This window comes from Anomaloglossus baeobatrachus, chromosome 5 (genome assembly GCF_048569485.1).
Source record: "Anomaloglossus baeobatrachus isolate aAnoBae1 chromosome 5, aAnoBae1.hap1, whole genome shotgun sequence".
NCBI classification, from domain to species: domain Eukaryota; kingdom Metazoa; phylum Chordata; class Amphibia; order Anura; family Aromobatidae; genus Anomaloglossus; species Anomaloglossus baeobatrachus.
The window spans coordinates 526,223,616-526,347,308 of record NC_134357.1 but is presented as its reverse complement, the minus strand read 5'-3'; the positions used below and the strand labels follow the sequence as shown (position 1 = coordinate 526,347,308).

Below are 123,693 nucleotides of genomic sequence, written 5' to 3'. Positions count from 1 at the left end.
TAGCTCTTATTCAGATTTCAGTGTTCAGACAAAAAGTACAGTGGGTCTTGTTCAGACCAGACAAATGTACATAGGTTTCCATAATCTACACCTCCATTGATGGCCGAACTAGGTCTTTAATTTAGTCCTGGCATTTGAAAGCACACAGGCCTATGCAACCCCCATACACTCACTTCCCCAGATGTAGGGTCTCTGTTACAAATATTATATTACCCTGCCTGACATTGGAGAAAATCAAGATTTGCTGCAAAAACAATAGTATCAAAAATGCTGCCACATTATGACCAAATAATACGGTAACCATAACATGGTAGCTGTCAGTCATTTACTAGTGTTCTCATGAAAAACAAGCTTCTCCCAGGCATCTCCTCATGTTAATGACCTCCTCCCAGGTGTATCCTCATTATAATGACCATTCTCCCAGGCGCATCCTCATCATAATGACCCTTCTTCCACGTGTCTCCTCATAAGGGTACGGTTCCACGTGCGTTTTGCACAGACAAGTGCAACCCGATAAAACATTGGATTACACTCGCACCAGTGCATTAAACTATGGGGCAGTGTCCATCTGCGATTGATTTCTCATGCCATAGCAGCTTGAGAAATGAATCGCAGCATGCTGCGTTTGGCAGCGAGTCTCGGCTCACGCAACCCCATACAAGTCTATGGGAGCGTGTGAAACATCGCACTGCATTCACATGTCATTCGACTGCAGTGCAATGTACTCAGAGACAGGCCGGGGAGGAGATGGGGAGAAAGTGCTCCTTCTTCTCTGCAGCTGTGATGCGATCGCAAGATATGATGCTCACATCAGATGGTCCTTAGCATATTGCTTCCGATGTTCTCGCATCGGAAGCTGTGCGCAAGTGGAGCCGTACCCCAATAATGACCCTTCTCCCACCCGCCAACTCATGATAACGACCCTTCTCCAAGGCTCCTCCTCATAATTATAACCCTTCTCACAGATACCTCCTTACGATAATGACGCTTCTCCCAGTCGCCTTCTCATAATAACAATAACAATTAGCTGCACCACAACCAATGTGGTGTACTTAATTATATGTACCAAATGTCCAACTGGGGGTCTGTATGTAGGGGAGACAGGACAACAGCTCAGGACAAGGATGAATTCTCACCGCCACACAATTAGAGAAAAAAGGATGGATCTACCTGTGGCCAAACATTTTTGTAACCCAGACCACAGCATCATGGACATGAAATTGCTGGTATTGAAAGGAAACTTCAAGTCCCAGAGAGACAGGAGACTATGGGAGTACAAACTTATGATGACCTTTGACACATTCAGAGAAGGAATGAATGTGTCTCATGGATTCATGTCTTTTTACATCAGTTAAAACATCAGTTAAAAGATGTGCTCCTCTGACCATCCGAGCATGTCACAGCCCTGGACCAGACCCTTATCAAAGGACAATAAAACTTTCACACTGAACTGCAGCAGTATTTATGGCTAGAACAGCTTGTCCCCCTGCCATAGAGATAGTTCTGTTTCATATAACTTGTTCTTTTTTTTTTTTTTTTTTTTTTTTTTTTTTTACTGCACTATTCTAAGTCCTGTTGTGTATAAATATGTGACTCTTCAGATTTTGTGTTATACCATGCCTGATGAAGAGACCTGAGTAGTCTCGAAAGCTTGCAATTATTACCATCTTTTCAGTTAGCCATTAAAAGGTATCAACCACTGAGGACTCTCTGTTCTTTTAAACAATTTTTTTATCTCTACTGGCTAACACGGTACAAAGATATATTTTACTTGTATCATAATAACAATCTCTCTCTCAGGCACCTTCCCTTGATAATGACCCTTCTTCAAGGCTCCTCCTCATGATAACGATCTTTCTCCTTTATGCCTCATGATTACAACCCTTCCCCTACGCAACTCATAATGACCCTTCTCCCAGGCAGTTCTTCATAATAAACACTTCTCCCAGGCACCTAATCATAATGCCCTTTCCCCCAGATGCCTCCTAATGATAACGAGAATAGATAAAGCCGGTCCTTTGAGCGCTAATAATAGATCTATTATCTCAAGTTTTCTTTGTGAATAATTATGCTTTATTCGTGACAATTAGATTAAAATAAAGCTCGTTATCACTACGCGTTTCAGCAAGATATACTTGCCATCCTCTGTCCCACGGGTGCTTCTCATATGCGCTATCATTTTTTTCAGTCCTAATGATAACGAACCTTCTCCAAGGTGCCTACTCTTCATAGTGACCCACTTCCCAAGCGCCTCCTCATGATAACAATCATTCTCCAAGGCTCATCCTCATAATAATGACCCTTCTCCCAGTCACCACCTCATACTAAAGAATCTTCACTTAGGCGCCTACTCATAACGACACTTCTTCTGGATGCCTCATGATAATGACCCTTCTCACAGGCATCTCCTCATGAAAACGACCCTCTTCCAAGGTGCCTCCTCATAATAAAAACCCTTCTTCTGGATGCCTCATGAAAACGACCCTCTTCCAAGGTGCCTCCTCATAATAAAAACCCTTCTTCTGGATGCCTCATGAAAACGATCCTTTTCCAAGGTGCCTCCTCATAATAAAGACCCCTCTCCCAGATGCCTCCTTATGATGCAATCCTTCACTGAAGTCTCTTGGCTAATGTAGGCGGTGCAATGTTGTGATGTCATTGCACCGCTTGACATCTCCTACGTAGAACTGACTTCATGAAAGTCGCAGGCCATAAGCAGTTTGTAAGTAACAGAGTAGAGAGCGATGGCTCCCTGGTCCTCTATAATTTTTACGTGAAGGCTTCCTGAGGATGTATTGACAGTGTAGTGGGCCGATGCCAAACTAGATCATGTAGCATTTGCCAGAATTTTCAGATAGCCATTCCGACCTTCCTCCATTTATCAATGAACATAAATCTTACAGCAGTCGTTTCTTCCTTTCTTATACCATTTTTCTGCATTTCTTTGCACATAGTAGCACACGCCACTACACGCTTCACTTGATCCATTAAGCATTGTGACCCTCTGATTCAGGAGAGTCTGCTGCAAAACGACCCCTCATCAAGACCGGAGAGGGAATAACCTGTCCTGATGAATGACCCTCAATGTCTCAAAAAACGTCCCAATAAATCTCTACCACAGAAAAGGCGCCATCTGTCCCTAAACCCAGAGTGACCTCCCCTGTATACATGAGCACATCCCGCTGTATAGTACTGTACATATACACATGGCAGAGCTGGGGGAGGGGACACTATCTCCGGGAATGGAGGGGTTACTGCGCCCAGTAATGGGGAATCTCCACATTTTTTTTTTTTAAAAACCATTTCAGGTTTAAGTTGACGGTCCACCATCATCCGATTCACCCATAAAGGGAGACAAGAGACGGACACCACTTAAATCATCATGCAGGTTTTGAAGGATGTTTAATAAGAATCAGAAGTAACAAAAAATAATCCAGACAATTATTACCTCATAATTATCTGTTGCCACTTTCGGAGTTTCCACACTCCCTCCGCATCCAGCCCGCCTCTCACATCACATTTATAATAAAAGTACAGTTTGTCCAGAACCATACTTACACATTCATCTACATCAAAGCTTTCCTTCTTGTACACATACAAATTTCTACAATTCCATAACACTTCCTTCACACACGCAAGAAACAACCACAACACCCTGTCTTTCTCACGCCCTAAATTGCATAGCCCAAACATCACAATGCCATAACTCAGCTTCTGTACCCCGGTCACCTCACCACATAAACCACTCAGCTTGTCCCAGACGTCCCTAGCATATCTACACGACCACAGCACATGATGGACCACCTCATTACTTCCACACCGCTCTCTTGGACACCGTTCAGATACAGCCAAACCTTTCCTCTTTTGCACACTCTTAACAGGCAGAACCCCATGCAATGACATCCACACCAGATCTTTCTGCTTATTAGACATATCACACCGATCAAGCTTCCTCCATACCTCCTCAGCCTCCGCAGACCTGAGGCCATTGATATTACACAACATGTCATCCACACACATCCTCTTCACCACAGCCTTGTTCCGTAAGAAACTCACCATTTGCAGTTTTTCCAATCGGTATTTTTTTATAAAACATTCCATACGCAAATCCCACTGGGGACATAAAAAAGCAATAGGCTTAGCATTATCAGGCGGCAGCCATTTCAGCCGATACACCATGGTACCTGAGAGATATCTGGCCATACAAGCCGCTTTTGTGTGCTTTGAAAGCAGCTCAACAAAAAAACAGATGCAATTAACGCCAATAAAGGATTCCAGATTGGGGAAACCAGCACCACCATTTCTCCTGCTTTTAGGCAGTATTTCCCTTTTGGCCTTTTCTATAGCGCTGCCCCAGAAAAAAATGAATAAAAGCCTATTGATCTTTTTTAACATCTCCACAGAAGGGGGGAAAACCAATGCCAAATAAATCAGCATGGGTAGGATAACACTTTTAATTATCAAAATTTTCCCAGCAAAAGAAAGCTCCCGCCACCGCCACATGTCCAACTTCCTCGCAATCTTCCCTCCTAACTCCTTCCAGCTTTCTTCACCTCTCAGGTCCTCGTTCAGACACACACCCAGCACTCTGATCCCACCACTCACCACTTCCATGTCCGCATCCCTCAATACAGTATTGCTGAAAAACACTTTCACCTTACTTTTCCCCCAATTGATTCTGAATGCCAAGGCAATACAAAATAGGTTGACTAACAGCTTCACTCACTCTCAGACTCACACAGCACACATATAGTTAGGTCCAGAAATATTTGGACAGTGACACAAGTTTTGTTATTTTAGCTGTTTACAAAAACATGTTCAGAAATACAATTATATATATAATATGGGCTGAAAGTGCACACTCCAAGCTGCAATATGAGAGTTTTCACATCCAAATCGGAGAAAGGGTTTAGGAATCATAGCTCTGTAATGCATAGCCTCCTCTTTTTCAAGGGACCAAAGGTAATTGGACAAGGGACTCTAAGGGCTGCAATTAACTCTGAAGGTGTCTCCCTCATTAACCTGTAATCACTGAAGTAGTTAAAAGGTCTGGGGTTGATTACAGGTGTGTGGTTTTGCATTTGGAAGCTGTTGCTGTGACCAGACAACATGCGGTCTAAGGAGCTCTCAATTGAGGTGAAGCAGAACATCCTGAGGCTGAAAAAAAAAGAAAAAATCCATCAGAGAGATAGCAGACATGCTTGGAGTAGCAAAATCAACAGTCGGGTACATTCTGAGAAAAAAAAGGAATTGACTGGTGAGCTTGGGAACTCAAAAAGGCCTGGGCGTCCACGGATGACAACAGTGGTGGATGATCGCCGCATACTTTCTTTGGTGAAGAAGAACCCGTTCACAACATCAACTGAAGTCCAGAACACTCTCAGTGAAGTAGGTGTATCTGTCTCTAAGTCAACTGTAAAGAGAAGACTCCATGAAAGTAAATACAAAGGGTTCACATCTAGATGCAAACCAGTCATCAATTCTAAAAATAGACAGGCCAGAGTTAAATTTGCTGAAAAACACCTCATGAAGCCAGCTCAGTTCTGGAAAAGTATTCTATGGACAGATGAGACCAAGATCAACCTGTACCAGAATGATGGGAAGAAAAAAGTTTGGAGAAGAAAGGGAACGGCACATGATCCAAGGCACACCACATCCTCTGTAAAACATGGTGGAGGCAACGTGATGGCATGGGCATGCATGGCTTTCAATGGCACTGGGTCACTTGTCTGCTGTTATGTCATCAATAAACACAAGAGTAGCCGGATGAATTCTGAAGTGTACCGGAATATACTTTCAGCCCAGATTCAGCCAAATGCCGCAAAGTTGATCGGACGGCGCTTCATAGTACAGATGGACAATGACCCCAAGCATACCACCAAAGCTACCCAGGAGTTCATGAGTGCAAAAAAGTGGAACATTCTGCAATGGCCAAGTCAATCACCAGATCTTAACCCAATTGAGCATGCATTTCACTTGCTCAAATCCAGACTTAAGACAGAAAGACCCACAAACAAGCAAGACCTGAAGGCTGCGGCTGTAAAGGCCTGGCAAAGCATTAAGAAGGAGGAAACCCAGCGTTTGGTGATGTCCATGGGTTCCAGACTTAAGGCAGTGATTGCCTCCAAAGGATTCGCAACAAAATATTGAAAATAAAAATATTTTGTTTGGGTTTGGTTTATTTGTCCAATTACTTTTGACCTCCTAAAATGTGGAGTGTTTGTAAAGAAATGTGTACAATTCCTACAATTTCTATCAGATATTTTTGTTCAAACCTTCAAATTAAACGTTACAATCTGCACTTGAATTCTGTTGTAGAGGTTTCATTTCAAATCCAATGTGGTGGCATGCAGAGCCCAACTCGCGAAAATTGTGTCACTGTCCAAATATTTCTGGACCTAACTGTACATCATCCATATAGCCCACCACCTTAATCGTGTTACCACCGCTGCCAGGGACCAATAGACCCTTAAAGACTTTATCCCTCCTAATTAGCTGAAGCAGAGGGTCCATCACACAAAAATAATATGGGCGACAGAGGACAGCCTTGTCTCACCCCAGACAAAATTTCAAAGGATGCAGTCAGGACCCCGTTCACTTGGACCCTGCTCCTAGTACCCCCATACATCCCCATAATCAGTCTTACTAACCTCTCAGGAAACCCCATCCGCTCCAACACACTAAATAAAAAGAAATGTGCCACACGGTCAAAGGCTTTCTCGAAGTCCAGCGCACACACAATCACACTCTTCCTCCGGCTCCCACAATCTTCAATCATATCCCGCACCAGGCAAACATTCTCATGCAGTTTATGTTTAGGCACCGCGCACACTTGCTCCTCCTCAATCACAGTATCGATCACTCCTCTCATACGTCCGGCTAAGATCTTAGCAAATATTTTATAATCTGCATTAAGCAACGTAATCGGTCTCCAATTAGATAACCTCTTTCTCTCACCTTTCTTAAATAACAACACAACCAACCCTTCTTTCATGCTTTCAGGCATACTGACACCAGAGAACAATGCACGCACAACTTCTAGGAGATCTTGGGAGATTATGCTCCAGTAACTTCCATAGAAATCACAAGGTATCCCATCAGGCCCCGGGGCTTTGTTTTTTTGGTGATTTACATACTGCCTCATACAACTCCTGCTCTGATAAATCACATAACAACCCTTCATGCGCACTCTCGGCCACAACATTTGTAATCACATGTAGAAACTCCTCATCATTCTCCAAGTCACACACCTTCCTACCATACAACTCTCCATAAAACCTCCCCACTTCCTCCAGCACACCTTCACCGCGCACCTCATTCCCCTCCTCGGTAATCAGCACATTCATTTCCCTTTTGCCACCACACATTTTCCTGAAGAAGAACCGCGTGCACTTCTCATCCTGCTCCCGAACCCTCACTCTGGACCTGAACATGATTTCTCTCCCACGCTCTCGCATCCAGTCATCCACTTCTCTCTTCATCCTCGCCAATTCCTCCTTGACATCCACTCCCATAGACTTACAACTATGCAAAAAGGAAAGTCTCCTGTTCACACGCGCATACAACACCCGCTTCTTTTTAGCTGTGCTGTACCCAAGCCTCCTAAAGAAAAGCCTCACCTTTCCCTTAACCCACACCCACCACAGCACAATATTAGTAAACCTTTGTTTCATTCTCACCCAAGACGCATATTTCAAGCGGAAAGCTCTGTTCACACTCACATCTCCCAACGCACTCACGTTCATCCGCCATCTACCTCTACCATACACAAAACCCTGCACCTCAAACACCCCACACAGACATTCATGATCCGAAAACCAGACTTTTTCCTGAACATAGGAGACACATTGAATTGAAGATGAAGAAAAAAAATAGTCCAACCTCGAGTTTGCCAGTCCATCATCCGCATGGTAAGTAAACGGGGCTGGCTTTACTGACACTGCGTCCTGTAGGGAAAAATAGCCAACAATCCTATTCCAAAGATGGCCAGTACCATCCACCCTGGACTCCCATGTTCCTACTCAGGCTTCTTTGGAAAGAATGCAATTAAGATCACCCACAATAATCAAAGGTAATTTACCAGGAAGAAAAAATTTCAGTTGTTCAAAAAGTGCCAAACGTTGATTCTGGACAGCATTCGCATAAATGCAAAATAACCGGAACTCCCATCCCATATAGGACAGAATCAGACACATACATCTACCCTCTTGTATAATCGTCTTCTGCTTTACATAAATGTCCTTATTTTGTATAAGAATACCAATCCCATCATTTCTATTGGTGCTGGAAAAAGACCACACTGCTTCACCATGGCTCCATTCGGTCTTTTTCGGAAATCTGGACAAACCACATTCCTGTACGCATATTACATCGCTGCCTTTAGAGGCCAGATAGTCTAGCACCGCAGCCCGCCTAGTGGCAGAAGCAAACACACGCACATTTTGAGAGGTGATTTTAAGTTGTAAGACCATGGCAGAAAGCTATTGAGACAGATGAGATTTTAGAAGATCATTCCTCAGGTTTCTGGAGGGAACTGCAGCAGATCCACCAACTCAGCCACAGCCTCCTCGCCCAGGTACACCTCACTTAGAGATACAGGTAGAGGGTCGTAAGCCCCAGCAGGGGGCGACTCACTCTCAAAATCCGATACTAAGGCGTCAAAACGATTAGATGTTGTGAGAGGATCATGCAGAGGTTTCTTCAACCTTTTTAACCCTTTAGAGCCCTTTTGCCTAGCTGCAAGCACCTTAGTGAAAATAGCAACACTCTCAGGCTTAGGCATCCTGCTCTCCGCTCTTTCCTCAGGAGATAAAGTCCACTGGATATCAAGAGAACTGCATGAGAACACTGCCCCTGGGCTCTCCACCCCTCCAGGAAAATCACCCAGACAATGCCCCTCCAGACATAGAGGGGAGTTCCACTACTGGGGGCTCCACTGGTGGAGGATCTGCAGCCACAGCAACCAGCTCCTGAGCCACAGGGTCCTCCACCACCACAGAAGTATTGCTGTCCTCCACCACAGACAGGGTAGGTTCCACCACTTCCATCTCAGACACCACAGGAACAGGGTCTGCAGGCATAGTAGCACTAGGACGCTCACTTGGTTGGGCTTGCACAGGTCTCCTCTTATGTGCCACGCGCCTCTCACCACCAAAGCTCCCAAACATCGGCCCGCTGACATTAGGGCAGGCCCTACAGGTATGGTCACTTGCACCACACAAATCACAGTTGGGTGGAAAAGGACACGTGGATGCCTCATGCCCAGGGTTCTTACAATTCCTACAGGAAATGCCCACACCACAGTCCTCAGAAATGTGACCATAGCGAAAGCACCTCCTGCAGAAGGAGGGCTGGCCAGGGTAATGCAGGAATCCTCTATTACCTCCAATGGAGAAGTTAGCAGGTGGGTGCATGATCCCACCAATACCCTCTGGGTCGGCTTTAAACCGAACCCAGAACTTAACATTCCCATTAAAAATGGCAAAAATGTTTTTCTGAGGTATTCCACCCCTCACTGAGGTACAATAGCGGTACAAAAAGGCCCTGATGATAGGAATCTCCACAAAGGGATTGTACATATGGACTGTGAGAGGTTTCTCTACATTGGAGAACAGCGGCTTCGGTAAGAGGAATTGCATGTACTCGTGGTCACGTTTCCCCTTCAAAAATTCATAGAAATTGACCGCATCCTCCTCTTGGTAAAAAGAGATGTCAAAATTACCGGCTCTATTGAACTCCTGAATGCAAAAAATCTTGTCCAATGTGAAACCGGCCAATTCCATGACCACATTACGCACCACATACTCCAACCCGATCTGCACCCTGCGGCCCTCAATCACCTCCAAACGGACCGTGTTCTTTATAGCCGCCATGATTAAATGCCCAAGGCACAAGGTCTCCGCTCCACTCCGGAGTCTGCAGAGACACGCACCTCCGGCCCAGACTGAGGCAGAACCTCAGCCTGAGCCAAAGGCCGAGAATTCCCCCTGCCCCAGTAATGGGGAATCTCCACATACCTCCTCCTGCAGAGCCGCACACTAGATATATGGCTGCTCTGTGCTTACAGGACCTGTGATGATGTCACATGGAGGGGAGGAGTCAGGTGGTCACATGATCAGCTCCTCAGTGTATGCAGGACGATGCCTGTATGACATGTATGGAGATGCGTGTATGACATGTATGGAGATGCGTGTATGACATGTATGGAGATGCGTGTATGACATGTATGGAGATGCATGTATGACATGTATGGAGATGCGTGTATGACATGTATGGAGATGCATGTATGACATGTATGGAGATGCGTGTATGACATGTATGGAGATGCGTGTATGACATGTATGGAGATACGTGTATGACATGTATGGAGATGCGTGTATGACATGTATGGAGATGCGTGTATGACATGTATGGAGATGCGTGTATGACATGTATGGAGATGCGTGTATGACATGTATGGAGATGCGTGTATGACATGTATGGAGATACGTGTATGACATGTATGGAGATGCGTGTGTACGATGCATTTGGAGCGGAGACATGTGTCTGTATGACGTGTACAGAGCAGAGCCGTGTGTGTACGTGTACATAGCGAAGCCATGTTTGTACGATGTGTATGGAGCAGAGCCATGTACATGTACGGAGCTGAGCAAAGCATGTACGATGTGTATAGAGCAAAGCTATATGCGTGCAGAGCAGAGCCATTTGTGCACAATGTGTATGGAGTGAAAGCATGTGTTTATGATGTGTACAAAGCAGAGCCGTGTGTGTACGACTTGTGCAGAGCTGAGCCGTGTGTGTACGACTTGTGCAGAGCCGAGCCGTATGTGTACAACTTGTGCAGAGCCGAGCCGTGTGTGTACGACTTGTGCAGGGCTGAGCCGTGTGTGTACGACTTGTGCAGAGCTGAGCCGTGTGTGTACGACTTGTGCAGAGCTGAGCCGTGTGTGTACGACTTGTGCAGAGCTGAGCTGTGTGTACGACTTGTGCACAGCTGAGCCGTGTGTGTACAACTTGTGCACAGCTGAGCCGTGTGTGTACGACTTGTGCACAGCTGAACCGTGTGTACGACTTGTGCACAGCTGAACCGTGTGTACGACTTGTGCACAGCTGAGCCGTGTGTGTACGACTTGTGCACAGCTGAGCCGTGTGTGTACGACTTGTGCACAGCTGAGCCGTGTGTGTACGACTTGTGCACAGCTGAACCATGTGTACGACTTGTGCACAGCTGAGCCGTGTGTGTACGACTTGTGCACAGCTGAGCCGTGCGTGTACGACTTGTGCACAGCTGAGCCGTGCGTGTACGACTTGTGCACAGCTGAGCCGTGCGTGTACGACTTGTGCACAGCTGAGCCGTGCGTGTACGACTTGTGCACAGCTGAGCCATGCGTGTACGACTTGTGCATAGCTGAGCCGTGCGTGTACGACTTGTGCACAGCTGAGCCGTGTGTGTGTACGATTTGTGCACAGCTGAGCCGTGTGTGTGTACGACTTGTGCACAGCTGAGCCGTGCGTGTACGACTTGTGCACAGCTGAGCCGTGCGTGTACGACTTGTGCACAGCTGAGCCGTGCGTGTACGACTTGTGCACAGCTGAGCCGTGCGTGTACGACTTGTGCACAGCTGAGCCGTGCGTGTACGACTTGTGCACAGCTGAGCCATGCGTGTATGACTTGTGCACAGCTGAGCCGTGCGTGTACGACTTGTGCATAGCTGAGCCGTGTGTGTGTACGACTTGTGCACAGCTGAGCCGTGTGTGTGTACGACTTGTGCACAGCTGAGCCGTGTGTGTGTACGACTTGTGCACAGCTGAGCCGTGTGTGTGTACGACTTCTGCATAGCTGAGCCGTGCGTGTACGACTTGTGCACAGCTGAGCCATGCGTGTACGACTTGTGCATAGCTGAGCCGTGTGTGTGTACGACTTGTGCACAGCTGAGGCGTGTGTGTGTACGACTTGTGCACAGCTGAGCCGTGTGTGTGTACGACTTCTGCATAGCTGAGCCATGCGTGTACGACTTGTGCACAGCTGAGCCGTGCGTGTACGACTTGTGCATAGCTGAGCCGTGTGTGTGTACGACTTGTGCACAGCTGAGCCGTGTGTGTGTACGACTTGTGCACAGCTGAGCCGTGTGTGTGTACGACTTGTGCACAGCTGAGCCGTGTGTGTGTACGACTTCTGCATAGCTGAGCCGTGCGTGTACGACTTGTGCACAGCTGAGCCATGCGTGTACGACTTGTGCACAGCTGAGCCGTGCGTGTACGACTTGTGCATAGCTGAGCCGTGTGTGTGTACGACTTGTGCACAGCTGAGCCGTGTGTGTGTACGACTTGTGCACAGCTGAGCCGTGTGTGTGTACGACTTGTGCACAGCTGAGCCGTGTGTGTGTACGACTTCTGCATAGCTGAGCCGTGCGTGTACGACTTGTGCACAGCTGAGCCATGCGTGTACGACTTGTGCACAGCTGAGCCGTGCGTGTACGACTTGTGCATAGCTGAGCCGTGTGTGTGTGCGACTTGTGCACAGCTGAGCCGTGTGTGTGTACGACTTGTGCACAGCTGAGCCGTGTGTGTGTACGACTTGTGCACAGCTGAGCCGTGTGTGTGTACGACTTCTGCATAGCTGAGCCGTGTGTGTACGACTTGTGCAGAGCTGAGCCGTGTGTGTGTACGACATGTTTGAGTGGAGTTGTATGTGTACAATGTGAGCAGAGCCGTGTGTGTTGCAGAGAATTGGCGCAGCTCACAATAAGTATTGAAGATGGGAGTGGGAGGTTCAGATTATAGACGTAGACAGTTTTTGGTCATTAGAACCGAGGGCATGGGTAGGGTGATAGAGATAAGGGAGGAGATGTAGGGCGGTGCAGATCTGTGGAGAGATTTGCGGGTGAGTGATAAATTTATATTGGACTCCCTAGCGGACTGGCAACCACTGCAATGACTGGCACAAGGTGGAGGCATCGGTGAAGCGGATGGAGAGAAAAATTATCCTGGCTGCTCCATTCAGGATGGATTAGAGAGGGGAGAGTTTAGTAAGAGGGAGACCAATTAGTAGAGAGTTGCAATAGTCCAGACACGAATGAATAAGGGCAACAGTAAAGCCTGCTTTACACGGTACGACCGATAGTGCGATTTCACAATCGATCGTACCCGCCCCCATCCTTTTAGCGTCACGGGCAAATCGCTGCCTGTGTCGCACAAATTCAGTAACCCCCGTCACACGTACTTACCTCTCGTGCGATCTCGCTGTGGGCGGCAAACGTCCACTTCCTGGAGTGGGAGGGACGTTCGGCGTCACAGCGACGTCACACGGCCGCCGGCCAATAGAAGCGGAGGGGCGGAGATGAGCAGGATGTAAACATCCCGCCCACCTCCTTCCTTCCACATAGAGCCGGCGGCGGCCGCGGGAGGCAGGTGAGCTGCTCATCGTTCCCGTGGTGTCACACGGAGCGGCGTGTGCTACCACGGAAACGATGGTCAACTAAAATAAACGATATTATGGAACCTAGCGAGCAGTACCCGACTCACGATTTGTGAGCGATACTGCGTCGCTAGGAGGTGTCACACAGGCCGGCATCGCCAGCGATGCCGGATGTGCGTCACAAAAACCGTGACCCCGACGATCTATCGCACGATAGATTGTCTGGTGTAAAGCAGCCTTAAGAGTTTTTGCTCATTATGGCATGCATATTCATGTATGCAGCCTGAGCCAACCGGAAGTAGCTGCAGAGATGAGACACAACGGCCGGATGCTGTGGAGCTGAAGACTTTAGCCATGGACAGCAGGAACGGGACAGGTGAGTATACGTCCATATACAATCACGGATTGCACATGGACAAGCCAAGTGTGCCGTGAATCACGGCACACAGAGAACCCTATACGTTTTTTGAAACAGGCCTTAGATAGACGGAGGACATGATGTTGGAGACAGCTGACGGACAATGACTTGTATTTTATAGTAATACAGGGGTGATGTCAGGAGACGGTGTGTAAAATTGGGTGTTAGCATGTAGACGGTACTGAAAACCGAATCTACTGATGGTTTGTCCAATAGGGGCAGTGTATAAAGAAAAAAGAAGGGGGGGCCTAGGACTGAACCCTGAGGAACCTCAACAGTACGGGGAAAAGGAGAGGAAGAGGTGATGGTAAAAGAAGTAGTCAGAGGGGTAGGAGGAAAACCAAGAGAAAACATTGTCCATGAGCCCAATAGAGCAAAGCATAGAGAGGAGCAGCTTGTGATCTACAGTATCAAATGCAGCAGAAAGATCCAGGAGAAATAGTGACCGTTACATTTTACTGTTAGTAGGTCATTAGAGATTTTAGTAAGAGCAGTTTTAGTAGTGTGAGAAGCGAAAACCAGGGTGTAAGGCTATGTTCACACAGGGCTTTTTTGGTAAGTTTTTTCCCTGACCAAAACCTGATCCCGTGGCAGGAAATCTATGAGTCATCTGTGGTTTTAATGCGTTTTTTAATGGCGTTTTTGGTGCATTTTTTCCTACAAAATGAATTGTATTAATCGAAAAATGCTGCAAAGAATTGACATGCTCATTCTTTGAAATCTACAGCAAAAACGCAGGTATTTCACAAAACAGTCAGGAAAAAAATCTGCAGGTGTGTATGAGAGTTCAGAAATCTCATAGACTTTACTGGGACTGTAAAAAACAGCTTTTTATTAGCATGGATTTGCATAAAACCAAGGCAAATCTGCAGCTAAAAAAATGCAGCAAAAACGCACCAACAAGCCCTGTGTGAACATACCCTAAAGGGTCAAGAAGAGAATTATCTGAGACACAGCGGATTAGAGAGGATTGAACCAAGGGTTCCAGGAGTTTAGAGATAAAGGGGAGATTAGAGACAGGTCTGTAGTTAGTAGCACAGTTTTGATCAACAGATGTTTTTTTAGTAATGGATGTATGCTGATATGTTTTAAGATAGAAAGAAAGACACCCGGTGAGAGAGAGGTTAAATATTTTAGTTATGTGAGAGGTGACAGCTGGGGAAAGCAACTGCAAGATGTGAGGGAATAGGGTGAGAAGATGTAAGGAGCCTGATAACTTCTTCTGTGACCGGTTCGAAAATAGAAAATGAGCTAGATAAAGTACAGGAGGGAAGAGAATGCATGGCATTAGAAGACTAGGAGAAAATATCTCTTGAGCAGGATTGGAGCATCTATTTCTTGCTAGGAACCCAACATCCCTCCTCAGGACCACAAGTCATTTCCCAGTCCAGTGTATCAATAGCACATGTAGCTTCTGGCTATGAGCAAGGGTGCACTGGTAGGTTTCCAAACCGTAGCAGTAATCAAATGAAACCAGGCACTCCAGTGGTGAGGAAACCAAGAAGTATTTAATGATTAATTACATCCAGTTAGTGAAAATGTTTCAGTCTGCCTCACGGTCAATGACCTTCTTCAGTTCACTGGTAAATATACATAAGAAATAAAAATAACAAAAGAATTACAATAGTGTATAGTCATAACAAACACAGAAAAATGTTGTCGTGCGGCCACTCAGTAAAAGGGGGATATTTACAGGGGGATTGAAAGTTTGTGACGCCACCCACGGTGTGTGGTAATGTAGGAGACCACCGCTGCTGTTGGGGGAGCCCGGTGGCGATGGTGTAGCAGCAGGATGTTTAACCCCTCTGTGGGTAGGGGGTTTGTGTCCCAGGGCCCGTTGGGTGGTGGTGTTTGGGGTGCCGTTGGGTGGAGGAAAAGGGGCTTTTCAGCATACTCAGTCCAGGAATAATGACACCGACAGCTTGTAAACCAGAATTCTGAGCACCACTGCAGCCTGGAGGGAGCACGCTGGGATCCGTGTCCTTGGTGTTGCTGTTAGCCTGTGGCCTCAAGCTTGAAACTTTTTGGGTCCCGCTCACCCATATGGCTAACGGAGTGAGCTTGCTCTCAGGGTTCACGCGTAGGATTTCTTTGGACTGTATTTGGGAAAGTCCTATCCCATCGGTGCGCTAGTACCCCGATTTTGGAGCGGGTTGGGGATGAATCTTGAAGTCTTCACCCCCGTTGGCTAAATTACCGGGACGCGTGAAACTACTTCCCAGCCTAGGGTCCACGTACCCCGGTGCACCCTGGTCCCTGCCCGGTGATGGCACAAGGCTGCCAGCTGCCCGTGCCCTTTGATGTGATCCCCTGCGACCGGGCTTCCAGCTCCTACCAGGCCCAGACCAACGTCTGCCACCTAGTAAACTCCAGGAGCCCTGCTCCGGACCAGTGACCTCTCTCCCAGAGTCACTTTCCACCTCCTACTCCTTTCACCACTGTTTCACTCTGCTGTCACTTTCTCACTTCTCCCTACCAACCCCCCATGTCGGTGGTTCTATTCCCTTCAGGCCCCCAATGGTGTGTCTGGTGGGTTTGGTGCAAAGTGTTCCTAGGATTTTGACTGGCTAAGCTGTTAGCAACACCAAAGGACCAGGATCCGTAACTAAGGAGGAGTGGATACTGTGCAGAAGGGCAGAAGGGCAGATTGCACAATACCCTGTGACGACCTGATAGGCCACGGTGTCACATTCCAGGGAGTCACATTCCCCCTTGGTTAAACGTAGCTCGTCCCCGAGCTACAGGACACCAGAGGTTTATTTTTGTTTTTAACTGTAAGGGAAAAATGAACATTTTGCATTTTTATTAACGGGTTCCATCCCTCACAGGGGAGGCACTTTCACTTAAACGTTACTAAAATTATTAAGAGTTCGTCACCCAACCGTGAGACGCTACCGGTTTCTATGGTAACGGAGGCTCAACCTACTCCGTTGCAGCCCCTTCCTGCGACAGTCCAGTCCCAATGTCCCGGATCCCAACAACCCACCACCCAAACAACCTGTTCCCCCTGGAAACCTATGGTGGGTCCTTGACTGGGTTAAGGTCCCGGGTGTTGTCTTTTAGACGACTCTGGTTGGCACAGGAGGTGCAACTATTATACAAAACACAAGTTCGTGTTGGTCACGCCAGTCCTGTGACCGTGGTCCATATTTACTTATGTATACAAACTTAAACGAAGTCCATGTACCGGTTGTACACTTTTCAACAATTTACTTGCAAATCTGGTAACTTTCACTCTTTTCATTAAAACTGGTTGATTAGGCACTTATTTACTAACATTTTCTATATGGAAAATAACAAACTATGAAAAGTAACAAACGAAAGCACCGATACCTAACAATTCTATGGCATCGCAACTACTGGTACTGTAACATTTTTCATTCAGCTCCGCTCACTGGGAGGCAGGTAATCAACAGCGGCGGCTGGTACTACTCACTCATCGACTATAGCGAGCCGCTTCACATCTAAGGCGTATCAGCTCCATTCACCCCAATGCTTGGTGTAGCTGACCACTTCCCCAGCCTCCAGGTTACGACCTGGGTGGCCACTGGGGAGATGTTGCTCGACATCTCGGCGCGTGACAAACACTTCCTCGGAAAGATCCGCTTCCCATAGAAAACCCCATCCCTTCTCGGGGTTAAACTGCCTGACATTCCCTATGTGCTGCGGCCCACGGACACGGAAGGTGGCCTTCCTTAGGTACTCTTTTTTTTCTCTAGTCCCTTCCACGACAGCATAGGAGGTTGTCTCTCCACGCCCTAATTGGGACAGGAAGCACAAAAGAGGTTAAAAGGACCCTCCCACCTCCCATAGCCAGTGTCTTTCCTGTCCCCATGGGGCATGGAGAGGTTTTATTTTTTCTCCTATGCTGTGGTGGCCAGCGAACTACAGTATATGTATTTTTGTTTTTCCCTACCTTAGCCGGGCAGTATCGGTCGGGCCTTCGCCGCTCCTCCCCTACTGTTCCCTCACGCTGTGTGGGACCGCTGCTCCAGCCTTCCGGAGCTCCTCTGGGGTGATGCAGGCTGTGTAGCTCCCCGGCCGGCGTCCTCCCTGAGCCGCCGGCCGCTTCCTGCATGCACGCTGCTGGGCGACCCGGAAGTGCTGCGGCAGGCGGGACTTCCGGTCTCGCGACCTTCCGGTTTGGGCACTTCCGGTCGCGGAGGCAGTGTGGAGGACACGCCGACGCTACCATGGCCTGTCAGGGACCTATGCGGGAGGCGGGGAACATTCCCTGTCACTGGGGGGGGGCAGGCCCTTCTGCATAAAGGCTGCCCTGAAGACTTCAGACTCATGGTAAGAATTTCTACTGTGCTCCCTGATATGTCTTCCCCTGCATCTGCATCTGCAGAGCCCAGTGTTCCCCCGGCCACAGTAAGTACGGAGGGGGGTGGTCCCTCATGAATGGTCTCAGGCTGATGTTTATGGCTTCTTCTGGTCTGTGTTTTCCAGGAGGACAAGGCCACTAAGAAATCTGACAAATGTGACAAGTCAGAGAGGTTTGAGAAGTCTGATAAGCCTGATAAGCCTGACCGCTATGAACGGACTGAAAAGATTAAAAAGTGTCCAGTCTGTGTAAAAAAGCTCCCTGCAGTCTGGGATAAGAAGCTTTGCCAACAGTGTACGGACCAGATTATTAGGGCTGAACAATCGTCCCTGGTAGACGAGCTACGGTCCATGATGAAGCAGGAGATTCAGGCCTCACTATCCTCCCTCCCTGCTCCTGGCCCTTCTCCTCCAAAGAAAAGGAAACTCCAGTCAGCCCTGTCTGATCATGAGGATGCTGATTCCACCTCGGAGGGTCCCGACGAAGGTTCTTCCTCCGGGAGGTCTGACCAGTCCTTCCTTTTTCCCTCAGAAGATTTGGGGGATCTTATTGGGGCGGTTAGGAGCACTATGGGGTTAGAGGAGGTGCAGGTTCTTCCCTCGGTCCAGGATGAAATGTTTGCTGGCCTGAAAACTGTCAAACAATTAAGGTTTCCGGTTCATGCCAATATTCTGGATATTGTCTCTCAGGAATGGGAATTTCCTGAGAAGCGTTTCCGGGGTGACCCCAGGCGCCGATTTCCTCTGGAGACTTCTGGGTTGCATTGGGAGGTCCCCAAAGTGGATGTACAGGTGGCCAGGGTAGCTAAACAAACGGCGCTCCCCTTTGAAGATACTTCCCAGCTTAGAGATCAGATGGATAGGAAGGTCGAGGGCCTCATGAAGAGATCCTAGGAGGCATCGTCTTCTACCATTCAGGCCAACATTGCCTCCACTTGTGTCTCCCGGTCCTTACTTAGGTGGCTAGACCAGTTGGAGGCTCATATTTCCCAGGGTACCCCTCGGGATTAGTTGCTGGAATCCCTTCCCTTACTTAGGAAGGCTACCAGTTTTTTGGCGGATACCTCGGTGGAATCAGTCCGCCTGGCTGCCAGGACCTCGGTCTTATCTAACTCTGCCAGACGTGCCCTCTGGCTTAAGGCCTGGAGTGGAGACTCCACCTCCAAAATGAGACTTTGCTCCCTTCCGTTTAAAGGGGATTTGGTGTTTGGGCCTGCCCTGGATGATATTCTGGACAAGGCTAATGATCGTAAGGCCTTACCAGATCCTAGACCCCCAGGAAGCGGTCCTTTCGTCCCTCGATGCCTCAGGCCTCCCAGCCCAAAGGGAAAGGGAAGTCGAGCCGGTGGAGCTATCCTAAGGGTAGAGGGAGAAACATCCTCATCCCTCCCCATCAACAACGTCCTCAGCAGGACAAACCGTGACTCGGCTCGAGTGGGGGGACGACTCTCGGCGTTTCTTCCCCAGTGGAGGTCCATCACCTGCTGCCAATGGGTCCTGAAGATCGTCTCAGAGGGTCTCTTAATAGAATTCATCTCCCCCCCTCTTCCGGGCCTCCGAGTCACGGCTCTGGCGTCGCAGGGTTCCCAGGCCCTACTGTATGCGAAGATTCAGGAGCTAATGTACTCGGGGGTCATTGCCCCAGTCCCGAGTCAGGAAGGAGGGATAGGCCACTACTCCCGTCTCTTCCTTGTCAAAAAGCCGCCTGGCGACGTCCGGATTATCATCAATCTAAGGCGTCTCAACCGGCAGGTCAGATACCGGCGTTTCAAGATGGAGTCTGTGAAATCGGCTATCCCACTGATAGGTCTGCACCACCAGATGGCCTCAATAGACCTGAAGGACGCCTACTTCCATGTGCCCATCCATCCGTGTCACAAACAATACCTCAAGTTTGCGGTTCTACAGGGGGAGGAAGTGCTTCATTTCCAATTCAATGTACTTCCTTTCGGGATCTCCTCGGCTCCAAGGATCTTTTCAAAGATCATGGCAGAGGTGGTCGCCTTCATACGATTGCAGGGTATCTGTCTGGTTCCATATTTGGATGACTTTCTTCTCGTGGCTCCCTCCGCTCAGACCCTCCGGAGCCATGTGGAGAAGTCTTTAGGCATTCTTCGTTCCTTGGGATGGATCCCCAATCTCAAGAAATCACAGTTGCACCCCTCCTCCACTCTGCAGTTTCTCGGAGTGCTGCTGGACTCCGACAGACAGGCATCCTTTCTCCCGGGGAGCCCAAGGTTGGCCCTGCTAGCCAAAATCTCAAAGCTTCGCCGTCAGGCTCGCCCGACCATTCGAGCGGCTATGTCGGCTCTAGGTTCTATGACGTCCTGCATTCCCTCAGTCAGGTGGGCTCAGGCCCACTCTCGGTGTCTACAGGATCATATCCTGGCGCATTGGGACAGACTCCCGTCCTCCCTGAACAGACGGTTTCGCCTCTCGGGGACCGTCTCCTCATCCCTTCTCTGGTGGCTGAGTCCCAGCAACCTGAAGGTGGGGGTTGCCTGGACTCAGACGCCCCTGGTTACATTAACAACTGATGCCAGCCTGCGGGGATGGGGTGCTATGGTGGCAAACTCCCCATTTCAGGGGGTCTGGAGTCCTTATGTCAGCTCCCAATCCTCCAACTACCGGGAGCTCAGGGCAGTCAGGGAAGCCCTCCTTGCGGCTCAGGATCTCGTCCGGGACACTCACGTCCTGGTCTACTCAGACAATGTCACCACAGTGGCACATCTCCGCCATCAGGGCAGCACACGATTGGGCGCCCTGAAGTCTGTGTCCTCCCGGATCTTCCACTGGGCAGAACGGTCCCTGCTATCCCTTTCTGCAGTCCATCTAAAGGGTTCCCTAAACCTTCAGGCAGATTTCCTGAGTCGTCGGGATGTTCACCCAGGGGAATGGAGTCTGGATCAAGCGGTGTTCTGCTCTCTGGTGGCAAGGTGGGGTACTCCAGAGGTGGACCTCTTTGCTTCGGCAGGAAATCGCAAGGTCGCAACATTTTTCTCCCTGAACCCTTGGGACAATGCGTTGGGGGTGGACGCCTTCTGCCACGATTGGTCCTTTTGCCTCGCCTACGCCTTCCCCCCAATTCCTCTTCTCGCACGAACCCTGAGGAAGATCAGAGACGACGGAGCCGCAACTATCCTGGTAGCTCCTCTGTGGCCTCGGTGGAGTTGGTACAGCCTGATCCTGACTCTCTGGATCGACGGACCGGTCCTCCTGGGTTCAGAACCCAGTTTACTGTCTCAGGGTCCGATTTTCCATCCGGACCCCCAGAAACTCAAATTGGCTGCCTGGCTTCTGAGGCCCAGGCACTGAAGGCCCAGGGACTTTCTGACAAGGTCGTTGCTACTCTACAGAAGAACCGTAAACCGGTGACTAATAGTATTTACAATAAAATCTGGATGAGATTTTCCTCCTGGTGTGGTTCTCGGCCTCCTGACCCGCTCCGGCCTAACGTTGCGCAGATTCTAGACTTCCCCCAGAGTGGATTGGACCTAGGCCTTCGGCCCAGCACCCTGAAAGTACAGATCTCGGCACTCAGTGCAGTCTTTGACACGGCTCTGGCAGATCATCGCTGGATCTGCCGTTTCTTTGTGTCCGCTAGTAGGCTCTGTCCGCGACAAAGGGTCTTGACACCTTGCTGGGATCTCAATGTGGTCCTTACCGGACTATCTCAGTCGCCCTTTGAGCCGCTGTCCTCCTGTAACATCCGTTCTCTTTCTCACAAGACTGCCTTTCTCGTGGCTATTACGTCTGCTCGTAGAGTCGGGGAACTTCAAGCATTGTCTATTCGGGAGCCTTACCTGACTGTCAGAGATGACAGCATTGTCTTTCAGCTGGACCCTTCCTTCCTTCCCAAAGTGGTTTCGGATTTTCACCGTTCTCAGTCCATCGTCCTGCCTTCCTTCTGTCAGCATCCTAGGACTCCGGGGGAGGAAGTGTTCCATTCTTTGGACGTTCGTCGGACAGTGTTGCACTACCTGGATGTTACTGCACCTTGGCGTCTTGATCATAACCTGTTTATCTAGCCCTTTGGTCGAAATAAGGGCAGGAAGGTGGCTAAGAGTACCGTCGCCAACTGGATTGTGCGGGCCATTAGAGACGCCTACCTCGCTCAGCATCTGTCTCCGCCTACCGGATTTACGGCGCACTCCACCAGGGCTACCTCTGTCTCCTGGGCTGAACGGGCAGGGGCTTCTCCTGAGCAGATCTGCAAGGCGGCTACGTGGTCTTCCCTCCATACTTTCACGAAGCATTATCGTTTGGATCTGGATTCCAACAGGGATTTGGCATTTGGCAGGAAGGTCCTGCAGGCTGTGGTCCCCCCCTAGGTATCAATTCGTTGGTATTCCTCCTATGCTGTCGTGGAAGGGACTAGAGAAATAAGAATTATTCTTACCGTTAATTCGGTTTCTAGGACCTTCCACGACAGCACGTAATTCCCTCCCTTATCCTCGATATTCCTGGATGTGTTTGTACTTCTCATATGCTATGGGTTCTTGACACTGGCTATGGGAGGTGGGAGGGTCCTTTTAACCTCTCTTGTGCTTCCTGTCCCAATTAGGGCGTGGAGAGACAACCTCCTATGCTGTCGTGGAAGGTCCTAGAAACCGAATTAACGGTAAGAATAATTCTTATTTTTTCCAGGTTCGGGAAAGCTTCTCCTGTTGTTGTCGCTCTTGCGTGGTCATTACTGGCGTCATCTGTCGCTGGTGTGGTGGTCGTTCCCAGTAGGGGGCATCAGCATCCGGCCACAGCTCCTTATCTGGCTCTGGCTTTACTTGGACTCTGGCGGCCCCAACAGCTGTCGGGATGCCGCGCGGTAGCGGGACAAGTTGAAATCTTGGTTCCGCTCCCGCAGGTGTAAACTGACGAACCGACTGCTCCGCAGCCGGAGTTGCAGGGTCCGGGTACTCCGCCTCTGAGGACAGGCCCGGTGATGCGGCCGGGTCTGGTCTGGCCAGTGTCTGGATGACCGCTGTCGTGACTGGAATGAGGGTTGTGGTCTGGATCTCTGCAGTTGGAGCTTCCTGTAGATACACTGAAGGTTCCGCTGCCGGGATTGGTGTGGGCAGCTCGGCGTCCGCCGCCGACGGGGTAGTTGATGGTGGAGCGCTCACCGGGACGGTTCGGATCCCTCAGCCGCTGTGGCCGGATTTGGGCAATCAGTAGGATGGTAACCGCTTACCCTCTCTTCACGTGGGATTTCAATCTCACGGGCTCGCACCGCCACCGCCAGGCTCCTCATCTCTTCCCTCCAATGATTCAAAATGAACAGGAACTGCGTCTGCATTCTTCTGCACAGCTGCTCCGTTTCCTCCTCTATCCATGTCGCGGTCCCAGGGACAGCACGTTCTGGGGACCAGTCTCACTCCACCATCTTGCCAATGCGTCTTCCAGGAACTTTGTCGCACAGTCCTGGCATCCCTGCTCCACTTCCACTAGTAACACATTCTGGCCCGCCCCCTCGGTCTTTTCGCAGCACTCTCTCGCTGACCGTGGCCCTCTGGTAACTTCCGGTTCCAGCCTCAGAAGAAAGACGAAGGGCGGGGCTTAGGCTTTGTGCGCTTTTCCGATTAAGACAGCTTTTTGGCGTGAAAATATGGCGGACATTGGCAGAATTGGCGGGAAAAGGACTTTGGACCTGCAGTCTTTGGCTTTCAAGGCGCACGTCACAAAGGTAAGTGGGTCCTGCTCGTATCCTGTTCGTGACGCCAGAAAATCTGAGGTGTGCCGCCCCCGTGCTGCTCAGATCCGGATCCACGGTGGCTCGAGGGGTCTCCGGACCCGGGGGTCGCACGGCCACTCAGTAAAAGGGTGATATTTACAGGGGGATTGAAAGTTCGTGACGCCACCCATGGTGTGTGGTAATGTAGGAGACCTCCGCTGCTGTTGGGGGAGCCCGGTGGCGATGGTGTAGCAGCAGGATGTTTGACCCCTCCGTGGGTAGGGGGTTTGTGCCCCGGGGTCCGTTGGGTGGTGGCGTTTGGGGTGCCGTTGGGTGGAGGAAAAGGGGCTTTTCAGCGTACTCACTCAGTCCAGGAATAATGACACCGACAGCTTGTAAACCAGAATTCTGAGCACCAGCGACCGGGGTTCCAGCTCCTACCAGGCCCAGACAAACGTCTGCCACCTAGTAAACTCCAGGAGCCCTACTCTGGACCAGTGACCTCTCTCTCCCAGAGAGTCACTTTCCACCTCCTACTTCTTTCACTCCTGTTTCACTCTTCTGTCACTTTCTCACTTCTCCCTACCAACCCCCCATGTGGGTGGCCCTATTCCCTTCAGGCCCCCCAATGGTGTGTCTGGTGGGTTCGGTGCAAAGTGTTCCTAGGATTTTGACTGGCTAAGCTGTTAGCAACACCAAAGGACCAGGATCCGTAACCAAGGAGGAGTGGATACTGTGCAGAAGGCCAGATTTCACAATACCCTGTGACGACCTGATAGGCCAGGGCGTCACACATCCTTCGCAATTCATCACTAGTACAAGTCGATGAGAAAAAAAACAGATCCAGCGGCATCAGTTGTCGGATCCGTTTTTTTCAACATTCAACGGATTGTGACTGAAGGCAAAAAACTGATGTGTGAAAAGGGCCTTAAAGGTAGATATTTAAAAAAGGCATCATAGGAATCGGTCCACCCTCTTGTTTGCCACAGGGATTAAATACTTATTTCTCTCTGCAAAATGCATATAAAATTTATATAATTTATACAATGTGATTTTCTGGAATTTATTTTGGATGTTCTATCTCTAAATGTTAAAATTAACCTACCCTTAAATTATAGACTGTTCATGTCTTTGTCAGTGGGCAAACTTACAAAATCAGCAAGGGATCAAATAATTATTTTCTTAACTGTTCTATTATGTCATATGATGGGAAAAAAATAAAAATCAGGGACTGTGGTCACAGTATTAAAAAAAAACCATGATTAGGCAAACCCAATAATCACAACCTGTAAGAAATAAAGCTGTTAGGTTATGTCCATCTGAAAAAGTGCCACACAAGCACCTGTGATGGGGTTATTCACGCTGCTTGCTTCTCAGTTGCATTAAGGGTGGCATGGGTGGCCCTTTGAATAACATGTCCAAGCTGCTTTATTAAAACTCCATAATGCATGCCACCAATACAGAAAATAAATGGCCCTTCATTGCAGTAAAAAGAGAATACATATTCCAAACAGTGTCACTTCAGTCACGGTCGAGTACACAAGTCCAGGAAAGGAGACTTGTCACAGGAGGCCTTCTTACCTCCACACACTGAACATGTGCCAAACAACCAGTCTCGATCTTTTCCAAACATTTTTTATTGATTTTCCAAATTTTATAAAAACCATAACAAAATTAGTATGATTAAAGGGAAGGACAATCAATTGACAGAGTATGGTATAGAAGAAGAAAGAAAAAAAAAGGGGTACAACCCCCTCTTGCTAGTCCAGATTATTCTTCCATAAAAAATGACATATAATGAAACCGAACTAGAAAGTCAAAATAAACCACATGTAATATAGTACCTTAAACCCCTGTGTCATTCTCTAGTAGTTCCAAAATCAATGATGTGTCTTCAGTCTCCATCTTAACACATAAAACACACTTATGAGTGGAGGTTTGTGGATAGCCAGACGTGCTCATTAGGGATGATCGAATACCAGAATATTCACCTTCGCGAATATCCGATGAATAGGTCGCCGTTATGCGAATATTCCATGCGCAATGTAAGTATGGGAAGCCTGAATAGTTGTTATTCGGGTGTTATTCGGGTTTCCCATAGACTTACATTGCGCATCGAATATTTGCGAATAGTCGAATCGTGGCGACCTATTCGGCAAATATTCGCGAAGCCGAATATTTGTGTTATTCGATCATCCCTAGAGCTCATCTCTCCAGCTTTATGTAAAACCGGGCTCTGGTATGCCAAGCCTACATCACTTCTGTGATATATACCAGCCACCATGTTACACATCCTGCAAAGTAAATATAGTACATAACAACGTCAAACCGACTGTGCACATGTTCCATCTTATATCACTTCTTTTTACAGATTCAAGGTAACAAAACCCTGAAGCAGTAAATGATGTGCTATGCTCATTCTTTGATTCACTTCCTCTCATTATTCACTTTTACATATATCAAAGTATATTCTCTGCACCACTTCAACAAATTGTGCTTACATGGTACAACCCTCCACATGGTTGAAAAGCTGCAATCAATTCCAAAAAGTCTAAGGCAACAAAGAATCCTCCTTCATGGGAAAACTTTTTTTGAACAGAGTGTACATATTAAAGAATTAAAAAAAAATTGTTTTGTTTGAAAAAGGCCCTGACTGGCCTAAACCTAACAATTAAAAAGGATACATTATGTACAATAAAACTTTTCTGTAAAGGAGGATTCTTTGGTACCTTGGTTTTTTGGAATTCATGCTCTAGACACTCTTCACAGTATAGAATAAAATACATCAGCGGCTTCCATTTTCCTGAAACGACTTTGCCTGGAGAGACTAGGCAGGAGCGTCAACATTTACAGTGGGTACAGAAAGTATTAAGACCCCTTTAAATTTTTCACTCTTTGTTTCATTGCAGACATTTGGTAAATTCATAAAAGTTAATTTTTTTTCTCATTAAAGTACACTTTGCATCCCATCTTGACAGAAAAAAAAGATTTCCCAAGAAAAGAAAAACAGTATCATCCAGCTCGTCGACAGCGGTCTTTTGGCCAAGAAAATTGCCAAACTGCATCATCTGAGTGCCTCAGTTGGAAGAATATGCACTTAAGTCCATCCATCCATCATCCAAAACCAAGAGTTGGACAACCAGGCAACAGCAAGTCGGCTCATCACAAAGTCTATCAGTTTTGTCAGACAAACACAGCAGTGGATCAGACTGGATGGCTGGTTCAGGCTTGTGAAGACTGGATGACAGATATGGCAGGTGTAGGAGGTACAGCAGGCACATCGGGCACAGAAGGTAAAACAGGTACAACAGGTATGGCAGTTAGAGCAGGCACATATAGCAGGTGCGGATGGTACAGACAGGTACTGAGGGGTATGGCAGGTAATAGAACAGAGGTTCGGGTTAGCAAACACAGGTAAAGGACTGTGGTTACAGGGAATGGGACCTGACAAGTAATAGCGCATCTCTAGCAATAGACAATGTTGCTCAGGCACCTCCCATAGGGTGAGGATGCTTTATGTACCTAGTGCCTCTCAGCCAGAGTCTAAAAGGCATTTCAAGGTTAGGGCACGCTGCCCTTTAAGAGCAGGTAGGCACGCGCTCCCTGTAGACCTGCGAAGCTTAAACAGGCCCCGGAAGCAGTCAGAGAGGATGGAAGCTGAGGCCTCCACTGAGCAGCTGGGAGGGTGAGTGCATCGGCGTCCCTGCCTTGGGAGCTAGCAAGATAGTGTGGGGATACCGGCGACGGCTTAACAGTATTCCCCTTTACACCCACTCTTTTCCACACCCGAAAGGAATCTCTTCAGGAGGAGAGGGGTAATAACATTCACATTAGGCTCCCATGAGCCCTTTTTAGGACCAAAACCCTTCCAATCTATCAGAAAGAGAGTTTTACCTTTCACCTTTTTCATCAGCAGGATGGGGTTTTTTTACCTCAAAAGATGTCTTCTGATCTGACTGGTTAAGGCAACCAGGAACCTTAAAGTAGCAGCTCTGGAAAACAGACTTGAGAAAAGACACGTAGAAAGAATGCGCGCGCAACCTAAGTGCACTCCTGGGAGACCTGTGCGGGGTGCACAGGCTCTGTGAGCAGGCAGGGTGGATGGAAGCAGATGCTACAGCTGAGCAGTCGGGGGAGTGAGTGCGTTGGCATCCCTGCAGGGAGGAGCAAGCAGGAGAGTGTGGGGACGCTGGAGAAGGCGTTACATAATCTCGTTAGTACCAGATACTCCTGGGATGAGCCAGTTACGTATATTGCTATATGAAACTTTTTTCGAACATGCAAAAACTGTAGTGATGAGAAAGATTAATGAATAGTAAAAACCATGAACACGTGTAATTTAGTTAATCAAATATGCCTTATGAAAAGGTACCTTAACAAAACATTAAAAGGGAAACTGTCGTTTTTCAATATTAAACTGCCCCCATTGTCTTGTTAGTAACGCAGTTTGCATCACTAACATGGTTTTGTCAAACAAAAATTCCCTGTATTTATATTAAAGTAACAGTGTATATGATCAGGTGAATGCTTTAAAGACCTTTAGTTTCAGTAACAAAGGTGGCACTTGTCTTCAGTTCAGTCACTGTCAGTAAGGCACCATCTTCAAATTATGCACACCCCCTGTATTATGGTTGATTGCCGTGACTGACCTGACGTCACGGCAATCTCCTATTACAACCCGAGCTTGTACAGTTCCCCTCAACTACCCAGGCATGTGCTCTTCGTCTGTCTTTCTTTCTTCTCTTGGCAGCAGCAGAGTGGCGAAAGCACAAAGACGCGCTTTACGTGCGCGCACCCAAGGAGACATGATAAAGCCCGAAGCATGCGCACTGAAGCTGGGTGTATGTTCCTAGATTAATTTCATATGTGCACATTCCCTGGGTTTTATCACGTCACCTTGGGAGCGTGCACGGTAAGCTAACAAGACATTGAAAGCGGTTTATTATTGAAAAAAGACGTGACAGGTACCATTTAAGTTTTGCCAGTCTTGCTTAGACTGGGATTTATAGTGTAATGCTTCCTTTACCATTTCTATACAATATGCTGACCAACTTTCCCTCAATTCCATAGATCCTAACATAGATTCTAACATAACATCTTAACATTGAAAGAAGAAATAAAGGCCAAATACAAGGATATACCTTTTAAAAGCATATGATTTTTAATGATTGGCTCCAAGTTTTAAAGGGATTGTCAAATATCTATCACCTGATTTGACATTGACCTAGGGCAGACACGAGTTTACATAATCAGGGCAGTGGCTGATGCAACTCTCCGATGCCTAGCTGGTTTCATCTATTTAATAAGACGCACTAGTAATTTTTTTACTACAATCTGAACATGAAAATGTTTTTCCTGTGTTAGCTTTTTGATGACCAATAAGAGATGAATTTAGGACAACATACTTTCCTCATGCAGAACATGAAAATGGCTTTTTTTCTGGGTGATGTCTCTGATGTTTAACCAAAGCTGATTACTGGTTAAAACAATTTTAAATATACATTTTTAAGAATTCTTTGATGTCTAACAAAGTGTGATATCTGGTAAAAAAAAATTGCTACATAGTGAACAAGAATAGCGTTTCTCTCATGTGCGAGTACTCGGATGTGCAGTACATTCTGATGTCTGGTTAGACCATTTTCCATATTCTGAAAAGAAAATTACTTCTAACTTGTGTGAATTCTCTAATGTGAAATAAGACATGATTTCATATTAAGACATTTCCCACAATCTGAACATGAAAACAGCTTCTACCCTGTGTGAATTCTCTGATGTCTAACAATTTGTGCTTTAAATGTAAAACATTTGCCACATTCTGAACATGAAAATGGCTTCTCTCCTGTGTGAATTCTCTGATGTGCACCTAGACTTAATTTTGTTTTAAAACATTTCCCACATTCTGAACATGAAAATGGCTTCTCCCCTGTATGAATTCTCTGATGTTTAATAAGATATGCTTTCTCTATAAAACATTTCCCACATTCTGAACATGAAAATGGCATCTCCCCTGTGTGAATTCTCTGATGTGCAACTAGACTTGATTTCACTTTAAAACATTTCCCACATTCTGTACATGAAAATGGTTTTTCACCTGTGTGAATTCTCATATGTTTAACAAGATGTGATTTCTCTATAAAACATTTCCCGCATTCTGAACATGAAAATGGCTTCTCTCCTGTGTGCGTTTTATGATGTTTAGCAAGATGTGATCTGTGAGAAAAATATTTTCCACATTCTGAGCATAAAAACGGCTTCTCCCCTGTATGAATTCTCTGATGTGCAACAAGATATGATTGCCTTAAAAAATATTTCCCACATTCTGAACATGAAAATGTTTTCTTCATTGAGTGAAGTCTCTCATGTGTTTCAAGACTGTATTTCCTTGTAAAACATTTCCCACATTCTGAACAAGAAAATGGCGTCTTAGTTGAGTGAGTTCTCTGATGTGCATCACGATCAGATTTCCTTGTAAAACATTTCCCACATTCTGCACATGAAAATGGCTTTTTCATTGAGTGAATTCCCTCATGTGTTTCAAGACTATATTTCCTTGTAAAACATTTCCCACATTCTGAACATGAAAATGGCTTCTGCCCTGTGTGACTTCTCTGATGTGAAACAAGATTTGATTTCTCTATAAAATATTTCCCACATTCTAAACATGAAAATGGCTTTTCCCCTACATGAATTTTTCTATGTTTAAATAATGCTGAATTAGAGCTAAAGCATTTCCCACAATCTGAACATGAAAATGGTTTCTTCAATGAATGAGTTCTCTGATGTATATTAAGAGTGGATTTCCTTGTAAAACCCTTGCCACATTCTGAACAGAAAAAATGTTTCTCTGTTGTTTGAGCTTTTAGATGTTCAACATCCCTTTTGTTATTTCTATTTTGCATAACTATTTGCGAAACATTAGTAGGGAGGACTTCTTGTAAATGATCTGATGATGAACTTTTGCTGTTCAAGGTTGGAAGTGTATCAGTTATAATGGCAAGTTCTTCAAAGGTATCTGGTGTGATACCGTGATCCCCTGCTTTAAAATCTGAAGATATCGGATGTCCCTCTGAGTTCCTGGTACAGTCATCTGCCAAGAATGAAACTAATTTTATTTTCAATAACTTTCACTTGAAATATGACAATTATGTTATACATCTTATAATATTTTCATACAAGTTGTGGTCAAACTAAATGGTCAAATAAGACAGTGATTAGGTCACAAAGTTGTGCTCTTTCAATTTTTCACGTCTTCATTTCTTGTTACTAATGTTTTTTATAGTGACATTTTCAGTTTTTGGGGTTTTTTGCCAGACATTAATGTGGACTTTTTGGCTCTGTTTTATGATAGTAAATGCCATTACCTGGCTCTGACCCAGATTGTTAGCTGACCTTAGTTCTGAATTCTCTCCTCTCTCTCTATATATATATATATATACACTAACTTCTCTTTTGCCTGTATTTCTGGAACATCAACTTTTTTTTATATTGACCTTGGCTTGTTCCTGACCTCCTTCCGCTGGCTTAGATGTCCAAATGCCTGACTTCTGTATATTACCCACATCCATCTTTAAAGGGAACCTGTCACCAGTTTTTCGGCCTATAATCTGCGGCCTCCACCACTGGGCACTTATATACAGCATTCTAACATGCTGTCTATAAGAGCCCAGGCTGCTGTGTAAAACATAAAAAAACACTTTATAATACTCACCTAGAAGGTCGCTCCGGTGCACAACAGTCAGATGGTGGCGCCGTTCTCCGGGACCGGCGCCTCCGCTTTCGGCCATCATGGTCTTCCTGCTTCTGAAGCCTGTGTGCATGAGGCCTTCTACGTCATACAAACAGGCCAGTATTGAGGTCCTGCGCAGAGGCACTTTGATCTGCCCTGAGCAAGGCAGATCAAAGTATTGTAGTGCGCCTGTGCGGGATCGGCGAGTGTGTATGACGTAGGATGTGTCATGCACACAAGCTTCAGAAGGAGGACGAAGATAGCTGAAAGCGGAGGCGCCGGCACCGGACAGCGGAGGCGCCCATATGGCCCAACGCCACCGTAGCGCGACTGTTAGGTGAGTATTATAAAGTGTTTATGTTCTACATAGCGGCCTGGGCTCTTATACACAACATGTTAGAATGCTGTATATAAGAGCCCAGTGGTGGTGGCCGCAGCTTATAGGCCGAAAAACTGGTGACAGGTTCCCTTTAATCATATCTTGTTCATCAGTAGTAAATGACTTTCTTGTTACAACTCTCCTAAATAGAGGAACAACGGTCAATTTACATTGATCCTAAGCTTACTAGGATGTCAATATTATCTTGATTAACAGTATAAGGACTCATGTGCACATTTGTTTTACCTAAATCCATGCAGTTTCTGAAAGATTAGTCTGGCGACAAGCCAAGAAGGTTGTACACTTCGAAGGGGTGGTGGCGGAAATCCCATTATGGGGGAATAGCCACTTCCATACTCTGAGAGATCACCCTTCGGCGCAATTCTGGGCCACTCACAGCGTCAATGCATTAGGTGATCTTTTTGTCCTGGGAACCACAACCTTCAAGTCCTTTACACAAGTCCAGATTGAATGTAATGATCCAAGATCACATTTTTTTTTAGATACCTGCAGATTCGCACAGCGATTCAATCCTACATACAGAAAATTGGAGTGAGGAGATTGATATCATCACTTCCTATGATAGGTATTCTAAAATCACAAGGACCTCAAGGCCTCATCTCAGCTATATATACTTACCTGTTGTCGGTGGGGGTGAAGTCGGACCCCTTGCCAGCCCAGGATAGATGGAAATCTCTACTTCCCTCTCTACAGGGAGAGGAATGGGAAGAGATATTGGAATCTCCGACTGCGGTATCCCCTTCGGTTAATAATAAGTTGATTCAATGTTACATTGTCCACCAGGCATACCTTACTCCAACTCGATTATTTAGTATGGGCCGTTCTCGTACATCGGAGTGCCCGAGGTGTCATCTCTCAGGGGCAAATTTCATACATATGATTTGGAGCTGTCCCAATATATCTTCATACTGGCGGGGAGTGACAGCTCTGCTGACATCGATTGTGTCAATTCCTGTTTTGTGTGACGCTTTGATATGCCTGTTTGGGGTGGTGGAGGAAGAGTCCTGGGATCATTACATGACAATATTCCTCAGAGAGGCATTGTTTATGTCTAGGAAATTAATAGCTCTGAAGTGGATGGGAGATTCGAATCCAACTGTGAGGTCCTGGGCTTAAAAAAAAAATTTGTCTCTCTCCATTACATCAAGCTAAAGGGTGCTTTACACGCTGCGACATCGCTAGCGATAGCTAGCGATGTCGTGCGTGATAGCACCCGCCCCCGTCGTTCGTGCGACATTTGGTGATCGCTGCCGTAGCGAACATTATCGCTACGGCAGCGTCACACGCACATACCTTTTCAGCGAGGTCGCTGTGACCGCCGAACAATCCCTCCTTCAAGGGGGAGGTGTGTTCGGCGTCATAGCGACATCACTGCGGCGTCACTAAGCGGTCGCCCAATAGCAGAGGAGGGGCAGAGATGAGCGGGCGGAATATCCCGCCCACCTCCTTCCTTCCTCATTGCCAGTGGACTCAGGTAAGGAGATGTTCGTCATTCCGGCGGTGTCACACATAGCGATGTGTGGTGCCGCAGGAACGACGAACAACCAGCGACATGCTCCACCAACGATATTTGGAAAAGGAGCGGCGTGTCAACGATCAACGATTTTTGCGATCGTTGATCGTCGCTCCTTGGTGTCACACGCTGCGATGTCGCTAACGGCGCCGGATGTGCGTCACTAACGATGTGACCCCGACGATATTTCGTTAGCGATGTCGTATCATGTAAAGCACCCTTAAGGCATCTTCTCATCCAGTTATTATCAATAATCATCAGGAATTTGATATTCAACAGGTTATTGATTCTAGGAAAGTAATAGTTTCTCTACATGATTAGTTCAATAGAAAGGTTGTTGACCAGAATAAAGATCATGGGTTCTGTGACTCTTGATCTCTTAAGGAAGAAGCTTCATTCTATTGTCTGAAACATGGTTTAAATGGCCTTGGTCCACAGGAAGGTTTACGGAAATCCAATGTTTTTTGGGGAGTTTGGTAATTACTAATATCAATTTTGAAACGATCTTTGATGGTACTATTAAAGCAAAGAAAAAATTGTCAAGTCATGAAATAGTACAGATAAGTATAGGCCGTGTGTATTTAGTCCTGTCCATTACCTGGTGATGTGAGGAGCTGGGGAATCTCCATCATGACGTCCTTGTACACATCTTTGTGTCCTTCTAAATACTCCCACTCCTCCAAGGAGAAATAGATAGTGACATCCTGACACCTTATAGGAACCTGACACATACAATGATACCGTCATCCCCCGATCCCTTCATAGTGTTACTGTATAATGTCCCAGCATTCCCAGCAGTGTCACCTCTCCAGTCATCAGCTCAATCATCTTGTAGGTGAGTTCTAGAATCTTCTGGTCATTGATGTCCTCATGTATCAGGGTGTGAGGTGGAGGTCCGGTGATTGGGTTCAGAGGTCTTCTCCATCCCTCAGACACAGGGCCCTGACAGCGCTTACTAGAGGTCTTCTTCACCACTGTGTAATCCTGGTTATGGAGAGACACATTAACAATTTCACTACAGACATTTCCAGAGTCCTCACCTCTCCAGTTCTGTCCATCTGTTATTCCCATAGATAAGAATGATGTAATGTGACGTCATCAGAATCTCTCACCTCTCCAGTAAGCTGGAAGAGGATCTCTATGGTGAGGTGTAACATCCTCTCCGCCATCTTGTCCCTGTCCCGATCCATCCTTGATGGATCAATCAGGAATATTCTCTTATATAGAAGATCTCCACTGAGAGGATCCGATATTGTAGGGACCTGAATGGGGAGAAAATGACGATGTAACATCATAAAGATCCCATGTAATAATACAATTACTGGAAATAAGGGAACAAATGAAGACATATAATGTGCAGATGTATACTCTATTCTCGCACTGGGACTGTAGAGGCCACTAATTGGCTGTAGCGAGTCTGTGTTCATCCAGGCAAAACAGAAATACAGATACTAAAAGGAGACTCAGGAAGACATGGAATGGGAGCAGTGGAAGTTGTTAATTTGAGTTTCACTTATTTTATTATTTTACAGCCTTCTGAGAATTTTTTCTTCATATCCACTAATAAATAAACATATATTTTTCTCCACACACAGTAACCAGCAGTCACTTTCACAGTTAGAAGCTTCCATAAAACTCATTCATGACTCCATCGCCTACACTAAATTTGGCATCACGGATATTGCAGTCACCAGGTTCACAAATCACTACTACGTTAGGAGGGCCATATTAACATTTCATACTACATTTGTACCTATATACAGTATTTGCCCATAGTTGTACATAGATTACATTACCACAATCCGGTAAGAGACGAGAAGGAACTGACCGCACACCAACCGCTGTGTAGGAATTCTCATTTAATCATCAGTGCAGGTAAAAGTCTGGACGCAGCCGGTGAGCAGGCTCCTACAAGAGGACGACGGCCGTTTCGCCTATCAATTAGGCTTCCACGGGTGGTGGACCCGTGGAAGCCTAATTGATAGGCGAAACGGCCATCGTCCTCTTGTAGGAGCCTGCTCACCGGCTGCGTCCAGACTTTTACCTGCACTGATGATTAAATGAGAATTCCTACACAGCGGTTGGTGTGCGGTCAGTTCCTTCTCGTCTCTTACCATATGGACCTTCTCCTGTGACGAGCACCCCCGCTTTGGATTCTATCACTGCTTAACCTCCCTCTGGAATACATGCGGCACCGCAGGTAACACATGCGCTGAACATTGGTGCAGGACCGCCCTCACTCTTGACATTACCACAATCCACCTCCATGAATCTCCCCTGTGATGGGATCCATTCCTGTAGTCTGAGACATTTTTCAGTCCACAATGCTGCAAACTGCTGTTACTTCAGCCTCTATGGCAATTACTGGTAAAGACGTCTCCATACAAAGTGTTTTTACCTTTCTTTTTTCATTTTACTCTTGGCATAACATTTCTTTCTGACATTTTTCATTTCATCTTCACTATTGGAAGAAATTACAAAGCAAAACATGCCACAATTTTCTGAAAGCCTGAGGAGTCCCATACACATCAGACTAATGTAGGCCAAATTGACCCATAGACAAGTTCGGTCGACAATTTAATGGGTATGGTGGCGCTAGCCAAGTGATGTTTAGTGGAAATGTTGACATACATACTGATTTCGGACTACCGATTATATTTTTCTCCTAGAGATAAGCCGCCAGCCTGCATATGAGCCAGCAACTTTCTATTATGCGCACAATATTGCGCATGTCTAGAAGTAAAATAAAATAAGATCTAACTCAATACAACTTCACCTGACCCTCCCGGTTCTTGTACAGACTAGAGTTCCAGCTGTGCAGTCCCTAAAGGCCCCTGTGCAGACTGAAACAACCGTAACCGGGGGTAAGATGACTGCTCTGGTCTTACTTCCTAATCAGCTATCAAGTGTATCACGTACCTCCTAAAGAATCCGGGGGAAGGAGCAGTGTAAAAAATAAGTTAAACCAAAAAGGTTCCAATTTTTCACAGAATTGGCTGAAAGGCTGTAATTCAAATCAGGGTCCATATGACTAACGGCAAAGAAGAGCCAGGTGAAGCATTAAATCGTTACACCCACCAAGTGATAGTGCAGGCTAAATTACAGCATGGGAAACACCTGCTGGCGGATAAGTAGTGAACACAAACAAAAGATAATCAGAACCTGTCCAGACTATGGCTCAGTGGAGAGGGAAACAGATCACAATCCCAAGGCATACTTTCTTACAGACAACAAAGGGATGCTCAGCTAAACATCTGCTCCTGTGTATAATGCATCGTGGGGTCAATGGGAGGTTATCATGACGTTCTCTTGTGCTGCGTCATTGCACCCTTCAAATGCCGTAGGGAATGACAGCGATATTCAACAGGATAACAGCCATGGGCTGTTATCTGGTTCATTTTTGTATTGCATTTGAAATTATTAATTTAATGGTTCAATATGATTCTTCCACTTTAATATTCTGAGTTTTGGCTGTGAATCAGTTCTTAAGAAGATAAATAACAGGCTGTAACTGAGCACATTTCTACATGGTTACTTTAGGACATGTACACTACTATTGGTACTAGAAAGATCGTGTCTGCCTAGAGACATCAGAGGGCTAGGACAGGGATATAAAGCTATTAAAAAGAGTCCAAATGAAATTGCATGATAAAAAGATAAGTCTTGTGAATCTGAGCTCCCATCCCCAATGGAGGCCAAGTACAATACAAGTTTACTATCTGGTTAGATGTTAATAATATCTTTAATTATAGAGTACATATTTTGCCATCTTCTATGTTTTTATATTCTATTCTATGTGTTTATTCTTAATTTAGTAAACTATATGATTATTATATAGCCATTGTGCTTGAATCCATTTATCTTGCAACTATTAATCCATTATATAACCTATATTATACAGTGGTTTTATTACACATGTAAAGCAACCTTATTACCTTAGGGAAACCTCTTCATAATGTTTCCCATCCCTATTGTAAAAATCTAGACAGGTGTTTTTTCGGGGGGTGGAGTCTCACATGTAAAGGGGGTCTGTGATGGAGGAAAAATAAGAAAGACTGATTGGGTGGCCAGAAGTAGCAGTGGTGTATACAGTGTATCCACCCATATCCTGTCCACCGCCATTAACTTGAGAACGGCGGCTATAGGCATAGAAGTGGTGTCTAGGTATAGTAAAGTAGCCATGCGCTACGCAATGAAACCACCTATAGCGCCACCTGGTAAAAAACAACAGAGTTAGCATTTTTATCTTGAAAACGGAACGAGATAGAGACAAAAAGTGAATAAAAAAAATTGTAGGGCATCAATTCAATACGAATCAACACCTTGCATACAGAAATGCTATGATTTGAAACCCATGACCCCCCCAAAACATTGAATGCTGGTCACGTATATGGCGCTCATTTACCTTTGATGCTCAAAGTGGCCTCCGTCAGCTGCAATGCACATCTGGACTCTGGACAGCATACTGTATCTTGTTGCATGTTGTGCAATATGGTAGGTGACACATTTGCACAAGCATCTGTGATACGTCGTCGTAGGTCCTGCAATGTTGGTGGAGGGGTCGCATACACCTGCTGTTTGATGTAACCTCACAGAGATAAGTCCAATGGGGTCAGGTCGGGTGAGCGTGGAGTCCACTCCACGCAGCCACCATACCCAATAACTTGTAGGAAGGTCTCCATGAGGTATTACTTCACGTCCGCAGCCTTGTGAGTTTTACACGTTCTATTCATAGCATTTCTGTATGCAAGGTGTCGATTCGTATTGAATTGATGATGCCCTACAACTTTGTAATTCACTTTTTTCCTCTATCTTGTTCCGTTTTCGAGATAAAAATGCTAACTCCGTTCTTTTCCACCAGGTGGCGCAATAGGTGATTTCATTGCATAGCACATGGCTACTTTACTATACCTAGACACCACTTTTATGCCTATAGCTGCCGCCGTTCTCAAATTAATGGCGGTTGACAGGATATGGGTGGACACACTGTATACAGCTATAGTCCCCATACACATTGAGCCAAAGTTCCACCAAGCGGAAGATTTTGGCCAATTCGAAGCTGTGTCAACTTCTGGTTGAAGAATATTTGTAGCAATCCCAGCTGTTTCATACAACTAACATGCATGGCATAATGTCTATGTGTTAATTGTTCGGAAAACGAAAGAGCTATTATTTCTTTAGCTCCATTCAATATTGAAGGCTTTTGTTCATTATACATTGAAAATGTATGGCTTTATCTGAAAAGTACCGTATTTGTACTATGTAATCAGATATGTATATGGTGCGAACGTGATAATGACGTTTCGTACAAACCCCTTTTCATCATTCGATTGTCATCTCATGTGTATTGGAGCCTTAAAGAAAACCTGTCACTAGATTTTTGCTTATATACCCTGCCCATCACCTTTAAAATCATATGAATGGGGGTTCCTACAACCCCTATATATCCTCAGAGTTGCCTCTGCATATCTCCGAAAATGTGTTTTATACTTGTCCTAGACTGCATATAAATTTTGTGGTTGGGTCCGATGGCTGTCGCCAGATTGCAATCAGCACCGCCCCTGTCCTTTCAAACGCTGTTACTTCACTTTGGATGTAAGTGGATGACGTCTCTACATCATCCACACACTGCTTGATGTGCCGCGCCTACGCAGTGAAAACAGAATGGCAGCGCAAAGTCAAGTCACCAGCAACCTGGGCAGGATGAGGCGCACTTACGTAGCTCTCTGATTCCACTGAGCAGGCATGAGAATTTGGTCACTATGACTACTTCACACGGGTTGTAGAAACCCCATTCATATGATCTTAAAGGTGATGGGCAGGCTTTGAAGTGAAAAAAACGATGACAGGTTCCCTTTAAGATATCTTAACAATAATCAATGTCATTGTAGGTGTCTAATAACACTTTTCGGTGTCATAATATATATCCTATCTTAAAACACCAGTCTACCATTTTTATTTATTTATTTTTTTTTAACCTCTGAAATGGTGCTTTAAATCTAGGTTTCCTGACCTTACTCATACTTACCCCCCACCATCTTCATTTTCCATCAGCACCGCTCCAGTTGGTATTCTGCAGTTCGTGATCTTCCAGCTCTGCCAGTGTTTCAAGGGGCAAGACGTATGTCACCTTTCAATTTAAGTCTATGGCAGCCTCAATCTGGCTCATATACTGAGAGCTTGTGATGTAACTTTTGACTTCCAGCAAGTCAAAAGTTCGATTACAAGATGGCACCATGGGACTGGAGTGGATGTCAGTAAAAGGTGAGGACACTGAAGGGTTAGTAAGGATTAAAAGCACCACTACAACAGTGTAAAAAAATGCTGGAGTGGATTTAAGTTCTTTCTTGGCTTTATTTGTGTAATGGAAGGACAGGCTGGGGTCTGATAGATCCAGTGAAGTGCTCACCACTAGTGATGAGTGAGCATTACTATGCTCAGGTGCTCAGTACTCGTAGCTAGTGATGAGCGAGCACTACCATAGTTGGGTGCTCGGTACTCATAACTAGTAATGAGTGAGCACTACCATGCACGGGTGCTCGGTACTCATAACTAGGGATGAGTGAGCACTACCATGCACGGGTGCTCGGTACTCATAACTAGGGATGAGTGGGCACTACCATGCTCGGGTGCTCAGTACTCGTAATTTGGGATGACCGGGCACTACCACGTTCGGGTGCTGAGTACTCGTAACTAGTGATGACCGGGCACTACCATGTTCGGGTGCTCAGTACTCGTAACTAGGGATGAGTGGGCACTACTATGTTCGGGTGCTCGGTACTTGTAACGAACAGTTGGATGCTCGGATGAGCGCGAGTCCAGTACCCAAGTATAATGGAAGTCAATTGGGAACTCTAGCATTCTGGGAAATCTACTCACCACTTCTTGTACCTTAGTGATGTAGGTTTTTGTCCCTTTACATACTATTAAGCACAGAGATCGCACAGACCCAGCTTCTAAGCCTATGCCATCACAGTGAGTAATAGTATGTAAAGGGGAGCCCCGTTACATAGGATTGACCACTGGGATACGTGTAACAGCCATAATTAGAGATGACGATCTCGGCTGTTTCACCTCTTTGCTGATTAGACAGAGGGAGCGGCTGATGCCAGTGACCCACTGGGATCTTGAATGTACCAATGGGTTGCCATGGCAGCCAGAGGCCTAATAAAAATACCCATGAATGGCTTCAATATGACTCATAAGCAAAAAAAAAAGAAGTTAAAATACATCAACAACAGAGGTAAGAAAGTTCTATCTTCTGGAATAGCAGCCCAAGATGCTTCCATAGACATGTCCAGCTCCTACCCCAAAAATCAGCCAAAAATCGACCAAACACCCAATCGTCTCAGAGAAAGCGCCACATTCCCAGATATAAGAGGCCGTCTGGGGGGGGGGCAGTGTTCATGTCATAAGGGAGGGGGTCACGAAAGAGGTAACGTACTGTGTGCACAATGTATGAGGGGAAAAGGTATAACTCCTGGAATATAGGCCCAAATATAGCAAAAGAGTCTCACTGCTGAAGGGGTTAATGCCGCCTGCGCCCAGTAATGGGGAATCTCCACATACCTCCACCTGCAGAGCCGCACACTAGAGATATGGTTGGGCCTAGAATGTATTGACTCCTTCCAGGTCAGTGGGCGTTGCGATGTTTCCTCCTGTCCACTATAATCATGCAGGCTCCGCCCCCTGCATCCCCCCATCTAGAGCTCGTACCCCTGAGATCCCCACTTCTATTATAAACAACTCCATGACCACCCAGACTTAGAGAAAGAATGTTTATTCCATCTGGAAAACATCTTCTGAACACTCCCAGTATCACGTGGCAAATTACGTCATACCTGGAAGAAGCCCATACATTCTAGCATCTACCCACTAGATATATGGTTGTTCTTACAGGACCTGTGATGATGTCACATGGAGGGGAGGAGTCAGGGGTCACATGATCAGCTCCTCAGTGTATGCAGGACTCTGCTGTGCTGGATGTTATGGAGCTGGATGAGGGGAAGGTTATGTGTGGGGTCAGGAGGGGTTTACAGTATGGATGGAGCGGAGTCGTGTGTGTACGAGGTGTACGGAGCGGAGCCGTGCGTGTACGACGTGTATGGAGCGGAGCCATGCGTGTGAAGTGATGAGCCAGGGTCGCCTCTGGCCTTGTAGTCGTGGCAGTAGTTTTGAGGCTGGTCCTTGGCTTCACCACTTCTTCAAGGTCGGGGACTGACTTGGTGGGGCAGAGTGTGACAGTGCATTCGCCGGACGTCGTACAAACGATCTTCAGACAAAGGGTGCTGGTTACAAACGACATCCTTTATTACACAACAAAATCCGGCAGAAACATCAGGCACTTCAATGGAGCTGGGGGCAGCCTGCCCTAACGCACCCTCTGGTGGGGATGTGCCCGGGGTACTCCACTTCGCCGGGCTCCCACACTTTGGTTTCCTGCACACCGGACCCACACCGGTTGCTTCAGACCGAGGTTTCGTTCCCCTCCTGGTTCTCCGGTGCCCCCTGATGGTCCCGCTCACACACTCTGCCCCCTTGGTGTTCTCAGCCTTCTGTCCCGGATCCAACTAACTACACACTTCCACACACTCCCCCCCATGCTACAGCCGGCTCCTCCTCCCCGGTGGCGACAGCCGTCCCACCCAACCACTATGGGGTGCCCTAACACAACATAACATCATAAAAATCAACATTTTTATTAACTACAAATTCCGGGTTAACTACGCTGGTACTGGTAGGGGTAGGCCCACCCACTACATGCCTCCCCTCTTAAAATCCGAGCCTCCCGGCAAGGCTCTATCTAAAAGCATACAAACTGTAAAACATAAACATCATGGTGGTAACCTCCAGTCCAGCCCAGCGCTCGGCAACTTAGCAGCGCTCCCGATCTCTAGGTGGCGCCCGGGGGCTCAACAGCGCTCCCGGTCTTAGATGGCGCCCGGAGGCTCAACAGCGCTCCCGGTCTTAGATGGCGCCCGGAGGCTCAACAGCGCTCCTGGTCTTAGATGGCGAGCAGCCGGCAAGTGAAACTTTTAACCATTTGGAAACATCAACTTCTGCCGGTCTATGAACGATACCGGTCTTCAACCAAGATACCTGCAGGAATCTATTCCGGAGGCCAGGACCGCTTCCACTCTTCTGCCTGTGCCTGGATGTAGGCACCCAGGGACTGTCCAGGTTGGCGTCGTATCCTCCGGAATGATACAGGAGCAAAAGGTGGCTCCGCTGGCGCGGCTTCTTCAGTCCCCGGCGGGGGTGATGGCGTCGCTACCCTGGGTGGCGGAGGCGCGGGTTGCGGCACATCCAAGACGATCACCGGACGATTGGTCACGCTTTGATTGACCGCCACCACCGGGGTACCCTTTTCCGGATCAACGGTCGGGCCCGACTGCACCTCCGGTGTAACCGCCAGGGTGCGCCTGGAATGAGAGGCCTCGGTCGGTACCGGTCTTGGCTGGCTCCGGCGCCGTTCCTGGTGCTCCTCCCATTCCAGCTCTTGTTGCCACTGGGCCGCTTCCCGGGCGGTCGGCATCCGGCTTACCCCAACCGCGAACAGGCCGCGGCTTCCCGCCTCGGGCAAGAACTGTACCTTCTTTCCCGGGTAAAGCGTATGGAGCCTCTTTGGTAGACCCTCTACGTCCAGGTGGACCCGATTATAAAAATAATCGTCCCCGGTGTCTGCTTCACGGATGAACCTGTAGCCCTCCTGCTGATTGAATTTCACCACTATACCAGTGGTGAATTGCAGGGCCAGTTCCTCACCGCCGGGACCGGCCATCATCTCCCGGAAAATGGTCTCCGCCATCAGCCGCTCTTTAACGGGGTCTGGTACCGGAGACGGGGGCCTTGGATATGGGGTGACGGGCGAGGCTACAGGGTCCCAAAAGAAGCCCCGGTGATCTTGCTCCAGCCGCTCGGCATACACTTCGGCCGGCTCCCGCCCGGGGCTAGATGATGCGGCGGCTGCGGGTGTTCCCACAGGGGCATAGGTAATCCCCAGGGGGCGGTTCCCTACCGGTAGCTGGGTGGCATACGTGGCTCGCACCTCGGTGGTCGTGCCCCCGGTTATCGAGTCCTAGGTGGTCATCCAGGTCACCTTCTCCGGGCGTGTTGACTCTCCGGGCACGGTCGGAATCTCTGGAAAAAATGTTCCGGCTGCGGCAGCGGGTTTAGGACGCCCCCGGCCCAGGCTGGTCAGGGCCATAACGGTGGCGAGATCCTCTGGTTGACCGGAAGTCTCCATCTCTTTCTCCTGCTGTGTAGTTAGAAATGGCGGCGGGGTCAATGCTGAGACTGGAGGAAGAGAAGGCGGGCCTATGTTTCCCGCTCTTGCACAGGCTCCACCCCCAGCCTCACACATCATCTTGACTCCTCCGCGGCGGTACTCCTTTTTCCTAAGAATACTGCCCACGTCGTATTTCTTTCTTCGTGCCCTGGGACTGGCGCCTCCCCTCTTTGGGCGGAGTACTCTGTACCTCTTCTTCGGCACCGGCCAGCCCCAGGCTCTTCTTTTGGCGCCAACTTTTCGCGCCTTTTCTTCGTCTCCACAGACAACGGCCATCTTGCCGCCATCTTGTGCCCGGTCCAACGCTGCGGGCACCGTGTTTTCTTCCCACCAGGGGACTGGAAATCTTCGCTCGCAGTCGGGGTCCTGTGCCCCAGGCACCACTTGATCTCCAGCTTCTTGGGTTCCTGGCAGGGGAATCGGATCCTGCCGACTACGCCACATGAAGTGATGAGCCAGGGTCGCCTCTGGCCTTGTAGTCGTGGCAGTAGTTTTGAGGCTGGTCCCTGGCTTCACCACTTCTTCAAGGTCGGGGACTGACTTGGTGGGGCAGAGTGTGACAGTGCATTCGCCGGACGTCGTACAAACGATCTTCAGACAAAGGGTGCTGGTTAAAAACGACATCTTTTAATACACAACAAAATCCGGCAGTAAAATCAGGCACTTCAATGGAGCTGGGGACAGCCTGCCCTAACGCACCCTCTAATGGGGATGTGCTCGGGGTACTGCACTTCGCCGGGCTCCCACACTTTGGTTTCCTGCACACCGGACCCACACCGGTTGCTTCAGACCGAGGTTTCGTTCCCCTCCTGGTTCTCCAGCGCCCCCTGATGGTCCCGCTCACACACTCTGCCCCCTTGGTGTTCTCAGCCTTCTGTCCCGGATCCAACTAACTACACACTTCCACACACTCCCCCCCATGCTACAGCCGGCTCCTCCTCCCCGGTGGCGACAGCCGTCCCACCCGGCCACTAGGGGGTGCCCTAACACAACATAACATCATAAAAATCAACATTTTTATTAACTACAAATTCCGGGTTAACTACGCTGGTACTGGTAGGGGTAGGCCCACCCACTACACGTGTGCGATGTGTACGGAGCGGAGCCGTGCGTGTGCGAGGTGTACGGAGCTGTGCGAGGTGTACCGAGCGGAGCCGTGCGTGTGCGAGGTGTACGGAGCCGTGCGAGCTGTATGGAGCGGAGCCGTGCGTGTGCGAGGTGTACGGAGCGGAGCCATGTGTACAGCTTGTACAGAGTCTGAACAGAGAACAGAGAGTAGAAATGCTTCAAAATCGTGATTTATTTATACAAAATTCATACGCATAGAAAATACATGGTCAAAGGACCAGGATAGTAGGGCACTAGAGGTGACAGGGGATGAAATAGGCAAAAAGAACCGGAAATCTGCACTTCCATAGAGCTCTGTCTCCATCAGACACCTATAGGCCACATGGGAATGAGACAATACAATGGCATATATGAAATCAGCACATAAAGCTTGTAAATACCATGTGAACCATATCAGGGATAGTAACAGAGTAAGCAGGCAGTAATGTCAAGACACATGCATCATGTTCCTGTATAATAAGGGTAAAACCGAACCAAGTGTTCATTAGGTTAAATAATTTAAAGGATAAGACACTGATGCATGTGTGCTTTACAAAAAACCAACCTGCAGATCTATACGGATGAAATAATGCACATGGGTATGCAGATAAATCCGGAGGTGACGATAGGGGTAAGCCCCCAAGATAAGAGTCTTATCTTGGGGGCTTACCCCTCTCGTCACCTCCGGATTTATCTGCATACCCATGTGCATTATTTCATCCGTATAGATCTGCAGGTTGGTTTTTTGTAAAGCACACATGCATCAGTGTCTTATCCTTTAAATTATTTAACCTAATGAACACTTGGTTCGGTTTTACCCTTATTATACAGGAACATGATGCATGTGTCTTGACATTACTGCCTGCTTACTCTGTTACTATCCCTGATATGGTTCACATGGTATTTACAAGCTTTATGTGCTGATTTCATATATGCCATTGTATTGTCTCATTCCCATGTGGCCTATAGGTGTCTGATGGAGACAGAGCTCTATGGAAGTGCAGATTTCCGGTTCTTTTTGCCTATTTCATCCCCTGTCACCTCTAGTGCCCTACTATCCTGGTCCTTTGACCATGTATTTTCTATGCGTATGAATTTTGTATAAATAAATCACGATTTTGAAGCATTTCTACTCTCTTTTCTCTGTTCAGATTATGCTATTGGAGTAGCTCTACAGTGGTGTGGCGATTCATATATGACCCACCTCACTGTATTTCTGTGTACATGGACATACTGAGTCTAAGCTTGTACAGAGTGTAGCCGTGTGTGTGTGACAAGTACAGTTGCGGAGCCGTGTGTATGTACGACATCTACACCGCTGTAATCAGGATCTCTGCCCCTACGTTATGCTGCTCATAGATTAGGTGTCAAAAACCTGGTGACATGTTTATGTATCAGCTGATAACCCAGCAGGAAGCATGACGATGCCTCCAAACCACTAAAGTAGACAAATCCCCAGGCCCAGATGGCATACGCCCTCCAGTACTGCAGGAATTAAGCACTGTGATAGACTGACCATTATTTTTAATATTCATAGATAGCAAATACGGTGTCAATATTCAAAAAGGGACAAAATCTGAGCTGGAAAATGATAGGCTGGTAAGTTTAACCTCTACTGTGAATAAAATCCTGAGGGTTTTCTTAAGAGATGTTATCCTGGAGTATCCCAGTAAGAATAGCCTCATGGAACAGTATCAACATGGGTTTATGAGAGATCGGTCCTGTCAGACTAATCTGATCAGCTTCTATGAGGACTTAAGTTCCAGACAGGACCTCAGAAATGCAGTGGATGTTGTCTATATCTACCGTTGAAACCAGAAGTTTCCATACACTAGATAGAAAACATCTGCATGTTTTCTCACTATCTGACATGAAATCAGAATAAACCTTTCCCATTTTAGGTCAATTAGGAACCAAGATTATTAATATTTGCCAAATGCCAGAATAATGAGAGAATTTTTCAAGGGATTTTTATTACTTTCTGCAAAGTAAAAAGTTTCCATACACTAAGACTATTATGCCTTTTAACAATTTGGGACATCCCATATGATGATGTCATGTCTTTGGAAGGTTCTGATCGGTTTAATGGCAACATCTGAGATAGAGACACACCTGTGGATGTATTATAATGCACACCTGAAACACACTGCTTCTTTGTGTAGCATCATGGGAAAGTCAAACTAAATCAGCCAAGATCTCAGGAAAAGAATTGTGGACTTGCACACGTCTGGTTCTTCCTTGGGTGCATTTTCCAGATACCTGAAGGTGCCTCATTCATCTGTACAAACAATTATACACAAGTACAAACAAGATGGGAATGTCCAGCCATCATACCACTCAGGAAGGAGACGGATTCTGTGTACCAGAGATGAATGTGCTTTGGTCAGACATGTGCATATCAACCCAAGAACAAAATCAAAAGACCTTGTGAAAACGCTGGTGGAAGCTGGTAAGATTGTGTCATTATCCACATTGAAAAGATTACTGTATCAACATGGGCTGAAAGGAAAAAGCTATTACTCCAAAAGATACATAAAAAAGCCAGATTAATGTTTGCAAATGCACACAGGAACAAAGACCTTAATTTTTGGAGACATGTATTTTGGTCTGACGAAACTAAAATTGAACTGTTTGGCCATAATCACCATTGTTACGTTTGGAGGAAAAAGGGAGATGCTTTGAAGCCTAAAAACACCATCCCATCTGTGAAACACAGGGATGCCAGCATCATCTTGTTGGGTTGTTTTGCTACAGGAGGGACTGGTGCACTTGACAAAATAGATGGCATCATAGCGAAAGGAGATTATGTGGCAATACTGAAGCAATATCCCATGACATCAGCCAGGAACGTAAAGCTTGGGTGGAAATGGGTCTTTCAAATAGAAAATGAACCGAAGCATACTGCCAAACTAGTTACAAAGTGACTTAAGGATAACAAAGTCAATGCTTTGAAGTGGCCATCAAAAAGCCCTGATCTCAATCCTATTGAAAATTTGTGGGAAAGCTGAAAAGGCCGATGCCAGCAAAGTGACCTATAAACATGGCTTAGTTACACCAGTTCTGTCAGGAAGAATGGGCCAAATTTCTACAAACTATTGTGAGAAGCTTGTGGAAGGAGATCCACAATGTTTCACCCAAGTCATACAGTTTAAGGGCAATGGTACCAAATACTAATGAAATGTGTGTAAACTTTTGACTTTGCAGAAAGTAATAAAAATGCCTTTAAACATTCTCTATCATTATTCTGGCATTTGGCAAATCTAAATCATTTTGGTTCCTATTTGACCTAAAGCGGGAAAGGTTTATTCTGATTTCATGTCAGATAGTGAGAAAAACATGCATGTGTCTTTATAGATAGTGGATGTAAGCTTCTGGTTTCAACTATATAGATTTTTCAAAGGTGCTTGATATGATGAGAATGAGACTAATGGGACTAGCGTAAAATATGTGTAACTGGGTTAACAACTTGCTCTGTGATAGAAAACAACAGTGGCATACCAGAGGGGTCAATATTGGACCCTCGTCTTTTTAACATATTTATTAATGATAATACGTTAATGTTACAGAAGGATTTATGTAAGCTGGTGTCTTAACCCCTTCACGACCGCGGGCAGTAAAATTACGTCCTATTTTAACGTGACTTAACGACCAGGGACGTAACTTTCCTGCCTAAAGTTCATTTGATTGCTGTGGCTATGGCTTTCAAATGATGTCCCCTGCTGTTTCTTACAGCAGGGGACCTTTGCTTGACCCCAGGGGGGGTGGCATCGCCACCCCCCATGGACGATCGATGTGATTGGCTGCTCAAATCTGAACCGCCAACCACATTGTTCGCACTAATTTCGGCAAAAATAATGCCTGAATTAGTGCGATACTGTGAGATCCGGCTATGAGGTGCTGTAGCAGCTGCAGCATATCATAGGTGGACCTCAAACATGTCGCCCCCCAGCCCCTGCAGCACTGATTGGAGCGATCGTGCTATGACGCGCAATCGCTCCAATCAGTGTGCAGTGGGGCGGTCTGATCTGCAGGTGGCCGCCCTCCCCAGGCCTGTGCTGGTCTGGGAAGCCCTCCCCCAACATGTCTGCAGCATGCACTAGCTGGTACTTGTGGTACCACGCCACCTCTGCTGCTGCCGCCGCCACTGATGTCACTGCTCCTGCTTCACGTGAGTACTGTGCTCACCTTGCAGCCCGTACGCGCTCCCGTGATGCCCCCTGCGCGCTCCCGTGGTGCCCCCTGCGCGCTCCCATGATAGCCCCTGCCCGTGCCCCCCTGCGATCTGCACCCCCACGCCCCGATCTGCCCCCTGACATCCCGATCTGCTCCCCCCGCGATCTGCCTGCCTCCCCCATGATCTCTATTCTGCTTCTGCAGCTCCTTCTCCGGTATCCCCCCTCCCCCTCTGCTCTTCCCCTACCCCTCTGCTTTCCCCCCCGATGTCCTCTTACCTGTCTTTACTGGGTCGTCCGAGGTCTTCACTGGCCCGATCACATTTGCCTCCATCGCTGGGTCCTTCCTGGGTATTCTGCAGAGCTGTCCAACGTCCTGCCTGCTCCTGTAAAGCTGTCCATCTCGCTTACCTTCTGTTCCTCCTGCAGTTCTTCTGGTCAGTGATCCTCCTGCTAATCCTCTGGGTACTATGAGTATAACTTTTTTTTTTTTTTCTTTCTGTATCCCCTGTCCATTTTTACACCTCATCCGTCCGTGCGTCCCGCCGAGCGCTAATCAGGGATGCAGATGACGTATCTACATCCGTGGTCCGTTTTCGGCGGGACTTTTTTTTTCTCGTATCCCCGACGCTTTTTGTATCGCATCCGTCCATGCGTCCCACCGAGCGTTGATCAGGGATGCACATAACGTATCTGCATCCCTGCTCAATTTTTGGAGTGACTTTTTTTTTCCGTATCCCCGACGCTTTTTGTATCGTATCCGTCCGTGCGTCCCGCCGAGCGTTGATCAGGGATGCACATAACGTACCTGCATCCCTGCTCAATTTTTGGAGTGACTTTCTTTTTTCCGTATCCCCGACGCTTTTTGTATCGTATCCGTCCGTGCGTCCCGCCGAGCGTTGATCAGGGATGCACATAACGTATCTGCATCCCTGCTCAATTTTTGGCGTGACTTTTTTTTTTTTTCTGTATCCCCGACGCTTTTTTTATCGCATCCGTCCGTGCTTCCCGTCGAGCGCTGATCAGGGATGCACATAATGGATCGGAATCCCTGCTCAATTTTTGGAGTGACTTTTTTTTTTCCGTATCCCCGACGCTTTTTGTATCGTATCCGTCCGTGCGTCCCGCCGAGCGTTGATCAGGGATGCACATAACGTATCTGCATCCCTACTCAATTTTTGGCGTGACTTTTTTTCCGTATCCCCGACGCTTTTTGTATCGCATCCGTCCGTGCTTCCCGTCGAGCGCTGATCAGGGATGCACATAATGGATCGGAATCCATGCTCAATTTTTGGCGTGACCTTTTTTTTTTCTCGTATCCCCGACACTTTTTGTATTTCATCTGACCGTGCGTCCTGCATTGGCCGATCAGTGCACTGCGTCTGTGCGTTTGAAAAGTCAAATGGCGTTCCTTCTCTTCTGAGCCCCGCCATGCGCTCAAACAATTGATTTTCACCACATATGAGGTATCTGCGTACTCAGGAAAAATTGCACAATACGTTTTATGGTGCAGTTTTTCCTGGTACCGTTGAAAAAAAAAAAAGCTACCTGATTGATGCAAACATTTTGTGGTAAAAAAAAAGTAATAATTTTCACGGTTTAACGTTATCAACTTCTGTGAAGCCCCTGGGGGTACAAGGGGCTCACCAAACATATAGATAAATTCCTTGAGGGGTCTAGTTCCAAAATGGGGTTATTTGTGGGGGAGCTCCACTGTTTAGGCACCATAGGGGGTCTCCAAACGTGACATGGCGTCCGTTAATGATTCCAACCAATTTTGCTGTCAAATGGTGCTCCTTCTCTTCTGAGCCCCGCCATGCGCCCAAACAATTACTTTCCACCACATGTGAGGTATCTGCGTACGCAGGAGAAATTGCACAATACGTTTTCTGGTGCATTTTTTCTTGATACCCTTGTGAAAAAAAAGCTACCTGGTTCAAGTAACAGGTTTGTGATGAAAAAAAAAAAGTGTATTCATGGCTCAACATTATGTACTTCTGTGGAGCCCCTTGGGGCTCGCTAAACATCTAGATAAATTCCTTGAGGGGTCTAGTTCCAAAATGGGGTTATTTGTGGGGCAGCTCCACTGTTTAGGCACCATAGGGGGTCTCCAAACGTGACATGGCGTCCGCTAATGATTCCAACCAATTTTGCTGTCAAATGGTGCTCCTTCTCTTCTGAGCCCCGCTATGCGCCCAAACAATTACTTTCCACCACATATGAGGTATCGTTGTACTCAGGAAAAAATGCACTATAAATTTCATGGTGCATTTTTTCCTGATACCCTTGTGGAAAAAAAAGCTATCTAGTTGAAGCAACAGTTTTGTGGTAAAAAATTATTTTTTTCTTTTCACGGCTCAACATTATAAACTTCTGTGAAGCCCCCAGGTGTTCAAAGTTCTCACCAAACATCTAGAAACATTATTTGAGGGTTCTAGTTTCCAAAATGAGGTCACTTGTGGGAGAGCTCCATTGTTTAGATACCTCAGGGGGGTCTTCAAACCCAACATGGCGTTAACTAATGAGTGCAGCTAATTTTGCACTCAAAAATTAAAATGGCGCACCTTGCCTTCCGAGCCCTGCCGTGTGCCCAAACATTTGATTTCCACCACATATGGAGTATCTGCGTACTCAGGAGAAAATGCACAATACATTTTATGGTGCATTTTTTCCAGATACACTTGTGAAAAAAAAGCTACCTAGTTGAAGCAACAGTTTTGTGTTAAAAAAATTTTTTTTCTTTTCACGGCTCAACGTTATAAACTTATGTAAAGCCCCCAGGGGTTCAAAGTGCTCACCAAACATCTAGAAAAATTATTTGAGGGCTCTAGTTTCCAAAATTAGGTCACTTGTGGGGGAGCTCCATTGTTTAGGCACCTCAGGGGGTCTTCAAACCCGACATGGCGTCCGCTAATGAGTGCAGCTAAGTTTGCGTTCAAAAATTCAAATGGCGCTCCTTGCCTTCCGAGCCCTGCCGTGTGCCCAAGCATTTGATTTCCACCACATATGTGGTATCTGCGTACTCAAGAGAAAATGCACAATACATTTTATGGTGCATTTTTTCCTGATACCCTTGTGAATAAAAAGCTACCTAGTTGAAGCAACAGTTTTGTGGGAAAAAAAAAATTTTTTCTTTTCACGGCTCAACGTTATAAACTTCTGTGAAGCCCTCAGGGGTTCAAAGTGCTCACCAAACATCTAGAAAAATTATTTGAGGGCTCTAGTTTCCAAAATGGGGTTACTTGTGGGGGAGTTCCATTGTTTAGGCACCTCAGGGGGTCTTCAAACCCGACATGGCGTCCGCTAATGAGTCCAGCTAATTTTGCGTTCAAAAATTCAAATGGCGCTCCTTCCCTTCCGAGCTCTGCCGTGCGCCCAAACAATTGATTTTTACCACATATGGGCTATCAGCGTACTCAGGAGAAAATGCACAATAAATTGTATGGTGCACTTTCTCTTTTCTCCCTTGTGAAAATTAAAATTTTATGGCTAAAGTAACATTTATGTGTTAAAAAGTTAAATTTTCATTTTTTCCTTCCACATTGCTTTGGTTCCTGTGAAGCACCTAAAGGGTTAATAAACGTCTTGGATGTGGTTTTGAGCAGTGTGAGGGGTGCAGGTTATAGAATGGGGTCACTTTTGGGTATTTGCTGTCACCTCGGTCTCCCAAAGTCACTTCAAATGTGATGTGGTCCCTAAAAAAATTATTTTGTAAATTTTGTTGGAAAAATGAGAAATTGCTGATGAACTTTGACCCCTTCTAACTTCCTAACGAAAAAAAAAAATTGTTTCGAAAATTGCGCTAATGTAAAGTAGACATGTGGGAAATTTTATTTATTAACTATTTTGTTTGACATATGTCTCAGATTTATGGGCATACATTTTCAAAGTTTGAAAATTGCGAAATGTTCAAAATTTCCGCAAAATTTCCTTAAATTTTCACACATAAACGCAAAAAGTATCGGCCTAAATTTACCACTGACATGAAGTACAATATGTCACGAAAAAACAATGTCAGAATCGCCAGGATCCGTTGAAGCGTTCCAGAGTTATAACCTGTCAAAGTGACACTGGTCAGAATTGCAAAAAATGGCCCGGTCATTAGGGTGTTTTAGTGGCCGGGGGTGAAGCGGTTAAGCAGATAAATTGAAGGTTAATGTAGATGAATGTAAGGTCATGCACTTGAGAAAACAAATAATATTTATAATTATGTACTAAATTGTACAGCACTGGGTAAAACTGTTACAGGAATTTTATTCTCATATTAATAGCTGAATATTACAAGTAATTTTAATTCTCTGTACTCATTATTCTCTACTGATGTATGAAAAGGAGGAGAGTAAGCTATACCTGCAGAATTTGTCTTTTGTTTTTATTGACAGCGCTCCATTAGTAAAACTGAGTGCTCTCTAATATCAGCTTGGATGTCTGATTTTACCTATCTTACTAAGTGAGCGCTGTCAATCAAGACAAGGGACTGGCGTTCATATGCAAATATAAGGACATGGGGTGCACCAAGCCAAAGCCACACTAAGGATGCACCAAAGCCCCCTCGTTTGCATATTAAAAAATAGCTTTTTAAGTAAATATTAAAGGGGTTGTCAAGTGTGAATGACAAGTCTGCAGTCACTGTGTGTGTCATGCTGTGTGACTGCAGATTTGTGAATTCTCCCAGTGCACTCATTGTGTGCTATGAGTATTCTCCAGTGTCTGCGCCGGGAATGGCGAGTCAAGTATGCGATATGCAGACTCCTAGCTAAAACCCGTCTAGGGGGCGCCACCTCGCTTAATACAAGTGCATTAAGCGAGGCTGTACCCACTAGATGAGTTCTCTCCAGGAGTCTGCATATCGCATACTTGACTGCCGTGAGTGCGCTGGGAGAATTCACAGGTCTGCAGTCATAGAGTGACACATAGTGACTGCAGACTTGTCATTGTAGACCGGACATCCCCCTTAAGCTAAAGTGTGTATGATTTTTGTAGCTGAACTGTCCTCTGTATAAATGTTTATTTATATAAATGGCAAAAATCATTTCACCCAACAAACATTTTGCTAGTGCGATGGGTGATCTGACAGCCGGTTTAGTTAAAGGAGAAGGAGAGAGGAGTGCACCACAGCAGCATGTAAATATATATGTACAATAGAAGGGTGCTGGAAATGCAACGAAGGTTATAAATGAGCACAAGGAAAAAAAGACATTGCACATATCCGCACAACCCAATTATAATATACAACACCTTTATTTAGTACACTTGTGTGGCGCCCCTGACCTGGTCAGGCACCACTGAGTACTGCACCCATGCTGGGGACAGTACAATACAGGTAATCCAGAAGGCTGACAGGGGTGTGGAACACAGGCGCATAGTAATCAGCTCTCACACATGTACCCATGAGAGGACCCCTGGGGATCCCAGGAGGGGGAAAAGCCTTGACCTTCACTGGAATAGTGGAGGGGGCCAAAAGCCTCCATCTCCTCTCAAGGGGTGTGGTAAGAGAGTCTGGTTGCTAGGTGGCGTAGGCAAGAACAGGAGAGGAGGGGCAGTGAGTCAGTTAGAGCAGAGAACTCCATAGGGCTCAGTGAGGAGCAGACCTGTGGGGCTGTTGCTGTCTAACAGCGCCCGCGTAGTGGCTACTGACGGGGGAGAACGGTCAACTAGGAGGGCTACCCGAAATCCATCTTCAGCTAAAGAGAGAGCACGGAGTGGGAAGTAAGGAGACTGCTAGAGAGTACCAGGCCCAAACGGGCGGCAGATCCCGAAGCGGAGATAGATCCAGCTTTCTTTTGCTAAACCTGCCGGTGTGGGGCTCTCAAAGCCCACGCCACAACACCACAAAAAGCCGCAGCCACGTAGCCACAGTTAGGGCCCATAGCTCACAGGAGGCAAGAAGCTGGAGTGATCTGGCCCAGGCGACAAGCACACGGCGAACGAAGGGGAGAGAGGCTGCAGCATCTTCCCTGGGTGACCCCCATAGGGACTCAAAGTCGGGGTCACCCCAAACCACCAAGGGCTAAGGAAGGCGAGTTGGTAGTCACCCTCATAAAGTCAGCCTGAAGGATACCTGGTTCCCACCTGGTTCATCTCAGCTACGCCCGGGCTACTCACCCTGCCATCAAATGTGAGTAAAGCCCTTGAAAGACAGTTCTGCCTGTGTGAGTCATTCTGCGACTTGTAGTACTACGCATCTACATCGGGCCCTGGGGCTTGCCTCACTCTCAGGAGGCTGTTCCAACTAACTGCACATACCATCAGCCCCAGGCGACCCTCAACCTGCAGTGGCGGTCCCTACTGGCCGCAATACTGAGAGTGGCGTCACGACAAGAAGAAGATCTCCTACCTGTGACCAGATCCAGCCGAGTGGAGTCCCTAAAGGTAATGCACCGACACAACACCTGTGGGGCTTCACATCTGGCGTCACGAACAGGATAAGGACTAGACCTGTTTAGACAGGTGACCATGTGCCTGGGCGGTCCGCTTGAAAAATTGGAAGCGCCGCCATATTGCCACCATGAAAAGCGCGCTGAAAAACAACAGCAGCCCGCGCTGGAAGAAGTTACCGCCCACGAAGAGGTGTGGCTACCCAGAGATCCCCTGCAGAGTTCTGACCTTGCCAGCTATGAGAGTGGAAGCGTTCAGAGACGTCGGGACAGAAAGGGAGCCACAAGCCTGCTGCTGGGAGAGGAGCTGCTGAAAGAGGCAGAGCAGAAACTGAACAGCTTGCTATCAGAGGCAACGGCGAGTCCACAGCTGGAGAGTCGTGCAGAAGAGGGCGCAGAAGAAATGGCGTCTGACCGCAGAAATCCAGAACCGGGCTCCGCTGCCTGGTGGTATCGGGAGCTGGCCCAGTTCTGCGACCGACTGGAGACCCGGGTTGTGGAGCAGATCCGGGAAGAACGAATGGAAATGCTGGAGATGACCGCGGCGGTTCGGGCCTATGAAAGGAGAGCCGCGCGCCGAGTGCCAGACAGGACGGCGATGACGCAGACCCCGATGCTGCCACCGGTGGGTGAGTCGAGTGATGCCCCGGCCAGCGCAAGTGCCCCGACCCCTGCTGCCACGCCCGCGGTCCCCGAAGAGGTGTCCGGTGCGGCGACGCTGAAGCAGGCCGCAACCACACCAGGTGCGGCCTTCCAAGCCCCAGCGGCCGCAGCGATGCCCTGCTCGGCCCACCAAGACCCGGTCCCTGCAGCAACGCCCAGTCCGGCCCGTAAAGAACCGGCTGCCACCGCGACCCTCATCCGCGCCGCAGGCGTAACGCTGACCCAGGCCGCCGCCCTGCTAGGCCCGGCCCGCCGAGACCCCACCGCCGCAGCAACGCTCGTCCGCGCCGCAAGTGAGGTGCTGAACCAGGCCGCAGCCACGCCAGGCGCGGCCCGCCAAGCCCCGGCCGCCGCAGCGATGCCCTGCTCGGCCCACCAAGACCCGGTCCCTGCAGCGACGCCCAGCGCCACCTGCACAGATTCCATCACAGCTGCGACGCCGATCCAGGCCGCCGCCATGCCGGGCGCGGCCCTCCAAGACCAGGCCGCCGCCATGCCGGGCGCGGCCCGCCAAGACCAGGCCGCCGCCATGCCGGGCGCGGCCCGCCAAGACCAGGCCGCCGCCATGCCGGGCGCGGCCCGCCAAGACCAGGCCGCCGCCATGCCGGGCGCGGCCCGCCAAGACCAGGCCGCCGCCATGCCAGGCGCGGCCCGCCAAGAAGAGATTACCTCATCATTTACCCCGGCCTGCAAGGCCAGAGCAGACACCGCTCCCCAGTCCAAAGAGGTCCCTGCTAGGAAGACCTTGATAGGAGAGGACCCCGAATACTGGAAGCTGAAGGCTGACCTAGAGGCCCAGTTCCCACAAGAGATGGTGGATCGGTATCTGCTCCCTCCGCATACCCCCAAGGAGATTCAGGCAACCCCTGCAGCCGCGCCAGAGAGTCCACCGCCCAGACCAGCTGAGGACCACTCATCTCCAGCGCTACCACAACCAGAGTGCTCAGAAGCACTAAGGGGGAGGGGAGGCCAGGAAGCTGAGGAGCTGACTCAGGAGCCACCAGCAGTGGATTCATACCCCGAGCCGGAGATGTTGCCCTATTCCCGCTGGGATGAAGAAGACCTGACACCGTCTGCTGAAGAAGATTTGCCCAAAAGCCTCACCTGGGAGCTGGTAAGCTGTACCTCGCAGAATCCAGTCCGCAAGACACGGCGCCGTAGCAGAACCCAGTCTTTCCCTGCACCGCCATCCCCAGAGCAGAGAGAAGTCACGGCCCGAGACCTAGAAGAAAAACGGTTCCTGAGAAGAGCCAAAGCACAGGTCAGAGGACCCCTTTGTAGAGGAATTGTGGAAGACTTTAGCCTGAAGTCAGGATACGGGTTCATCGTTGCACCTGGTATCAAAGAAGGCATTTTTGTCAATAGGAGAGACGTCAGAGCTAATTTGCCCAGAGGACATCCTGGAAGAAACCTGAGAATGGGAGACACAGTGCAGTTTACCATGCATCAAGGCGAAAGAGGCTGGTATGCGCTAGATGTAGCACCATGTCCTAAAGAAGAAGAAAGGAAAGACAGCGATAAAGAAAGAAAAGACAAAGAACCTACTGACGAGACTACCACAGATGAAGAAAGAGGTCAAGGAAGCAACAGGTGCCGCAGCCCTACAGGCCCAAGCCCTGGTGAAGAGGAGTCTGCATAAGTTAAAGTAAAGCAAGTTACCAGTTTGAAAAAGTTTGTTTTGCAACGTTTTACAAGTTCAAGTAATGTGCCCACAAAAACTATTGTGAGAAAACCATAAACCTTAAGGCTATGAACTGGCTATAGCCACAAACTCTCGCAGTGTAAATAGTTACACCAGAGGGCACCACCACCACCAGAGTCAGCCTGTTTAGGGGCTTGGCTCGTCTGCAACCAGGAGGAGCCCGTCCGTATATAGGGCCTTGGCTCGCCTGCAACCAGAGAGCATGCCTGTTTATGGGGCCTGGCTCTCCACCACAAAGAGGGTACCTGGTCAGCACCAACTGTGGAGGCCGCCTCTACATCCTGCCAGAAGAGGCTGAAGGCGCGGATCCACCAAGCCAGGTATACCCTGAAACCACCAGCCCATGTAAGCCGCCTCTACATCCTGCCAGAAGTGGCTGAAGCCGCGGCCAACGTGAAAGGGTTTTGGGTGGGTTAACGGACTTGTGGGTGGAGGGTGGTGATGTATGGTACCTGGTGCTTTTTAAATGTTTTACATGTTTTAATGTTTTATGCATTTTAAAATGTTGTCTTGCAGCCCGAGGACGTGCTGGTGATAACTAAGGGGGAATGTGGCGCCCCTGACCTGGTCAGGCACCACTGAGTACTGCACCCATGCTGGGGACAGTACAATACAGGTAATCCAGAAGGCTGACAGGGGTGTGGAACACAGGCGCATAGTAATCAGCTCTCACACATGTACCCATGAGAGGACCCCTGGGGATCCCAGGAGGGGGAAAAGCCTTGACCTTCACTGGAATAGTGGAGGGGGCCAAAAGCCTCCATCTCCTCTCAAGGGGTGTGGTAAGAGAGTCTGGTTGCTAGGTGGCGTAGGCAAGAACAGGAGAGGAGGGGCAGTGAGTCAGTTAGAGCAGAGAACTCCATAGGGCTCAGTGAGGAGCAGACCTGTGGGGCTGTTGCTGTCTAACAGCGCCCGCGCAGTGGCTACTGACGGGGGAGAACGGTCAACTAGGAGGGCTACCCGAAATCCATCTTCAGCTAAAGAGAGAGCACGGAGTGGGAAGTAAGGAGACTGCTAGAGAGTACCAGGCCCAAACGGGCGGCAGATCCCGAAGCAGAGATAGATCCAGCTTTCTTTTGCTAAACCTGCCGGTGTGGGGCTCTCAAAGCCCACGCCACAACACCACAAAAAGCCGCAGCCACGTAGCCACAGTTAGGGCCCATAGCTCACAGGAGGCAAGAAGCTGGAGTGATCTGGCCCAGGCGACAAGCACACGGCGAACGAAGGGGAGAGAGGCTGCAGCATCTTCCCTGGGTGACCCCCATAGGGACTCAAAGTCGGGGTCACCCCAAACCACCAAGGGCTAAGGAAGGCGAGTTGGTAGTCACCCTCATAAAGTCAGCCTGAAGGATACCTGGTTCCCACCTGGTTCATCTCAGCTACGCCCGGGCTACTCACCCTGCCATCAAATGTGAGTAAAGCCCTTGAAAGACAGTTCTGCCTGTGTGAGTCATTCTGCGACTTGTAGTACTACGCATCTACATCGGGCCCTGGGGCTTGCCTCACTCTCAGGAGGCTGTTCCAACTAACTGCACATACCATCAGCCCCAGGCGACCCTCAACCTGCAGTGGCGGTCCCTACTGGCCGCAATACTGAGAGTGGCGTCACGACAAGAAGAAGATCTCCTACCTGTGACCAGATCCAGCCGAGTGGAGTCCCTAAAGGTAATGCACCGACACAACACCTGTGGGGCTTCACACTTGTACATAATAAAAACAATTAAAACGTGAAAAAACCACCAAACCTGGCACCCACGGATATTATAGTGGAATCAGCTTATAAACATGCAGTTTAAATGTATACTGCCAAGATAAGAGAGGCCCGTGTCCCCCTGTTGAGCAACTCCGTAAATGAAATCTAGTAGACAATAAAAGGTCACATATATGAACAATACAGGACGGATGTTATGTCCAATAACAGGTTTCTACAAAACACAAGGGATGCTATGCCAAAGCATACAGAGGACTCATATTCGAGGTGCATAACAATATATATAATACTGCCCCAAGAATTCCTACAGAGACATGTGACAAAAAATGGAACCTGAGCCAGAATACAGCCTAGTCAGACCCATACAATGATTTGGTATTAAACAGCTCAGTCCCACACCCAAAGGGTGGCCAATAATCCACCCAGGGTGGTTTCACCCCAGAAAAATTATGCTAGAAACCTGTAAGGAGGTTGGTGGACAGGCAGACACAGACCATAACAATGAGAACGTGGGTGCACAGGAATTCCCACGCGTATCGCCGCCGCTGCGGCTTCGTCAGGGAAAGGAGAAGTGAAAGTGCACTAAAACTAGAATAAATAAATACCTTCTAGTTTTAGTGCACTTTCACTTCTCCTTTCCCTGACGAAGCCGCAGCGGCGGCGATACGCGTGGGAATTCCTGTGCACCCACGTTCTCATTGTTATGGTCTGTGTCTGCCTCTCCACCAACCTCCTTATAGGTTTCTAGCATAGTTTTTCTGGGGTGAAACCACCCTGGGTGGATTATTGGCCACCCTTTGGGTGTGGGACTGAGCTGTTTAATACCAAATCATTGTATGGGTCTGACTAGGCTGTATTCTGGCTCAGGTTCCATTTTTTGTCACATGTCTCTGTAGGAATTCTTGGGGCAGTATTATATATATTGTTATGCACCTCGAATATGAGTCCTCTGTATGCTTTGGCATAGCATCCCTTGTGTTTTGTAGAAACCTGTTATTGGACATAACATCCGTCCTGTATTGTTCATATATGTGACCTTTTATTGTCTACTAGATTTCATTTACGGAGTTGCTCAACAGGGGGACACGGGCCTCTCTTATCTTGGCAGTATACATTTAAACTGCATGTTTATAAGCTGATTCCACTATAATATCCGTGGGTGCCAGGTTTGGTGGTTTTTTCACGTTTTAATTGTTTTTATTGTGTACAAGTGTACTAAATAAAGGTGTTGTATATTATAATTGGGTTGTGCGGATATGTGCAATGTCTTTTTTTTCCTTGAGCCGGTTTAGTTAGACCAATCTGTTTCCGATTATTAGCAGCGTTGTAAATGCACCTCAGAATTACTAAACTTTTTTTGTTTTATGCCCAATAATTTTGAGCAGATTGGTGTGGAATCTGTTCCTGAAACCCCCAACCACAGCTGAAAAGTATTTTTAGTAGAGAGCACAGAGCGGATGCAGGTGAAAGTCATAGTCCTATCTCCTACGGGCCATTTAACACATCCGGATTGCCGGATCCGACGCACTCCAGTACAGTGTGATACAGTGTCAAGGGAGGAATTTTGGGTCAAGACTGCTAATGGAGTCTTCGTTTAGGATCCAGAGACGGTGCCCCATTAATGCTGTATACCAGTGCCGATATATATCAATGTATATAAGACAAAGAACACAGACATGCTCTCTTTTCAGCCAGCATCACCAACTGACTCGTATAATACGATAGATCCAATTATACAGTAAGTAAGTATAAATAACCTTGAAACTAACGAAGGAGTGCGTTCACTCCCCAATTTCTCTCATCACTCCTGCCCTCCCGTACATTCCTTTTGTGTGAACATTACTGATAAGAGTTTATAGCTTCACATTCTGGCTTCATCATCATTAGTTAACTCCTTCATGATTATACAACTTTGAATTATACTATAGGTTTGTGCAATTGCTACACAGACAGACAGATAGTTTTGCATCTACATCTACATTTTGATTTAGTTATATACACAGATTTTCTTATTACATTTGAACAAACAAGCTATAGCTCAGTGCCACCTCCACAACAGTACAATGGCAGCGCGGCAACGTCCGGGTCACATGCTCCCGTCACATGACAGCATGTGACCGGAGCTTGTCGCGCTGCCATTGTACTGTATTACACTGTACTAGAGTGCGCCGAATCCGGCAATCCAGCAAAATGCCGTATGTGTGAAACGGCCCTAAGCCATGCACTTCTAAGAGGTCTTTTGCACAATCTATGGGGGTCTCAGGGCTCAGAATTAATGGACCTAAAGCATAGAAGATATCTCCCAAAAGTTAAGGTATTTTTTAAATATTTAATAGTGCTACTGCCTGTACGTCACCAGTATTGTGGTTCTTGTATGGTCCGCAGTCTGATGGCTGGTAACAACTCTTAGGGGTACTTTGCACACTACGATATCGCAGGTGCGATGTCGGTGGGGTCAAATCGAAAGTGACGCACATCCGGAGTCGCTGTCGACAGCGTAGTGTGTAAAGCCTTTTACATACGATTAATAAGCGCAAAAGTGTTGTTATCGTATAATCCGTATAGGGTCCGACATTTCCATAATGCCGCTGCTGCGATGGTACGATGTTGTTCCTCATTCCAGCAGGCAGCACACATCGCTGTATGTGAAGCCGCTGGATTGAGGAACATCAGCTTACCTGCGTCACCGCAGCTCACGCCGGCTATGTGGAAGGAAGGAGGTGGGCGGGATGTTTACGTCCCTCTCATCTCCGCCCCGACGCTTCTATTGGCTGCCTGCCGTGTGACGTCGCTATGACGCCGCACGACCCGCCCCCTTAGGAAGGAGGCGGTTCCTCGCCAGAGCGACGTCGCAGGGCAGGTGAGTGCTTATAAAGCTGCCGTAGCGATAATGTTCCCTACGGCAGCAATCACAAGCTATCGCACCTGCGATGGGGGCGGGTACTATCGCTGCAGCGTCGGTAACACATTGTTACCGATGTCGCAGCGTGCAAAGTACCACTTAGTATCTCCTTACCATTGTTAAAGGTATACTAGGAGCTGCAGTTAAATGCCATACAATTATATGTTGAGATGGCTTTGGTTCTGGTGACGTAATCTTGAATTCAAGTTAGTTCTGGTGATTTAATAAAGTACCAATAGTGGTTCTGGTGATGTAGTAGTGATTTGAATTTGGTTGTGGTGATGTTGTTGTGTTCAGATGGTGGTTCTGGTGATGTAGTCATGTTCAGATGGTGGTTCTGGTGATGTGGCTGTGTACAGATGGTGGTTCTGGTGATGTGGCCCTGTACAGATGGTGGTTCTGGTGATGTAGCTGTGAACTGAGGTTGGTTCTCGTGATGTGATTTGAGGTTGGTTCTGGTGATGTTATCATGTACAGATGGTGGTTCTGCTGATGTAGTTGTGAATTGAGGTTGGTTCTGGTGATGTTTTCGTGAATTGAGGTTGGTTCTGGTGATGTTTTTGTGAATGGAGGTTGGTTCTGGTGATGTTGCGTGAATTGAGGTTGGTTCTGCTGATGTCGTGAATTGAGGTTGGTTCTGGTGATGTAGTCGTGATTTGAGGTTGGTTCTGGTGATGTAGTCGTGATTTGAGGTTGGTTCTGGTGATGTAGTCATGTAGATGTAGCAATCTTTATTAGACTTGATAATAGATCATTAGGGTGAGTGTACCAGACTAAATATATAACTTTCTCAATGAGTCCATACATAAGCAAAACAAGTATTTGACTAAAGCCCCCATGCACTACAGACCGGTGTCCCATCATTCGGCTGGCAGCGCCCTGACTCTCCAATACACAGGAGTGCTCTCTTTGTTGAATGCTCTTGTATTCTCTATGGGACAGACACTATTAGACATCTCTGCTATAACTACTATATGTTATATGAATGGTTAGGGTATGTGCACACCACGGCTTTTACACATCTGCAAATCCTTTGAGTTTCTCAGGTGGAGGACAGTTTAGAAAATTCTGCCATTTTTTTTTTAATTTTATTTTAAATTGAAATTGTATTTTGTACTAGTCAGCTACTTCCTGGCGGTAGCAGCCCTAAAAATGGTTGTTACCTATTTTAACCACATAGTGTCTTTGAAAATCTGAAGCTGTTAAAAAAAAGCTAAACTAAAAACTGAACGTGTATGCAGCAAATGCTGATCTTCATTGTTTTAGTGTTCAACACTTTTTCGAGAGTGTTACAAGAGGAGATCCGCCTGAGATAGGTGTCGTGTGCACACACTCGTAGTGTGAGTGGTCAGTAAGGGGCGTGACCACTTAAAGTGCATAGGGCAGCATGAAGGCCAAATACGGCCCTGAGCATAGACATGCCCCCCCATGCACTACAGACCAGTGTCCCATCATTCGGCTAGCAGCTATCTCCCTGACTCTCCAATACACAGGAGTTCTCTCGTTGATGAACGCTCTTCTATTCTCTATGGGACAGACACTATTAGACATCTCTGCCGGTGGCTCATCTCTTAGAGAAAAAAAGGATCCATGGTCCGAAATTGGACCTGCTGTGTCCTCATCTCCCTGGCAATCAGACGATCGGCCGAACCTGGCTATCTCCGGCCAACTGTAGTCAGTGTATGAGTGCCATAAACACTATATAAAGGGTGTGTGAATGGTTAGGGTATGTGCACACAACGACTTTTACACATCTGCAATCCTTTGAGTTTCTCAGGTGGAGGACAGGTTAGGAAACGCTGCCATTTCTTAAAATTTTATTTTAAATTGAAATTGTATTTTGTACTAGTCAGCTACTTCCTGGCGGTAGCAGCCCAAAAAATGGTTGTTACCTATTTTAACCACTTAGTGTCTTTGAAAACCTGAAGATGTTAAAAAAAAAGCTAAAATAAAAACTGAACGTGTATGCAGCAAATGCTGATCTTCATTCGTTTAGCGTTCAACACTTTTTTTTTTTTTGTGTTACAGAGGAGATCCGTCTGAGATAGGTATAATGTGTACACACTCGTAGTGTGAGTGGTCAGTAAGGGGCGTGACCACTTAAAGTGCCTAGGGCAGCATGAAGGCCAAATACGGCCCTGAGCATAAACATGAAATGCTTCGCTATACCTTAAAGACAAGCACTCCTGGGGTCTTATTACACCTCGTGCCAGCTTTTGGCATGAGGTCATATTTAAAAGTTGCTATATATCGTAGACAGACATGCTTTTATCCAGGCATTATGGTTCACCTATATTTAATGACCTATTCTGTCTTTTTGCCCACCCAAATTCATCTAGACTATGGGTGACTAGAACAGGTTTCCCTAGAAGCTTTAGGCTTGGAGAACAGTGAGCAGAGGCACCAAATCTTGCGTTTTTTATTTAGGGTGCCAATCTCCAAGATCAGGTAGGGCATTTCTTAAAGGGAACCAAACATCAGGTTTTTCGTCTATAAGGTGCAGCCAGTGCAGTACTGGCACTATCAGGCACAGTGTTTACATACCATCAGGGGGCAGCTCAGGTGTTTAGGCAGCGAAATCCAACTTTATAAAGTTTGAAAATTTGTGCACTTTTTGATTGACGTGTGCACCTCTCTCCTAATGTCCGGGCGGGTTATGCACATGTTCCCCGCCCCCCTACCCGCCTGTTCCTCCCTCTCTCCTAATATCCGGGCGGGTTATGCATGTGTTCCCCGCCCTCCCCGCTGCCTGTTCCTCCCTCTGGTTATATTTAAATTTCCCTCTTCAGTGACATGACGTCGGAGTTGGCGCCTGCGCATAGCGCTTATCTCCGGCGCCATGTTTCTGAAGCCCGCAGTACCGTTCAGCTGGGTGCACGAGAGGGCGGTGCATGCACCCTCGCTTCTTCAGATCCCGTTGTGACCGCGGGAGCGCGCGCGGTTACAACAGGACTGGAGATCAGCTGACAGGAGGACACGATTGCTACGCTACCAGCACAGCAGCCGCCTAGGACACCGGGGCTCAGGTGAGGTGTGTTCACAATGCTGTGTGTGCGCCCCTGCGTTGACCTGGGCTCACCTTCTGAATGCCAGGTCACCGCAGGAAAGCACTCACAGCTGTGTGTCTGTGCTATGTGTGTGTGCAGTGTGTGTGTGTGTCTGTGCTATGAGTGTGATTCTGTGCAGTGTGTATGCAGTGTGTTTGTGTGTGCAGTGTGCGCGCAGTGTGTGTGCAGTGTGTGTATGTAGTGTGTGTGCGCAGTGTGTGTGCACACGCTGTGTGGTGTGTGTTCCCACGCTGTGTGTGGTGTGTGTGTGCGCACGCTGTGTGTGGTGTGTGCGCGCACGCTGTGTGTGTGCGTGCACGCTGTGTGTGGTGTGTGTGCGTGCACGCTGTGTGTGGTGTGTGTGCGTGCACGCTGTGTGTTGTGTGTGTGCGTGCACGCTGTGTGTGGTGTGTGTGCGCGCACGCTGTGTGTAGTGTGTGTATGTGCGCACGCTGTGTGTGTGCATGCTGTGTGCGCACGCTGTGTGTGGTGCGTGTGTGTGCGCACGCTGTGTGTGGTGTGTGTGTGTGCGCACGCTGTGTGTGGTGTGTGCGCGCACGCTGTGTGTGCGCACGCTGTGTGTAGTGTGTGTATGTGCGCACGCTGTGTGTGTGCATGCTGTGTGCGCACACGCTGTGTGTGGTGTGTGTGTGTGCACGCACGCTGTGTGTGGTGTGTACGCACACTGTGTGTGGTGTGTGTGTGTGTCCTGAATCCAGGCCTGGCATTACTGGAGTTTCCTCCGGTAGCCAGTCCGACGCTGCACTGAAGTGTGTTGTTTTTTTTTCTTCCAGATGATATTGGATCCGGATTGGATGGCGCGGGACCCTTGACCCAGGATTACTGCGGAGAGGGGTTCTTTATTTCAATAAAGATGGAGTCACTAATTGTGTTGTGTTTTATTTCTAATAAAAATATTTTTCTGGTATGTTTTTTTTTATCTTTACTAGAAATTCATGGTGGCCATGTCTAATATTGGCGTGACACCATGAATTTCGGGCTTAGGGCTAGCTGATAATACACACCTAGCCCTAACCCCATTATTACCCAGTGAGCCACCCGGCATCAGGGCAGCTGGAGAGAGTTGGATACAGCGCCAGAAGATGGCGCTTCTATGAAAGCGCCATTTTCTGGGGTGGCTGCGGACTGCAGTTCGCAGCAGGGGTGCCCAGAAAGCTTGGGCACTCTGCACTGCGGATTCCAATCCCCAGCTGCCTAGTTGTACCTGGCTGGACTCAAAAATTGGGCGAAGCCCATGTTATTTTTTTTTTTTAATTATTTCATGAAATTCATGAAATAAAAGAAGGGCTTCTCTATATTTTTGGTTCCCAGCCGGGTACAAATAGGCAGCTGGGGGTTGGGTACCTGGCTAGCATACAAAAACATGGTGAAGCCCACGTCATTTTTTTGGGGAGGGGGGGGCAGGGCAAAAAATCCTGCATACAGTCCTAGATGGAGGATGCTGAGCCTTGTAGTTTGGCTGCTGCTGTCAGCTCTCCTGCATCCACTAGTGGATAAAGTATGCGGAGCCTTGTAGTTCTGCTCCCCCTGCCTCTCCCTCCTGCATACAATCCTGGATGTAGCATGCTGAGCCTTGTAGTTCTGCAGCTGTCTGCTCTCCTGCATAGACTAGTGGAGAATGAAAAACATATTGAAGGACCTCAGACCTTTTTTCTTTTTTTTTTTTTTTACAATCTTTAATGGCATTGTTCACTGTTAAAAAACGCATAAAAAGCAGTGAGCAAAAACGCAGCAAAAAAAACACACCAAAATGCGGTAAAAACGCATGCGTTTTTTGCCACATTTTTTCCCGCGGGTGCGCTTTTGTCTGATCACTCATTCTTTTCTTCCTATCAGAGCAGCACCACTCAGATCAGGAGAAATGCTCATCTCCTGTAACCTGCAGTACTCGGCTGCTGGTTATAGGACCTGCGTCACATGAGCTACAGGAGTAATCACAAGACCCAGTGCTAACACGACAACCATCGGATCCACGTGTTCCCATCACGTGACTTCCTGTGGAGGCTGGCGATTATTTGAATAAAGCGATCGCCATTAAAATGGCGCTGTGAGATTTTTACAGTGCTATTTAAGGGGTTGACAGGTACAGGTGGATAGCGAATCCACTCGCGCCTGCAAGGAGGCACACGTCAGTTGCACAAATCAGCTGACATTTGCGCTGATCGCTGCTGGCTATCTGCGTCTGCCAGTGTGGATTACCAAAATGAGTGCAGGGACGAAAAATATTTAAACGGATTTGTTAAGGAGTTGATAAATGCATTAACAAAAACGCGGCCAAAATCTTGATCTTTCATATTTTTTTTGGTCAGAAGCTGTATTTCTGTGACCACAGGTAAAAAAGATGCAGCGTGCTGTCATAGCCATTGAGTTATTTGTCTGCAAAGCTGCTCAAGTTCTTGTATATTTTTGCAATATTTCAATACCTTTGTTTAAATTAAAAAACAAACATTTTAAAATAATTAATTGTTTTGTTTTTTGGGAATAGGTTCTGTTGCTCTCATGTAGTAGTTTTCAGACACTTAGTATTATGGTGCGCTTTATAATATATGCAGGACTATGAGGTGCATTAGATTATACGGACGACTATATGGGGCACATTACTATATGGAGGACTGTATGCTGGAGGGAGAGGCAGGGGGAGCAGAACTACAAGGCTCAGCATACTCCATCCACTAGTGGATGCAGGAGAGCAGACAGCAGCTGCCAAACTACAAGGCTCAGCATTCTCCATCTAGGACTGTACGCAGGATTTTTTGACCCCCCCAAAAAAATGACGTGGGCTTCACCATATTTTTGTATGCTAGCCAGGTACAGCAGGCAGCTACAGGCTGCCCCCAACCCCCAGCTGCCTTTTTTTGTTATTTCATGAATTTCATGAAATAATTAAAAAAAAAAAAATGACATGGGCTTCACCCAATTTTTGAGTCCAGCCGGGTACAACTAGGCAGCTGTGGATTGGAATCCGCAATGCAGAGTGCCCAAGCTTTCTAGACACCCCCGCTGCGAACTGCAGTCCGCAGCCACCCCAGAAAATGGCGCTTTCATAGAAGCGCCATCTTCTGGCGCTGTGTCCAACTCTTCCAGCTGCCCTGATGCCGGGTGGCTCACTGGGTAATAATGGGGTTAGGGCTAGGTGTGTATTATCAGCTAGCCCTAAGCCCGAAATTCATGGTGTCACGCCAATATTAGACATGGCCACTGTGAATTTCTAGTAAAGATAAAAAAAACACAACACACAGAAAAATATTTTTATTAGAAATAAAACACAACACAATTAGTGACTCTATCTTTATTGAAATAAAGAACCCCCCTCCGCAGTAATCCTGGGTCAAGGGTCCCGCGCCGTCCAATCCGGATCCAATATCATCTGGAAGAAAAAAAAAACACACCAGTGCAGCGTCGGACTGGTTACCGGAGGAAACTCCAGTAATGCCAGGCCTGGATTCAGGACACACACACACACCCACCACACACAGCGTGCGCACACACACACACACACCACACACAGCGTGCGCACACACACCACACACAGCGTGCGCACACACATACACACCACACACAGCATGCGCACACACACAGCGTGCGCACACACACCACACAGCGTGCGCACACACACAACACACACAGCGTGCGCACACACTGCGCACACACACACACACTGCATGCACACACTGCACAGAATCACACATAGCACAGACACACACTGCACACACACATAGCACAGACACACAGCTGTGAGTGCTTTCCTGCGGTGACCTGGCATTCAGAAGGTGAGCCTAGGTCAACGCAGGGGCACACACACAGCATTGTGAACTCACCTCACCTGAGCCCCGGTGTCCTAGGCGGTTGCTGTGCTGGTAGCGTAGCAATCGCGTCCTCCTGTCAGCTGATCTCCAGTCCTGTTGTAACCATGCGCGCTCCCGCGGTCACAACAGGATCTGAAGAAGTGAGGGCGCATGCGCCGCCCTCTCATGCACCCGGCTGAACGGTATTGCGGGCTTCAGAAACATGGCGCCGGAGATAAGCGCTATGCGCAGGCGCCAACTCCGACGTCATGCCACTGAAGAGGGAAATTTAAATACAACCAGAGAGAGGGAGGAACAGGCAGCAGGGGGGGGGGGCGGGGAACACGTGCATAACCCGCCTAGACATTAGGAGATAGAAAAGGAGAGAGGGAGGAACAGGCGGGTAGGGGGGCGGGGAACACGTGCATAACCCGCCCGGACATTAGGAGAGAGGTGCACACGTCAATCAAAAAGTGCACGAATTTTCAAACTTTATAAACTTGGATTTCACTGCCTAAACACCCGAGCTTCCCCCTGATGGTATGTAAACACTGTGCCTGATAGTGCCAGTACTGCACTGGCTGCACCTTATAGACGAAAAACCTGATGTTTGGTTCCCTTTAAGGAAAATATCAGTTATTCCTTTGCCCTATATTCAGACCTACAGTATCTAGTCCTCTAGTTTACCTGGCATAATAGTGGATAATAAAATTCACTCAGGAGCACATTATTTATATTCTCCAGGAACTAGTGTGATATTTTATTTTAATTTCAGTAGTGGAGAGGGATAAAGGAGATAATGCCGCGCTGCTGTCAAAATTAAGAAACTGTTGATATATTAAAATTTTCTTTTTTTATTTCATAGGTCTACTCATTTCAGGGATCAAAGTCCCCTTCTTCAGGACTAAGGAACAAAATAAACAATACCATTGGACCTTCTTGATGATGAGCAGTGGCAGCCTCATACACGTATATTCCTATGTGAAACTTTTTTCTGGCTTTCAAAATCATAGTGATGAGATAGATGGATGTATAGCAGACTCCTTGGTCTGGCTCAGTGATATAATTTAGTTAATAGAATACGCCTTATGAAATCATACTTTAATAAAACATTGAGTAAAGCAAATTTTACCAAGTCTGGGATTTATAGTTTAATGGTTCCTACATTATTTTTATACAATATGCCGATCAGCTCTCCATCAACTCCATAGATTCTAACTATGATAAAACTAGAAAAATAAGTGCTGATAGGGTCTTACCAGATAAACAGAGGAGTAATGTATAACAGTATACACTCACCTAATGTGGTTGTGAGAGTCACAACCACCACAGATAGCATGAGCTAATGCGGCTGCCGCAGCCCCACGTGAAACATTCTTCAAAGCAGGTGAGGAGAAGGGTTAGGGTTAACCCCTTCTCCTCTCCTGCTTTGAAGATAGATTCTAACTAGGGATGAGGGAACACAAACTGTAAAGTTCGGGGTTCGCATTGGACCCAAACACAAACTTTTACCTGTATGTCCGATTCCTGTTCTTGTTTGTCATCTGAATATAGCTAGTTGAAAGGTTGCAGGGCAGCAAATCAGCAAGCTTTTTCAGTGTGGGCACGTTCGGCTCCATCACAGCCATATCAAGTATTGGCATGACTGTGAATGGCCAGAGAAATTACTAAAAAAAAAATATAATGATGTGCTCCCGCCCTATTTTGATAGCCAGTGAAGATAAACCAACAGCTACAGGTTGCAGCACACACCTGTGAGCTTTACCGTGGCTGGATATACGGCCGTGCCCTGCAGTCCAACAATCCGGCAGCATTTTTACTTTCAAAGCGCTGCCGGACTATTGAATTGCAGGACACAATTGTGCCCCTGCAGTCTCACAATCCGACAGCACTTTCAAAGCACTGCCGGGCTGTCATTTTGCGGGTCACGGCCGTGCCTCACAGTCCAAAAATCCTGCAGCACTTTCACATTCAAAGCGTTGCCGGATTGTGGGACACTGCCATACCCAATATCTGACATTCCAGCAGCACTTTCACAGTGCTACTGGGCTGTCGGTTTGCGGAACACAGCCGTGCCCCGCAGTCCGACATTCCGGTAGCATTTTCACTTTCACAAGTGTTGTCGGTTTTTGGGTCTTGGCTGTGTTCCGCAGTCCAACAGTCAGGTCACGAGTGTAACCTCTGGTGAACTGAGTGACGTCACCTGTTCACAGCTGGGTTCCCCTGTCAGTGTTTCTTGGAGGCTACAGAGAGCAGACATGTATTCCCTCTCTGCAGCCTCTGGATGTAGCAGAGTCGGGTTCGTCATATGACTTTATATGGATGTGATACCAATGTGATATGACTGAAGAATGAGTGTGATTAGATAGAATCCTAATCAAAAGATAGTGATCACAGGTCTTATTTGATCCATCCAAACTCAGTATCAGAGAGGTGTCCTCTGGTTGACCCGATTTCACCATGATGAAGAGTACGTGTTAAGTAGGTCTTGAACAAACCACTATTATGAGGAAGGAACGCTTACAGTTCAACATATGCAGGAAACCAGTGGTTAATTAGAAACGTGTGTAGGAAACTAGCGATGTAAAATTCACGGCTCATTGCAACATATGCAGGAAACCAGTGGTTAAGCTAGACACATGTGTAGGAAGCTACTGGTGCCCACAGCAGCGTGTGGTCAGGTTACATTACCATGACTCAGCAATCACATGCTGGTCACCAATTGCAATACTCAGTGCACACGACGACCACAATGTACAAAGTTTGGTATAAAAATACAGGGCTCGCTCAGTGAGACAGGGACATTTTTCCAGGACGCTCAAAGTGGACGCACTGCACCTGTGATGCAGAGGCCGGGTTGTTTTTCTTCTCACTAAACGAGTCCCTCCGATGAGGAAGGAGTGCTACAACAGACGGTAATGTTGATGCATATTTCTGTTATTGTATAAGATTCTATGACTATAAAGTAGTGCTAATGCCTATGTACCATTGATTATTCATGTGCTATTAAAATAAATAATATTTTGCTATAAAAAATCTTAGTATTCGTGCCTGATTAGGATATCAGTGAGCGCTTCGTAAGTACGGGTTTTCAGACCCTTTTTAGGAAAATTTAGCAAGACAATGGATTATGTTGAATCTACAAGGGTGTTCTAGGGCTTAATAAAGGGGTGAAAGAGTGTTCTTTATTCCAAATAATGGATTTTTTTCTGTAAAAGTAGCAACAAATAATTTCTGTATCTACTCTCTGCTCATAGCCCGGACAAAGGCCCCGCCACAGCCTGACAATCGAACAAGTAACACAGGAAAGTCCAGCTCAAATGAACAGTTCTTTATTTCTTGAGAATTTCAAGTACAAGGGACATCAAAATTTTCACAAGGAAGCCGCTATAATGGCGTATGCATCAACGCGTTTCTGGTGTGTTTCCACCCTTAATTATGATGGTACTACAAATTGAGGTTTGCCTTAAAAAGCAGCCCTGTTCCGGTGAAACACTGGTGAACTGATTAAATAGACAATTAAGTGAGCACTTTTAAAAAAATTGTTCACACAACAAAAAAAACACAAACAAAAAAAACAAATTTGTTAACAGTGCTCACTTGATTGTCTATTTAATCACCGGTGTTGGGCTGCTTTTGAAGGCAAACTTCAAAACTTTCCTGTTACTTATTTTTTTCGGTGTTTGTGTTTTATTTGTGTATAACTATCCTGCTTTTACTACCATTTAACTTCCATTTGTACCTCCCTGACGCTTCCTATGGCCATTTTACAGCCCAGAACTTCTTGTCCTCCTTGACTTGTATGGGGTTCTTTGTCCAGGGTCAAGTTTGGCTGCTGAACCAGGATTTCTTTTTTTAGCTTGTGCTGGTTTGGCGAACGCTAACATCCACGGGTCTGCTCATCACTAATTCTAATGTAACATCTTAACATTGAAAAAAAAAAGGTCAAACGCAAGGATATATGTTTTAAAAGTATATGATTTTTAATGAATGGCAACAAGTTTTAAAGGGGTTGTCTAATGTCTATCACCAGATATGACTTCAATCTTGGGCAGTGGTGTACAAAATCAAGACATTTACTAACGCAACTCTCCAATGCCTAGCTGGTCTCAACTATTTAATAGGCTGCTTTAATAATTTGTTGTACCCAGCTGAGCATCAGATAACTGGTAACTATCCTGATTGAATATGGAAGAGTCTCTCTGTGACGTGTCAGATTGGATGAAGAAGAGTGGTGGTAGGCAACCTCCAAGATTTTGTGCAAAGTTGATTCAGTTCCAGGGCCATCGGTGTCTAGGGCACATAAATATTAAACACTCCACTAACCTAATATACAGTGTTTTCAGCAATTATGAGAAGCTACCTTGTCCATATGCAACTAAATTGCTGCAGAACCATTTCAACAACTACTGAATTACATGTTATGACAAACTGCTGCACTTCTGAATGCCAGGGGGTCCAGCACATTCTTCTATTGGGTAGCTCTACTAGGTAATTGGTGTTCAGTAACAAATCTTTATTGGTAAATTCATTTTTTAAGCATCATCACTAAATGCTCTGCTTTCCATAATTCTTGGATGAGATGTAACTTTATTTTGACTGTAATTGCTCAATTTTATTTTTACATTTTGTGAGCTTAAAAAAAAAAAAGTGTCTAATTTCCTGTGTGATTTTTTTGATATTTCAGAAGTTATGATTTGTAGGGGAAAAAAAATACTATATTCTGAACATGAAAATGTTTTTCCTGTCTGAACTTTTTGATGATGAATAAGAGATGAATTTTGGACAAGATACTTTATTATGCACCACATAAAAATGTTTTTTTTTTCTCCTTGGGTGAGGTCTCTGATGTTTAACGAAAACTGATTACTGATTAAAACATTTCCCACATGCTCAACATGAAATGGCTTCTGCCCTGTGTGAATTCTCTGATGTGTAACAATGTGTGATATCCGGTAAAAACATGTTCTACACTGTGAACATGCATATTTTCAGAGAAACATTATTCAAGTGCACGTTCTCAGATGTTCAGTAAATTCTGATGTCAGGTTAAACTATTTCCCACATTCTAAAAAGAAAATTGCATCTACCTTGTGTGAATTTTCTGATGTCTAGCTAATTTGTATTTATCTGCAAAACATTTCCCACATTCTGAACATGAAAATGGCTTCTCCCCTGTGTGCATTATTTGATGTCTAACAAGAAGAGATTTAACTAGAAAATGTTTCCCACATTCTGAACATGAAAATGGTGTCTCCCCTGTGTGAATTCTCTGATGTGTAAGAAGAGTTGCTTTCTCTATAAAACATTTTCCACATTCTGAACATAAAAATGGCTTCTCACCTGTGTGAATTCTCTGATGTGATCTTAGTGTAGATTTCTCTGTAAAACATTTCCCACATTCTGAACATGAAAATGGCTTCTCTCCAGTGTGAATTCTCTGATGAGTATTAAGATGTGATATCTGCATAAAACCTTTCCCACATTCTGAACAAGAAAATGGCTTCTCCCCTGTGTGAATTCTCTGATGTTTAATAAGATCAGACTTCTGAGAACAATATTTCCCACATTCTGAACATGAAAAAGGCTTCTCCTTAGTGTGAATTCTCTGATGTCTAAGTAGACTTGATTTCTCTGTAAAACATTTCTCACATTCTGAACATGAAAATGGCTTCTCCCCTGTGTGCATTAATTGATGTGTAACAAGAAGAGATTTAACTCGAAAATGTTTCCCACATTCTGAACATGAAAATGGCGTCTCCCCTGTGTGAATCCTTTGATGTGTAAGAAGAGTTGTTTTCTCTATAAAACATTTTCCACATTCTGAACATGAAAATGGCTTTACTCCTGTGTGCGTTCTCTGATGTTTAACAAGAATAGATTTGCTAGAATAATATTTACCACATTCTGCACATGAAAATGTTTTCTCCCCTGTGTGAATTCTTTGATGTGCAGCAAGATATGATTTCTCTGTAAAATATTGCCCACATTGCAAACATGGAAATGGCTTTTCTGCTGAATGAATTTTTTTATGTTTAAATAATGCTGAGTTATAGCTAAAAAAATTCCCACAATCTGAACATGAAAATGGTTTCTTCATTGAGTGAGTTGTCTGATGTGTATCAAGATTGCATTTCCTTGTAAAACATTTACCACATTCTGAACATAAAAATTGCTTTTCCGCGGTTTGATCTTTTAGATGTTCAAAATCCTTTCTGCTATCTTTATTTTGCATAACTGTCTGTGAGAAATCAGAAGAGAGGACTTTTTGAAAAGGATCTGATGGAGGGTTGCTGTTAAAGGCTGGAAGTATATCAGGTATATTGGCAAGTTTTTCATAGGTATCTTGTGTGATACCGTGATCATCTGCTGTAAAATCTGAAAATAGCTGATGTCCCTCGGAGTTCCTGGTACAGTCATCTGCCAAGAATGAAACATATTTTAGTTTTAATAATTTTCACTTGAGCTATTGCAATTATGTTATTATTATTAGAGATGAGCGAACCTGCAGATATTTGGGTTCAGCCGGTTTAAATAAATAAAAAAAAATCCGCTTCGGGACCGGACTTGAACAACAAACATCTGCCTAGATGCTGAACCCCACATAAGTTTATGGGGACCCAAGAAAGGGCTAGGGAGATTACAACAGGACAGTTATACTTACCGAGTCTCCCACCAGACAGTAACACTGCTTCTGGGTCCACTCATTAACCCTCATACATACTCACTGCATACCCCACCCACGGTCAGTCCCAGTGTCAGTGATTGGTTGCAGTCAGACCTAACTCCCACTCTGTGTGACAGCGTCTGTAATTATTTAGAATCACACACGCTGTCTTGTCTCTATAGTGGTGTAAAAATAAATAAAATTGGTCTAGGGTCCCCCCATATTGTGATACCCAGCCCAAATAAAGCATACGGGTACAGGCTGCAGCCCCCAGCTGTCTGCTTATGTTGGCGGTGTATCAAAATAAGAGGGACCCTATTTGTATTTTTTTAAAACTATTTAAATATTTTTTTTTAAAAAATGGCATGCAATAAACAGTCCTAAAGGGTAAAAGGAGAAAAAGGAATATTACCCATGGAAAAATAGCCCACGCTCAGGTGCTATCCCCTATCAAAGCCTGGAGCATACTTTGATAACGAGATTCACCTGAGGATGGGCTATTTTCCCATGGGTAAGCTAACAGGCTGATTCCTTTTCCTCCTTGTACCCTTTAGGACTATGTTTAGGACTATTTATTCCACCACTATGATACAATGGAGAGCCGATTTAACCCACTAGGGAGTTATGTGAGATCTTGTGATAGAGGTTGTTATAGATTAACATTTCCCTTGGGAATTCTTAATTAATATACACTCAGTTTGCTGCTCGTTGTGGGTGTTCACTCTTTCTTTTGCCATCTCATAACACTATGTTTTATTCTATTACAAGTTTGTAATGCAATGTATGTTTTTATTGAATTTTTGTTAAAAATAAAAAGTTGGATATTTATTTTTAAACTCTAAAAACGCTCTTGGAGTTCTTCTTTTGCCAAGTATGAATATGGAGTTGCTATATTTAAGTAACTAATAACATCAATGTTACTATCAAGATATAATGTGCACGAAGGAAATAAATGTGTATTTGGTGGTATAAAAGTATCTGAAGAAACACAAATATATACACAAACAGAGCAGAGCCATGCTGACATTAAAAAAAAAACCCAAACAAACAAAACACTGAGCCTAGAGAGTGATCCTTAGTTAGCTTAGTGGTGTGAAAGTTTTATTGTCCCAATATCTACGCAAGATCAGAGGCCTGGTGTTGTGAATACATTTGGACTAGGTTGCAGTTTAGGGCTCCCTCTTGTGGTCAGTGCTGGTAGTGAAGTTTGCTTGCTGAATAGAAACCAGACAGCAGGGGATGATTGGCAGGTTCTTCTGACTGGGCCTATATAACTGAGTAGTGTTCTCTTGTTCCTGGTCGGTGCTTAATGTTGTCTCCTGTGTGCTATGGACATTCTGAAGCCAGCCCTTCCTTCTGTGTCTACCAGAACTCCTTTCAGATAAGTTTGGTCCTTGTACCTCTGCTGGTGGTTTCCACCTTCTGGCTGTTTTTCTGTTTAGATACTAAGGCTTATTCCTATTTTGCCTGTGTGCAGTTCTGGGAGTTGTTGGATCATTCCCTGCTGGGAATGTCTGTGTACCTTGCTGCATATTCTGCTATGTATTTTGTTTTGTTATGCTTGGTACTAATTTCAGTCCCTCCACTATATTAGTGTTTTGTTTGGATCCCAGTAACACCAGAGTACTGATATAGTGGGGGAGAGTCCTTGTGGGCTCAGTATTTTTCCAAATCAGGCGTGTTGGTTCTTTTTCTAGGGTATTGCACGGCTGCAGACAGTGCTCTTTTCTGTCCTTTCCTATTTAGATAGTTTGGGCCTCATCTTTGCTGAATCTGTTTTCTACCTGTGTATTGTGTTTTCCTACATCACCGTAATCTTTATATGTGGGGGGCTATCTATATCTCTGGGAACTGCTCAGAGGCAGATTAGCCTTTCCTGTATTTCTCTCTGTAGGAATAATTAGTTCTCCGACTGTCGAGGCGATCAGGTCTTCATAGGCACGTCCCATGGCTACTTCTAGTTGTGTGTTAGTGGTAGGTCTGCAATTCGCTGAGATTTCAACCACTCTGGTACATTCTGGGTTTCCTAGTTTTTGTCCTTTTTTCTGATCCTCCTCGGTCACTGAATCATAACAGCCTGGTGCCCTCACAGTCTCAAGAGCAGACTCCTCAAATTCTGTAGTGAGTCATAAATCCTCCTGACAGATTCAGTCCTGTGTGGACAGAATCAAAGACTCAAAGAATCGATTTATATTCCCAGATCCTTCGATGGATGAGAGATTTGATGTTGCCTTTTAATATGACAACTTTCATGTGGTTTATGTTGTGTCCTGAAGCACAGAAAACATTTGCCACAAGTAAATGGTTTTGTTCCCTGTAATTGTGTGACGATGAGCCCTCATCCTTGCTCTCAGTCTCTGACCTGTTTCTCTAACATAGGAACCCCCAATAGGACATATAGTGCACAGGATTAAGTACACCACATTGGAAGAAAAGTACAGTGCTGGCCAAAAGTATTGGCACCCCTGCAATTCTGTCAGATAATACTCAGTTTCTTCTTGAAAATGATTGCAATCACAAATTCTTTGGTATTATTATCTTCATTTATTTTGCTTGCAATGAAAAACACAAAAGAGAATGAAACAAAAATCAAAATCATTGATCATTTCACACAAAACTCCAAAAATGGGCCAGACAAAAGTATTGGCACCCTTAGCATAATACTTGGTTGCACAACCTTTAGCCAAAATAACTGTGAACAGCCGCTTCCAGTAACCATCAATGAGTTTCTTACAATGCTCTGCAGGAATTTTAGACCATTCTTCTTTGGCAAACTGCTCCAGGTCCCTGAGATTTGAAAGGTGCCTTCTCCAAACTGCCATTTTGAGATCTCTCCACAGGTATTCTATGGGATTTAGGTCTGGACTCATTGCTGGCCACTTTAGTAGTCTCCACTGCTTTCTTTCAAACCATTTATTAGTGCTTTTTGAAGTGTGTTTTGGATCATTGTCGTGCTGGAAGACCCATGACCTCTGAGAGAGACCCAGCTTTCTTACACTGGGCCCTACATTATGCTGCAAAATTTGTTGGTAGTCTTCAGACTTCATAATGCCATGCACACGGTCAAGCAGTCCAGTGCCACAGGCAGCAAAAAAAACCCAAAACATAAGGGAACCTCCGCCATGTTTGACTGTAGGGACCGTGTTCTTTTCTTTGAATGCCTCTTTTTTTCTCCTGTAAACTCTATGTTGATGGCTTTTCCCAAAAAGCTCTACTTTTGTCTCATCTGACCAGAGCTCATTCTTCCAAAACATTTTAGGCTCTCTCAGGTAAGTTTTGGCAAACTCCAGCCTGGCTTTTTTATGTCTCGGGGTAAGAAGTGGGGTCTTCCTGGGTATCCTACCATACAGTCCCTTTTCATTCAGATGACGACGGATAGTACGGGTTGACACTGTTGTACCCTCGGACTGCAGGGCAGCTTGAACTTGTTTGGATGTTAGTCGAGGTTCTTTATCCACCATCCGCACTATCTTGCGTTGAAATCTCTCGTCAATTTTTCTTTTCCTTCCACATCTAGGGAGGTTAGCCACAGTGCCATGGGCTTTAAACTTCTTGATGACACTGCGCACCATAGACACAGGAACTTTCAGGTCTTTGGAGATGGACTTGTAGTCTTGAGATTGCTCATGGTTCCTCACAATTTGGATTCTCAAGTCCTCAGACAGTTTTTTGGTCTTCTTTCTTTTCTCCATGCTCAATGTGGTACACACAAGGACACAGGACAGAAGTTGAGTCAACTTTAATCCATGTCAACTGGCTGCAAGTGTGATTTAGTTATTGCCATCACCTGTTAGGTGCCACAGGTAAGTTACAGGTGATGTTAATTACACAAATTAGAGAAGCATCACATGATTTTTGAAACAGTGCCAATACTTTTGTCCACCCCCTTTTTTATGTTTGGTGTGGAATTATATCCAATTTGGCTTTTTGACTTTTTTTTTTTTTTTTCATTGAAGACAAATTAAATGAAGATAATAATACCAAAGAATTTGTGATTGTAATCATTTTCAGGAAGAAACTGAGTATTCTCTGACCGAATTGCAGGGAAGCCAATACTTTTGGCCAGCACTGTATGTAAATATCCTGAGAATCTTATAGTCCTTCTGTGTGTTACAGATCTGTATCCGGTCATTGGTCTCTACGTGAGTGCAGGTTTTGCAGCTCTTCCCATTGCAGGGATAAGTTCCTCTTGGTGTATCTGCGGGCACTGACCTTCCGATCATAATGTTTCTTAAATTAGGAGGTTACCTGTAGCATAGCAAGGGAGGATCTTTGAATATTATTTTTAACCGGTCATGCTCATATGGAACATGGTGATGTTTCTTAGCCGTTTTTCTCAGTACCTCAAGCTGTGGGTTGTATGTCACCACGAGAGGTACACAAATATTTTCCTTTTTTTCTTTGTATTAAAGTAATTGACTTCTAGGGGTCCTTGTGACTCTAATGATCTGATCATCAATGAAGGTCAGGTGGTAGCCTTGGTTTAAAAATGTCTTTTTAAGATGGACTAAGTATTCTTCTTCCCTGTCTGTTAGGCTGGAACAGATTCGATTATATCTGAGGACCTTGCTGTAGACAATGGACTTTTTAATGTGTTTCGGATGGAAGCTGTCCCATCTCGGGTATGTGGGACGGTCAAGTTGTTTCTGATACACTGATGTCTGTAATGAAACATTTTGAATTTTTATGGTAGTATCCAGGAAGTTGATTTCCATTTTTGAGTGGTCCAATGTCAAGTTTATGGTAAGATGTATTGAATGTGTCATGGAATTTTAGAAGTTCTTGTTCAGACTCAATCCAGATTATTAAGATGTCATTGATGTAACGGATGCTAAAAAGTCATTTTCCAGTTTAGTCTCTGCTCTGTTTGTATATATTTCTTTCTTCAGATATTTTGTTATACCATACCTGATGAGACCTAAGAAGTCTTGAAAGCTTGCTTTGTAACATAATTTATTTTATTTTTGTTAGCCATTAAAAAGGTATCACAACTACAAGATTGTAATTTTGTTTCTCCCACTGAGAGCAATCATTCCATAAATCAAAAACAAAGTTATTTACTCACAATTTTGGAAGGTGTCAAAATTTGTCCTGTCCATTTTTGGAGGTTTGTGTGAAATTATGTCCAATTTGCCTTTTTTTTTTACTGTTTTTTTACTTATTGTGTTGTTCCAATACACACAAAGAAAATAAATGCATGTATAACACATGCGTAATTGCAATAATTTTCTGTAAAAAATACTTCATTTTCAATGTCAAATTTCAGTTTCAAGGGTGCCAATACTTTCGTCCATGACTGTAGCTAGAATTCCTCAACAATTTGCTGATCCATGTTACTCTCTGTAACGCCTGCCTGGAACCACAAACTCAGAGTGGCTGTAACGGACAGGTTAGAGCAAAGATGCTCACAAAGCAGGACCCCAAGAACCCGGATGCCTCTTAACCCCTATACAGGGATTTGGAATTACACAGGGCCCCAGAGATCACTACCTGTTGTAGGCTGCAGTCCAATGAGAGTAGTAGTCAGGCAGGGTCAAACCAGGAGATGCAGAACAGGGACAAAATCAGGCAGGCAAGAACGTAATCAGAAAACTGGGCAGAGGTCAAATCCGGATCAGGCAGCGACGTACAAAAATGGCAGGCTGGAGAGTAGTCAGAACAGGCAGAAGTCAAAACACAGGAATCACAATACAGAACAGACAGGGATGGGAACCAGAAATTCAGAACTATCTCTGGCAGTGGCCAGCAAACACGTAGGGGAATTAGAAGGGTGTGGTGTCTTCCCATTGGCTGTAGCTGAATGGTGGTAACTTCAGCTGGAAGACACACACCACCTACAGTCAGCCAGTGGTACTGCAGGTCCCAGGGAAACCTAGCTTAGTGGATGAGCGGAGCCTGCGCCCACCAGAGCCACTGGCACCGACTTCTCTCCTATCACCAGAACTATCCACAGCGGGAACACTGTGCCGCCAGGTGATTGAAGCAGAAGTCGAAGGAGTGGACTCTGGTAGGGACGTGACATTCTCTTACAATTTTGCTTAACAAGCATGAACATAAAATTGACTTATCTAGTTCTTTCTATCGCTGAAAACCTGGTGTGGGACTTTTTACCAGGAGTCCTTCCAGCCTCCCGATTCTCCATGGATTCATATCACCATGGAATTTCTAACAAATTTCCTCAGCCCATCTTATTTTGGCAAATATGAATCAATTCTCTTTCTTCTACTTGACCATCTGTCTAAATAGTTGGGAACACATGTTTTGCGACACAAAGATCATGAAATTTCATGCCACATTGATATGCAATGGGTTTGCACTATAATTGAGGCCTATCGTGATTTTAACAATTGCAAAAAAAATCCAATCTGTTGGGATTTTGGGTCACAAGTAGCTCATCACACACCACTTTGGTCCCATAGATATTAAGGCAAGTTGAGTGTCACTGTGCTTTCCATGTGACATGTAAGTTAGCTACAAATATTTCTTTCCTTTATGGTCAGGCAAGATGATTGGCCGTGTGGCCCAAGTTTTAAGTACATTCCGTGGGAGGAATACCGCTGCTTATTGCTTTGGCAGAGGCATACAATTGATATTAAAAATTACATCTGACTTTTTTTTTTCTTAAATTGAATTAAATTGGTAAGTGAGGGTGTAGTCGGGGGCTGTTTCTTAAAAAAAAAAATATTTTTCACCTACTGGATTAGTAATGGAGACAGTCTGCTAGATATCCACCCATTACTAATACCAGGGCTTGATGCCTGCTGGCAATTCACAGTTAAGATCAACCCCATATATTACCCCATTTTCCACCACACAAGGGCAACGGGAAGAGCAGAGTACAGCACTAGATTTGGGGCATATACAGTGCCTACAAGTAGTATTCAACCCCCTGCAGATTTAGCAGGTTTACACATTCGGAATTAACTTGGCATTGTGACATTTGGACTGTAGATCAGCCTGGAAGTGTGAAATGCACTGCAGCAAAAAAGAATGTTATATTTTTTTTTTTTTTTAAATTGTGAAAAGTTTATTCAGAGGGTCATTTATTATCCAACCCCTCAAACCACAAGAATTCTGTTTGGTTCCCCTAAAGTATTAAGAAGTATTTCAGGCACAAAGAACAATGAGCTTCACATGTTTGGATTAATTATCTCTTTTTCCAGCCTTTTCTGACTAATTAAGACCCTCCCCAAACTTGTGAACAGCACTCATACTTGGTCAACATGGTAAAGACAAAGGAGCATTCCAAGGCCATCAGAGACAAGATCGTGGAGGGTCACAAGGCTGGCAAAGGGTACAAAACCCTTTCCAAGGAGTTGGGCCTACCTGTCTCCACTGTTGGGAGCATCATCCGGAAGTGGAACGCTTATGGAACTGTTATCCTTCCACGGCCTGGACAGCCTTTGAAAGTTTCCACCCGTGCCGAGGCCAGGCTTGTCCGAAGAGTCAAGGCTAACCCAAGGACAACAAGGAAGGAGCTCCGGGAAGATCTCATGGCAGTGGGGACATTGGTTTCAGTCAATACCATAAGTAACGTACTCCACTGCAATGGTCTCCGTTCCAGACGAGCCCATAAGGTACCTTTACTTTCAAAGCGTCATGTCAAGGCTCGTCTACAGTTTGCTCATGATCACTTGGAGGACTCTGAGACAGACTGGTTCAAGTTTCTCTGGTCTGATGAGACCAAGATCGAGATCTTTGGTGCCAACCACACACGTGACGTTTGGAGACTGGATGGCACTGCATACGACCCCAAGAATACCATCCCTACAGTCAAGCATGGTGGTGGCAGCATCATGCTGTGGGGCTGTTTCTCAGCCAAGGGGCCTGGCCATCTGGTCCACATCCATGGGAAGATGGATAGCATGGCCTACCTGGAGATTTTGGCCAAGAACCTCCGCTCCTCCATCAAGGATCTTAAGATGGGTCGTCATTTCATCTTCCAACAAGACAACGACCCAAAGCACACAGCCAAGAAAACCAAGGCCTGGTTCAAGAGGGAAAAAATCAAGGTGTAGCAGTGGCCTAGTCAGTCTCCTGACCTTAACCCAATTGAAAACTTGTGGCAGGAGCTCAAGATTAAAGTCCACATGAGACACTCAAAGAACCTAGATAACTTGGAGAAGATCTGCATGGAGGAGTGGGCCAAGATAACTCCAGAGACCTGTGCTGGCCTGATCAGGTCTTATAAAAGGCTATTATTAGCTGTAATTGCAAACAAGGGTTATTCCACAAAATATTAAACCTAGGGGTTGAATAATAATTGACCGACACTTTTATGTTGAAAATTTATTAAAATTTAACTGAGCAACATAACTTGTTGGTTTGTAAGATTTATGCATCTGTTAATAAATCCTGCTCTTGTTTGAAGTTTGCAGGCTCTAACTTATTTGCATCTTATCAAACCTGCTAAATCTGCAGGGGGTTGAATACTACTTGTAGGCACTGTAATAGATTATCCACCTCTGGGGTGTCTGCGGGTTGCAATTTCTAGGCTGGGAAGGACAAAATAACAATTGCCCTTCCCAACCTAAAAATATCAGCCCCCACTTGTCTACTTTCTCTTGGCTAGTTTTGAAATATGGTGGGGACCCTATGCCGTTTTTTAAAATTATTTGGTGAAATAATAAAAAAAAAAAATTCAGCATGGGATCCTCACTATTTTTCAAAACCAGCCAAAGTACAGCTGACAGCTGAGGGCTGCAGCTGCTGCAGTACCTGTGCTGGTTAAGAAAATTAGGGTGAACCCCACGTCATTTTTTTCTAAACTTATTTAAAAACTCTGCTAAATAGCTGTACAAGAAATCTCTCTATTGAGAATTTATATATCTTATTCTAGCTTTTAACATCTTTCACACATTAAAAAAAACATTTAATTTCAGTTACATCTGACACGTGTCACACAGATGCCATCCTTGAGCTGTCCCTATTTTACAAGTACCCATTGACTTATATGGGTCCATGTGAGCCATCAGAACGGAGTAAACCGTACATGTCTCCACGTGTGCCGCACAGACACACAGTCCATGTGAAAAAACGGATGTGAGTGAAACCATAAAAAATAATGGGGGGGGGGGTGTGGCATCCATGTAAAACACGGAAACACGGATGTGTGGAAGAGGCCTTAGACTCTCTTGCAACAGGGTTGGAGGATGATTGACGTGATACCGAAATTTAAGAAACGTAGGAAGGTGGATCCATGTAAGCACCGTCACGTAAGTCTGACATCAGTACTGTGCAAGGTTTTTGAGGGCACTATAAGAGAGGACAAGCAAAAATATATTGCAAAGAATAATATAATAACCGGCAACCAGAATGGATTCATAAAATATAAGTCGTGTCTAACCAACATGTTGGGTTTCTATGAGGGGGTAAGTGCAAATCTGGATATTGGTAATGCAGCTGATGTGATGTATTTGGACCTTGCGAACGCATTTGATACTGTACCACATAATAGCCTTATATTGATGCTCAATAAGCAGGGACTAGAGAAAACTATATGCAACTGGGTAAGGAATTGGCTAAAATATAGGAAACAAAGAGTAGTTATAAATGGAACATTCTCTAAATGGGCCATAGTCAGCAGTGGAGACCGCAGGGATCTGTGCTAGGACCAAGTCTTTTTAATCTCTTTCTTAATGACCTTGTGGATGGGATTGATAGTAAAGTGTCAGTCTTTGCTGATGACACTAAATTATGTAGGATATTTAAAAACTTACCTTGATAGTACAATATTACAAAACAATCTGGATAAGATGTCGGAATGGGCAGACACTAGGCAAATGAGATTTAATGTTGATACAGTGCCTTTCAAAAGTATTCGCCCTCTTGATTTTTTTCAACCTTTTCCCACATTTCAGGCTTCAAACATAAAGATAAAAATTTTAATGTTATGGTGAAGAATCAACAACAAGTGGGACACAATTGTGAAGTTGAATGAAATTTATTGCTTATTTTAAACTTTAAAAAAAATAACTGAAAATTGGGGTGTGCAATATTATTCGGCCCCTTTACTTTTAGTGCAGCAAACTCAATTCCGAAGTTCATTGAGGATCTCTGAATGATCTAATGTTGTCCTAAATGACTGATTATGATAAATATAAGCCACCTGTGTGTAGTTTAGGCTAGGTTCACACACAATCCGCGGCTATGGTAAACAACGCAATCCGTTTAGCGGATTCCGTTGTGTCCCATAGACTTGTATTAGTGGCGGATTGCGACTGATTACCTTGCATTGCATCCGCTGCGTCGCGGTCAGTCGTTTTTGGACTGACCGCCGGGCGGAAACAACGCAGAATGTAACGTTTTTCTGGCCGTCAAAATCAACGCACCGAGCAGGAATCCGTCGCCATCCGTCACGCTTGCAATGTTTATCTATGGTGCTGGATTCTGTCGTAATCCGTCTTACGACGGAATCCAGCGCTGGATTCCGTCATGCTCTACTGAGCATGCCTAGCATGTTTGGCACACCCACTGGGCTGTCCCAAACACAAACAGATCACGACTGATCCGTCAAAAAACGGACACACAGCGGATTTAACGGACGCAACGGATTAGTTTTTTCACAGGATTCCTGTGAAAGGAATCCTGTGAAAAACACATCTGTTGCATCAGTTGCCAACTAAAAAAACGACTGATCCGTTGCTGACGGATTTAAAACAACGGAAATGTGAACCTAGCCTTAAGGGGGCTTTACACGCTACGACATCGCTAATGCGAACTCGTTAGGGTCACGGAATTGGTGACGCACATCCGGCCGCATTAGCGATGCCGTTGCGTGTGACACCGATGAGCGATTTTGCATCGTTGCAAAAACGTGCAAAATCGCTCATCGGTGACATGGGGGTCCATTCTCAAAAGTCGTTACTGCAGCAGTAACGAGGTTGTTCCTCGTTCCTGCGGCAGCACACATCGCTCCGTGTGACGCCGCAGGAACGAGGAAGCTCTCCTTACCTGCCTCCCGGCCGCTATGCTGAAGGAAGAAGGTGGGCGGGATGTTACGTCCCGCTCAGCTCCGCCCCTCCGCTGCTATTGGGCGGCCGCTCAGTGACGTCGCTGTGACGCCGCACGGACCGCCCCCTTAGAAAGGAGGCGGTTCGCTGGTCACAGCGACGTCGCCGGGCAGGTAAGTATGTGTGACGGGTCTGGGCGATGTTGTGCGGCACAGGCAGCGATTTGCCCGTGTCGCGCAACAGATGGGGGCGAATACCCACACTAGATATATCGGTACCGATATCGCAGTGTGTAAAGTGGTCTTTAGTCTCCGTATAAATGCACCTGCTCTGTGAGTCTCAGTGTTCTGTTTAAAGTGCAGAGAGCATCATGAAAACCAAGGAACACAACAGGCAGGTCTGTGATACTATTGTGGAGAAGTTTAACCCCTTCACCCCCAGCCACTAAAACACCCTAATGACCGGGCCATTTTTTGCAATTCTGACCAGTGTCACTTTGACTGGTTATAACTGTGGAACACTTCAACGGATCCTAGCGATTCTGACAATGTTGTTTTGTGACAAATTGTACTTCATGATAGTGGTAAATTTAGGCTGATATTTTTTGCGTTTATTTGTGAAAATTTCGGAAATTTTGCGAACATTTCGCAATTTTCAAACTTTTAAATTTTATGCCTATAAATCCGAGAATTATGTCACACAAAATAGTTACTAAATAACATTTCCCACTTGTCTACGTTACACCAGCGCAATTGTCGAATCAATTTTTTTTTTCGTTAGGAAGTTAGAAGGGGTCAAAGTTCATCAGCAATTTCGAATTTTTACAAGAAAATTTACAAAATCATTTGTTTAGGGACCACATCACATTTGAAGTGACTTTGAGAGGCCTAGGTAGCAGAAAATACCCAAAAGTGACCCCATTCTAAAAACTGCACCCCTCACACTGCTCAAAACCAAATCCAAGAAGTTTATCAACCCTTCAGGTGTTTCACAGAAACCAAAGCAATGTGGAAGGAAAAAATGAAAGTTTTACTTTTTAAACACAAAAATGTTACTTTAGCCTTAAAATTTTGCATTTTCACAAGTGAGAAAAGAGAAAATGCACCATACAATTTATTGTGCAATTTCTCCTGAGTACGCTGATACCCCATATGTGGTAAAATTCAATTGTTTGGGCGCACGGCGGAGCTCAGAAGGGAAGGAGCGCCATTTGAATTTTTGAACGCAAAATTAGCTGCACTCATTAGCGGACACCTCGGGTTTGAAGACCCCTGAGGTGCCTAAACAATGGAGTTCCCCCACAAGTGACCCCATTTTGGAAACTAGAGCCCTCAAATAATTTTTCTAGATGTTTGGTGAGCACTTTGAACCCCTGGGGGCTTCACAAAAGTTTATAACATTGAGCCTTGAAAAGAATTATTTTTTTTACCACAAAACTGTTGCTTCAACTAGTTAGCATTGTTTTCACAAGGGTATCAGGAAAAAATGCACCATAAAATTTATCGTGCATTTTTTCCTGAGTATGACGATACCCCATATGTGGTAAAAATCACTTGTTTGGGTGCACAGCAGGACTCTGAACGGAAGGTGTCCCATTCGAATTTTTGAGCGCAAAATAAGCTGGACTCATTAGCGGACGCCATGTCGGGTTTGGAGACCCCTTGAGGTGCCTAAACAATGGAGCTCCCCCACAAGTGACCCCATTTTGGAAACTAGACCCCTCAGTAAATGCATCTAGATGTTTTGTGAGCCTTTTGAACCCCCGGGTGCTTCACAGAAGTTGATAACGTCGAGCCGTGAAAATATATATATTTTTTTTTACCACAAAAAACTGTTACTTGAACCAGGTAGCTTTTTTTCACAAGGGTATCAGAAAAAAATGTACCATAAAATGTATTGTGCAATTTCTCCTGAGTACGCAGATACCTCATATGTGGTGGAAAGTAAATGCTTGGGCGCATGGCGGGGCTCAGAAGAGAAGAAGCGCCATTTCACAAAAGCAAAATTGGTTGGAATCATTAGCGGATGCCATGTCACGTTTGGAGACCCCTTATGGTGCCTAAATAGTGCAGCTCCCCCCACAAATGACCCCATTTTGGAACTAGATCCCTCAAAAAAATGTATCTAGATGTTTGGTGAGCCCCTTGTACGCCCAGGGGCTCCACAGAAGTTGTTAATGTTGAGCCGTGAAAATTATTTATTTTTTTACCACAAAATTTTTGTTTCAACCAGGTAGCTTTTTTTTTTTACAACAGTATCAGGAAAATATGCACCATAAAATTTATTGTGCAATTTTTCTGAGTACACAGATACCTCATATGTGGTGGAAATCAATTGTTTGGGCGCACAGCAGGGCTTGGAAGAAAAGGAGCACCATTTGACTTTTCAAACGCACAAACGCCATGCATCACTGATCGGCCGCTGCAGGACGCATGGTCGGATGAGATACAAAAAGCGTCGGTGATACGGAAAAAAAAAAAAAGTCACGCCGAAAATTGAGCAAGGATGCTGATCCGTTATGTGCATCCCTGATCAGCACTCGGCCACTGCAGGACGCACACACGGATGAGATGCAAAAAAAACGATGCAAGATCCGGACAAAAAAAAAAAGTTCCGACGAAAATTGACCACGGATGCAGATACGTTATCTGCATCACTAATCAGCACTCGACGGGACACAGACGGATGAGGTGTAAAAAAGGAAAGGGGGTACAAAATAAAAAAAAAAAATATATACTCACAGGACCCAGAGAATTAGCAGGAGGATCACTGACCAGAGGAACTGCAGGAGGAATAAAAGGCAGCAAGTAGCCAGCTTCTTACAGGAGCAGCAGGCAGGAAGCTGGACAGCTCATCAGAAGGAAGGACCCAGCAATGGAGACAGATGTGATCGGGCCAGTGAAGACCTCTGGACGACCCGGTGAAGGCAGGTAGGGGACGTCGGAGGGAGAGCAGATGGAGAGGGAGAGACCGAAGGAGCAGAGGTACGAGAATGGGAGCAGAATAGAGATCGCGGGGGGACAGATCGCAGGGGGACAGATCAGGGGGGAACATTGGCAGGGGGCAGGGGCATCACGGGGAGCGCACAATACTCACGTGGAGCAGGAGCGGCGATCGGACAGCATCAGCAGCGGCAATGTGGTACTACAAGTACCAGCCGGTGCACGCCGCAGACATGCTGGGGGAGGGGTTTCCCAGACCAACACACAACTGTGGAGGGCGGTCACCTTCAGATCAGACTGCCCCACTGCACACTGATTGGAGCGATTGCGCATCATAGCACGATCGCTCCAATCAGTGCTATGCTTTAGCACCTCATAGCAGGATCTCACAGAATCGCACTGGTTCAGGCATTGTGTTAGCCAAAACCGGTGTGATCGATGTGGTTGGCGGTTCAGATTTGAACCGCCAATCACAACGATCGTCGATGGGGGGTGGGTGATGCCACCCACCTGGGATCAAGCAAAGGTCTCCTGCTGTATAAAACAGCAGGGGACAAAATTTGAAAGCTGTTGCTATAGCCACGGCGATCAAATGAATTTTAGGCAGTAAAGTTATGTCCGTGGTCGTTAAGTCCCGTAAAAATAGGACGTAACTTTACTGCCCGCGGCCATGAAAGGGTTAAAGCCGGATTTGGTTACAAAAAGATTTCCAAAACTTTAAACATCCCAAGAAGCACTGTGCAAGCGATCATATTGAAATGGAAGGAGTATCATACCACTGCAAATCTACCAAGACCAGGCTGTCCATCCAAACTTTCATCTCAAACAAGGAGAAGACTGATCAGAGATTCAGCCAAGAAGCCGATGATCACTCTAGTCTGGATGAACTGCAGAGATCTACAGCTGAGGTGAGAGAGTCTGTCCATAGGACAACAATCAGTCGTACACTGCACAAATCTGGCCTTTATGGAAGAGTGGCAAGAAGAAAACCATTTCTCAAAGATATCCATAAAAAGTGTTGTTTAAAGTTTGCCACAAGCCACCTGGGAGACACACCAAACATGTGGAAGAAGGTGCTCTGGTCAGAAGAAACCAAAATTGAACTTTTTGGGCACAATGCCAAACGATATGTTTGGCGTAAAAGCAACACAGCTCATCACCCTGAACACACCATCCCTACTGTCAAACATGGTGGTGGTAGCACCATGGTTTGGGCCTGCTTTTCTTCAGCAGGGACAGGGAAGATGGTTAAAATTGATGGGAAGATGGATGGAGCCAAACCATTGTTGTATAAAACCTGTTGGAGTCTGCAAAAGACCTGAGACTGGGATGGAGATTTGTCTTTCAACAAGACAATGATCCCAAACAAAGCAAAATCTACAGTGGAATGTTTCACAAATAAATGTATCTGAGTGTTAGAATGGCCAAGTCAAAATCCAGACCTGAATCCAATCGAGAATCTGTGGAAAGAGCTGAAAACTGCTGTTCACAAACGCTCTCCATCCAACCTCACTCAGCTCCAGCTGTTTGCAAAGGAAGAATGGGCAAGAATTTCAGTCTCTCGATGTGCAAAACTGATACACATACCCCAAGCGACTTTCAGCTGTAATCGCAGCAAAAGGTGGCACTACAAAGTATTAACTTAAAGGACAAATAATATTGCACGCCCCAATTTTCAGTTATTTACTTTTTAAAAGTTTAAAATAAGCAATAAATTTCGTTCAACTTCACAATTGTCTCCCACTTGTTGTTGATTCTTCACCAGAACATTAACATTTTTATCTTTATGTTTGAAGCCTGAAATGAGGGAAAAGGTTGAAAAAAATCAAGGGGGCTGAATACTTTTGCAAGGCACTGTAAATGTAAAGTAATGCACCTAGGACGGAGTAATCCTATAGTTGCATATACGTTAAATGGAAGTAAACTCAGGACTACAGAACAGGAGAAGGACTTGGGTATTCTCATTACAAATAAGCTGAGCAACAGCACTCAATGTCAAGCAGCAGCTGCAAAAGCAAAGAAGATTTTAGGATGTATAAAAAGAGATTAGATCCCGGGATCCCAACGTATTGTTACCCCTCTATAAATCACTTGTAAGGCCACATCTGGAATACGGGATCCAGTTTTGGGCTCTACATTTTAAAAAGGTCATTCAGAAGTTAGAGTCAGTTCAAAGGCGGGTAACTAGACTATTACAAGGAATGGAAGGCCTCCCATATGATGAGCGGTTAGAAAAGTTGGATTTATTTAGCTTAGAAAAAAGACATTTCAGAGGAGATCTCATTTATATGTATACCCTGTTTCTCCGAAAATAAGACACTGACTTATATTTCTTTTGCCCTGAAAAAAGCACTAGGTCTTATTTTCAGGGGGTGTCTTATCCTCGAGGAGACATGGTTGGGGGTAAGTTTACCCCCCCACAAAAAGCAGACCCCCCCTTCCCAGGATCGTCATACTTACCAGCCCCATGCGTCTGTATGGCTCCCAGATCTCCCTGTGATCTCCCAGCAGGTGTGCTGCACGCCTCCCCACACACATACTGCAGATCACACACATATATCAGATAGCATACACTCATATAGACAGATAGACACACACACCACATCATTGCTCCCTGTGATCTCCCAGTAGCTGTGCTTCTCTGCGTCTGGCCAACACTCACATCAGACAGCATACACACACACACACACACACCCCTTTCAAATCAATCCTCCCTGTGCTCTCCTGTGAGCGCTCTCAGCAGCTGTTCTGCACCCCAGTCCTCCTCTGCCTCCTGCCGACACTCACAGATTTGATAGCATACACTCACAGTCACACATCAGACAGCATACACGCACACCCACTTACGATATCGCACATACCACTATAATCGCGCGCACACACTCACAACATCCAGAGATGTCACATGCTTCCGGCCATATGATCAAGGTCCTGGAAGATCACAGCACAGTATCGCCGCAGAGAAGCAAGCGATATCACTGGATGGGGTGAGTGTGTGTATGCGATCTGTAGTGTGTGTGTGTGTGTGTGTGTGTGTGTGTGTGTGTGTGTGTGTGTGTGTGTGTGTGTTCCGCTGCAGGACCCTGATGCGCTCACCTGCTCCAGGTCGGCGTCTGGTGAGTATGATCGGGGGTCTTCTCTCTTCTTTCTTTAGGGGGTGCCCGCTGTCTATAATGAAGTGTCCTGCAGTGTCTATAACTTTTTCACCACTGCATGACACTTCATTATTGACCACAGCTAGGTCTTATTTTCAGGGGATGTCTTCTATTTAAGCATCCCTGAAAACTCCTGCTACGTCTTATTTTCGAGGGAGGTCTTATTTTCGGGGAAACACGGTAAATACATGTGTGGTCAATATAAAGGACTGGCACATGACTTATTCCTTTGAAAGACAATACTAAGGACTAGGGGGCATACACTGCAAGTGGAATAAAAGTGATTCCGGCAGCTAAATAAGAAAGGGATCTTTACAGTTAGAGCAGTCAGATTGTGGAATGCCCTACCACAAGAGGTAGTAATGGCAGATACTAGAAACTATAACAGTTTTAAAAAAGGTCTGGATGATTTCCTCAGTACACACAACATTGTTGGTTATAAATGATTTAGTAACAAAAAAATTATATAATTGGTGGAGGAAGGTTGAACTAGATGGACTTAGGTCTTTTTTCAACCTATGTAACTATGTATTTAACTGCTCGGAGCAGTCAAATTATGTAATGCCCTACCACAAGAGGTAGTAATGGCAGATACTATAACCGCTTTTAAAAAAGGGCTGCATGATTTCCTCAGCAAAAATTGCATTGTGGGTTAGGGTACCGTCTCACTAAACGACGTACCAGCGATCCCGACCACAATATGACCTGGTCAGGATCGCTGGTGCGTCGCTACATGGTCGCTGGTGAGCTGGCAATCAGGCCGATCTCACCAGCAACCAGTGACCAGCCACCAGCGACTCGTGAAAGCGATGCTGCGCTTGGTAACCAAGGTAAATATCGGGTAACTAAGCAAAATGCTTTGCTTGGTTACCCAATATTTACCTTGGTTAACAGCGCACACCGCTTAGCGCTGGCTCCCTGCACTCGTTTCCGGGGTACACATCGGGTACATAGTTACCCGTTGTGTACTCTGGCTATGTGTGCAGGGAGCCGGCACTGGCAGTCTGAGAGCGGCGGATGCTCGTAACCAAGGTAAATATCAGGTATCCACGGAAACCGCTTCGCTTGGTAACCCGATATTTACCTTGGTTACCAGCGTCTACAGCTGTCAGTTGCCGGCTCCCTGCACATTCATATTGTTGCTCTCTTGCTGTCAAACACAGCGATGTGTGCTTCACAGCGGGAGAGCAAAGACCAAAAAATGAACCAGAGCTGTGTGTAACGAGCAGCGATTTCACAGCAGGGGCCAGATCGCTGCTCAGTGTCACTCACAGCGAGATCGCTGATGAGGCCACTGGTGCGTCACAAAACCTGTGACTCAGCAGCGATCTCGCTAGCGATATCACTATGTGAGAAGTACCCCTTACTCATAATCTAGAGACAAAGAATGTCTTTTTTCAACCTGTGTAACTAAGTAACCAGCCGGTGACTGGGAAGAATTTGTGACTTTTCTGCATTCAGTGATTACTACTCACCTGTGTGGTTATCTGTAGGAATCTCTTCTTTACTCTGCTTATCACCCCTCACATATGTCTTTGTAGTAATATGGGTCAGATCTTCACCCTGAAACAAATATTGCAAAAGTCACATCTATGATCAGCTCTAATCCTGCCATCTCCACCGTTCTCATTACACAAGTATAAAACATATAATACTGGAGGATAAAACAAGACTGAGCACAAGACCTTCACATCTGTCTACACATCAAAGGGAGATTTCATGGCACCTTCTCTCCATCTACCTGATGATCCTGAGGAACAATGAGATTTTCTTGTTTACAGTCCTGTGGAAGAAGAGGACGGGGACATCTCTCTGGTGTTGTCCTCTTACTGGATAGAACTGGAGGAAACACATACAGGGACTGAATTCATTCTTTCCATACAGATAATTATAGGCCGTGTGTATTTAGTCCTGTCTATTACCTGGTGATGTGGGGGGCTGGGGAACCACCATCATGAAGTCCTTGTACAGATCTTTATGTCCTTCTAAATACTCCCACTCCTCCATGGAGAAATAGACAGCGACATCCTGACACCTTATAGGAACCTGACACATACAATGATACTGTCATCCCCCGATCCCTTCATAGCGTTACTGTATAATGTCCCAGCATTCCCAGCAGTGTCACCTCTCCAGTCAGCAGCTCAATCATCTTGTAGGTGAGTTCTAGGATCTTCTGGTCATTGATGTCATCATGTATCGGGGAGTGAGATGGAGGCCCTGTGATTGGGCTCAGGGGTCTTCCCCATCCCTCAGACAGAGGGTCCTGACAGCGTTTACTAGAGGTCTTCTTCACTACTGTGTAATCCTGGTTATGGAGAGACACATTAATAAATCTCACTACAGACATTTCCAGAGTCCTCACCTCTCCACTTCTGTCCATCTGTTATTCCCATAGATAAGAATGATGTAATGTGACGTCATCAGAATCTCTCACCTCTCCAGTAAGCCGGAAGAGTATCTCTAGGGTGAGGTGTAATATCCTCTCCGCCATCTTGTCCCTGTCTCTGTCCATCTTTGATGGGTCAATCAGGAATCTTCTCTTATATAGAAGATCTCCACTGACAGGATCCGATATTGTAGGGACCTGAATGGTGAGATAATGACGATGAATGGAGATAAGGAAACATATGGGGAGATATAATGTGTAGATGTTGTATTCTCTCTTCTTGTACTGGGACTCCTCAGGCCACTAATTAAATGTAGTGATTCTGTGTTCATCCAGACAAAATAGAAATATATCATCTGTAACTTTATGACTTTTAGAGATCATTTCATCATCAACTTGCTTAAGGCTATGTGCACGCGTTGCGTTTTTTTCAGCGCAGAAAAAAAACGCACCCTCTGGCAGAGGGGAGAATTGTAAACAATGCGTTTTGGAAAAAACGCATCAAAAACGCATGCATTTTTCGTGCGTTTTTCATGCGTTTTCCATGCGTTTTCTTCAGGTGCGTTTTTGACCACATGATCCAGTGACAGAGTACATCCAGTACACAGTGCCAGCCTTCCTGCAGAGATGTGAGTGTTGTCCACGGGAGAACGCAGCTGCCCATGCCCACGATTTGGGTTTAGGCTGCTGTGGAGCTCTATTCTACCTGCAGAGAACACTCTTGTCTCCGCAGCATAAATTGACATGCTGAGGCTCGGGAAGCTGCGCCACAGGTCGGTTTATGCTGCGGAGAAGAGAAGCCCAGTGGGCACGGGATTTCTAAAATTCCTTCGACTGTGCTTCTACTGCACAACGCAGCGTTATGGACGCAGGGAAAACACTCTGCGCCCATAACACTGCAAACCCTGATTGTGGGCACACAGCCTAAAATGTGTCAATGGATGTCAAACATATATATAACGTCCCACCCCCCCTGCATATTCTAAGCTGGCGCCCTTTAGTGCCTTTCATGTGGCACTAAAGGGTGCCTAGCCTTGTATTTAGCCCCAAAAAAAAATAATTAAAATAAATGACGTGGCGTCCCCCCTATTTTTGATAGCCAGTCAGGATAAAGCAGACAGCTGTAGCCTGCAAACCACAGCTGACAGCTTCATCTTGTCTGGTGATCAATTTGGAGGGCTGCCCAAGCTGTTTTTTTTTTTATTTATAAATAATTAAAAAAAAACAAAAAACGTGGGGTCCCCCCCAAATTAGATCACCAGCCAAGGTGAAGCTGACAGCTGGGGTCTGGTATTCTCAGGATGGGAAGAGCCATGGTTATTGGACTCTTCCCAGCCTAAAAATAGCAGGCCACAGCCGCCCCAGAAGTGGCGCATCCATTAGATGCGCCAATCCTGGCGCTTCGCCCCAACTCATCCCGCGCCCTGGAGCGGTGGCAAACGGAGTAATATATGGGGTTGATACCAGATGTGTAATGTCACCTGGCATCAAGCCCAGCAATTAGTGATGTCACGGCGTCTATTTGATACCAGACATAACTAATTGACAGTAATAGCAAAAAAAATTGACAAAAAAAAAATTTATTTGAAAAAACACTCCCCAAAAACATATCCTCTTTCACCAATTTATTGAAAAGAAAAAAAATTGGGTCCGCAGTATCCATTTTTGACGTCCCACGTCGCCTCTGGACCTTCTAGAATATGGGGGGCACGCTCAGGGAACGTGTCCCCCATTTTCTAGTAGTGCAGACCCTCCATTTGAGGAGAGTGGGTGCAAAGAATCTGCACCCACTCTCCCCGGGTTACAGCTGCACAGTGCCGAGCAGCAGCAGCCAGCGCAGCTCACACTGAACATAGGAAGCCGTCAGCTGCTCGGCACATGTGACCGGCGCGCACTGTGAAGGAGGAGGGGGCCGCGGGGGATCAGCGCTGTGACAGGTACGGGGGTTACTGGAGGACACCGGGGGGAATAGGGGGTGACCTGGCAGGGCCTGGGGAGCAGTTTTCTGTCGCATGTGTTATTGCACATGCGACAAACAGAGGAGTAGGGCGGCCAGTGCGCTGCTGTGCGCGCGGCCATGTTGGATTTTCGGGAGGGGGGTCGGGGCGGGCACTTTGGCGACACTGGGGGTTTTCCTGAACTTTGCCAGGAAGTGAGGTCAACAGGAAACCTCTTGACCTCACTTCCAGGTAAATGCCTGCGTTCTGTATGCCGACAAAGCCCACGGACCGCAACAAAAAAGCAGCGAACTGCGGTGTAGCTGCGTTCTGACCCGCATCATTGATTTCAATGGGGGAGAGAACGCAGCCACAACGCACAAAAGAAGTGACATGCTGCTTTTCTTTCCGCACCGATTTTTGGCATCCAAAACGCTGCGTTCAGTGCACACGCTGCGTTTCTAATTTTTCGGCTTTCTCATCCACTTTGCTGGGAAAGCTGAACGCATGCAATTTGCCACTGAAACGCTGCGGTTCTAAATGCAGCGTTTCCGCGGTAAAAAACGCAACGTGTGCACACAGCCTTACTGTTCACAATAACCGTAATGTTGACCAGGGGTGCCCAAACCTTTGCATGCCGCTGTATATTGTGCATATTTTGCCATCTTCTATGTCTTTATGCTTAACTCAGTAAACTACGGCTTCAATATGACTCATAAGCAAAAAAAAAAAGTTAAAATACATCAACAACAGAGGTAAGAAAGTTCTATCTTCTGGAATAGCAGCCCAAGATGCTTCCATAAACATGTCCAGCTCCTACCCCAAAGATCAACCAAACACCCAACGCCACATCCCCTGATATAGGAGGCCATCCAGGGGGCAGTTATCCTGAGAGCGTCATAAGGGAGGGGGTCACGAAAGAGGTAACGTACTGTGTGCACAATGTATGAGGGGAAAAGGTATATCTCCTGGAATATAGGCCCAAATATAGCAAAAGAGTCTCACTGCTGAAGGGGTTATTTATTTATTTTTTTTATAAAACCTTTCAGGTTAAGATCTAGACTAGAGTGTCCACCATAGCCCTGTGCTCCCATAGGAAGAAATCACATGGTCACGTCTTAATCATCATATAAGGTTTTCCTTTAATTCAGTGTCATCACAAAAGAAAAACCATAACTGTTACAAACTTATAACCATGAAATCCAAATATACAAATCACACAAATATCTGTTTCCACTTCAAAAACTTCCACATCCCCTCTGCATCCAGTCCTCTCTCCAAATCATACTTATAATAGAAATGCAATTTCTCTAAGATCATACTGACACAATCACCTCCTCCTTATACACATACAGATTTCTACAATTCCAGAGCACTTCCTTCACACAAGCCAAAAATATCCACAACAATCTATCCTCCGTCCTGTTTCATTTACATAACCCAAACATAATAATCTTATAAGTCAGACACTGTATCCCAGTCAATTCCATACATAACCTACTCATCTTATTCCAGACATCCGTAGCAAATTTGCATGACCACAACACATGACCCACCTCCTCATCACTTCCACACTGCTCTCTTGGACACCGTTCAGACACAGCCAACCCCCCCTTTCTTTTCTGCACGCTCCTCACCGGCAGCACCCCATGCAAAGACATCCACACGAAATCTTTGTTTATTAGACAAGTCACAACACTCCAATTTTCGCCAGACACCTTCTGCGGACTTCAACCCTGCAATCACGCACATCACATCATTCATACACATTCTCTTGGTCAAAACCTTCTTGTTAAGAAAGCTCAACATAGACATTTTCTCCAGATGAAATTTTTTGATAAAGGCTTCCACCCTCAAATACCACAGCGGACACAGAAAGGCAATTGGCTTAAGCCGGCGTCACACGGTACGATCTATCGTGTGATCGCACGAGCGATCGCACCCGCCCCCGTCGTTTGTGCGTCACGGGCAATTCATTGCCCGTGGCGCACAAAGTCGTTAAACCCCCGTCACATGTACTTACCTGCCTAGCAACCTCGCTGTGGGTGGCGAACATCCACTTCCTGAAGGGGGAGGGACGTTCGGCGTCACAGCAACGTTACACGGCGGCCAATACATGCGGCAGGGCGGAGATGAGCGGGACGTAACCTCCTTCCTTCCTCATTGCCAGTGGGACGCAGGTAAGCTGTGTTCGTCGGTCTTGAGGTGTCACACGGAGTGATGTGTGCTACCTTGGGAGCGACGAACAACCGGCGCACAGAAGGACGAACGAGATTATGAAAAAGAACGACATGTCAACGAGCAACAATAAGGTATTATTGCTCATTAACAGTTGTTCGGAGGTGTCACACGGTACGACATCTCATACGATGCCGGATGTGCGTCACTATCGACGTGACCCCGACGACAGATCGCACGATATATCGTACCGTGTGACACCCCCTTTACTATTGTCCTGAAAAGACCATTGTAGTCGGTTGGTCATAGTACCGGCCAAATATCTGGCCATACTAGCATGTCACGAACCGCCGGGGGAGTCACTCAGAAAATCCCACAGCTGTTCGCTGATTTGTCAAACACGACTACTCTCTAGCGCCCCCCTTGTCTGCAGACCACTTTTGGTACTGCAGGACAATGCATAAGACGAGGCTGCTGAGCTAATAATGCCAAATATTGGAGGTCTCACAGCAAGGGTAAATGTATATATCACCGATTCCCGCAAATATATATATATATATATATACACATATATATATATACACACATATATATACACATATATATATACATATATATACACATATATGTACACATATATATACACACATATATACATACACCTCGGTACCCTTACTGATAGCACTCCAATAATTCTATGCAATAACAATTACGCTGCTACCACCCAGCTTTCTGGGTAGCTGGGGACCTGTTTCAGATAGCATAAGGCCCTTCGGGTTTTTGGATTCGTATATAAAGCATGAGGAAAGAAACTATTACATTTTTATATATTTAATCCGAAAATAGGCAGGGTTTAAAAAAATATACAAGAATTTACAAAAGGGAACAATACAAATTACAGTATAGACAGTTACATTAACCCCTTCACGACCATGGACGGATCTTTCCGTCATGGATCGTGTCCCGGTAAGCCCCGCTCCCTGCCGCGGGCAGGCGGCGTGGATCGGCACACATATCAGCTGTTTTCAACAGCTGACATGTGTGCCTACATGTTCCGAGTGGAATCGCATTCCACCCGGAACATTAACCCCTTAGATCTCGCTGCCAATGTCTGGCAGCGAGCTCTATATGCGCGCGGCCATGTTATTTACTTACCGCCGCCCCCTCCGGACGTCACGTGAGTGATCACATGACGTTCGGTGGTTGCCATCGTAGCACAGGGTCATGTGATGACGCCTGATGCTATGAGGTTTCACTTTCATTCTTCCTCGGCACGGAGCAGAGGAAAAAAGAAAGTGACTATTTCTGCTGTTTACAGCGGTATAGCTGTGATCAGCAGATAGCGATCAGCAATCGGATTGCTGATCGCTATAGCCCCCTAGGGGGACCAGTAAAATAAAATAAAAAAAGTTAAAAAAAAGTTATAAAAAAATTAAAAAAAAACCAAAAAACCTAAAAGTTCAAATCACCCCCCTTTCCCCCCATTGAAAATTAAAGGGTTAAAAAAGAAATAAATATACACATATTTGGTATCGACGCGTTCAGAAATGCCCGATCTATCAAAATATAAAATCAATTAATCTGATTGGTAAACGGCGTAGTGGCAAAAAAAATTCCAAACGCCAAAATTACGTTTTTTGGTCGCCGCAAGTTTTACGCAAAATGCAATAACAGGCGATCAAAACGTAGCATCTGCGCAAAAATGCTACCATGAGAAACATCAGCTCGAGACGCAAAAAATAAGCCATCACTGAGCCATAGATCCCAAAAAATAAGAACGCTACGTGTTTCGGAAAATGGCGCAAAACGTGCGCCACTTTTATTGGACAAACTTGTGAATTTTTTTTAACCCCTTAGATACAAGTAAATCTATACATGTTTGGTGTCTACAAACTCGCACAGACCTCAGGCATCATACCTACACATCAGTTTTACCATATAGTGAACACCGTGAATAAAACATCCCAAAAACTATTGTGCCATCACACTTTTTTTTACAATTTTTCCACACTTGGAATTTTTTTGCTGCTTTCCAGTACACCATATGGTAAAACTTATGGTTTCATTTAAAAGTACAACTTGTCCCGCAAAAAACAAGCCCTCATATGGCAAGATTGACGGAAAAATAAAAAAAGTTACGGCTCTCGGAAGAAGGGGAGCAAAAAACAAAAACGGAAAGTGCCCCGGGGCTGAAGGGGTTAAAAATAAAAGTTATAAACGTGAAACTTACACTAAACTCGTGCCATAGAAGCGACGTCCAAACTTAGGGAGTGGAAGGTCTCCAAAGGAAGAAGATGTTAAGAGACAGCCAGCATCACCTCTTACAGATGCCTTCTAAATACTGACTGACCCCCCCAGAAAGGAGCTGTCTCTCTTATGCCTTAGCTAGCCCCCCTTTCTCTGTGACATCATTTTACAGTCTCTTGTGGGCTGTGCTCAGATGGTCACACAGTTCCTCAATTCTAGCTTTTTACATATCTTGGCCCCTGGGCCACACAGGTGAAAGATATTAGCGTCATATTTTATCTCTCGATTTTACATTTACATAGACACCAAACACAACGCATCTAGCCTAATTTTACTGGCCAATACTAATTTGTCATGATCTCCCCGTCAAGCAAGATGGTGCGTTGGGTTCTGCACGACACAGGGATTCTGGAAATATGTTTTTCATTTTTCTAGCATTAACGTAGCGCTTAAAAAATTGCTTTGGCGGTTTTCCCTCCAATAGAACAAAGGATTGTCTTTCTCTGCATCTACTGCTGCTGTAGCTGTACCATCACCCCAGTCATAAATACCTACGCTTCAGGCCGATCAGATAATCGTCATGACGATCTGTGGCTGATGGTGGAAAGGAGGGGGGTGAAGACCCTTCAACAGTTTTACATGACATAGCAGCTTTAGTTTCCTTAGCAAATAAAGTTATTAAAAACCTAATGCAATTTAACCCAATATAAACCTCCAGGTTAGGGAAACCCAAACCCCCATTCCTTCTACTTTTCAAGAGAATCTCTCTTTTAGCTTTCTCTATGTTACTACCCCATAAAAATATAAACAATAATCTATTTATACGCCTAAAAAAAGACACATGGCGGAGGAAACACCAACGTTAAATACATAATCATAGGCAATATTACACTTTTGATGACCAATATTTTCCCTGTGAAGGATAATTCACGCAGCCTCCAAAAATCCAATTTCCTCGCTATCTTACCACTCATTACATCCCAACTTTTCTCACCTTTCAACTCCTCATCCAAACTGACACCCAGCACCTCAATACCCTCATTCACACATTCCATATCCACATCCCTCACCATATGAGGATTAAAAAGAACCTTAATTTTACTTTTCCCCCAATTAATTTTGAAACCAGACGCAAGACAAAAATTTCACCAACAATTTCACCCTTTGGAAATCACAGCCAGAGTCGCACAACACACACACATCATCCATGTAGCCCACAGCCTTCACGACCTTACCATCACTACCCGGAGCCAAAAACCCTTTCACAACCTTATCTCGCCTAATCAATTGTAACAGAGGTTCTAAAGGTACTGTCACACATAACGAGATCGCTAGCGAGATCGCAGCTGAGTCACCGTTTGGTGACGCAGTAGCGATCCCGTTAGCGATCTCGTTATGTGTGATGTGGCGCCCCTGACCTGGTCAGGCACCACTGAGTACTGCACCCATGCTGGGGACAGTACAAAACAGGTAATCCAGAAGGCTGACCGAGGTGTGACTACACAGGCGCATAGTGATCAGGTCTCACACATTTACCTTTGAGAGGACCCCTGGGGATCCCAGGAGGGGGCGAAGCCTCCATCTCCACTCGAGGGGTGTGGTAGAGAGCCTGGTTGCTAGGTGACGTAGGCAAGAACAGGAGAGGAGGGAAGAGTGAGCCGAAGAGAGTTGAGTGGTGAAGTTCAGGGAGGGCAGAAGCAGACCCTGTAGCTCTACACAATTCTGACAACGTACGCGCAGTGACTACCGACGGGGGAGATCGGTCACCTGGTAGTGCTGCCCGAAATCCACCCACGACTAAAGAGAGAGCAACGGAGTGGAGAGTAAGGAGACTGTCAGGGAGATACCAGGCCCAAACGGGTAACAGGTCCCGGTGCAGGGATAGATCCACCTGTCCTTTGCCAAACCTGCATGAAGGGGCACTTTACACCCCCAAGACAACACCACAGAGTCCGCAGCCACGTAGCCAAAGTGAGGGCCCATAGCTCACAGGAGGCAAGCAGCCGGAGTGACCTGGTCCAGGCTACAAGCAAACGGGCCAAAAGAAGGGGAGAGAGGCACCAGCAACTTCCCTGGGCGACCCCAGCAGGGCTTCAAGCAGGGGTTACCCCAAAACACAACGGGCTAAGGAAGGCGAGTTGGTAGCCACCCTCACCAGTCAGCCTGAAGGACACCTGGTTCCAGCCTGGTTCATCCCAGCTACGCCCGGGTTACTCACCCAGCCACCATCAGTGAGTAAAAACCCCTGAAAGACATCCTGCTTGTGCGTGTGAGTCATTCTGCGACTTGTAGTTCCACACACCTACACGGGACCCTGGGGCATGCCTCACTCTCAGGAGGCTATTACAACTGACTGCACCTACTATCAGCCCCAGGCACCCCTAACCTGCAGTGGCGGTCTCCACTGACCGCAATTCTGAGAGTGGCGTCACGACAATCAAAATAGAGGATTTCCTACCTGTGACAAGATCCAGCCGAGTGGAGTCCCTGAAGGTAATGCGCCGCTGCACCGACACCGAGCCTCGGGGCCCCACACTTCTGGCGTCACGAACAGGATAAGGACTAGACCTGTTCAGACAGGTGACCATGTGCCTGGGCGGTCCGCTTGGAAAATTGGAAGCGCCGCCATATTGCCACCATGAAAAGCGCGCTGAAAAACAACAGCAGCCCGCGCTGGGAGAAGTTACCGCCCACGAAGAGGTGTGGCTACCCAGAGATCCCCTGAAGGGTCCTGCCCTCGCAAGTGAGGAGAGCGGAGACGTTCAGAGACGTCGGGAAAGAAAGGGAGCCAGAAGCCTGCTACTAGAAGAAGGAGACGCGGAAGAAATGGCGTCTGAACGCAGAGACCCAGAGCCAGGCTCCGCTGCCTGGTGGTGTCGGGAACTTGCCCAGTTTTGCGACCAACTAGAGGCCAGGGTCATATGGCAGATCAGCGAGGGACGCACGGAGCTCCTGGAGATGGCTGCAGCGGTTCAGGCCTATGAGAGGGGAACCGCACGACGAGTGCCAGACCGAGCGGCGACGACTCAGACCCCGATGATGTTACCGATGGGTGAGTCCTGTGTTGCCCCTGTCAGCGCGAGTGCCCCGACCCCTGCTGCCATGCCCGCGGTCCCTGGAGAGATGCCCGGCGCGGCGACGCTGAATCAGGCCGCAGCCACGTCAGGTGCGGCCCGCCGAGCCCAGGCCGCCGCAACGATGCCCAGCCCGGCCCGCACAGATCCCATCGCAGCTGCGACGCCAATCCAGGCCGCAGAAGCGCCCAGCCCGGCCCGCACAGATCCCATCGCAGCTGCGACGCCAATCCAGGCCGCAGAAGCGCCCAGCCCGGCCCGCACAGATCCCATCGCAGCTGCGACGCCAATCCAGGCCGCCGCAGCGATGCCCTGCTCGGCCCGCCAAGACCAGGCCGCTGCCACGCCAGGCTCGGCCCGCCAAGACCAGGCCGCTGCCACGCCAGGCTCGGCCCGCCAAGACAAGACTGTACAATTATTTACCCCGGCCTGCCAGGTCAGAGCAGACACCGCTCCCCAGCCCAAGGAAGTCCCTGCTAGGAAGTCCCTGCTGGGGGAGGACCCCGAATACTGGAGGCTGAAGGCTGATCTAGAGGCCCACTTCCCAAAGGAGATGGTGGACCGGTATCTGCTCCCTCCGCATACTCACAGGAAGACTCCTGCAACATTCATGCCAAAGGGTCCCCCGCCCTGGCCTGCTGATGAAAATCCATCCCTAGCGCTGCCACAAGAGGAGTGCCCAGAAGAACTAAGGGGGAGGGGAGGCCAGGAAGCTGAGAAGCTGACCCCAGAGCCATCAGCAGTGGATGCAGCACCAGTCCAAGAGCCAGAGATGCTGCCGTACTCCCGCTGGGATGAAGAGGGCCCGACATCCTCCGCTGAGGAAGATTTGTCCAGATACCTCACCTGGGAGCCTGCAAGCGGTGAGGTGGCAGCCAGGCAGGACCCAGCCCGCAGGACACGGCGCCGCAGCAGGACAAGGGATCCACCTGCACAGCAGTCTCCCGAGGAGAAGGACGAGGTCACGGCCAGAGACTTAGAGGAAAAGCGGTCCCTGAGAAGGGCCAAATCGCAGGTCAGAGGCCCACTTTGTCGAGGAGTTGTAGAAGACTTCAGTCTAAGGTCTGGATATGGCTTTATAGTAGCACCTGGTGTAAAAGAGGGCATCTTTGTGAACAGAAGGGATGTTAGAGCACATTTACCTAGAGGACATCCAGGAAGAAACCTACAGATAGGAGACTCAGTAGAATTCACAAAGCACCAAGGAGAACGCGGATGGTACGCACTAGATGTCACACCCTGCCCCAGAAATCCCTACAGCAAACCTGCTATCTCAACAACAGAAGATGAAGATACAGAAAAAGAAATAGACGACAGAAACCTAGAAAATGTCAGGTGCCAAAGCCCAATAGGCAAAAGCCCTGGTGGAATGGAGTAGAGAAAAGTAAAGAAAACTACAGCAGTTTGAAAAGTTTTGCAACGTTCAAGTTTAAGCACGTGCCCACATGAACTTGTGTGAGAAACCCTTTTGCACTCTAACCCATGAACCTTAAGGCTATGAACTGGCTATAGCCACAAACTCTCGCAATGTTTATAGTTACCCCAGAGGTACAACCACTACCAGGGAGCACGCCTGTTTATGGGGCCTGGCTCTCCACCACAAAGAGGGTACCTGGTCAGCACCAACAGTGGAGGCCGCCTCTGTATCCTGCCAGAAGAGGCTGAAGGCGCGGCTCCACCAGGCCAGGTATACCCTGAAACCACCAGACCATGAAAGCCGCCTCTACATCCTGCCAGAAGTGGCTGAAGGCGCGGCCAACGGGGGAGGCTGATGGCCCAGACCTGGTTACCAAAAGAAACCGGTGACCTGCCGCCTGAGAGGGTTTAGGGTGGGTTAACGGACTTGTGGGTGGAGGGTGGTGATGTATGGTACCTGATGGTTTTAAAACGTTTTACCATGTTTTACTGTTTTACGCATTTTAAAATGTTGTCTTGCAGCCCGAGGACGTGCTGGTGATAACTAAGGGGGAATGTGGCGCCCCTGACCTGGTCAGGCACCACTGAGTACTGCACCCATGCTGGGGACAGTACAAAACAGGTAATCCAGAAGGCTGACCGAGGTGTGACTACACAGGCGCATAGTGATCAGGTCTCACACATTTACCTTTGAGAGGACCCCTGGGGATCCCAGGAGGGGGCGAAGCCTCCATCTCCACTCGAGGGGTGTGGTAGAGAGCCTGGTTGCTAGGTGACGTAGGCAAGAACAGGAGAGGAGGGAAGAGTGAGCCGAAGAGAGTTGAGTGGTGAAGTTCAGGGAGGGCAGAAGCAGACCCTGTAGCTCTACACAATTCTGACAACGTACGCGCAGTGACTACCGACGGGGGAGATCGGTCACCTGGTAGTGCTGCCCGAAATCCACCCACGACTAAAGAGAGAGCAACGGAGTGGAGAGTAAGGAGACTGTCAGGGAGATACCAGGCCCAAACGGGTAACAGGTCCCGGTGCAGGGATAGATCCACCTGTCCTTTGCCAAACCTGCATGAAGGGGCACTTTACACCCCCAAGACAACACCACAGAGTCCGCAGCCATGTAGCCAAAGTGAGGGCCCATAGCTCACAGGAGGCAAGCAGCCGGAGTGACCTGGTCCAGGCTACAAGCAAACGGGCCAAAAGAAGGGGAGAGAGGCACCAGCAACTTCCCTGGGCGACCCCAGCAGGGCTTCAAGCAGGGGTTACCCCAAAACACAACGGGCTAAGGAAGGCGAGTTGGTAGCCACCCTCACCAGTCAGCCTGAAGGACACCTGGTTCCAGCCTGGTTCATCCCAGCTACGCCCGAGTTACTCACCCAGCCACCATCAGTGAGTAAAAACCCCTGAAAGACATCCTGCTTGTGCGTGTGAGTCATTCTGCGACTTGTAGTTCCACACACCTACACGGGACCCTGGGGCATGCCTCACTCTCAGGAGGCTATTACAACTGACTGCACCTACTATCAGCCCCAGGCACCCCTAACCTGCAGTGGCGGTCTCCACTGACCGCAATTCTGAGAGTGGCGTCACGACAATCAAAATAGAGGATTTCCTACCTGTGACAAGATCCAGCCGCGTGGAGTCCCTGAAGGTAATGCGCCGCTGCACCGACACCGAGCCTCGGGGCCCCACAGTGACACCTACCAGCGATCAGGCCCCTGCTGTGAGATCGCTAATCGTTGCAGAATGGTCCAGGCCATTTTCTTCAAAGGCGATGTCCTGCTGGGCAGCACACATCGCTGTGTTTGACACTGTGTGACAGGGTCACAGTGACTGCCGAGATCGTTATACAGGTCGCTACTGCGACCTGTATTGTTCCTGCATCGCTGGTAAGATCTGACTGTGTGACATCTCACCTGCGACCTCCCAGCGACTTACCTGCGATCCCTATCAGGTCGCATCGTTTTCGGGATCGCTGGTAAGTCGTTGTGTGTGACTGGGCCTTAACACACAAATAAATAAAATAGGAGAAAGTGGACAACATTGTCTAACACCAGACAAAATCCTGAAAGGTTCTGTGAAAAAAACATTCACACTCTGAGCACCTTCATACAAACACTCAATCAATCTGACCAAAAGCTCAGGTAAACCCATTCGAAGGCTATGTGCGCACGTTGCGTACTGGACCTGCAGAAATTTCTGCAGCGATTTGAACAGCACACGTGCGCTTCAAATCGCTGCAGAACAAAAGTCGATTTCATGCGCTCTGCACGTAGCCCCTCCCATAGACAGAGCGGGGGCTACATGCAGAGCGCATGAAAGAAGTGACATGTCACTTCTTAGAACGCACACTTCGGGCAGCAGCCGAAGGGCTGCGCTTTCAAAAGCCACGTGCGTACGTCCCCAGCCCAATCTCCATAGATTGTGCTGGGGACACAGGACGCATGCAGTTACGATGCGATGCAGATTGCAGGGTAACTACATGAAAATACGCAACGTGCGCACATAGCCTAAAGCTGTTTCCACACATCCGGTTTTTGCAATACAGCGCTTTTCAGAAAAAACGCAACCGTTTTTTGCCGCCGGATACGTTTTTTCCGCATAGACTTGCATTAGCGCCGGATTGTGCCGCATGGCCTTGCGTTGCATCTGGTTTTTCCGGATGCAGCATATTTAGCCGATGCGGCGGCCGGATGGAACGTTGCATGTCACGTTTTTGTCTGCGGCGAAAGAAATGCATTGCGCCGGATCCAACGCGATTTACAATGCAAGCCTATGGACGCCGGATGCGGCGTCCTGCGGCAAAAAAACGCATCCGGCCGCCGGATGCGGTTTTTTGAAATGTGCATGCTCAGTATCAAACCGCATCCGTCAAAAAACGGACAGACCGCATGTAAAAACATATGCAACGGATCTGTTTTTTTCGCCGCATCCGTTGCATAGGTTTTTGAGCCAGATTGTGCCGCACAGCAAAAACCAGATGTGTGAAAGCAGCCTAATCAACACACTAAACAAAAACAAATGGGCCACTCGATCGAACGCTTCTCAAACTCCAATGCACACACAATTATACTTTTCTTCCTATTCTTACAGTCCTCAATCACATCTCTCACCAGGCACACATTGTCATGTATCCTACGCTTGGGCACCGCACAGACCTGTTCCTCACCTATCACTGAAGCAATCACCTCCTTCATTCTACTTGCCAGAATTTTTGCATAGGTTTTATAATCTGCATTCAATAAAGTTATGGGTCTCCAATTCACCAAACTCCTCTTATCCCCCTTTTTATAAAGTAAAGCCACCAATCCTCTCTTCATAGAGTCCGGCATCACCTTCCCTGTGAATAAGAATTTCACCACCTCCAAGAATTCTTTACCCACAATGTCCCAGAACTTGACATAAAAGTCACATGGTATCCCGTCATGCCCTGGGGACTTGTTCTTAGGTGATTTGCTTATCACATCATGGAGTTCCCCCATAGTAATATCATCCAGCAACCTAAGCCCTTCATCCTCATCCACAAAGTTCTTCACCACCTGCAGAAACTCATTCTCCCTCCCCATCTCACATTCCTTCACATCATACAATTCTCTATAAAATCTTGCCACTTCTTTTATCACACCTTCTCCACGCACTTCCTCATTCAGCAAAATTCTATCTTTCTTCCCTCCACAAATTTTCTTAAAGGGAACCTGTCATCAGAAATTGAGCTTTAAACCTAAAAGTTTCCCCCTCTGCAGCTCCTGGGCTGCATTCTAGCAATGTTCCTATAGTTTTTGTGCCCCCCTTTTAAACCAAATTAAAAACTTTATAAAGTTGTACCTTTTTGTCTGCAATTCTTGTAAATTCTCCATGTGGGCAGGCCGTCTGGTGTCCGTTACTGTCCCTCCTTCTGGTTTACGCCGTCCCCCATTGCTTCATTTCATAGATAAGGACGCCGCCCACTGCGCCCGAGGTCCCGTGCACGCGAGGGCTGCTGGTGACGTGGTCGCAGGCACGATATTATGGGCGGCGCTGTGATTGCATCGCAAGTGCCCGCCCATAATATCGTGGCCGCGCTCTCCCCTTTGCCTCCTGCGTTCTGCGCAAGCGCTGGCCAAATGATCCGACGTCACCTTTCCCATCTTGCCCTGCAGCAGGAAATAGATGGGAGGAGCGGATCAGGCCACCACAGGTTACGAGGAGACGCTTGCGCAGAACGCAGGAGGCAAAGGGGAGAGCGCGGCCACGATATTATGGGCGGGCACTTGCGATGCAATCACAGCCCCGCCCATAATATCGTGCCTGCGACCACGTCACCAGCAGTCCTCGAGTGCACGGGACTTCGGGCGCAGTGGGCGGCGTGCTGATCTATAAAATGAAGCGTTGGGGGACGGCGTAAACCAGAAGGAGGGACAGTAACGGACACCACACGGCCCGCCCCCATGGAGAATTTACAAGAATTGCAGACAAAAATCTGACGAAGCGAGGGCGCATGCGCCGCCCTCTCCCGCAAAATACTAAGTACTGCGGGCTTCAGAAACATGGCGCCGGAGATAAGCGCTATGTGCAGGTGCCAACTCCGGCGCTATGTTTTTGCAGAGAGAAATTTACATACCGGCTAGTGAGAGCGAGGAACAGGCGGCGGCGGGGGGGGGTTTGGGGGGTGGGGATACAAGTGCATAACACGCCCAGACATTAGGAGAGAGGTGCACACGTCAATCAAAAAGTGCACGAATTTGCAAACTTTATAAAGTTGGATTTCGCTGCCTAAACACCTGAGCTGCCCTCTAATGGTATGTACACAATGTGCCTGATAGTGCCAGTACTGCACTGGCTGCACCTTATACATGAAAATCCTGATGTTTGGTCAAGGGAGAAACAGGCTCAGGGCTCAGAAACTCTTCAATCAGCTCTGCAGGAGTGAGATCCAGAGAAGAAGCAGGCAGTGGCTCACTACCGTGTTTCCCCGATAGTAAGACGTAGTGGGGGTTTTGGGGGAGGGGGGGGGGTCGGCTAATGTAAGACGTACCCCGAAAGTAAGACGTAGTAAAAATTTATTTATTTATTTTTTTCTTCTTTACAGTACAGTTATAGCGGCCGAGCGCTCAGCTGAGAGCCCTGACATGCCGCCGGCATGTGACAGCTCTCAGCTGAGAGCCCTGACATGCCGGCGGCAAAGCGCTCAGCTGAGCGCCCTGACATGCCGGCGGCTTAGCGCTCAGCTGAGAGCTGACACATGCCGGCGGTCTGGCGCTCAGCTGAACGCCCTGACATGCCGGCGGCTGAGCGCTCAGCTGAGAGCTGACACATGTCGGCGGTCTGGCGCTCAGCTGAACGCCCTGACATGCCGGCGGCTGAGCGCTCAGCTGAGAGCTGACACATGTCGGCGGTCGGGCGCTCAGCTGAACGCTCGGCTACCGAGAAATGTTGAAATGTTGCAGTAATGTTGTCCGTGGTCCATCAGGACCATGGACAACATACAAAATCACGCAGCCTCAGTGCCCTCATGTGCAGCCGCTGGTGGTTACGTTTCCTTAACTTGCGGTACACTTAGGGCGCAATCGCGGCAAGTCCCCATACGGTACATTGCATGGAGACTTGCTGCGGGATTTTTTCCAATATAAGACATACCCCGAAAGTAAGTCATAGTGGCACTTTTGGGGGTAAAAAGAATGTAAGACACTGTCTTACTTTCGGGGAAACACGGTAGGAGTTTCTGGCACCACACCCAATTGCTCGGCCCTCACAGAGGGCTCTGCCACCCCCAATAGGGCTTCCACCTTGGGAAGGTCAATGTCCACCAACATAGCTTGCTTCTCAATCTTGGGAAGATCAACTACCACAGCCCCCATTACAGACACAGCTGGCACCTCAGACACCTGGGGGTTAACAGCCACATTCTCCAGAGCTGGTGTTTGCTTCACAGCCTTATCCCTGTCTCTGCGCCTCACAAAGTGAGATCTCTCCAAAAATGACTGGCGATGCAAGCCAGGGCAAGACCTACAAGTGTGATCTCCTGCACCACAGATGTCACACATAGGGGAAAAGGGGCACTCCGAGGCTTCATGCCCCAATTGTTTGCAATTCCTGCAGGCTACACCTGCCTCGCAGTTATCAGCCACATGTCCATATTTGAAGCATTTCCTGCAAAAAGGAGGCTGCCCAGGATAGAAAAGATAGCCTCTATCTCCCCCAATGGAAAAATTCCCGGGAGGGTGCATTATTCCACCAATGTTCTCTGGATCTTGTTTAAAACGCACCCAGAATTTTATGTTCCCATTAAACACCCTAAACATATTTTTCTGCTTAATGCCTCCTTTAACAAATGAGCAATATCTGGCCAAAAACGCTCTAATTATGGCTATGTCTACAAAAGGGTTGTACATATGGACGGTGATGGGCCTCTCCACATTAGAAAAAAGTGGATTAACCAGGATAAACTGCAGAAACTCGTGCGCCTGGTTCTCTCAGCAGCTGGTAAAAATTCAGGCAGTCCTCCTCTGTGTAAAAGGAGATGTCAAATTTACCGGCCTTCGCAAATTCCTGGATGCAAAACACCTTTTCTAGGTCCACTCCGGCCAGCCCCATCACCACATTCCTGACAATGTACTCCAGCCAGCCCCATCCCAACATTCCTGGTGATGTACTCCAGCCAGCCCCATCCCAACATTCCTGGTGATGTACTCCAGCCAGCCCCATCCCAACATTCCTGGTGATGTACTCATGTACTCCAGCCAGCCCCATCCCAACATTCCTGCCTATGTACTCCAGCCAGCCCCATCCCAACATTCCTGCCGATGTACTCCAGCCAGCCCCATCCCAACATTCCTGCCTATGTACTCCAGCCAGCCCCATCCCAACATTCCTGCCTATGTACTCCAGTCAGCCCCATCCCAACATTCCTGCCGATGTACTCCAGCCAGCCCCATCCCAACATTCCTGCCGATGTACTCCAGCCAGCCCCATCCCAACATTCCTGCCGATGTACTCCAGCCAGCCCCATCCCAACATTCCTGCCAATGTACTCCAGCCAGCCCCATCCCAACATTCCTGCCGATGTACTCCAGCCAGCCCCATCCCAACATTCCTGCCGATGTACTCCAGCCAGCCCCATCCCAACATTCCTGCCGATGTACTCCAGCCAGCCCCATCCCAACATTCCTGCCGATGTGCTCCAGCCAGCCCCATCCCAACATTCCTGCCGATGTACTCCAGCCAGCCCCATCCCAACATTCCTGCCGATGTACTCCAGCCAGCCCCATCCCAACATTCCTGCCGATGTACTCCAGCCAGCCCCATCCCAACATTCCTGACAATGTACTCCAGCCAGCCCCATCCCAACATTCCTGCCGATGTACTCCAGCCAGCCCCATCCCAACATTCCTGCCGATGTACTCCAGTCAGCCCCATCCCAACATTCCTGACAATGTACTCCAGCCGAATATCCGTCCTGTCATCCTCCACCACCTCCAACCGCACAGTATTCTTAAAGGGAACCTGTCATCAGAAATTTAGCTATAAAGCTAAAAGTTCCCCCCTCTGCAGCTCCTGGGCTGCATTCTAGGAAGCTTCCTATAGTTTTTTTGGCACCTTTTATACCAAAATAAACACTTTTTAAACTGGTACCTTTTCGTATGCAAATTTCTAAAATCTTCCATGGGGGCGGGCTGCCTGGGGTCCGTTGCTGTCCTCCTGCAGATTTACGCCGCCCCCGAACGCTGAATTTCAAAAGCTCAGGACGCCACCCCTGGGTGCCCGTGGTCCCGCGCATGCGCTGTTACACTGTAGCGGTGCCGTGCACTGCGTGCACGTGTGACCGCTAGTGACGCTTTGCGCGGGCACGAGGTTATGGGCGACGCTGTGAGTGTCATCAGTAAGTGCCGCCCATAACCTCGTGACCGCACTTTCCCCTATGACTCCAGCGTTATGCGCAAGTGCTCGCTGGCCTGATGCCCGGACGACCCCTCCTTCCCATCCTGCTCAGCAGCAGGAAATAGATGGGAAGGAGGGGACGTCCGGGCATCAGGCCAGCGAGCGCTTGCGCATAACGCTGGAGTCATAGGGGAAAGTGCGGTCACGAAGTTATGGGCGGCACTTACTGATGACACTCACAGCGCCGCCCATAACCTCGTGCCCGCGCAAAGCGTCACTAGCGGTCACACGTGCACGCAGTGCACGGCACCGCTACAGTGTAACAGCGCATGCGCGGGACCACGGGCACCCAGGGGCGGCGTCCTGAGCTTTTGAAATTCAGCGTTCGGGGGCGGCGTAAATCTGCAGGAGGACAGCAACGGGCCCCAGGCAGCCCGCCCCCATGGAAGATTTTAGAAATTTGCATACGAAAAGGTACCAGTTTAAAAAGTGTTTATTTTGGTATAAAAGGTGCCAAAAAAACTATAGGAAGCTTCCTAGAATGCAGCCCAGGAGCTGCAGAGGGGGGAACTTTTAGCTTTATAGCTAAATTTCTGATGACAGGTTCCCTTTAATAACTGCTATTGTCAAAGTGCCCAAGGCACGGGATCACTCCTCCTCAACCCGGAACCCTACTGGGCAAGAACCCTACTGGGCAAGAACCCCCTGGCCCAGCCCAGGTCCCAGCATGTGCCACACACACCAGGACAATGGAGCTAATTCCCCCTATAGAGCCTGAGCCCAGTAATGGGGAATCTCCACATACCTCCTCCTGCAGAGCCGCACACTAGATATATGGTTGGGCCTAGAATGTATTGGCTCCTTCCAGGTCAGTGGGCGTGGCGATGTTTCCTCCTGTCCACTATAATGCAGGCTCCGCCCCCTGAACCCCCCACCCCCCATCTGGAGCTCGTACCCCCAGACCCCGCTTCTATTACGGTATAAACAACTCCAGGCCCACATGGACTTAGAGAAAGAATGTTTATTCCATCTGGAAAACATCTTCTGAACACTCCCCCTATCACGTGACAAATTACGTCATACCTGGAAGAAGCCCATACATTCTAGCATCTACCCACTAGATATATGGTTGTTCTTACAGGACCTGTGATGATGTCACATGGAGGGGAGGAGTCAGGGGTCACATGATCAGCTCCTCAGTGTATGCAGGACTCTGCTGTGCTGGTTGTGGTGAAGGTTATGTGTGGGGTCAGGAGGGGTTTACAGTGTGGATGTAGCAGAGCCGTGTGTGTACGAGACATACGGAGCAGCGCCGTGTGTGTGTACGGAGTGAGCAGAGCCGTGTGTGTACGAGACATACGGAGCAGCGCCGTGTGTGTGTACGGAGTGAGCAGAGCCGTGTGTGTATGAGGTGTACAGAGCGGAGCCATGTATGTATGACGTGTGAAGTGGGGCCGTGTGTGTTTAATGTGTACAGAGCAGAGCCATGTGTACAGCTTGTACAGAGTGTAGCCATGTGTGTGTGACAAGTACAGTTGCGGAGCCGTGTGTATGTGCGACGTCTACACCGCCGGAATCAGGGTCTCTGCCTCTACGTTATGCTGCTCATAGATTAGGTGTCAAAAACCTGGTGACATGTTTATGTATCACCTGATAACCCAGCAGGAAGCATGACGATGCCTCCAAATCACTAAAGTAGACAAATCCCCAGGCCCAGATGGCATACGCCCTCCAGTACTGCAGGAATTAAGTACCGTGATAGACTGACCATTATTTTTAATATTCATAGATAGCAAATACGGTGTCAATATTCAAAAAGGGACAAAATCTGAGCTGGAAAATGATAGGCTGGTAAGTTTAACCTCTACTGTGAATACAATCCTGAGGGTTTATCCTGAGATGTTATCCTGGAGTATCCCAGTAAGAATAGCCTCATGGAACAGTGTGAACATGGGTTTATGAGTAGAGATGAGCGAGGTTCGCCAATTTCATGTTCGAGTGATTTTTGGGGGGTGTTCGACCTCGAACTCGAGCTTTTTGCTCGACAGTTTGAGTTACGTTCGAGAACGGTTCGATCACCAAAAAACCTAGCTAGTTACTAGCTGGCTTTTCACTGTAATAGTGTGAGTCATTGTGAATCACGCTATTATCAAAATTTAGCGTATAGTGTGCTGGGGGAAGGGGTTTAGATCAGTGCTGCTGCTGAGTGCTAAGAGAATGCCGATCGCCATTTTTTTTTTCCCCTAACCGCGCGTGCAGTGGGGCGGGCCAGCCTGTCAGCAAATCACAGACACACACACAGCTAAGTGGATTTTTGCCAGACAAGCAAGGGCATGTGTCATAGGCTACGCATGTCACATGTCCTTGCCTAGTAAGATACGGCCACTTTCCGCTTCGCCGCCATTATCTGTCTGCTGCGTGTGTGTGACAGTCACCGCTGATTTACAGGCGTTCATAGCCATAGCTGCTAGGCAGGTCCGTGCTAACGCTGTGCAGGGCTTTAGATAACAGAGTCTGGCTACATCAGCTCAGGCAATTCCTTGGTGCAATTTTTCATTAGCAGGGATAGAAAGTGAGGCTTCCTTTGCTGTCCTGCTACCCACAGCACCCCTGTATTCTACCCACCTGCCCATTTTTGCCACACTATTTTATTTGACCAAAGAGCTGACACTTTTTTTGCCATCCTAAAAGTGTCTGGAATACTAAGTGCGGCTTCCTTTGCTGTCCTGCTACCCACAGCACCCGTGCATTCTACCCACCTGCCCATTTTTGCCACGCTATTTTATTTGCCCAAAGAGCTGACACTTTTTGTGCCATCCTAAAAGTGTCTGGAATACTAAGTGAGGCTTCCTTTGCTGTCCTGCTACCCACAGCACCCGTGCATTCTACCCACCTGCCAATTTTTGCCACGCTATTTTATTTACCCAAAGAGCTCACACTTTTTGTGCCATCCTAAAAGTGTCTGGAATACTAAGTGAGGCTTCCTTTGCTGTCCTGCTACGAACAGCACCTGTGCATTCTACCCACCTGCCCATTTTTGCCACGCTATTTTATTTGCCCAAAGAGCTGACACTTTTTGTGCCATCCTAAAAGTGTCTGGAATACTAAGTGAGGCTTCCTTTGCTGTTCTGCTACCCACAGCACCCGGGCATTCTACCCACCTGCCCATTTTTGCCTCGCTATTCTAATTGAAAATTGTGCTGCCACTGTTAGGGGCATACTAAAATTGCCTGGGATACTACCTTAGTGTTCCTTTGCTGCCAAGCAAGGTACAGCAACTGTGCATGCTACACACCTGTCCATTTTTGCTACACAATTCTAATTGCAAACTGTGCTGCCACTGTTAGGGGCATACTAAAATTGCCTGGGATACTCAGTGTTGGTTCTTCAGCTGTCAATAAAGCTAGACCACCTCTGCATTGTACACACCTGTCCGTTTTTGATACGCAATTCTAATTGCAAACTGTGCTGCCACTGTTAGGGTCATACTAAAATTGCCTGGGATAGTCAGTGTTGGTTCTTCAGCTGTCAATAAAGCTAGACCACCTCTGCAATCTACACCACCTCTCCATTTTTGCTACCACATTTTAAGTGTCCAATCTTGTCGCTAACAAAATGAGTGGCAAAAGGACAGATGCTGGTGGAAAGGGGAACAGGCGTGTTGGAAAAGGAAAAAAATTTGTGTCCGTGGGGTAGGTGGGAAAGCTACATTAACATCTGCTGAAGAAAGGCCATCTTCCAGCAAAAGTAAGATGTCTACTACTTTCCATGGACAATCTCATGTGCTCCCTTTTTTACGGAAACGAACAACTGTAACAAAGGTAGATGATGCAAAAAAAAAAAGCACATGCTTGAATGGATCGCAAGTGCTCCAGCAAGTGGCCTCTCCTCCACCTCAACTTCAACATCCAAAAAACAACAGTCCTCTGAGTTGTCACCCCAATCGCGCTTGCTTTCTCCCAGCTCTCCAGTCTCCACCCGCCCTGCAGAGTATGGTGTAACAGAGACGGCTGAGTCTGCAGAGCTGTTCAGTCACACTATAGCCTGGGAATCAGAGGTCTGCTCCCAAGCTACAGTGAGTACAGACCAGGAAATGGTCTGCAGTGATGCCCAGAAGCTTTGTGAGTCAGATTCAGGCCCTTATGACCAACTTTCTGAGCATAATGTAGACCCTCATTCCCAAACTGTAACACCTGTTGGTGGAGACAATGCGGAACATACTGATTTGACGATGAGACGCAGATACCTGATTGGTATGACAACTTAACTATTCAGTCAGGGCAGGAAGAGGTTAGGTCTGAGGGTGAGGGGAGTGCAAACACAACGCTTGATGATGAAGTTCTAGATCCCACTTACTGTCAACCCACAGTCAGGCACTCGAGGAGGTCACCAGAGACGATGGAGGAGGATGAAACTGACGACGAAGTTACCTTGCGCCTTCATGGACAGAGTCGGAGTACTGGAAGCACGTCAAAAACTGCATCCTCAGCCACAACTCTGCCTCTGAGCACAAGTCGGGGTGGCTCTGCAGGTCACATGGGCTCTAAGCCTTGCCTAGCTTGGTCCTTTTTTGACCTTGCAAAGGATCTCCCAAATCATGTGATCTGTAAGATTTGTCGCCAATCTATAAGTAGAGGCCAAAACCTCACCAGTTTGACAACTTCTTCCATGAATCGTCACATGAATAACAAGCATAAGTCCCAGTGGGAAGCTCACCGTGCTATAATGCGGCCTAGCGGAGCGGGCCAAACACCGTCTGCCCCTTCAAGTTCCTCCGCGCGCTCTTCATCTTCTATGACTGTGGGGACAGCTGTCACACATGTTTTTCCACGCAGACCTTCCACCTCTTTAACCGCAACAGGCAGTTTGCTTGGCGGGTCGTCAGTTGTTTTGGAAGGGGAAACAAGTCCTGGTGTACAGCTCTCTCAGACATCGAGAGCACCAACTTTGGATGAAGGCAACATCATGTCTCCGCCTGCACCTTCCTCACAGACCTGCAATTTTCCAGGGACACCCTACTCACCACCGTCTCCACACAGCAGCCAGATCTCGGTCCCTCAGATGTGGACAAATAAAAGGCCATTTCCTCTGAGCCATGACAAAGCTAAGAGGTTGACTTTCACCCTCTGTAAGCTCTTGGCTAGCGAAATGCTGCCTTTCCGCCTGGTGGACACAGAGGATTTTCGAGACCTTATGTTAGTCGCAGTGCCCCAGTACCAGATACCCAGTCGCCACTACTTCTCCAAGATAGGTGTGCCTGCGCTACACCAGCATGTCGCACACAACATCACCGCTTCCTTGAGAAACTCTGTGTGTGACAGGGTGCATTTCACCACCGATATTTGGACCAGTAAGCATGGACAGGGGCGTTACATGTCGCTGACTGGGCACTGGGTAACTATGGTGAGAGATGGTGAGGGGTCTGCTGAACAAGTCTTGCCGTCCCCACGACTTGTGCGTCAATCCTCTGTATGTCAAAGTTCCTCCACTGCTTCTGCCTCCTCAACCTTGTCTGGGTCCTCCACCTCCGCCTCAAGCCTGTGTGGTCAGGCCACCCACGTTGTAACTGTGCACAAGGAATCCCACACACCTCCATACTTTGCTGGCAGCAGAGCTCAACGGCATCAGGCGGTCTTTACGTTGAAATGTCTGGGAAATAAGAGTCACACAGCTGAGGAGTTGTGGTCAGCTCTGGAGACCGAGTTTCGTAAATGGTTGTCTCCACCCAACCTGCAGCCTGGGAAGGCCGTGTGCGACAATGCTGCAAACCTGGGTGCGGCCCTTTGCCGGGACAAGGTGACACATGTGCCTTGTATGGCTCATGTGTTGAACCTTGTTGTCCAGCAATTTTTAACCCACTATCCCAGCTTAGATGGGCTTCTGCACAGGGCACGGTCACTCTCTGCTCACTTCCGCCGTTCAACTGCCGCAGCTGACCGATTTGCATCGCTGCAGAGGTCTTTCAGCCTGCCGGTTCATCGCCTGAAATGTGATGTGGCGATATGCTGGAATTCTACTCTCCACATGTTACAGTGACTGTGGCAGCACCGCCGAGCCCTGGTGCTATATGTCATAACGTGGCCTATGGCCTGGGCCAACGAGATACAGAGGTTGGGCAGATCACGCTGCTGGAGTGGTCTCAGATCAAGGACCTATGCACCCTTCTGCACAGTTTCGACATGGCGACGAATGTGTTTAGCACTGACAATGCCATTATCAGCATGACTATTCCAGTCATTTACATGCTGGAGCACACTCTAAACACTATTCGGAGTCAGGGGGTGGGACAAGAGGAAGGGGAGGAAGTACAGGAGGATTCCTATGTGGAAGGGCTAACAAGATCTACAAGGACCAGATGTTCATCATCACCAAGGCGGCAGGCATGAGACGGTGGGGGAGAGGGATTAACAAGGGCGTATAGTAGCAGCCAAACTGTTGAGAAAGGTGCAGGAGCCCAGGAAGAAATGGAGGACGAACTGGGGATGGGCATGGAAGACTCAGCAGATGAGGGAGACCTTGGTCAAATTTCGGTTGTTTAACTTTGGTGGGATATGTCAGAGGAAGGCAGCATGGTTATCACCTCACCGCCACCAACACAGCAAGGACTTGGTCCGCAGGGATGCGCAAGACACATGAGCGCATTCTTGCTGCACTACCTACAACATGACCTTCGGATTGTCCAAATTAAAAGTAATGATGACTACTGTGTTGCCACACTCTTAGATCCCCAGTACAAGTCCAAATTTTGCGAAATAATTCCAGCCATAGAAAGAGATGCACTTATGCAGGAGTATCAGCAGAAGCTGTTACGCAATCTTAGCTCGGCTTTTCCACCAAACACCAGTGGTGCACAGAGTGAATCTCCCAGTTGTAACTTGACAAACATGGGACTGTCTCGTCGTCAACAGTCAAACTGTACCAGCAGCACCGTATCTGTTGGTAACAGCAAGTTTATTGATTCGTTTCATAATTTTTTTAGACCATCCTTTGCAAGGCAACCAGAGACAACAAGTCTGACACATAGTCAACGGCTGGAGAGGATGATACAGGAGTATCTCCAAATGAACATCGATGCTATGACTGTGCAACTGGGCTTCCAATCTTGCTCATTTTGGGCTTCCAATCTTGAAAAATGGCCTGAGCTCGCCACTTACGCGTTGGAGATCTTGTAGTGTCCCGCAGCCAGCGTTTTCTCTGAACGTGTCTTCAGTGCTGCTGGGTGTGTGCTGACAGATAAGCGCACACGTCTGTCCAGTGACAATGTGGACAGACTAATGTTCATCAAGATGAACAAGTCATGGATCAGCAAGGACTTTGCTACCCCGGTGTCATCCTGGGGAGAGTAAAGGCTTGTGGATTTGGATTGGGCTTGATGCAAATCTACCGGTCAAGTTTGCAACTGGGGCACAAGTGATGCCACTGAAGTGGTGTCTGTGGGGCTCAATTTTTGGAAAAAAGGGAGACTCTGCTTGGAGTTCCCTTGCTGTGTTTTTAAAAATGAGCCAAGATGAACAAGTCATGGATCAGCAAGGACTTTGCTACCTACCCCGGTGTCATCCTGGGGACAGTTAAGGCTGGCATATTTTTGAATGCCCTTGATGATAATCTACCTGTCAAGTTTGCAACTGGGGCACAAGTGATGCCACTGAAGTGGTGTCTGTGGGGCCCAATTTTTGGAAAAAAGGGAGACTCTACTTGGACTCCCCTTGCTGTGTTTTTAAAAATGAGCCAAGATGAACAAGTCATGGATCAGCAAAGGACTTTGCTACCTACCCCGGTGTCATCCTGGGGACAGTTAAGGCGGGCATATTTTTGAATGTGCTTGATGCAAATCTACCTGTCAAGTTTGCAACTGGGGCACAAGTGATGCCACTGAAGTGGTGTCTGTGGGGTCCAATTTTTGGGAAAAAGGGAGATTCTGCTTGGAGTCCGCTTGCTGTGTTTTACATGATTTTAGAAGGGCATGACATGCCTATATCTGTGTCTCTTCCTCTTTTTACTCGAACAGCTGTTTTGTTTTCGCATGAGCATATGTCCTTGTCACTTTCCCATGTGTTTGTGGTGTCTTGTGAGTTGTTTGTCACCTTTTGGACACCTTTGAAGGTGTTTTCTATGTGATTTTATGTGTTTGTGTTTGCCTGCCATTGGTTTCAATGGGGTTCGAGAGGTTCATCGAACGGTTCATCGAACCGAACTCGAACGGAGCGTCCATTCGACGAACCGAACTCGAGCCTTCAGAGGTTCGCTCATCTCCATTTATGAGGGATCGGTCCTGTCAGACTAATCTGATCAGCTTCTATGAGGACTTAAGTTCCAGACAGGACCTCATAAATGCAGTGGATGTTGTCTATATCTACCGTTGAAACCAGAAGTTTCCATACACTAGATAGAAAACATCTGCATGTTTTCTCTCTATCTGACATGAAATCAGAATAAACCTTTCCCATTTTAGGTCAATTAGGAACCAAGATTATTAATATTTGCCAAATGCCAGAATAATGAGAGAATTTTTCAAGGGATTTTTATTACTTTCTGCAAAGTAAAAAGTTTACACACACCAAGAGTACTATGCCTTTTAACAATTTGGGACAGCCCATATGATGATGTCATGTCTTTGGAAGCTTCTGATAGGTTTATTGGCAACATCTGAGTTAATTAGAGACACGTGGATGTATTATAATGCACATTTGAAACAATGCTTCTTTGTGTAGCATCATGGGAAAGTCAAAAGAAATCAGACAAGATCTCAGGAAGAGAATTGTGGACTTGCACAAGTCTGGTTCTTCCTTGGGTGCAATTTCCAGATACCTGAAGGTGCCTCATTCATCTGTACAAACAATTATGCACAAGTACAAACAAGATGGGAATGTCCATCCATCATACCACTCAGGAATGAGACAGCTTCTCTGTTCTAGAGATGAACGTCCTTTGGTCAGACATGTGCATATCAACCCAAGAACAAAACCAAAAGACCTTGTGAAAATGCTGGTGGAAACTAGTAAGATTGTGTCATTATCCACATTGAAAAGATTACTGTATCAACATGGGCTGAAAGGAATAAGTCATTACTCCAAAAGATACATAAAAAAAGCCAGATTAATGTTTGCAAATGCACACAGGAACAAAGACCTTAATTTTTGGAGATATGTCCTATGGTCTGACGAAACTAAAATGTAACTGTTTGGCCATAATGACCATCGTTACGTTTGGAGGAAAAAGGGAGATGCTTTGAAGCCTAAGAACACCATTCCAACTGTGAAACATGGGAATGGCAGCATCATCTTGTTGGGTTGTTTTACTGCAGGAGGAACTGTTACACTTCACAAAATAGATGGCATCATGGGGAAAGAAGATTATGTGGCAATACTGAAGCAATATCCCATGACATCAACCAGGAACTTAAAGCTTGGGTGGATATGGGTCTTCCAAATGTACAATAAACCAAAGCACACTGCCAAACTAGTTACAAAGTGGCTTAAGGATAACAAAATCAATGCTTTGAAGTGGCCATCACAAAGCCCTGATCTCAATCCTATTGAAAATTTGTGGGGAAGCTAAAAAGGCCGATGCCAGCAAAGTGACCTACAAACATGGCTCAGTTACACCAGTTCTGTCAGGAAGAATGGGCCAAATTTCTACCAA

General features: G+C 46.9%; 2 protein-coding genes across 2 annotated transcripts; both read right to left on the bottom strand.

Annotated features, from left to right (window-relative positions):
• Positions 1–28,967: 28,967 nt before the first annotated feature.
• On the bottom strand, positions 28,968–114,944 carry LOC142312098 (uncharacterized). Its single transcript, XM_075350977.1, is given in 8 exon segments — positions 28,968–30,603; positions 74,334–75,663; positions 94,435–94,522; positions 94,701–94,798; positions 94,882–95,005; positions 95,088–95,267; positions 95,397–95,546; positions 114,857–114,944. Coding segments are annotated over 7 exon segments (2,988 nt in total). The 5' UTR covers positions 95,475–95,546; positions 114,857–114,944; the 3' UTR covers positions 28,968–29,513.
• LOC142312093 (gastrula zinc finger protein XlCGF66.1-like) lies at positions 30,841–41,214 on the bottom strand. Its single transcript, XM_075350973.1, has 5 exons — positions 41,038–41,214; positions 34,581–34,730; positions 34,273–34,452; positions 32,181–34,190; positions 30,841–30,916 (listed from the first exon to the last, which is right to left on the bottom strand). Exons 2-4 carry the CDS (start codon positions 34,656–34,658, stop codon positions 34,050–34,052), a joined length of 399 nt encoding a protein of 132 aa, XP_075207088.1. The 5' UTR covers positions 34,659–34,730; positions 41,038–41,214; the 3' UTR covers positions 30,841–30,916; positions 32,181–34,049.
• Positions 114,945–123,693: the final 8,749 nt, after the last annotated feature.

Bases quoted from the DNA above. Each gene is read 5' to 3' on its own strand.
- LOC142312093 (XM_075350973.1), bottom strand. From the start codon at position 34,658: ATGGATCGGGACAGGGACAAGATGGCGGAGAGGATGTTACACCTCACC. The intron at 34,453-34,580 runs GTGAGAGATTCT...CTCCATAACCAG, and splicing joins TCTTCCAGCTTACTGGAGAG to GATTACACAGTGGTGAAGAA. The intron at 34,191-34,272 runs GTGACACTGCTG...TGTATGTGTCAG, and splicing joins TTGAGCTGATGACTGGAGAG to GTTCCTATAAGGTGTCAGGA.